The sequence below is a fragment of the Lacerta agilis genome, chromosome 13 (assembly GCF_009819535.1).
Source record: "Lacerta agilis isolate rLacAgi1 chromosome 13, rLacAgi1.pri, whole genome shotgun sequence".
In the NCBI taxonomy this organism is placed as follows: Eukaryota; Metazoa; Chordata; class Lepidosauria; order Squamata; family Lacertidae; genus Lacerta; species Lacerta agilis.
In genome coordinates, this window is record NC_046324.1 from 38,552,168 (window position 1) to 38,662,812 (window position 110,645).

The 110,645-nt window shown below is 41.4% G+C and overlaps 1 protein-coding gene across 1 annotated transcript; it reads right to left on the bottom strand.

Moving 5' to 3' along the window:
• Positions 1 to 382: 382 nt before the first annotated feature.
• SMG1 (SMG1 nonsense mediated mRNA decay associated PI3K related kinase) lies at positions 383 to 77,926 on the bottom strand. Its single transcript, XM_033166444.1, has 62 exons — positions 77,724 to 77,926; positions 61,231 to 61,391; positions 58,567 to 58,722; positions 58,016 to 58,152; positions 56,047 to 56,105; positions 54,521 to 54,734; positions 53,416 to 53,541; positions 53,254 to 53,326; positions 50,823 to 50,920; positions 50,166 to 50,339; positions 49,354 to 49,578; positions 48,334 to 48,435; positions 46,695 to 46,964; positions 45,760 to 45,890; positions 44,968 to 45,129; positions 44,010 to 44,128; positions 43,029 to 43,116; positions 42,843 to 42,944; positions 42,341 to 42,481; positions 41,363 to 41,562; positions 38,086 to 38,282; positions 36,551 to 36,715; positions 35,630 to 35,784; positions 34,075 to 34,220; positions 33,729 to 33,930; positions 33,088 to 33,197; positions 32,750 to 32,897; positions 31,771 to 31,930; positions 31,033 to 31,153; positions 30,227 to 30,475; positions 29,332 to 29,616; positions 27,280 to 27,424; positions 26,417 to 26,552; positions 25,807 to 26,037; positions 25,507 to 25,684; positions 24,862 to 25,023; positions 24,155 to 24,372; positions 23,810 to 23,964; positions 23,048 to 23,270; positions 21,911 to 22,157; positions 21,560 to 21,789; positions 19,967 to 20,215; positions 19,004 to 19,252; positions 18,539 to 18,757; positions 17,296 to 17,486; positions 17,002 to 17,174; positions 16,216 to 16,495; positions 15,638 to 15,910; positions 14,904 to 15,138; positions 14,345 to 14,568; positions 13,877 to 14,027; positions 13,335 to 13,524; positions 12,097 to 12,566; positions 11,084 to 11,221; positions 10,075 to 10,227; positions 9,144 to 9,323; positions 7,870 to 8,097; positions 7,501 to 7,712; positions 6,322 to 6,428; positions 3,956 to 4,135; positions 3,748 to 3,854; positions 383 to 2,808 (listed from the first exon to the last, which is right to left on the bottom strand). The coding sequence occupies exons 1-62, from the start codon at positions 77,819 to 77,821 to the stop codon at positions 2,731 to 2,733; spliced, it is 10,986 nt and encodes a 3,661-aa protein (XP_033022335.1). The 5' UTR covers positions 77,822 to 77,926; the 3' UTR covers positions 383 to 2,730.
• Positions 77,927 to 110,645: the final 32,719 nt, after the last annotated feature.

The window sequence follows — 110,645 nt, forward strand, 5'->3', positions numbered from 1 at the left end:
CCTGCTTCAGTCAAAGCAAACCATTGGGACTCCCTGCTTTGGTATGCAGCTTCATTTTTTCCACTTTGTGCTGTCAATGATTTGCTGCAGATAACATGGTGCCCTCCAGCTGTTGTTGCGCAATGGTTGATTAAATGTGCAACAATAACTGTTGCTTCAGACACATTTGTGTGGATTATATGCATGACAGACAACTAGCTGCAGCTTTTAAATCTATTCCTTGTGCTGATTCCCCTCTGTGAAAGAGGTGGTAACCTTTCCCACAAATGCAGAAGTTACACATGCTTGGTACTGTGATCACTGCACACTGCAAGTTAGAGATCTAGCACTTTGAACGTTACTGCAGTAAAGAAAAGAATGCCACACAGGGAATGAAGAATACAAATAGATTTTTGAGCTTTATTACATTATGCAGTAAAGACCCCCGTCTCCATACACATTTCATTTCTGGATAGTGTGGTATAATAATACATGAATCACAAGCGCAACAGCCTGCCCTGACCCCTGGTTCCCAAGGGAAAGAAAAACATGTTACCATCTTATCCCAGTCGTATTTGGATACAGACTGCTCATTAAGGATGTTTCATACAAGGAAAATAAAGGTACACTCACCAAATGCGTGGATTTTGCCTTAACTGAATTTTACTGAAAAGCAAGCCTTTCACTCTTGCAATGCTATGGGCGAAGGCTTCCAGAATACTGAGTTGGAATGCATTTACTCACAAGCATTAGTAAATATGTAGGCAGTGCACATGACATGTCTAGGGCAGGTAATTAAAAGGTGAGATAGCTAGCGCCTATGTGGAAGACTGATAGCAGTATCAAGTCACTTCTGTATCAGATAGTCTGAGGAAGTTAAAACAATTTTTCCACATTATAGAAACACTGGAATAATTAGCTTCTTCTTGTGCTGGACCTTAATATATATTTGATAGCAACTCTTCAAAACAAAGGCCAAAGCTCACACTCCTATAAATAGGCTGCATCAATTAAAAAAATTAACTGTTGGAAAGGTTTTTAAAATTCTTAAGAGACTAAAGAGGATATGATGGGAACATTTGATTTGTCCTCATTTAATGGCTTTCAAAGCAAATTAAATAAGTTCACATAGCCCCACAAGTTCAATTTGGAAGTTTTGATTCAAGTGGTGCCTATCCAAACATGACACCGATTAGTGATATAACTGAGTTAAGAAGCAGCCTGTTCTTTCCTAAAGCAAAGTTAAAACAAGCTTCGAAGGTAATGATTTTAGTTAGCAGGCAAGTAAAACACGGAGGACATATGGAAACAGACTGATTTAAAGTGCCGTTTTAATAGCAACTTTTGTCACACTCATAGTTCAAAAGTGCAAGGTAGGTTTAGGAAAACTTGCTGAGAAATTCACAACTGAACACCACCTATTGGAAGTCATATGGTAATGTAACTTCACACAAATCTTTATACAATTTCGTTTAAACAAAAAAAGAGATAGTCCACTTTAGCTTTGTATTTATGTCTATCTTTAAATTCCCAGGTTGAACTGAAACACTATACATTTACAAGTGTAAATCAAAATTTGAAATGAATCAAACAGCATAAAACTACCTCCACTAGAACGTGACTTTATTGATTTTCTGTCATCAACAATGTAAAAGAGTCTACTTAGATATTCTAATTATTTTTAAGGTAAAGATTACATTGGAGTACCTACGTTTACAAAAGAAACTACAGCAAAATCACAGTAGAATGTGTTTTGGAGGAAAAGGTTTGAACTACAAAAAGGAGTGTACACTGCAAGCAGAGGGAGGTGCACATGAAAACCAAATGCCTGTTAGATTCATTACTTTGAAATGCACAGTGAATTTGGGGAAACTGTACATGATAGAATCACAAAAAATCACTTTAAAATAACCAAAACTCCAACCATTTGCGTTTGATCAGCCAACACAAAAGATTTGCTTAAATGTTCGGCGTTCCCTGTGCTTTTGGAAAATTTGGTTTGCAAAAAAAGAAAGAAGAAATGATTAATTTGACTGAACAGTGAAATTACAAGGATTGAAATAAAAACATATCAGAAATACATCTAAAGAACAAGAATAAACCAGAAGTGGGAAAGAACTTAAAAAAAAAAGACACAAAGGCTCTCTCTTCTCAAAGAGGTTCTTCCAACACAGCTGACATGCAGCTCTTTGCATTTCAGTCCATTTCTGAAGTTCATTCTCATGTAGCATTTATTTATTCGTTTTTTGCACAAACTGGTCAACTCAACCAGCACTGTTGCCAAGCAACAAGAGCGACTCAAGAAACTCAATCTCTCAAATCTTCCTTTGCTGCGATTTCTTCACGGCCCCCTTTTTCGGTTTCGGTTTCTCCTGGATTGTTCACAGGGTCAGGTGGAACTGGGTTCCAAATCACTCTGCGGTATGTAGCATTCCCAATTTCCTTTCTGCAGCTATGTTTCCCCCCGACACGATTGCAGTTCTTCTGTAGCAGAAAGACAGCCGTGTTGTTCAGGCGGTGAGCTTTCACCCTTGACCCTGGGGGTTCCAGGCCATTGTGTTTAGCGTATCCCTGAGTGCAGCTACTCTGCAGGACTCACTTCCCAGTGCACCGAGATTGCCTAGGTTTCCTCACATTAAGCCCCAGAAAGGCATCACCACCGACTGTGGTGCTGCTATGGATGCCTGAGGCCGAGTTGATTCTGCTGGATGTCTGACCTCGCTGAACCAGACTGACCTGCTATCTTCCTGTTCATACCCAGGCTGTCCAACCTTCATACAGCTGAGCCAAGTTATCTAGATTAGTTGCTTCCTTAATCACATAGTCAACCTATGAAATTGCAATGTAAAATAAGTTAGGGCTTTGGATTTTGTACATGCAGAGAACTTCAAGACCACCTTTATTAGCATGTTCAGCAGCAAGTTTGTCCACCATTACTTATCAACAGTTTACGTTAGAGTTTTAGGAAGACCAAGGTTTTTACTCCTTTAACATTTATAGTCCATGTACACAGCAGACACTACTAAAAACTGTAAGTGGCCAGGTTCAGACCTAGGACCAAACCATGTGTTGTTGCTACGTGAATGAGCTGGCAAGAGCCTCAGGACCTATGATAGCTCAGTGGGTAGAGCATATGACCCTTAATCTCAGGGCAGTGAGTTCAAGCCCCACATTGGGCAAAAGATTCCTGCATTGTAGGGGGAGTTGGACTAGATGACCCTCGGGGTCCCTTCCAACTGTATGATTCTATTATTGTGCACAGGCAAAGGAGTAAGATTTAAGGCTGCCATTATTGTGCCTGAACTCGGCAAGTAATAGTTTGTTTGAACAAAACACCCATACCTAGTTTGGATACAACCAGCTATGGTTAAAACATGTAACAACCAACCATTTTTACATGTCTAAAACAAGCCAGCAAGTCTCCCTAGATTATGAAAAATTCCCATTATTTTTGCAAGCCAAAAGACAACTTAGCAATGAAATGTTTAATGTATTGCCAGCCATGACACGACCTGATCTTGCATATGGTTGTCTTCAAATGCCATGGGCCAAGAAGAAAGGAAGAGGGCACACTAGCCTGTCAAGTAATTTAAGGTATGTAGGAGTGAAGTTTCAAGAAAAAATGATGCTTATAAGAATAAACTTTTCCTACTGAACATCTAGCAACATATCAGAGCACATATAAAAATATTCTCTCTCCCTCTCCACATAAACTTAAATGTTAAAATCATCTGAAGGGAAGGGAACAAGTTTTGATCCTCGAATTACCTGTTCAGCAACGGACATTCTCCTGTTGGGATCCAAGTCCCGGCCCTCTAACTTGGCTTTGACACGTTTCCACACACTTACTGCATATGAATTCCGCTCTTGCACAGCTTCAAAAACAAAACAAAAATACATCAAGTCCATGCAAATCTTAGATGTGTTGCTCATTACAAAGCCTATCTTTCTATATAAATTTTATCTTGCTACTTACCTTTTCCTGTTTTGGGGTCCCTGATGGCTTTTTTAGGACTAGAAACAACACTCTTTCCAGCACCTGTAATTACCCCCGGGGGAGTATCTGCTGATGGTGCAAGGGTTTTCTGAATTAACTTTCTTGTATTCTGCGACATGACCTCTGGCTGAGTTTTCTGCCCTGTATTGCTGCGGACCGCTATCAACAAATGAAAATAAAATATTGAAAACAAAAAGGAACCAAGTAAATTTTATTCATAATCAAAAAGAAAAATGTTTTGTTTTACAACAAAACCGAACATGCCTACAAAACATATAATGCACTGGCAAAGGACACTGATTGGGTGCACAGGCTAAGTTAAGCCAAAGCTTGGTTTAGCAAGATTTGCATGACCTATGTGTGGGTCCATGGAGCTCCTTTATGCAGTAAACCTGCAACTTATGCACATTTAACTTGTGCATATTCAGCCTTACATGCAGAGCAAAAAAATTAAAAGGTTCCGGGAAAAATGACTTTGGCAATATTGCCCACCACTAAGCCCAATGGGTTTTGACTATACGCGATTTTGGCTTTAGATGCAATCCCTGGAACATAGCTCCCACATGTGTTGCAAGCTTACTGTAGTAGTTTACCTGCTCCCTTTACATGAATGGCAGAACAAGTCAGAATTCAGCACCAAAGCTATGATTTATGGCTTCAAAATGAAGTCAATATATGATGTCATGGTTTGAAGTTTATTTCATTTCCAACAATTGTAGACCACTTTTCTCCATTGTGTGGTCACAATGGGGTTGCCAACACAAAAAATAAAACACAGTATGTAAAGCAATAAAGCACAATTGAAAATTATCTTAGATTCAACAACAACAGTATATAGTACAAAACAAAACTGCAATCCACAGCAGGGTTAACCAAGTCCACCATAAGCCTGGATTAACAAGTTGTTGTAAATAGGTGACAGAAGCTGAAAAACATGGTCATCTGTGCTTCTCGGACAGTGGAGGGGAACCACCGGCCTGCAGGCCGAATTAGGCCCACCAAGCCTCAGAGGCTGGCCCACCAGGCTGTTTTGGCCTAACCACACCCATCCTTCCTGAGCCTGATGTCACATGACCATGCAAAACTGTGGCCAGGCTAAGGGAAGGGACAAAGCTCAATGGCAGAATAGATACAAAAGATTAGAGGTTCCATCCCTAGTATCTCCAGTTAGGAATAGGAAAGACCCCATATCCAGGAGTCCTGGAGAGCTACGGCCAGCCACTGATTGGGCGCAAAATGGAACTGCACAGGGCGCTGAATCTCAACTACCTTGAGGCTGAGCAGAAGTCACCCAATGCTACTCTCTGGAAACTGCCTGCAGGTATGAGCAGAACCACTGTATCACCATGGCCCCAATGCACCAAACAATTCCAAGAGGATACAATAATTGATGGTATCAAAAGCCAGAGATTAAGAAGAACCAACAAGGTTGGACCTGCCCTGTCTCTCTTCCATCAACCACAGCAGTCTAATGCTGAAGCCTGGTTGAAATGGATCAAGATAATTCAAATAGGTTTTGTTTTTTTTTTAAAAAAAGCCTTTCAACAGGTCAAGAAAGCTGCATAAAGAATTCAGTTTTTACGTTTCCATTCCTTGCTAAAATGAAAGTATGTATGTCACTCATATGTACTGTGGTTCTTAACAACCTAAGCTGCAGTGGAACCTACATCGCCACATCGTTCTTGAGATTTGAACCCTAACAAGGTTGGGATACCAGGTTTTCCCCTAGATGCAAGATGTGTCATTTCAGAGATGCTCAGCAAACCAAATGTTTATGGAGAGCCATCTCCTTCTTGACAAGTATCCATATGGTACCTGAATATGGAAGGAAGTCCTGTAAACAGAGTTTTAGAATCTGCTTCAGCATCTTTGCATTGGGCTTGCCAGGGGTATCAATTTGTTTTTTATCTTTATTTTAATGCTAATTTCTCTACCTTACCAATAAAATTCACTTGTTGGTTAGATGCCTTAAACTCATAAAATTCTGCAAGAGCCTTATATGGAAAACATATTAATAGTGTAAATATTACTTCTGCTCATGGGTGGATAGTTCCTAATAGACATGGAAGGTCTTCAGGTAGCAAGAAAGAGGCAGTCATTAAGTCATTTCCCCAAGGAGTCCCTATCTCAGAATGATGAACATGCTAACGGAAATGAGTGGTACTCTTTGGTAAGCAGAGTTTAGTCAGGTTCTCTGGTAAGTCTGCATGAAGACAAGTGGTTTAACTCCTTAACATTTGTCTTTTTCAAGATAATGAAGAAATTAAGCAAGTAGACTGCTCTACTAAATCTAGAAGGAGAACAATGACAACATCTACATTCAAGCTCCATATTCCATATTTTACCTGCAGCAAATGTTGGTTGACACGTAGCAACAGATGTTGGACTTGAGCATTCATTTGGCGTATCCGTGATTAAGGGAGATGCAAAACTCACTAGATTATTGTAGACACTAGGAAAAATAAGGAAAATGATCGATATTAATCTTGACACAGGACCTATCTGGAAATCAAGAAACAGAAAGCCTGTGTAAGAATGTTAGACAATTCAAAAGTATTTTGGCACAGTTTGAGAAAGTTTAGATGTTTAGACTCTGTACACGATGCATTACAATATTAGGGGATCCTGTCGGCTTTTGTGCTGCTTAAAAAAAATAATTAGTAGGTGTCACGGGACAGTCAGAACAAGGTTGGGAGCAAAGGGAGGGGGGAGAGAGGAGCAACCAAGAGGCTGTGGAAAGCAGTAGGGAGGAAGGAGAAAGGGTCAAGCGGAAACAGTGGGGTGGAGGAGAGAGCCCCTAATGTTGCAGAGGGATGGAGAGATTGTCATAGTTCCATCAGCAGCGGAGAGACGGGAGAGGAAACGATGTAAGCAGTGTAGGCGGGTGGGTTTGCAGAAACTATTATGTTGGGGGGCAGTCCCGCAAGCGGGCAGTGCTGGCAACTGACAGTGAGGGATCGGATGCTTGAGAAATGAGCTCTGCTTTGCAAATATGTACTTAATAAATACTACTCTAAAGCAAGCCGGCTAGCAAGTGGATTTTCTCGTGAAAGGCTCCCACACGACCCTGACAGTAGGTTTTCGAGAACAAGAAAATACATAAGCTGAGGAAGTTATGTGTTGAATAAAGTATGCTGATACAATTGCATCACACTATTATACTTTCCTCAGCCAGCAAACAAACATACACAGAACCACATAACAAATAAACAAACTGACTAAAACATAACTAAATCCCTCCCTCTTAACAACAGACCCTTTGATTCAAAGTGTCATAAGCATATCATTTCTATGCTTCTAATAACTATAATCTATCCATTATATCAGGCATAGGCAAACTCGGCCCTCCAGATGTTTTGGGACTACAACTCCCATCATCCCTGACCACTGGTCCTGTTAGCTAGGGGTGATTGGAGTTGTAGTCCCAAAACATCTGGAGGGCCAAGTTTGTCTATGCCTGCATTATATTCTTTGTTTTTAGCCAAGTATGCAAATTTACAAGAATTCAGAGAATGTCTGCTTACCTTTGACTCTGGGTTCTCAGTTCTTTCAGGGTGGGAGTAATTTCTTGCAGCATTTCAGTATGTTCCTGACTGCGAACCTGACCCATGGCCTGAACTAATGTAAACAGAACTGTCTGAATATTGTCTTGCCATAACTTATATTCACCCAAGAACTGTCTAACACTATTCTCATAGGGAACATCTTCACCATCTGCCAGCGCTGCTTCTTCATCCTGTAATAAAGTAACATTTATTATGACTTCACTATTGGGAACAGAACCCTGGAAAAATTATAGTTTTTATCCACCTCCCCATAACTTCAGAAAGTATTCCATGAACATCAAAATGTTTTCTGTTCTATTCCCACATCAATGAATAATTGGGCATTACCTTTGCCATGGCTTTCAGCAAGTGCTTGACATCCCCAAGTTGCCTGTTGTGTCCAGTGAGCACAGTTTTAATACTATCAACCAGATTCTGAATGGTTTCGCACACAGTCTCTATTTGTTGCTCTCTCTCTATTTGCACGGTCCTCTGGGTAGACGTGTCCTGCGTCAGTTGCTTATGAGCCAAAAGAAGCCATTCTGTGCTACCAATAGGATGGTCGAGATTGGTGCCCTGTAACAAAACAAGTTTCCAAATACCAGTCAAGCTACTGAAACCCATCTCCAAGCAAGGCCAGATCAGTTCCCCATTGAGCTATGAAACTTAGAGGCTTTGAGCAAATTACTGTTTGCCAGTCTAAACTCTCAGTGTTCTGAAGCTAAGATAGTTTAGTGCATAGTACCATGAGCCTCTTTGCTTAATGAGGCAAATAAAATCAATACATGTATTAAAGTCAGATTGCAAGACACTTGCTGCCAACCCCGACCCAAATTATAATCTTAAACGAGCACAGGCATTTTGAGGTGTGTGTTGTTACTATAATTTGCAATGGCTCAGTTCAGACTTCAAAGCAAACTATGACTAAAATAATGCCATTACTTATTATGAAGGCTGAATTGATAAATTGGCTGGGAAGTCAGCACCAGAAACTGTTTACAAATCAAGGCGTGCAACAAGTTTAGCATGGTATCTGTACTGACAAGCTATAGTAACAGTATTTGCTTCACTCCCAGAGATCACTGTGCCTAGAGATGGGAGTGATGAGCAGACAGAAAGCAAACACCACTGAGGAGTAAACAAGCATTGTTTGCTTGTAAATTTGCAAGCTCAAGACAATGATCTGGGTTCTACACTATGGTTAGACAACACAACATGGTTTGGCATGTCTGAGTTGAGACAGATGACCCTGTGAACACACATTAGTCCACCCATTTTTTAAATACTCATGCACTCCCTCCTTGCTTTCCTTATTCATGCAATTTGATGGTTGTTGTTGTTGTTTTGCAACATTCCAATAGCAGGGAAACTATGTTTTGTGGGAAGTAACAGAATTTTCCAGTTCTCATTTGGAAGGAAGCTATGGCTTTCATAAACCGTAGTTTGCCTGAACTAGGAAATGAGAAGGAGAATCAGAAGCCTCAAGGAGAAGGGGGAGAGTGACCTCTCAGTGCACAGTTCTTGCAGCCTAACATGACTTGGTATTATATGTGAAAGAAGACAATGCACTTTTTTCCTGCCCACTGCACCCCACCCATTGCGTGTGTGCATCTTACACTCACCACTCTGTGAAGTAAACGAAGCTCCAGTTCAGAAACTGAGCTGTTAAACTGTGAAGCAAAAGAACACATTTGCTGGCAACGTTTGACAAGTTCAAACAAGGCAGTGTCTAGGTTTAAGGCTTCCGCTGTTCTGGTACGCAAGCTTTCAAAATGAATGATGTTGCTACAAAGGAAAGTAACCTGAAACACAATGCACAGAGAGAAAAGGTTCATAACATTCACACACAGCTTAAGCTTCTAGATTTTATTTTCAAAAAATGCACTGAAAGGCTGCCAGAGAAGAAACTGACTACTTTATTTAAAACATATATATTCTAGTGCTTTTCTGCAGTCACACCCAATTATATATATATATATACCTGGAGAATTACAATTTTTGTTGAATCGTTCAAAATTTAGCCCACCAGGACCAATAAAATATTTTGAGGTCTGAGACTTGATTTCATCTTTGAAGTAGCAATTTAAAATCTAGGTTTTAAGCTGTCTTGTATAATTTTTTATATTATTACAATGAGCCGATAAATTATGAGACCAAAGATTAAACAAGGTCTAAACTGAAAAGATCAAGAATCACTATGGAGTTATGATATATATTATACTATCAAGAGATGTAGTTACACCACAAAATAAGGTCAAAGCCAAATAACTAAGATAATGATGTCAAATGTCATTAAAATGCAACTCCATTCAATATCACAAAGAAAGAAATGTGACAATATATACTGCTAGATAGTTACGACACACACAAATAACTAAATCCCAAACAGCCCTTTGTATTTTGGGACCTCATTAGTATTCATTCCAAAATGATATGGCAAATGCTTTTCTCCTTAATCCTGATCCCATTTGATAAAAGTTTTTTGCTCTCTTATACACAGAGTTTGTTAGTGAAAATCAACTCAAACTCATCACATCATGCTATCTGTAGTACCTGACTGGCTCTCTGACTTTCCTTAAGGACAAGATTTCTTCTTTCAGATATTGTGGCATCAAAATCTTGAAGAACTGGTGCTAATGCTGGATTAGCACCTCCTGCCCACTTCAAACGCTGCTCAATACTTGCTTCAAGTGCTGCCAGCTTTTCCTGAGATTGTTGATAGAATGAAAATCAGAAGCATTAAATCTTACAATTTTTGCTTATACCTGGGGCTGAACAGATGCAATTACTTAACTACTATTATAACAAGGGCAAGGAATCCAACATATTTAGTTCTGGCAATGAGCAGGGCAAACTAGGACGGTATATATCCCAACCAACAAAATTATCTATTCAAAATGTGCCTCTATGCAGTATCAGTATCCATGTATCGAAGAGAGGGTTGTGACATATACACATTTCCACATACCCAGCCACTAGCTGACTGGATGACACTGCAACCTGGGACAACAAAAATATACAAAATTCTAGAGTCTCTCCAAAAGCAGTACATAAGATACTGATTTGATAAGAGTCAACCTAAGACACTCGTGCACTGCACCCCTGCCACAGGTCCCTAGATTCAGGTATCAAATCTAGGGTACACATTGCAGGATGATATTGGCTCAGATTCTTATGACCAGCTTCCAAACTGATCAAACTGCGGAAGGCTATCAAAAATTACATCACCAGTCACTACAGATTTTCAGCTTAATATAAGAGTCTAAAGAGTTCAATCTTGTAAAAACTGTTATTAAAGATTCGACTTTTAATTCAAAACCCTGAACATGCCCTACAGCAAAGTAGGATCGAACACTGTTATAACTGGGGAGATTTGTATGACTTGAAAACAAGGCACTTCAAACATCCATTACCACTCCTCCAGTTTCAGTATATGTATTTTAACAATGGAGCTAGCAGACCAATATTCCCAAATACTGATGAAAGACCAGTTATTTTGCTTCCATAATTTTTCCTCAACAGTCCTCCGCTGCTTCCCCCATGGAGCAGTGAAGAAACGTACCTGAACTGCTGCAATTGAAGCTTCAATCTGGCTAAGAGTATGAAGTTTCTTTTTCATACTGGCTAAGATTGCGGACCGAGGTGGAGGAGAGACCGTCATGGCTTGTGGGCGATTGATGAGGAGATCTTCATGCTGCCACTTTTGAAAGGCAAGAGAAAAATATGTTTCTATTAATGTTATGATAATGCTATATAAATGGTAAGACTGAGAAGTTCAGTGAGATACGGCCCCAAGAGCCTAATCAAGATGCATGTCAATAACCGTGAACATTTACAGAGCAATAAGCAACAAATATAACCAACATAAAGAAGTGTTTATGTTTACACTGTCTGTAAATGTGAAGTGACAGCTCTTTTGAAAGATTGCAGCCATCCTGCTTCTAAAATCCTTGAGTGCACCAAAGGTTCTGATTGTCATTCCCCTTTGCTTTGTTTGTGTTTTTTTTTAAAGTAAAGTTGTCAGAATACTGACTCTGCTTTGCAGAAAATCCAAATTGTACATTGATCTGCTGAGAGAAATATGATGTCATTTAAAAATTTTGCTCCACACCAGCATGACAATTCAGCTGTACCCAACAGCTACAACAGTAGCTATAAACTTCATGACAAAGTTAGAGGGTTTCTCCCTAGAAAAAAGGAAATTCAAAGTTCCCTCAGAACCAGAGCACAGGATCTGCTGGAAAGTATTGTCAAGAGGCCTGCAGGAAATCCACCCTGCAGGCTTTCAAGAAGAGAGAGGTTTCATGGGGCAAATGGACAAAGTTGGTGAAATAAGGACTCTCAAATCCTCATGCAGCCATGAAGTTCACCTCACATGGTGAAGAGGGCTGCTCCACAGATCAATAACGTGGAAAACAGCATTTAGCTACTTCTAAATGTACGATACTGTTTAAAATCTGAAGAGGTAACTTCTCTCCACAACTTAGGTATGGCGCCAAAGACTATTAGTCTATTATGCAACTTTCCACATCTGCAACAAATATTCTGAAATGAAAAACAAGTTTGAAGACTTACCTGGAACATAGCAATGTGTAGTTGCACTCTCTGAAGGCTAGTCTTACAAGAAGCAATACTGGTCTCAAGTCTCCGCACCAGATCGTGCTTCTTCCATGCAGTATCGTATGAACTGGCCAGCACTGTTGCTCTGTTCATAACCAACTGTGAATATTTGCCAATTTGGATATTGTGTTCTACAGCTTTCTTACACAAGTCGTCCACTGAGACTTTGCTTTCAGCCCCAAAATCCTTTGCTTCTACTTGAGCAATTATATCTACACCCAGAGCACTAATAAAACTGCACAATGTAAGTCCCAAGGCTTGATTGGGAAGGCCGATTAAAAGCTGCCGGACAAAGTCAGCTGTGAAGGCTTTGATTGGTTTGGCCATTTGGTCTTCACTAAAGCAAGAATTCCGATACAAGGTTTTCACGTTTACCATTGGCACTGGTCCATTCATAGAGCTTTGATCTTCAATTGAACTTACACCTTACAAAAAAACAAAACACACAGTCATTGAACAAATACCTACTGACCAGCATTCTAGATTAAATTTCTGCTCTAGAGAGCTGACAACATAAATTAACTGCAGCCAAGAATACAATGGCACTCTTATGAAATGCAAATGGGCAAGGTCCATGCTGACTGAGATAAATATAAACCCCATTTTAACAGGCTGGTACATGCTTTAAGGCACACTGATTTGGCTAACTCCCCAATAGCATTCATGAATTAATTAAAAACGTTCCGGGTTCTTTTCTAGGGGAAAATGAAAACTTGGAAGCAAACTTCTGTTTTGCTGCCTTTCAAATAACGCCAAAGTAATTCAACAGTAAATACATTCAATAATATGTACCGGTTCCATCATAAAGCAAGTATGGAAACATCACAGAGGAAACATGGAACACTCTGGGTTTGGTCTTCACAAAGAAAGCTTGAGCAAGCATGGAAATAAATTTCCTGTACTTACTGGCTTTTGTTTTGTTTTTTGGTAACAGCTTAATACTTATGGTACTGCTAGAAGTTGTTCATAGCATAGTATAGCCCATGTATTCTGAGAATGCTGCTGCTGTAGTCATTACATCACAGCTTTAAAACTTGCAGGTAATACAAGATGAGAATCTGCTGAGCCCAATGTTTTATTTTGTTTTAACACAGAGATACTGTTATTTGTAATTTCACTTAAAGATTCAAGGCAGATAACAGTGCTTAACTTTATTTAATGAGACGTAAACTAGGGATGTTGTATGCACTTACCCGAAAGAGTTTTAGAAAAAGTGCCACAGAGTCTAAAAAAATCCTTTATTGTCTGCAGTCGTTTTAAAAAGAAAATCTCTTCTAAAACCTGCCGATTGTTATCATCATCAAAAAAGTTAGTTTGGGTGCTGCGAGCTTCCCTGATGATATCAATCTTACGCCAGGCAACAGGTATTTCCATCTTGTTTAACTGAAGGAAAATAAGAAAAATGTTAGGTCATTTGAATGTATTTTTAATCTGGGTTGAGAGTGGCTGGGGAAACCCAGCCAGATGGGCAGGGTACAAGTATTATTATTATTATTATTTTCATCACCATTATTGTCATTATTATTATTTGCCAATTACAGACAAAGACCGAATGATGCGTGCATGCGCACATCACAGCAACCTGGAAGTGGCTGGAAAAGGGGGCGGGGTGGACTTATGTGCGCTCTGCATGGCACGCAATTACTCGGAACGCAACCCCCGTGTGGATCAGGAGTTGCCTGTGCCTTATTTCCAAAGTTAGCTTTAATAATAAACTTTTTAGTAGTAACCTTACCTTTTCAACTAATAAGCCAAATGCTGTTTCCACTTGGGCAAACATTCCATCAAATGCTACCAACAGCATCTGGCCTGCTGACATTTTGGGCGTTTCGTCAACTGAGCCATTCCTTGGCTGAATCAGTTCACCATACTGGGCATGAAGCATCCTAAAGAAAGAAGCAAAAAGGGTAGTTAGGACCTGAATATCCAAATAGTTTTAAGCACAAACATTATAGCAGGACTATCATTTGGTTAAAGAAATGTCAAATAACTGACTAATCCTTCAACACATTTCAGATCACACTAAGCTGTAGCTTTTTTTAAACCATGGCTAAATTGTGAATGTGGGTGTCTTGTGGGTGTCACACAGGGCACAAACAAGCCACCATATGGCATGTTGTCTTATGACCCATGATTGTGGGCTGTTTCAAGCTAATTCTTAAAGCAAGCATTTGCACCAGATACAACGAACCCAATGATTTACCTTGCAACATCAATACAATGAGTATGTGTTTCTTCTTCAAGTCCCATTGCTGCATTTCTTAGGTAAGCTTGAAGCGACTCAACAAGGGTTTGCAAAGGAACATCAGTAACTTGTTCAATCAGGTTGTCCAGTTCATTAAGCATGCTCTCCAAAGTATATTCTCCTTTCATTAAGCACCTAAGCGCTTCTGGGAAAATAATCTGACGGAAATTTGAATTCAGCTCCTGGCGGAAGAACAACAAATGCATGAAAACAAGAAGATAACAGCAAAGTATCTGACGGCTATGCTACCATTTTTAAGAGTTTTTGAAGTATAATGTGCTGCTGGTTAATAAAGAGAAAAAAGTAAGTGTTTAGAATATGCTCTCAATTTGAACAATGCATGTATACTCAGCAGTCAGTCCTCTATTCTCAGTGGGTAACACTGAGATAAACCTATTTAGGATTGTAGCTTTATTCCAATTTATTCCAACTTTACTCCAACTTATTACAGCTCACTACAAAGGGGTTTGTACATTAACATGAGCTGCTACAAACACATGTTGTAGATATATTTCACCTGAAGTGAGATGTAAACTCCATTAGCTAGGTGAATAGCTTCTGATGCTTCAACTGGATTAGGAATATCTAAATCCTGTGGGACCAGATGACACTGTTTCAGTAACTGCACAAGACACGTAACGTTCCCACTCATGCTACACAGCTCCTCCAAGAACCAGGCTCCATCTCTTGAAGTCAGGTCCACCAGCTGTTCTCCAGCACTGGATGCCGCACCTTCCATCATTAGATTACGTCTAAATGAAAAAGATAGTTTGTAAATAAATAGAAGTTTTTGCTCCAATTTATGCATCTTAATCTTTTAAAACTCATTAAAAAGAATACTATCGTATTTCTCCCTGTATAACACGACCCCTATTTTTGGGAGCCCAAAATTAAGAAATTTTAAGATTAAGAAAGTTGTTGAGCTGTTTTTTGACAATCCCCCACTCTGGCTGAAGGAACTGGTGCCGTAACTACCACTGGGGCTCCAGCCCTCGCTTACTTACCATATTAACCCATGTATAAGACAACCTCCTATTTATCACTAATTTTTTCCAGAAAAAAGGTTGTCTTATACATGGGAAAATGTGGTATATTCTATTTCTAGATAAAGCATTTTCATGAATTATGGTTAAGTAAATTTGATACATATGAAATTAATGGAATTTAAATCCTTGGGAAATGTATTTTTGAAGGAGTAAAAAACAAAACAAAAAAACCACCACGTCTTGTCAAATTTTGCAAGCATCTCACCTGGTAAGAGTGCAGAGAGCCGAGATGATAACACTTGCTAAGCTCAATGAACCCTCTTCTCCATTTTCATGAAGAAAGACCTTAATGCAACGCTCAATTTCTTTTAACTGTTCCTCACACACAGGAACAGTGACTGCTTCTTGCTTCAAACGTTCCACTTGTCGGATAAGCCTGCTGTTGATGTCGGCTGCATATCGCTGCAAAGTCATTTCTGTAGTAGTTATGAACTGGCATGCAGATGGGGGTGGCTGAGGAGCATACTGAATTTCATACCTGACAAACAATAAAATTACCAATATTTATTTAAATATATTCTTTCATGCATTTTGTAATGTGCTGCCTGGCAAATGCCTAGCATCATCTGTGCTCTACCCTTAAACACTAGCATTTTCTGTTGAGGCAGAGAAATGCTTACATTTTACATGTTGACACATACACAACACCTAACTGAGCTCAACTTTGCAGAAATTAGTATGGTTTATTCTGAGAATTTATTTTCCCGCAGAAATTGAACTACCAAAGACTTGAAATAATTTAACCCTCCCACTTTCTGTGGGTACAAACGACTGACAACTTACTTCCGGTAAAGATCCTGACAGCGTTCTATTGTCATGTTAACAATCAGTTCTTCCATCCAGGTCTTCCACTGCTCAATGCGGTGTTTCTGAAACACTGTTTTGGGGTACTGAAGAGCCACAGTAGCATAGTTGTGTAGCTGTTCAAGACATCCACGCAGAACAGATCGCCTCTGCTGAAGGAAAGCACCAACCTCACCCTCTAGCTGCTCACACTGGCTGATCAAGTGTGCTTGTCCAGCATTCTGAAGGAAGGTAGTTGCAGGGACATAACTTGGAGGACCTTCAAAATGAACCATTAAAAAAAGAAGGACGTTAAAACCTAACTACAGGGGAGGGAAATGTTCAGGGCCAAAACATGTTCAGCAATAGCCTTGCACATATTTTAGACCATAACTTCCATCAGTCCCAGTCAGCAAGGCCACAGATCAGAGGAGATAGGAGCGGTAGTCAACAACATCTGGTAGTCTACAATATCTGGAGGGCACCATGTTGACTACCCTTGTTGAAGCTAAAGGAATATGCACACAGTATGGTTGGCCTAGAATAACCTGATATCCATTTCATCCCAATGCAATGCACTCCAAAGGCAGCAGACATTCAGCAGCTGACTGACCAGTACAGTATTGTAACAAAGAAGTATCCTGGATATATAAAAATGATAACCCCTTGTAGTAAAAACAAGAACACCCCCAACACCATTTTACTTGCCCTTAATCTGCCACCTTGCTCTGCCTCAAAATATGGACAATTGGGGGGGGGGAAGGACCACCTAATTTGTTTCATTACCAAGATCCATCTGGGTACTGATTTCCTGAAGAAGACTTGCGAGCTGAGTTGCTTCCAGATTATTGAAAGCAGCTTGGTAATGAGATATCCACTGCTCAAATTCATTCAATTTCACCTGGATTGCTTCTTGTACTGCTCTCTGCTGAGATTGCAGCTGAGTGTGTTCAGAATATCTGTGTTAAAAAGGAAGAAGCCACATTAAGTGATTTTTTCCCCAACTCCAAATTCTAGAGAAACATATGCAGTTTAGAACTTCCATAAAGCATAACTAAACTAAAGTGAGATTTCTCGTACCTGTTCTGCAGTGTGTGACATGGGTGATCCGCTGCTTCTGCTCCTTCCAGGTAGGCACTCTCTTCTAGTAATTTGCCTTGCAATTTTTCAACATCAGTCAACTGCTCTTGCAAATTTAAATATTCCCCTAAACTGCCATCCAGCTTAGGAAGCACAGCCAGCATCTCATCCCTGTTCTTAAACCAGTTGACCTGTAGACAAGTATTATTTATGTTACTTACTTATGAATAACACTGGCTACCACTTTTCACTACCAGTATCACAAGTGCAGTGAAGCTGATATTGTTATCACTAAATTAGACTTGAGTATTAAACAAACAAAAAGGTGCACAAGTCACACATTTTAAAACTTCAGAGCAAAATTAATGTTTGAATGACAGGATGGCAAAAACTGGGTCTCCAACATGGTGCTCATGGTCAAACAACCACCTAACCACCCATCAAGGCCCCCTGCCTCCATTTTATTTTAAAACTGAGGTTTTATTGGGAAGGGTGCCTACTTTGTTGAGATGGGGGGGTGTTGCCTAATGTTTTACCTGTTTTTGTTTGTTTTTGGGGTTCTGACTATAATCAGTCTTTCCTTCGGTGAAATGTGTACAGTGGACGCTCAGGTTGCAGACGTAATCTGTGACGGAGGCACGTCCGCAACCTGAAGCGTTCGTATCACGCAGCGGCGTGTCTGCACACGTGTGTGACGTAATTTGGCGCTTCTGCGCATGCGCGAAGCACGATTTAGTGCTTCTGCACCAAAACCCGGAAGTAACCCGTTCCAGTACTTCTGGGTTTGGCATGGAGCGCAACCTGAAAAGACGTAACCCACAGCGATCGTAACATGAGGTATGACTGTATTTTGTATTACCAATCAGTTTCTCAGATTAACCAAAGTTCCCCTGGACTAGTACTGCCACATGTCCGGATTTTCCCAGACATTACCGGCATTTCAAAGGCAAAATTGACTCCCGGGGGGGAATTTCCAGAAGGCGGCGCTTTGTCCTGGATCTTAGGCAAGTCAATCGAAAACTCGCATTTTTGTAAGAAAAAGAAGAAGAAACTCATGTTGTGAGTGTATGTATTCCTAAAGTTACAGCATAAACGGTTTCACTAAGATGGAAGCTTGCTTGAAATACTGTAATATAAAACCTGTTTTGAGTTAATTCCTGCAAGCAACTTTGCACACTGTTCATGGAATCTAAAGTAACAAGCAGATACATATAAAACAAATTTTTGAAAGGACTGAATATACCTTTATTTCAGCTACTCTGGAAGAGAAGAGGCTACGTGTGATGTCTCTTTCCATCTCTCTCTTGCTTTGCTTGTTTTCAGCTTGCTGCCCACCTCCACCATACACTGCTCCAGCAAACCCTGCTTCTCCCCCTGCGGTCCAGTCCACAAGTGGGTCATAAACAAAAGCTTCCAATAATGTCAGAAGGGTTTCTCGTCCTCGCCGCATGATGTGCAGAACCTGTTTTTAAAGCGTATTACATGTATCATTTAAAATGTGCACTTGCAATTAGCTACCAAGCCCAAATCCAGTGTTAGGGAGTTTTAACCCAACTTCTGAAAGCATTCAGTGGCAAGCCTCGGCAGGCCTTCCTGGGGAGGGTATTCCACACTTAAGACCACTACTGAAAGCCCCCCCCCCCATAAAGCAAAAGCTTCATTCACAGATATTCAAGACTTCCTTAAAGCCCAATATCCCATGGCCTACCTGTTCACAAGAAAGCCTGAAAACGCCTTCCACTCCTGTTACTCCAAATGCTGTTTCAATATTTTGTGTCATCCGGAATGGAACTTTCTCAGGCACTCGAAGGCTTTTCCCTTTCTCAAAGCAAACATTATAATCTATGTGAACAACTTCTCCAGTAGTCATGTCTATAAGAACGTTGTCCAGATGTCTGTCTCCGAGGCCGATAATGTAGCCAACCATGGACATAACCGCAGTGGATCTTGCATAAGACTGGGAAGGGAGGGGGAGGAAGTTTCATCGTTATAAGTCTCTTTTCCCCACCATTTAAAAAAGCGTACTCTAAATAAAAAACTACTAAAAGTTATTTGGGGGGGGGCATTACATAGCTTAACTATAAGCCACATGCTCCTTTATCCACACAAAGGCTAATTCTGCTCCAGGAGAAGCACCAGGCCAGGGAGAAGAATGAGCACGGACACATTCCTATTTCTACTGTCCGACTAACAGATGTGGTATAAGAAGCAAATGAGGGATAGGTACCTATTGCTCTCCAGGTGCTGCTGGACTACAACTCCCATAATTCCCTGTCCATTGGCCATGCTGGCTGGGGCTGATGTTAACTATGCAAACAGCATGTGAAGGATCACAGGTGCCTTTCCTGAGGCAATGTATGTATGTATGTGATCCTCAACAAGCTGTGCCTCTCCCTGACCCCAAAACATATTGCTACCTAGTGGAAAAGCACATCTGCCAATTTTACTTTCGAAATTAAGTGGCATCCAGGGCAATAATGCAAGATGGTCTGTTCTTCCATTGAAATTATTCTGAAATAAGGGGAAACTCTTCAGAAAAGCCACTCAGGATTTTCACAAGAATCCACCAAATTTAGATGGAAAGCATGGTTGTGTGTGTACATAAGGCAAGGAGATATTAGACTAAATCTACTCAAACATCGAAATTCTATTAGGAAAGGTCTCTACATACCTGTGTGACTCTCCACCACTCATCAGGTGTAGTGCATGATGACCAAAGTTCTTTAGCAAGAAGATTGGGAGGTGTTACTTCCATTAACTCTTCCAAAACAGACTTCATTACATTTAGAGGCCAGTCTCGACGGGATACATCCAAGCTAAGCCCAACTGCCTTCAAAGCTGGTCCAATCTTACTGTAGTACAGTTCACTAGGTCTCGGTACTATTCCAGGATTCTGAGGAGTCTGGTATGAATCTTGGGCCTAAAAAAGTCAATTGCACAGTTCAACTACTATTCCATTATATCTTGGGTCAGAATCAACATGTCATACATTTAAACCCTGGCTGGTTTGCAACAGATGAATAAATCTTTGTGTTCACATTTAATATATAAGGTGCTCCTTGCTACTGACCCTTTTGCAGTTCCAAGCTAAATCAATTTAAGCAGAATTAGCCGGGGCGGGGGGGGGGGAATGTCTCATGTTGCTTCCCAATTTCCCACTCTACTTTCCGAGATCTCCTGTTGCATTAAGTGCTGCTGCTCCAACTATTATTTCCCATGGCTGCTCTATCTGTGCTGCACATGGACAGCAAGACAGAATACAGGATTCTTATGGCATCTAGGCTCTGGTATGCACCATCCCTTTCCTGCTCCAAGAATATGCACTCTTCTACAGCCAGTATTGCTTAACTTAATGAAAAGCAGTACTGCTCATGTTTTCCATATAGGCAGTAGAGTCGTACCTCAGGTTACGTACTTAATTGGTTCTGGGTTGCTGTGCGTAACCCGAAACGTACGTAACCCGAAAAATGCATTTTGCGCATGCGCGAAGCACGCAGAACGCTTCTGCACATGCGCAGACCACGCAGAATGCTTCTGCGCATGTGCGGACCACGCGCGCAGCAGGTTACACTTCCGGATTACAGGAGTTTGTAACCCGAAAAGTACACAACCCAAAGCGTACGTAACCCGAGGTACGACTGTACTGGAATCAGGAGCAATTCGTCCCAAGAACCAAAGTTCATGTAGAATTTCTGCCTCTTTCAGATTTCTGCATCTGGGGTGGCAGGAGGACGGGGAGGTGCCTCTAACTTCAGACTCGGTGAATGCTTTCTTCAAAAGAGCACCTCAGTGTCTGCATAAGCTACATAAGATAAGAGACACTGCACAGAGCAGGTCTGAACTTGTGCATACAACAACACACGCACGTTTAAAAGACATGAGTTTCTATGATCTGCTATCACACTAGAGCAGAGTTCATAGATGTCCTCAGTTCAAAACCCAGCCTTCCAAGTTACAGCTCTGCAGGCTGAGAAAGGATACATACACACTGTTCAACACACATACAGCATTTAACACACACACACACACACACACACACACACACACACACGTGTTTCATTACTACGATCAGGTGTTCTAATTAATCTCTGCACCTCTAATTAATTTTAAAATAACCCTTATATGACACATTTCAGCATATACTTAGAATTTTAATCAGAATTTTGATTCTTTCTCAGTAACCATTACTATTTTCATGAATTATAATGTAAAATTACAGAGTTTACTTCAAAACTGATGCCAGCATGTATAATGTAGTCATTACCTTTTGTGCTTGTAAAGCTGCTTCTCGCTGCTGCCACCTTTTATAAAGTCCAAATAAAGGAGTGGCTCCATCCACCCATTGAATTAGGCCTGATCGTGTTCCTAGTGGCGTAACAGAGTAATGCCTGGCATGGAAACGGGGTGTCTCTTGGCGGTTTATGGTAGCAAACATTGTATTGACAATGGATAAGAACTGCATGATCCGTTCATCAAGGTGCAGGTCTTCCAGTCCTGCAGTGAAAAACAGGCGCAAACGAGACAGTATGTAATGTAACTGGAAAAGGAAATGCAATGTATCCTCCATTAAAGAGTTTTCTGCTTAGTACAAGGAGAAGTTACAGAAAGTTCTTACCTTTGAAAAGGTATGGATAGTTTTTCCCATCTGAGCCCAGAAATAAGAGCTTCTTAGGCTTGGTTTTAGTAGGCAGAATTGTTATGGTGCTTCCTACACTATGAATTGTGACCGTGTCTCTGGCAGACACTTCTCCAGGGAGAGCTATTTCAGTGTTAGTCATGGCAGCCAGCCAGGGGCTTATTTCCTCGAGGCGCAGAATGTAACTGGCCCGCTTCTGGGCTCTCTGTTGAAGACTGAGCATTACCTATTTTTTAAAAGACACAAGGTTGAAGAAGGTGAGGTCCAGACCCTTGCATGGTTCCAGTCTATCAAAATACTGGGTTGTAGTCAGTGCTAATCCTACTCAGAGTAGACCTGCTGAGAATAATGGACATGACTACATTAGAGCCATTAATTTCAATGAGCCTCCTCCCAACACAGCTTAACTGGCTACAACCCACTAATTCCAAAGGAATTCACAAAACTGAAGACATCTTAGAAGGTGCCTGTTTGGTTTTTATTAGCTACTGCAGAAAGGTGTTGGGGGCTACACCCCAAAAGTAGCCACAATTACCCAGAAACACAGCATTCCCTGCCCACCCCTTCCTTGCTGCTCAGCTGATCCATGAAAAACAGCTGAGATGTGTAGGGGATGAGTTATTTTAACTCTCAACATGGGAAGTGGGATAGGCAGGGCCTCCCACCCAGGCCTGCAAGGGATGAAAATTGTTCCCTCCCCACTTTTCATATGGCCAATCTGAGCAACATGAATGAGAAACCTAAACCTCTCCATATAGCCGTGTACCACATTGGCAGAGGAAACTTGGTCTGACTGGCCCAATTTTTTCCAGTGGCACAGTCAGGAGGGTGGGGGAGAGAAGAAAACATAGATTCATGTGTCAATGGCAGTTTGCAAATGTGCCCATGGGCCAAAAAAAGAAAGCAATCTTTAGCGTAGCATATTTAAGAACTAATGATATTTCTAGTCCATTTTTCTATTGCTTTTTTTTAATTCTCTGCAACCTAAGCCTTGGCACTACCCACAAAACCATAAATATTCTAAATGAGAACAGCAGCACCCTTTCTTTTAATTCTTCCATAGCAGAGAAAAATATTCCAAGTTATTGTATTCTTGGCAAGAGAGACATACTATACCTCTTTAAAAGGAATCCAGCTGCTTCCAGGCTTTGCAGGATTAGATGGGTTCTTTAGTTTTTCTAGGGCATTTTCAATTGCATCTCCATAGTTGTCCTGAAACCACTTCTCATGTGGCGTTTCAGCAGGAGCCGCAGTGATGCTCCTCACGTGTTCCAAAGCAAATACAATGGGCTTCATTAGGGCGGTGTGCTTTTCACGCATGATGGCTATTTTTTCCTCTCTTAGAAAAAAAAGAACATAAAAGGGGTTGACAAAAGTGTCACTTGCATTTCAAGTATGCTGAAATTTCTAGATATTGCTACCAAAAACAATGAAAGGAAGAATTATAGATCCTTTTCCAAAGCAGCTAATAACTTTGTTATTTTAAAGCCAACCATGAAAAAGAATGTAAATAAATGCATTAAACACACACACACCAGATTATCTAGAATCAGAATTTACACTACAAGAAATTTTGTCTCCAGAGTTCTCCAAAACCTTGAACAGTGAGAAACAAAAGGAACTGAGTATAATTTGCTGAACATCCAAAAAACCCTTTCCGCATCAGTAGGGACACTTTCTACTCCCTTTGTGGCACTTTAGTATCTTAAGTAGAGGTGAATTAATATTATAGGGCTGTTTTCATGATGTGATTGTTCTTTGGGCTACAAAAATCACGACATGCCATTAAAAAAATAGCACCATTAATTATCAGGAGGAAAGGCTGCCCATTTGCAGCACATGTCCACTTTGCCCATATACACTTTTGTGGAAACATACTTGCGCAGAGTGTTGTTGTTCTGGACTCTCTTTACTTCGTCTTCCAGCTGCTGAATCCGTCTAAGGACATACATGTGCTGTTGCAAAAGCACTCCCAGCCAAAGTTCATCCCAAAGAACAGTAACTCTGCGCAATTCTGCTACGAGCATCTGAACCTGGATTGACAAAAAAATAAAGTATTTGTGCATTTTAAACTGTGCAGTTGCACTTCTAAAAGTCTCAAGATGTAATTCCCAGAGTAAATATAATGGATTTCTTCCTGTGTAAGTATACGACACATAAAGCACTTGATTCTTTGACTCCAAACACAAACATCCCCAAATTCTGGCTGAACTGCAATTATACCTGCAACACCATTGTTGGATTTGCAGCTGACAGCTTCTCTACAATCTTGCTGTAGCAGTCTTGCATCATCGCCTGGTCTTCATTTAGGCCCATTTTTGGCTCATCCTTTATGCTCTCTTGAGAAGCAGGGGGACTTCCCTCATCACACTCACTACCCAACAACTCTTCACCCTGGATGTTACCCAAAAAGGTAGGTATTGCTGAGGGGAATTTGCTCCCTAGGTTTTAAAGAGAAAATATTAGGGCAACAGGGTAGGTCAAAATGCAAAGGCCAGCTAGATGCTGCAAAACTGTATCTTTGACCAGCATTATAACAATTTGCCTTTGACTATAACATCTGTAAACTCTTGTGTGCTCATGCAAGAGGAAACTCTCAAAATACTGTGAGCGTGTCTAAGTAACACCAGTCACACTCAGCTGCATGACAAGACAGGTAAACTATGCTGAATTGATGTCTGGCAACTCTAGATTTTGTAAAAACCAGTTCATCTATTGAAGTTACATCCAGGTACTGGCAACAGTGGAACTGCACATCTGTGAGGTAGCTCAGCTACAGCTACCAGAAATTCTTAACTGTAAAGATGTTAAAAGATAAAAGTGTTAAAGAAAGGTAAATTAAATGAGGGTTGGGGGATCTTCTGAAACGGTATGTGAAATGAAGGATGGAATTGGGATGGGCAAATATAAATATGACTACCAAAACATACCTGAAGCTTGAGATTCGCTGCTAAGTGAAATAGTACCCACAATTGCAGGGTATAATATAAGGTGAGGAGAATCTTGTGCTACCCGACAAAGAAGATTACAAATGCTCTGACGAACATATACTTCAGGATGATTTAGACGTGAGAAGAGTTGAGGAATAATACCTTTATGAAGAGAAAAGCACAGAAATAAGCTTACCACAGAACACATTTGCCTTTTTTTTCATTTTTAAAGGGCAACATAATTTTACTCCATTTTCAAGCACAGTGGTATCTCAGGTTACAAACACTTTGGGTTACGTGTTTTCAGGTTGTGGACTGCGGGAAACCCGGAAATACCAGAAAGGGTTACTTCCTGGTTTTGCCACTCACGCATGCACAGAAGCGCTAAATCACACTTTGTGCATGCGCAGAAGCGCCAAATTGCGTCACGCGTGTACATAGACATGGCACTGCAGGTTACGAATGCTGCGGGTTGCGGACATGCCTCCATCACGGATTACGTCCGAAACCCGAAGTTCCACTGTAACTGGAACAAATGTTATTCTGCTACCAAACAGTGGAGACGTAGGCTCGGGAAGGGGCACTCTTTGTGGCAGCCCCTAACTTGTGGGATTCCTTCTCAAAAGAGCCTGAGAACTTCCATACCTCGCCATGGAGCTGTTGGGGTGGTTTCCAGCCCATGTTCCAGATACTGCCGGAGTTCTCCAGCATGTTTTACAAGCAGCCTCAGCAGCCTTAAGGTTGCCATTACAATCACATCATCAGTACTCTGTTCTGAAATGTTTCTGAGATGCAGTCTGGGATCATCTTCATCCAGAGGAACCTACATATGAAAACAAACAACCTCACTCAACATACAGCTCTCCCACAAGCCCCAAAGACTTTAAAAATAAAACGTAACAAAACAACCTTGCTTTACATCACTAGTCAAAACGTACAGCATACCTGACCAGCATTGAGTTTAAGGAAAGTAAAATAGGCACTGCATGAGAGTTTATAAAGACTGAAGATTCTGTCTACAACTTTTCTCCACACTTTGATTAGGCCCTCAGTTGAATTTTCATCAAGGTCTGAAAGCCAAGGACAGCTCATCAACAACTGCCGCCAGATGACATCAACCATATCGTCTTCTTCATTATCTTCATTCTCTGAAATCTGAAGAGTTATGTCTTCATCCTAAATTAAAGTTAAGCAAAAACAAACAATTTTACCCATCACGTACACACTTACAAATAATGGCACTATTCACTCCTCTTCATGTAAACATAAATCATTTGTCAAATTTTTGCCTTTGAACTGGTGTCTCACATTTTAAATAACCAACCTGTTATAAAAGGTGGCTTGTTTTTTCCAAAGCTCAAAAATCTAATATGCTATCTAGCCTATTTATGCTGGTCTTATTAGTGGCATTTGCCAATTATATTAAAGATAATCAGCTCTAATCACTGAAAATACTGGCTGGAGCTGATGCAATTTGTAGTCCACAGTATCTGGAAAGCACCATGTTAGCTACCCCTGACAAATGAAACGCTTCTGAAAGTTAATTTATACTAACCTGAATCCCAGCTGGCCGGCACACTGCCTGTCCAAGGATGCCATAGATTTTCTCTCTGTCTTCTTCTGTAATGTTTTCTGGAAGTAGGCTGTGAACTTCAGATTTCTCTCTTGGCAGTAGACGAACACCTCCCTGACTGTATAACACCATATATTTTATCAACTTCGAAAACAAGGAATAAGCATGCTGCTAACATATCTTTGCTACACTGTGCATTGACTTCTAATACTCTAGCGTTTAAATTACTTGCTGCTTTAGGTTAAAACATAATCTCTGCACAAAGGCTTGCAACAGTAAATTGCAATTCAGTGCTGCAGAGTCATCAGCAACAACAGTAGTTACTTCCAAGCTATGACTGCATTCAGACACAATACCAAGTCATAAAGTATGGTCTGTTTAACTGTGCTCAAGCTCTTCTTAGTTCCATAGAAGAAAAGGCTGCTGGACTGGCTGCATTGGAGTTTCCCAATAAAGCAAGCTTTGACTGTGAGCTAATTGCTGTACAGGGCTTGCAAAGAACTTTGCACAGCAGTTCCCACCAAACAGCCAGCTTTAAAGAGTCCTCAGTTTATTATTCCTTATAAATCCAACGAATTCAAATTCTAGCATCTAATGGCTCATCAGAAGAACAAAATGACCCACTGTGCTCTCGGTCACTGCCATACTGTAAGCCACATATCTATACCGCCTGGGTTTTCAGTAATGGGAATCATCTTACTCAGCCAGCAAGGTACATACATTAGCAAGCCATCTTATTTGACAGGAGAGCACAATGTTAACCAGGAAAGTTTCATAGTGGTAGGCAAATCACTTAATGTGAAACACGTTCAGAGTCCATTTTGGTTTTAAAAAGTGAGATTTACCTGGCATTATCAACTACCTTTCGTCCCCATCTATAAGCCCAGCTAGCAAGCGCTGCCCATGATTTGGCTACTTCAGGTGCTTGTGCCGAAGACAAGCGATAGAGCTGTCCCAAGATGAAGTCAGGTTCTCCAACACCAATGTTTACTGCAATGAAAGAACAAAGCATGCTTCAAAAAGGTACAATGGTATCATGATCCTCTGGGCACATGATTAAACTTCAGGCTTTCAAGATTTGCTTTGCTTTTTACTAGAATACTGAGGTCGTCCAAGCAGAAACAATGAAACGTAGTGGCTGGGTCACATATAGCCTAATGCAAAGCCTAATGCATAGCTAACTACCAAGAGAACTCAAAGAGCCAATCACCTGCATATTTCTGTTCAAAACTACATCAAAGTTATGAAAAATATAGCTCTAACAGCCCAATGGGGAGGGGGGTGTTGTTGCTTGCCAGAAACCATTGCCAATCTGCTGCAAACCATCTAACAATCTACCAGCTGATCCTATATTTTGCTTGCTCCATTTCCAGAGAAATTTCCAGTTTTTGAGAGTCTATACTTGGGAGATGTAGCGGGACGTGGGTGGCACTGTGGGTTAAACCACTGAGCCTAGGGCTTGCTGATTGGAAGGTCAGCAGTTTGAATCCCCACGACGGGGTGAGCTCCCGTTGTTTGGTCCCAGCTCCTGCCAACCTAGCAGTCCGAAAGCACGCAGTGCAAGTAGATAAATAGGTAACGCTCCGGTGGGATGGTAAACGGCATTTCCGTGCGCTGCTCTGGTTTGCCAGAAGTGGCTTAGTCATGCTGGCCACATGACCCAGAAGCTGTCTGCGGACAAACGCGGACTCCCTCGGCCTACAGAGCGAGATGAGCACTGCAACCCCAGAGTCATCTGCAACTGGACCTAACAGTCAGGGGTCCCTTTACCTTTACCTTGGGAGGTGTACATTAGCTTTAGCTGGACCAAATAGCCCAACACTTCAAATACTTAATTTGAATTAGCATGGCGAATAAAGAATGCCTAGATCTCAGCCCTGTAAAGCATTTGTGCAATGATCTTTGACACATAGATCTTGATGGCTTCATCCATAGGGTTTTTTTTTTTTTTTGCAAAGAAAAACGTTTATTGAATAGCCTCATATATTACAGTAATAAACATCATTATAATATATTACTTTCGTGCCTCTTATTGTACATCACACTTGTTCACTAATACAAAATACATTATACCTTGGAAATAATAATTTAAAAAAACCAAACACCTCCATAACATAAAATAATAAAAAGGAGGGGGGGGGAATCTAACCTAAACAAAATGGAAAAAAATAAAAAATAAAAATTAAAAAATTTACAAAAAACTAAACTAAATACTTAGACTTCCTGTCAATCCCAAAAGCATAGTCCACTAGTACAAATGAATGTGTTCCTTATTGTTGTACATTTCTTTTCATATTTTCTAATACATTCTTTTAGCTACATATACCCTTACTGCTCTTACCTAACTTGTATGGTTTCTAAGGTCACTCAAATGCTGGCATAGTTATCATACCCTTACTATAATTCTGAACAAATACTTTTTATTTGTCCCACTTTTCTTCAAATTTTTGTTTGGAATTGCCCCTCAGGCTGTTAGTGAGCTGAGCCATTTCCGCAAACTCCTGTAACTTGTATTGCCACTCTGTTGGGGCGTCTAGATCTTTCCACCATAAGTAATCCTAGGTATTTAAACCTATGTACTTGCTCGAGGGTATGACCATCTAATGGGCTAATCTGTCAGGGGCTGCATGGTTGCGGCAGAAGCCACAACTTGACAGGATCACCCCCTTCTCTCCCTCCCCCCACCACACCAGTTTGGGCATCTAACTCTTGCCAGAGGACTTTCAAAATTAGGCAAAGGGCTGCAAAAAACTAGGCAGAGGCCACATTTCTGCCAAGGGCCACAGGTTGTTCACCTCTGTCCTATAGTTAATGTTGCCTCTTACTGGACGGCATGGAACCACCATATCAAACATGTATGCAGACAAAGCAGAAAACCAACAGAGGAACTTTTATACCTGTGGATTCACTTTCAATCCTGGGATAGTCCTCTTCAATGGTGTTAGCAGATGGCAGGTCAATCAAACTATAGATGTTTTTAGATAATGTGGAGAGGCCAGCAAGATTTTGTTGCTGCCGTGCTCTGTAGACTTGCTTCAGCTGCCCTGAAATCTCTTTCCATTCGGCTTGGATCCATTTGGCTAGTGTAAGAATAGACTTGGCTACAGCGTATTCAGCTTTGGCAGATTTGCAGAAGCAGATGGCACATGAGCTCAGCATTTCCATTGCATGGGTTGACTGGCCTGAGGAAAAAAAAAGCAAAATTAATATCATTTTAGTTGCATAATCAGTTTTTATTCTGCATGCTTCAGAGGACATCACTGATTTTTTACTGCCAACTAAGTTATATGTGGAGAATTAATTAATGACAAGAGCCAAGAACCCACACATTACTAGACCCATCACCCCAAAGGGGTCTGGATTTGCATTTCTCAAAAAAGAAAAGAAGTTGGTCTTCCCCACCCTGGCCACGCTCCCATGGCAAGTCACTTTCAAAAACTGAAGAGTTTGGAAAATAATTTGAAGTATGGCATGTGGGCTTACAATGTCAAAAAATCTACTTGTTACACAGGGTTGGAGCCTTCTTTTACTTACGAGTAGATTCACTGAAATAAATAGACCTAAATTAGCTATGTCTATTAATTTCAATCTCAGTAGGACTAACACTAGATGCACAGACCCTTTGATAAACCTACATTACTTTTTATTCTGATCTAATACCCCCATAGTAAACATTAGCATGTACCCAGACATTTAAAAGGGCAGATTTAGTTCTTTTTATCTAAACGTTTAAATTAAAGTTTGACTGAATTTCGCAGTGATTTGCAATACAAACATATAAATGAGACTTACCTGCTGTGTATAACAATTTGGTTTTTTCAATTTCAAGTTCAGGACCCCATTTTTCATCCATCTGAATTGGTGTTGAGAGTTTTTTAAAATGCTGGACTAAATCTTGGGCCATTGTGGTTTTTCCAAGCTGAACTTCGCTGCACTGAGCAAGCAACCGTGTTGCCAAAGCAACATTCCCACGTTTTCTAGCAAATCTTGCAGCAGTCAGTCCCAGTTCCATTAAATGGCTTCTGACTGGAATACTTTGCTCTGAAAGTACATATAAAGCCAGAAATATCCTCTGAATCAAATAAACTGTTTAAACTTATATACTGATTACTGTATTGGCTTTGTATGTAATGGATATTTAATGTGAATGAAATGTCGTCAATCTTATATGTATATTTAGTATGAGTTTTGAAGCTGCTTTCGTAAATTCTGCTACACAGCTGTACATTAAGATGGTCCACTGGTGTGGAATGATAATGATAATGATAATGATAATGATAATCCAAGTGTCCAGAAAAGTCTTTTTTAAAGTTCATTATCTTTAAACAGTATTGCCATAGACTATTTTTTTTACATTTTACTTAAATGTGAAAAGATCTGAAATCTTTTGCTAGTATAATCCCAAAGGTATCTAGTTCTGATGAAACCTGTTATTCTGAATAAATTGATACTTCACTGTAGTCAGAGGAGAAATGCATGCACATACTGAAACAGGCAGGAAAGTCAAAACAGGTAATATCATAGGCAATGAGCAATAACACAAATTGGAGGCAAATTAACCCTATAGAACACAGATGCTTCTACTTTAATGTCTATACCTTTAAGTTTCTCCAGCAACTGATTCTGGTACATGGTATATCTTAAGGCATGCATCCATGGCCTAACATCATGTTGCTTGCATGAACGCAATGCTTCGCTGAAGAGAGGAATGAGACAATCCTGTAAAAAGCATAAAAGTTGAGTGCTTGATAGGGCTTTAAGTTGCCTAAAAAGCTCTGGTTTTCCTTTAATCTTCTAATAAAAACGTTGCTACACAGGTTCTTTCAACTAAATTTATGTGCTGTGTTGCATCAAATGTTAGTCTGACTCAAGAGTAGATCCACTGAAATTAATATACATGAATAACTTAGGCTCATTAATTTCAGTGGGTCTCCTCTTGAATATAATTTAGTTGGATACAACCTTTTATGATTAATCCAGATGCCACAGTTCATGTGCCTTATCGGTTAATGTGGAATGTACACAAGATAAGCACAGTGATCATTCACAACAGCACTAATAGGCAGTAACACAAATGACAATGCTAACTTGGCTTTGTGTAATTTACACCAGCATAGGGGCAGAAAGTTGCTATTCCCTCAGAAAGTATTACTGCTGACAGTTTCGGCCCTGTTCTACATCAGCTGATGTGCAGCCACTAGCTGATGGAGTTCCACCCCCCCCCTCAATGTGCCAATTAATACAGTATAGCAGGGCAATCCACACACGAATGTGTGTGTTGATGCACATAAACCTGTGAATTTACCAAACGCTTGGGTTATGCAAAAGAAAAATACCTCTGAAGAAAGCTTATTTGACACTGTATTTTCCAAAGCAGATGAACAGTACAGCTGCAGGGTACTCAGTACTGGCAAAGACTGAGACACTGTCAGAGTAGCAAGTCTTAAAGGCCCAATGGCAATTCGTGAAGTCTGTTTCAAGTATTTCACAAGGTTCCTGAAATAAAGATTACATGAGATAAGAATTATTAAAGCAGCTATACTTCACAAAATAAATGTATGTACAAATCATTATACAATGCCCTGTATTTTAACTTATGAAAGTGAGAATAAGGTGTGAAGTTCTATCTTGAGCATTAACGTTCCAGTCAGATATAAATAAGCCCCATTTTCTTAACACAGTAGGCAGTGCTAATTATGCTCTCCCCTCAGGAGGTACATCCTGCACTGATATCGTACAGCTTCCATCAGCACTTCGTTGTGCAAGCTTTTGGAGGGGGTGGGGTGAGATGTTTTACTTAATTCTAAGGTGCAGCTCCAAGGGCCTTCTGGTGCTTCCCTCACTGCAAGAAGTGAAATTACAGGGAACCAGGCAGAAGGCCTTTTCGGCAGTCGCAGTCGCCCTTGGAATGCCCTCCCAGCAGATGTCAAACAATATAATTTTTCACAGACGTCTGAAGGAAGCCCTGTTTTGGGAAGATTTTAAAGTATGATGTTTCTCCCCCCCCCCCTTTCTATTTGCATTTTTGTTGGAAACTGCCTGGAGTGACTGGGGCAACCCAATCAAATGGGTGGGAGATGAGAAATTTTATTATTATTATTATTATTACTACTACTACTCCGACCACCCCATTTTGATATATTGCTGCTGCACCTTTTGTAATGCCGCTCTTGATTTTAGATCCTGCCATTTTATATATCTTTTAATATAACTCACCCTGGGACTGCAGTTGCCTGTGGAGGAGAGCCTATAGAAAACTCCTGTACTCTATTCTAATTTTTGGAAGTGCTGCATTAGCATTTTTAAAGAACTCACTCAGTAACGGGTTGCCATTTTTGTTCCTGTTCAATATGGTTAATAGCTGTTGCCAAACATATCGAGCTTCTCAATAACTGAACCTCAATTGCTTTCTGAAGTTCTCTTGGATCTGGAGATAGCATGTTGGGAAGAAGCTTCTTCATATCTGCAAAGGTTGACAATACATAGATTTATCAGTAGTTGCCGGCAGTCATTCTCTTTCTTTCTGTTTCTCCCCTCCCACCAACAAAACATAGAAGCAACATCACCCATGTACAAGCAAGGAAATTAAAATAGAGTTCCAAGGCTTAATGAATTTGAGAATCTTCATGAATCTATTAGTGTTCAACTTATACCTATTTTTTCTTTGGCTCCTCCAATAAGCAGGTTGATGTCTTCCCCTGGAAGCAATTCTAGCTGTTCTGTACATTTTTCAAGCTCCCCAGATCCAAAACTGCTCAGAGACCTGCAATGAAGTTTTAAAACATTTTCATATTTTATCTTATGGCCATTCTAAATCAGAACAGGGAAAGCCAGATAAATTTAATATCCTATTTGTCAAGACAGCTTTAACCAAAGCAACAAAATATAAACACTTAATTTGAAGAGCGAAGAATTTCAGTCACTTTACATAAATATTTTGATCTGAATTCTGCTTCTAAACTGGCAGAGCCATGGAAAATGAAGTCTACCTTCAGTTTGAACATCAGATCAAAGAACAGAGCCATAAACAGGATCTTCCTACCGTCTTCCTCCCAGGACTGGGCAAGCTGCATGTGAGTCAGTCTGTGTTTTTCTCCTGGGCTGCCTGCACTGGCCCTTGCTTTGAAACTGTCCAAATATCTGGTCTTCTAATTAAATAAAGCTGTGATCTGTTTTTACCTGAACTGCGAAAATCTTGCACTTCTTGCTTCCCATTTTTCCTGTTCAACACCATTTACCAGGCTGGCATGTATTGTTGTGACAATTTGCTATTGTAGAAGTCAATGGTACTTACTTGATATAGTTGAAGTCTGCTTTTAAACTGACTGAGGCACTGCTTGTGTTTTTTTTCAGGTCATGGACCGCATTCTGCCATTCTTGCACAGCAGACCAATCAGCAATGGAGATGTAGCATTCACAAGCTTTATTACCCAGGTAATTTATGACTTCAGGTGAAGAGTCACTTGGTTTAGACAGTACTGTCTTCCTCGAATCCCCTATGAAAGTAAAGATTTAGGATTGTTTCACACCTTACTCAGTCAGCAGTGGGGTACATTTGGGGGCGGAGGAAGGACAGACTCAGGCCAACAGGTGACTATCTCATATTCAAATCAATACAATCTACCTTCAGTAATACTTACCATTTACAGAGTGTTTGGGGCTGGCATTATTGCCACTATTGGAATTGGCCAACTTCAGAACAGATTTATCAAATCCTGTGACACAGCATTCCACTCCTGTCATGGCACAAATATGTTCCTGGTACTCAACAGCAGCTTTTTCATACCTTAAAAAGATTTAGTGTCAGCTGTTAGGTATCATTTCTGTTTGTACAGATACTGCATCCCTCACTAAAATGCTTTTGCTGTTGTTTCAATGAAAAAGCATACAGGTGGATGGCAGCACTAAGTATTCCCTCCCTGTTTTCATTTTCCCTTTACTTCTTGGTGTCTTCTTCAGAGCAAAGGGCCAGAGATTTATGAAACAAGGATAATGCTCACAGATAATTCTGTCTCTCCCTCAGTGCCACTGAAATTGGGACAGAAGATTCCTATGCTCCCCTCCTGACAATGCGAACAAGCAAGGAAGTGGTTGCAACGGCAGCAGCACCTTCCTACTTTCCAAGCTGGGATTCTCTGGCAGAAAAGGCAAAGAGACAGAAGGGTATCTGAGAGGCGTGTAAGGATGATCTCATCTTTGTATGACCAGCCTCTCCCTCTCCTCTTGCTCTGATCTGTTGCCAGGCTTGAAAAAGCAGAAGCAATGCAAGAAGATATCTTGTTTATATCTCTTAAGCCTCTTGACTTTTCCTGCAGGTGAACCCCAGAGGAGGTTCTTGGCAGATAATCTTATTACACAGGCAAGTTGATGTGGTAGAATATGTTCCTTCATGTACCCAAGTCCCCAGCCATGCAGGCTTTTCAGAAGTAAAGCACCAGCACTCTGAATTGTGTTCATAAACATACTGGAGTTACTGAAGCACCAGCTTCTTAATTAATATACACAGTGCTTTTTTTCCTTAAAAAAATGTTTAGGGGTATTCTCATTTTGACTCAAGAAAATCAGCATTTTATAGTTCAAATCGGGAAAAATAAATACAGTGGTACCTCCGGTTACGAACTTAATTCGTTCCAGAGGTCCATTCGTAACCAGAAACCGTTCTTAACATGAGGCGCGCTTTCACTAATGGCGCCTCCCACTGCTGCCGCGCCACCGGAGCGCGACTTCCACTCGCATCCTGGGGCAAAGTTCGCAACTGGGAGCATATTAGCAGGTTAGCAGAGCTCATAACCCGAAGCATTCATAAGGAGGACGGTACGTAACATGAGGTTCCACTGTACAGTAAATGGACAAAAGTAACAAAAGCACAAAGATTCACAAAATGTTTAGGAGTATGCGTACCCCTTCGTTTCCCCAGAAAAAAGCACTGAATATACAGTAAGACATAATGTGGTCCCCACCCACCTATCCAAGCCATGTACAGAGAGAGCAAATATGTACAGAGAGAGGGAGTGAGGGATGGGGAAATGATCTTACTGACCAGAGCTTTCTAGCAGGTTCTGTAAATGTTCTGTACAAGCACAGAACCCAACTGCAGGACTGCAAGGGGGGGGGGGTTAATTCCATTTCACTTAAATATAAAATACAGACATACACTTCAGCTCTCAGATAGGTTGTATGCATGGACTAACATACCGTCCTTCTGCTTGCTGGGCTACAGAATTAATCCAAGCAAGACTCCTCCCAACTACAGCAGATGACCAGACAGCTATTCCTTGGATTGCTTCAGGGCAATGAAGCTCACAGAGTGCTTCCACTACCATCATGATCGTTACTTCCAATTCATTCCCCTAATAGTGAGATGGAGAAAACAACAGACTTCAATTTATAGGCTAGAGTGAAACAAGATTATACCAACCCACAAAGTCGTTTTAAACTCAAGTACATGTCTGTGTATACTCTTACAATAATCTCTGAAGGGCAATCATAACACTTCCCATTGCAGTAACCCATTACAAGCATTGCTTAAAACAGAGTCAATCAGCTGTAATTCAGGAATGACAGATTATTTTTCTCTGGAGCGAAGACACGTACAGCAACTTGGATTTATTAGAATGCGTGGGTTTCTTTCGGTGAAAAATCCTTTATCATCACAAGAAATCTATTTGCTATGAATTAAAGCCACCATTGTTTAAAGGTAAAAGTAAAGGTACCCCTGACTGTTGGGTCCAGTCACGGACGACTCTGGGGTTGCAGTGCTCATCTCACTCTATAGGCCGAGGGAGCCGGCGTTTGTCCACAGACAGTTTCCGGGTCATGTGGCCAGCATGACTAAGTCGCTTCTGGCGAACCAGAGCAGCGCACAGAAATTCTGTTTACCTTCCCGCCGGAGCGGTACCTATTTATCTACTTGCACTTTGACGTTCTTTTGAACTGCTAGGTGGGCAGATGGGACCGAGCAACGGGAGCTCACCCCATCACAGAGATTTGAACCGCCAACCTTCTGATCAGCAAGCCCTAGGCTTTGTGGTTTGGACCACAGCGCCACCCGCGTCCCCACCCTTGTTTACTCAGACACAATAATATTGTGGGGAAAATTATATGTAAATGCAATACCTGAGAGATATTATTGGCCTTCATTTCTGTCAGTAAATCAAAGCCATGCCTTACAGTCACGGCTGGCTGTCCAGCCAACAATCCAACCCTCATGATGGAAAGTCTAATTCGAGTTAACCAATCTTGGCAAGTCTGGCGATTGGTATAGAAGAATGTCCTGATAACCTTCATAAGCAGAAAGAGAAAGAGAAAAAAACCAACTTTTTTTTTACAGTATTTCTTCCATACATTGAAAAATTATTTGCATCAAGTCTTATCAATTTTTCAAGTTACACAGTGAAATTAGCAGACCTTAATAATCATTCAATTTATTTCAATGGGTCTATTCTGAGCAGAAATTAGTTTAATACCACCCAGAATTATTAGAAAAATTAAATGTTTATAATCCATTTGATACAGCTGCAACAGCCATCATCCTAGTAATTCAAGGATTTAAAGACAGTTGCAAAAGGTAGAGTAAGAAGCAACTGACAAGCTAGGTATTAAATGCAAGAGGATGTGTTTTGTTCCTGGGAAAAGCAGGGAAGAAACCGGGGAAGAACCAGTGAAAGGCACACCTAGCATACAAAGATCAAGTCACAGAATCCTTGTCTGTACACTGGACAGTAATAGAAGATAACCAAGCCTGGATTGGATGCCTCCTTCCCACCAAAGTACAGTTTCAAGTAAACACATCAACTCAAATTTGTTTAAGAACTGTACAGCTGCTATGAGGTACTGCTGCTACATATGATGTTCTTTAACTAGAAATGTTAGAACTGGGCTTGGGGTGCTCGGCTCTGAGTCCAGAAAGGGGAACTATCAGTAAGACAGGTATCTGCCACCTATGCCCTCATCTGCTCAGATGAAGCGATGAGCAGTTCTGGTCAAAGTGACATATTCTGCTTTGTATATGAACAATGTATGTACATTTGCATGGCTGCGTACAAGTCATCTCCTTGTTGCAGCATCCGTTACGCGTCTTGTAGGAGACCTTGTAGGCTGCCAGTGTGGTGTAGTGGTTAAGAGTGGTAGACTCATAATCTGGGGAACCGGGTTCGCGTCTCCGCTCCTCCACATGCAGCTGCTGGGTGACCTTGGGCTAGTCACACTTCTTTGAAGTCTCTCAGCCCCACTCACCTCACAGAGTGTTTGTTGTGGGGGAGGAAGGGAAAGGAGAATGTTAGCCGCTTTGAGACTCCTTTGGGTAGTGAAAAGCGGGATATCAAATCCAAACTCTTCTTCTTCTTCTTCTTGCTTAATAAAGCATTAGAACTGCTCACTCTGTTTTTGACATCCTTCTTTGGTATCCCTGCACCCAACCACTCCCATGAGCCTTCTTTTGGGCCTGTGGTTCAGAACACCGTACTTGTGCATTACAGGTTACAATTAAAACAGAAACCCAGAGAGAACATGCAAGTCCCAAAGAAGGTTGGCTCATTCACATAGTGCTAAACCACAGTTTACTGTTACATCCAAATGACGTCTATGGATATGTTCTACAACCATCTGAAGACTCAGTGCAAGGTACTGCAATTATGTTACTGAACACAAACCTTGGGTGGAGAAGTGAGAGCATTAGCACATCCTTCATAGGCATTGTACATCAGTTTCTCCAAATTCTCCAAGTACTGCAGAAGCAGAACCAGTCTCAGCTGATTACTACTATGACCTTCATCATTGTCTGCTGTAGTCCACTGGCTGACATCTTGTTCAGGGTTTAAGGTGTGGGCTGCAAGACTTCTAATGATGCCTGGAAACATCCATTCAGAACATTTCAAGGTACAGGATATGAGAACGACACCTTCAAACCAAAACTATGATTTCCAAAAAGGAACTCTGATCACTTACCATGAATGGACCTTCTAGGTTGGCATATGGATACATTCATGAGATGGGTTGTGCCCTATAATTCACTTAAGGCAAGGACATGTGATTGATTGAACTGTTGGAGGTCTCCCTCTGGGTCCTCCTCCAGTTCTGTCTGTGGCCAAGCTAAAAGGAGAAAGTTCAGACTACAGAGAACAAGAAAACAACAATCCCTCTCCCTACAAGGGGATGGAAATCAGGTTGGGGACCCAGAAGGGCATGTATCTGAACAAGGAGATGAAATAGACTAGAGTGAAGAGGAGGAAAATGAGTCAATACGAAACAGCCACTGGAAACACCCCCAACCTCCCAAAGTGCAGCTGTGGATGTATCACTATGCCAACCAAGAAGACCCATTCGCAGTAAGCAACCAATGTTCCTTTCTCAGGTTGGCATGAGATACATTTACACAATGGGACAATCTACCAAAATGATCATAACCAAGAGTGGGGAATAGATTTTATAAAAGGTGGTCATTGCAGCTAGGCAGGATGTTCTGTAGGGCACATCTGGACAAAATGAGGGCAAGACTAAATCTTGAGCCCTAATAATAATATTATATTAATTTTATTATTTACACCCCACCCATCTGGCTGGGTTTACCAGTCACTCTGGGAGGTTTACAGCATATCTAAAAACTTAATCAAAACATCAAGAGTTAAAAATCTCTCAAAACAGGGCTGCCTCCAGATGTCTTCTAAAAGTTGTGTAATTCTTTGTCTCCTTGACATTTGAAGAGGAGGGCGACACTATTGAGAAAGCCCTTGCCTGGTGAGGCAACTGCCAGAAGACCTTCGAAGGAGGACCTCAGAGATGAGGGTGGAGACACTCGTTCGGGTATACTGGGCGAAGGCTGCTGAGGGCTTTAAAGGTCAGCACCAACACTTTGAATTATTCACTTTAAGTACAAATGAAGGGTCAATCCAATGCTGTCCTTCTGGAAAATGTGTATTTGAGGACAAGAATGCACTGAGATAGGATGGATAGGGCACAGCCTGCAGAACTATGTGGAGATGCCATGCTAGAAAGTGATACACAACTCAGAGGTCTCATTAGTGACCCCCTCCCCACCCTAGAAGTGCTGCACATGAGGGTTTGCCATTAAATCATTGTTAAGAGATAGGAGAGGGTACTAGTTTGGCATCTGAGGGCATCTGGTAAGAGGCCTTGGTCGAGACCAATATGAAGGAAGAATACAAGTTCTTTAACACCAGGGCAACAATGCTTTTTTCTCCTTACTCATCTGCAAAAGGCTCTTCAAACAACCTCATAGATTCAGAGCAGGGGTAGGCAACCTAAGGCCCAGGGGCCGGATGCGGCCCAACTGCCTTCTAAATCCGGCATGCGGACAGTCCGGGAATCAGCATGTTTTTACATGAGTATAATGTGTCCTTTTATTTAAAATGCACCTCTGGGTTATTTGTGGGGCCTGCCTGGTGTTTTTACATGAGTAGAATGTGTCCTTTTATTTAAAATGCACCTCTGGGTTATTTGTGGGGCATAGGAATTCATTCATTTCCCCCCCCAAAATATAGTCCAGCCCACCACATGGTCTGAGGGATGGTGGACCAGCCTACAGCTGAAAAAGGTTGCTGACCCCTAATTCAGAGGATAGATAGCCTATGAAATGCAAGGATAGCGCCAATTATGCCTACAGCTGATGAGGTGGCTCCACTAAATGTCCACATGGCTAGGTGGACCCAGGCAGTATTGGTCCCCAGGTGGTAAGATTCAGTCTGAGCAGAAGGAACCACAAGTCTAGGTGGAGGAGGTCCAGAAACCAAAGTGATAGGGCTGGGGAAGTGCAGTAAGGAGGACTTTGGCCACCCAGGAACTCTAGAGGGATTGAAATAAAAATTGAACAGACCACCCTGATGCCAAGGAGCTGTAAGGGAATCTATAGCCTCTGCTCTGCAAATCTGAAACTGGGGACAGAGGGAGACAGAAGCTCCACATTGACCAGCTTGTTGAAGAGGTCTAGGAGGGTAAGTCCATGGTCAACTGAAATAGCTTAAAAGTGAAGCTTCTGAGGACCCACTTTCACAGCTGGAACCAAGCTCTGCTCTGGAAGCCTGCTGTGCAGTTGAGCCCATCCTTAATTTGTTGGAATGTCATCAAGAGAAAATACTTCTCAGCTCAGAAAATGAGTGCTCAAGTTCTCTGTTAGAAGGACCTGGTTCTGTCCATTCCAATGAACTTTCATCATGGCATTGTCTGTGAAGACTAGGAAATGTTTCAGGTGGATCAGTGAGGATCATCAGGCACTGGTGGCCTTCTGAGTTTTTTTTAGGTTTGAAAGACTTATTTTCAGTTGGAGTAAGGCCCAGCAGTGAAGGAATAAGCAAGGGAGAGCACAGGTAAGCATTAGGGAAAATATATACTCTTTTTCTAAGAAAACAGGAGGCACAACCAAGATAAACAGAATCTTAATGGAACAAAGAGGTTTGAAAAAATATAGAAAGGAACAGAAAGGAACAGAGAAAGTTGAGAAAGGAAGACCTTGTCTGCTTTAGACAAAAGCAGAACCAGAGGGAGAGGCAGTCCTCCCAACAGCTCAATCACATGTTCTTGCTTTTTTCCATTCAACAACATTTATGAACTGTACTGCTTACTTGACTGAAAGCCTGTAAGCCATTTCCAAAGAACACTTGGGAGAATCATAGGACACAACTCATCCCATGCCAACCTGAGAATAACTCTTCAAGAAACCATCAGAAATAACTACATCAAACATTTTAATTAACAGCATAATAGATGCAAATATGTTGCGACATTCAATCTCAATTCAATGAACATTCAAATTATTGAAAGTCACCTACAGAACCAAAATGACAATATGCAGCTAAACACAAATCAACAATTTTCTCCAAATACATTTTAACCTTTTAATGGAAGAAATGTTATATCATTATTTTAAAACTAAAAAAAAAACTTCTAAAAATATACAAGCTCTTTTACGATTACCTTCAATTGTCTGGAATGTATCTTGAGCTCTGCCTAGTGGTGTCCTTAACTTTGAAAGGACAGTAAATTGTGCTGCTTCCCAGATAGCCCACTGCCAAAGAACAGCTTCAGTTTTCAATAAATTGCGGGGAATATTTGATTGGTCACGTTTATCCAACCTCTGGCAACTGTAAAATAACCTTTCAAGCCAGCTTTCTTTCCTGAAACAAAATCAGGTATTAAGGCAAATGTGTAACTATTTGCATTTATGTATATCCACTTGGACCCAAAGGAGGAGGAGTATGCAAGACACATGATAGAGCAGTGATAGTCACACAAACATTAATCTATTGTCTCTTATGATGAAGCTGCTTTTCCTGAATGATTAGTGTCATATGAAAAAAAATGGGTGACATCCAAGGAGCAGATGCCCACTCATGCAACTGGACTTTTCCTTCCTCTCTTCTTCCTCCTTCTCCTTCTCCTCCAAATCTGCTCTCTAGGGGGCCCTCTAACTGCTTTGGGAGGAAGTGCTGGGGTGGAGAGGGAAGCTGCACAAGGGGAAGCCCCATTGCATGAGCAGACAGACACTATTAGATGTCTCCTGCTATCAAGATTTTGCTTAAAAGGTGAATGCATACATCCAACATTAAAAGCTGTCTTCTTCACCATACCAAAGGACCAGTCATTTAGGTGTCTTCAACATGGATTTAGTTTTAAAGAAAATTAAAATCAGCTAAGTAAACGAATTGTGAATGCCAATCTATTGAAGCAACAGATATTGTGCAATAAACTGGTTGGTGAATTACTTAACATAGAGATAAATCTCTTGGCAGTTGGGTTGCTGGAAGCAAAACATAGATCCTTTTTTCAACAGAAAAAAAATACAAATCTCTTAAAAAAATACTTATCCTTTAAAATACAAAACAAAATAAAAAATTAAAAAATTCCTTCCAGTAGCACCTTAGAGACCAACTAAGTTTACAAACATGGACTTACCCTGTTCTGTGAGAACTCCCATACAAGATGAAACTAATGATATCAGAGAAGTCTTGTGGGTGAAATGTATTGCTTGGAGCTTTACTCATATGACTTCTTATAGCCAGAGAGATTTCTTGTATTTCGGTGTGTTGGTTATTACTGCAAAGATAGAAACTCATTACTTTTTGTTTTTTTCAAAATAATAATAATTGCAAAACAGTTTACATAAAACAGCAGACCAAAAAAAGGACACTATGCAATATATGTGCAATAGATATAACAGGAAGTGTGTATAGGCAAAGAATATGTAGAAAGCACAATAAGGTGAATCGGAAGTCAAAGTGTATGTGAAGTTAGAAGAAACTTGTTTCTTTTTGTGACGCTTTCACCCTTGGTGCACTTGTACCTACTTCCTCCATCCACAAGTGGCTACAAGTAAAGACTACAATATAGATCTAACTAAAACTAGATTAACACACTCAGCACCCTCATTCCAAAAATTCAATGCATATACACTTACCTTAGTACAACATCTAAAGGAATAGACTTCAACAGTTTTCCAAAAGCTTGCCTTATACGAGCCCCACTGTGGACTAGCTGAACACGGCATACATCAACACATCTGCATCAGATAAATAAACACAATAAGAACTGCATACAAATTTGAACATTATTATTTGTCCTGGAAACAAAATTAACAATGTACCTCTGCAACAGATCATCTGGTAGAGAAGGTGACAAAGCATGGAGGCTGCTGCATGCCTGAAGACAAATATTAACATCTTCCAGAAGAGCTATGTATTGGGTAAAAAGGAGATAGTATTAATTTTTAATCATGTAACTTAGGCTATCACTATATTTAATTCACACAATCTCTAACATCAATTTTATTTGTTTTTGTTTTTTAATCAAGATCAAATATTATACATCACTCCCTGTCCTTAATTTCACACACCAATGCTAACAGAATTTCCAGTACAGGCCCCATTACACCGGAGCTATAAAAGCCACTGAAAATAAAAGTAATGATGTGCATCGTTAACATAATTTCGTTCCAGAGTGCGAGTCATATAGTGTCACCCATGCTGACATTTTCTTCTTTGAATTTATGTCCATGCCATGTCACAAACAGCTTCTGCAACAAAGTGAAGTTTGTTGTGCAGTTCGGAGGAGAGTGTACAGTAAAAAAAAAAGCCTTATGACACCTTAGGCTCATGACATGAGTTCTGTAGTTCATTCGATTTTTTATTCCCCTTTTCTTCATGCAGAAATTTAATTGCTCTACATTCAGCACAATAATCCAATGTACTGTAGGATTACATATCCTTTTATAGGCATGTGAAGCATCAAGTTCTCACTACCATGCACAGTCAATTCTACAACTTGGGTCACTTCATGCAAGGGCATTTAACTAACCAAGACTCCTGTGTGGTACCCTAAGAACTTAACAAAAGCAATGAAGCATAATAAAATGTATTAGTCTTTAAGGTGGCACACTGATGTCTTTACTGGTTTTGCCGAAACAGACTAAGATGGCTACACCTCCGGAATCTGACATTTAGCAAATGAATTTTAGGCTGGACTGGAAAAATGGTTGACTATGTGTTTAGCCAAAGCGTGAACAACAGAATTGGAAGGACTTGACTTTACCCATTTCTTATGCTAAGCGGAATAACAAACCACTTACTGTTTGCCAGAAGTCCCTTGCAGAACTTATGAAAAGATGGGAGGGAGAACAATGGTGCATATGTCTCTGATTTTTTCATTAGGACAGCCACTTCCAAAGCCCATGTCATTAGTAGTTTTCTAGAAATACATTATACAACAGTTACTCTAGATAATTACAAATTAATATTTCTAATCCTATTGGGCTTGATCTAGGCTTGTTATGAAAGGAGTTCTGCTCCCACTGGAGGGGGAGGAGATTTTCACATTTTCTTTCTTCCTCCCCCCCCGGTACCCCCCTATGTTCAATTGCAATACCTTCCCCCTAACAGCATGTGAGGTGGCAGAGCTACAAAGGGAAAGAGGAACCTCTCCCTACCCACTTCCGCTGGATCTCAGTCCATTCCATAAATTGAAGGGGTCTGTATGTTTATGGAAGGACAAGTCTGGATCCAACTCTAAGATGACACACAGAACACAAGGTTTGAGTGACCTGGCACATAAATATCAGACATATCCACTTCACTAGTAATGCAAGAAACTTTTATCTAACTTTATCACTGGAGAACTGAGTAGAATGCATGTTACTTACAAAGTAAGGCTGCAGTTTTTAACACATTTGTATACTGCCAAATCATATAAACCTCTAAAAGTGGTTTACATAAAATATGAACACATACTAGGGAGTAAGTTCCATTGAACACATCTGGACTTGCTTCTGAGGCATAGGGTAAAACTGCCCTTGTGGAATGTACTAGACAAAATTGTCTGTTTTAGAGTTGCTTTGGAGAAGTTAGGCTTTTTTTTTAAGAAACTGCTTTCTGGCAAGGCATAACTGATTCCACAAACATAATTTATGAGAAACATAAATGCATCACATTCCCCCATTTTTATGTATAAATACACTGCTGATGTTTAATTAGTACCAATCATTCTGTCAGAGACACATCTTCTTTGGACAGAGAGAAAGCACTAGTTACCTGGTATCATGTGTAAGGTTATCCTTCTTAAGTAAAAGTCCCAGGAGATTTAGTATTATGGAGAAATGTTTCTTCGTAGCTGTAGTTACAGTGCTAATAACAGCCCCATCAAACAAGGAAGGAGATGAAGAGCTGAGGCTGCTAGATATGAAATGGTCATGCCTGGAGATCAACACAAAGTTAAATGTTTACTATCTGGTGACCACACACAGGGTTAACGTCACCTGTTGCTGCAGCTTCATAATGTTAAAAAAAACAACAACACCCACCCTGCTTCACTGCCTCCTAGAATCGCTTCTCATTCAGGCTTCCCATCTTGCCAATCTAGGGTTCTCTTGCAACTCGGAAAAGTTTTTAGTCCCAGTAACCCAATCCTCTCACTGCTCTCTCTCTCTCTCTCTCTTAAAGAGACTCACCAGGAACACTCCATACTGCCCATTTTACTCTGTAGCTTTCTGATTTTTTTTTTTTTTTTTTTTTTTTTGCATTTTAAGAAATTACCTCATCCAAGAGCAGAGGTTTCACTATCACTCATGCAAAAAAGAAAAAAAAGCACAATACAACAGATATCTTCCAACGCAGCCACCATTCTCTGACTGTGGTTTGTGAGGGGACACCCATTAAAAAGAATGGAGATTGTACAATAGCACCTATTGTGTTGCACACAGTACACTGATAAGGTATTAACAATACCTTCCGTTGTTCCAACTAAAACAACCAAGTGCATTTGGTCCCTTAACTGATATTATCACTATTTTATCATTTACATTATGGGATGAAATGCCTTCACACCTGGTGCAATGTGAATAGAGTGTGTAGAGCACGGCATACTGGACTGCAGGAAAGTGAACTGCTATGTCACCATGCGCAACCATCAAATTCTTGCTCAGCAATGCAAACACCGTTGGAGATAGAGCCCACATCTGCCAAAACAAGCAATAGTAAAGAACAAAGTATTTATGAAAATTACATTGCTGTCAGTCCTATATTCATTTAGGTGTTTTGTGTGTTTTTGTGTGTGTGTGTTTTTAAAAAAGCATGATTATGTCTTCTCACAACTGCTACCTAATCACAAAACTAGAAGTAAAGTAACATTTGAGCAATAACGAGAAGTTTTCTTGTAAAGTGTGATGCAAGGACAAAAGGGGATGGGAACAGGAGATTGTGGACATTTTCCACAACTGAAATCACCATAAAGTGATATTAAATGGTTTTATTCAGAAAAGAGCAAAGTGACTTCAGCTAGTGTTTGAACTCTCTCTCTTCATATGTGGCAGCATTGAGAGGAAAAACAGACAACTGTGTGTTCCCCGCAGTGTACTTACATACGACCCTGTGTTGCAGCTAATAAAGCAAAGATAATGTCTACTTTAATTAGTTACAGTGACTATGGGGAACCTCTGGCCCTCCTGATGATGCTGAAATACAACTCCCATAATCCCTGACCACTGGCCATGATTGCTGGGGCTCATGGAAGTTGTAGTTGAGCAGCATCTGGATGGGCTAAGATTTCCTACAGCAGAGTTAAGTTGATTGTTAAACCATTCTAACCCAGGAAGGATTTCCCCACCCAAGTAAAAATGTGTGGTTGTCCTTCAATGTAGCACAGTGAATGATATGACAATATATGTGATGCTATACCAGATTTTAAATTTAAAACAGTCACTAAGATGTAAGCACTTAGGAATATAATTGCCATACACATTTACACCGTAGAACATACTCACTCCAATCAATGAGTTTTTTGCATTTCCTATCGTAGTCAGAGCACTAAGATCGAATATAACAACAAATTTTGCATTCGCTACATCGAAAACATGGTTCTTGAAAGCATCGTGTTGGATTTCAGAACAAGCCTCTGGAAGCTGCAGACTGCAAAGAAGACTGTTCAAGGCACATGCCATTTCCCCAAGAATCAACCTGTAGGCTGTTTCCAAAACCGGAATGTTCTTTAAGCTTAGTACTGCTTGATACACTGCATGTGCTGCTGCAACCACCTTGAGAAACAAGAGAAATTCAGCATATCACAAAGGTTTGAAGCTGCATATACACATTTTCTATAGCTTGTCCACTCTTCACAATCATTAACACAGTTGGTATTGGTATAAAATAAATCTGGCATTTTAGTCTGTTCTTAAACTTTAACTTTTGTATGTTTTATAAAAAATAAAAATAGTAATAAACAAAATATGTTTCCTTAGAACAACCACAATTACTATAATCACAGCTGAAAGAGTCTTTGTTATTGGAAGTAAATGCCCACACTGCAGTTACAATATGCACTGCTGAAAGGCATAAAGATTTAGAACAACATCCAATTAGAGCAGTCCACCTGAAGCAAGTGGACTTAAGTTCATTGATTTCAGTGTGTCTACTCTGTGTATGGCTAAAGTTGGATATCATCCTTACATAAAACCCTTGATAAGCGATCATGGATGGAAATATTTATTTATTCAACTCATAAAATTTATACACAGCTTGATTGTAAATAAATAAATAAATCCTCAAAGTGGTTTACAAAAAAATAAAAGTGAAATCAAGAAAAAAAATCACAACTATACTTTCAAACATACAAAAGTTAAAGTACTAAAACATTATTTATTTACTTCATAAAATTTGTTCATGGTTTATACGGGACTGATTCCTAGCCTCATTAATGAGAAGGCTCACCAACTGCCTATGGACCACGACAAAAGTGTCAATTATGGGTTGTATCCAATTTTACGCAAAAAGGCAGCCAGTCTTTTCAATAACCTCTTCTACACTGCAACCCATCACCACCCTCACCCCAAAAAGTCAGGAGAGATCTATCAAATGATGCAAGCTGTGTGATATAGAGATGCAGAGGGAGGGGATGAGTAGTGTCGTTAATATCTAGCATAGAAACAACCAAATAAAATCAAGACCAAACAAAAATGTTTTCCATCCCCCTAAAAATAAAAAAGTTGTTTCACCCAAAGCGTGCTCCAAGCATAGTGTAGCCTTTGTACAAAACTCCTGTAAGAGCCTTGTCAAGTACAACAGCTCAATATGCCAAGCATGCTCTAGAGCTGCTTGTCTGCCTTCATTTCCCATTCTCTTAGCACTTGGTTTCTTAAATCCACACCTGTTTCTAGGAACAACAGCCTCCAGAGATGGAGCAATGGCCACAGTTATGCCTGTCAATTCAAGCAGCACTGCAAACCAATTGGGCATGATGCATGAAGTGAGCTACAACCATGCAGAACAGCTTACTCACACTGAGTCAGCTATAAAATTAAAGGGCGTGTACATGTCTTTCTTTTAATTTAGAAATTAACATCAAAATGCAAAATCTAAAAGTGCATCTAAACAATTGTGGCATGAAGGTAACCATTTATTGCTTACCTCTTTTTCCTTATGGTAGCGGAGTACAAGCAATTTTGATTCCGGTATAAACAATTTCTCTATAAATGATGATGGAAGTTTTGTATTTATTTGTTCAACAATCTAGACAGAGAAGAAGACTTGTCATTATACTTTTACTTGTCAAATCTTCACTTTAAGTCAAATATATATTTTGAAAAACATTGATAGCTTGCTGAGATATTTAGCCAATGGCAATTTAAGATTTCTTCTTTCCACTGGCAACTGAGAAAGGTACACAGGGTATTTATTGTGAAGGTGGTTTCTCTCTTGGGGTGAAAAAGGCATCCAAAAGCAAATGGCTTAAATCCTCCCTCCACCAAGGAGAAGCAAGGAATCATACTAAGCTTTAGTATCTGTTCTGCCCAGGGTGCCACAACTATGACAGACAAAAGAAATCTGAGGCATACCAGAAGTGCAGCTTATGAGACCAGAAAAATTCAGACACGAATTCAGACACAACAGAATTAAAGAGCCCCATAGGCACCTACCCATCCCCTAAAGAGCCATGGGTAGCTACAAAAGCTTAGTCACATGATTCCTTGCCTATCGGGAGGACTTAAGCCACTCGTTAATGAATGCGGCCTGGGTAGGTAAAGGATATGGAATGATATAATCCCATAATGGCTGCTAGCACCAGAACCAATATTTAGAACAAGCATCAACATTTTGACAGGCGGAAATTGTAAGCTTTTAAAAATACAGACATAAAAATTGTTCCCATAACTTACAAAGTACTTAAATCCTTAAAATGCTATTAAACCCTTCCTATCCCTCCAAACAACTCTATCAAGTAAATCACCTTTCTCCTCATTTAAAGATGAAGAGGTGGGACTAGAAAAGCAGTGATTTGCTCAAGGCCATAAAATTATTATAGAAACCAAAATCAAGCTAGAGAATGGTCTCCCTGTCCACTCTGTTCAATCACTCATAATCTTAAATTGTCAAATGAATGAACAAAAACCCATGATTAAAGTGAGATATTATGAGAACTGTATGTACCAGCATCAGTAAGTTCAACACCGAGATGATATAATCAGTACCACACGTCTGACAATTTTCCAGCTGATCTAATCCGTAAGTGATGACCATGTCACAGTGTATAGTCATACTGGGATCCAGACTACCAAGCAGGACACCGACACACTCATTGGCAGCTGTCAATACAGCCTCAGAAAAGAAGACTTGGTTTGCTGCTGTCACACACCTCATTACTCTGTACAAAACCTGAAACATGAGGGAAAAGAGACACAATTAACTGAAAGATGAGTGCTGTCATGTTCCTCTGAGGCTAAAACTGCACAACCATCTGGAGTCATTCCAGTCACACGCTTTCACCAGAAAATACTAATAACCACTACTACACATCAAAATGGAAAATGATTTTAAAGTCTGGTGGCATAAGTACAGACAGCACACAGGGCAAAATGCAAAAGTTAAGCACAACTGCATCTTCCAGAGGTTTAAACAGAAAAGATATAAGCACATCCTCATCCCAATGAAATAAACAGATGGTTAATTTTGGCTGGAATGTGTCCAACGGAGGTATTCTGCTTAGGTCCTTTTCTGCTGATTGAAACTAAGTATGGAACAGTGACTTTTAATCCAGTGGCATCTGATGCTCTGGAATTACATATAAGTGGTGCAGGCATGTTCCCAACAGAAAGGTTGGAGAGGGAGCACCCAGTATGTCAGCTGATGATTGACAACTATTAAGGAGAAGATGCAACAAGCTTATCAGATTCCTATTCAATTTGGGGCTCACTGCCACAAAGGGTTTTTAGGTATGCAACATGAAAGACAGGAAGCCTTACATCAGTTACGTATGCTTCAGTAATTGGTGGCCCTCTAATGGGACTGAATCGTTCTCCAATACTCCTCACCACGGTACTGAAAACTCGAAGTAGTGCTGCCAGTTTGGGCAGTGAAACACTAGGAGGAGGAATATCTTCATCTACCGATTCTCCAGAAGCCACATGGCCAAGGTCCTACATGAAGAAATGTAGTTAGCATAGACCCAATGCAAATTCACAACTGCAAGCTTTGTGTATTCTAACCCCACAGTGCAAGATACTGTATCTCTATGCTAACATAAGCATATTCCAGAAGGTACAGTTAGTGCAGAATTTGGCAGCTATGATGCTTAGCTGTTAAATCTTAAGACCTTCAAAAATGGCCTTGCTTCTACTATCTTTGATCAGCTGTGTGATGATTTTTTGGAAGTAGGCCTTCACTATTGTAGCACCAACCCTCTAGAACACCATCTCTTGCAATATAGGAGACTGAAAATGAGCTGTGAGTGAAAACTGAAGATTCATATGTTCAAACTGGTTTCCCCTGACCCTTACAATGCTTTTAAAGTGTGCTGATCTATTTCACCTATTGTTTATATGCAAGGGAAGACACAATATCCAACAATACCCAATATCCTGCTCCTTTTTAAACACTTATCAAGACCAACGTTTTATTACCTCAGCATACGCTTCCATATCCTCTAGAAACTGACCAAGAAGCGTGGTAGAAAATGCAAGGTCAGCTACCCAAAATGGTTCGAGGCTCTGTAACCACCCTGTAACAAAGTGCCAAACCAATAAAACAAAGTTATGATCAAAAGTACGCTTGGTTTACTCAGAAACACAGTCACCTAAAAGTGAAGCGTACACACAACAAACAACCAGCTCTAATAAATCCTACACAGTGGTAATTTTATAACATCAGTTACATTTATCAGGAAAATCAAAATAGAGCAAGATGACTCATTTAGAAGAATGCATGAGCCAGGCATAGTCAACAGAGAACATTTGTAGCCAGATTCTACCTAATGAAAGCCACACCCACACCATAAACTTATAAAGCATATTGCTTTCCCCAAAAGAATCCTGTGAACTATACAGTGGTGCCCCGCTAGATGAAAATAATTCGTTCTGCGAAAATTTCCGTCTAGCGGGTTTTTCGTCTTGCGGAGCAGCAATGACAGCCGCGCTCCGCAAAACGAAAAAAAAAAGACGAAAATTTTTCGTCTTGCGAGGCAGCCCCATAGACTTTTTCGTCTAGCGGGGCAGCCTTCCGCTAGATGAATGCCTTCGTCTAGCGAGTTTTTCGTCTAGTGAGGCATTCGTCTAGCGGGGCACCACTGTAGTTTGTTGAAAATGCTAGTAACTGTAGCTCTGTGATGGATAAACTTAAGGTTCCCGAGATTCCTTGAGCGAAGCCACATGCTTTAAAGCCATGGTGTGGATGTGACTCAATACTGGGAAATTAAATAAAATATCTTTCATTTTGCAGCAGGGTGTCAGGGACAGGCAGGAGTCTGAGGGGTGGGCAGAGGAGGCGGGGTGGGGTGGGGGCAGGAAAATGATCCAGGGGAAGGGAGCCAGCAATCTGTGGGGGGGGGGGGAGGAGGAGCCAGTCAGAGACAAGAGGAGAGGAGGAGGGAAAAGAGTTGCAGGAAGGTGCACAGGTGGAAGTGACAGTCCCAGAGAGAGCTGTTCTGTTAGAATCTCCTCTGTCCCCTCCACCACTGTCTCCAAAGACAAGGAGGGGCTTACAGAGACAGAAGTAGCTGAAGCTGCTGCACCTTAGAAGCTGCTGTAATCAAGTGCTTTGCCAATAAAAAAACTAAACTTTCAAACACTTGTCTTCATTGGGGTTGGGTATGCTCGGGACACGGGGCATCTGCAATATGTGACACAACATACAATACTGAAGAAATACAGGGCTATCGGATTAATGAAGGAAGGCTTTATCAGAATCCAGCATTCCATTAAAAGAACAAAGAGCCTACTGAGGGAGCGACACAATTAATGGCACATAGCAACTTTATGGTCTTATGGGGTGGGGTGTATATTACTAAGAAAAATAGGAAAAGATTGGCCACTACTTCAGAGAGGTCTCCACAAAACTACATTCCCAATTAAATGAACAACAACAAAAAAGCAAAATAGCTGCAACATGAATATGTCCTATATATGAAATGTGGGTGGGAGAGAGGGGAGGAAGCTTTCTCATATGCAAATGGGGGAGGGGGCAACACTTGCAATATGAAATGCTCCTGTTCAAGGTTCCAGCCACCTATGCCATATTCCAGGATACTGCATTCCATTACTTCTGCAAACTTTGAATTCCTCTGAGCCTACCAGTATCTCCCTCTTGTATGTGAATGCCAACATTTGGCAACGATCCAAGCTTGTTCATTGTTAACATATTTGCAAGAAATGGGAATGTGCAAAAGAACACCTTATTAACTCTGCCCTTGCCCCAAGTTCAGTTATTGGTCCTTGCATAGGTATAAATTAAACCAAATTACAATTTTGATAGAAAGCCAGCTTTAGACCTCTGGGAAAACCAGATCATCTTCCCATGGTATGATGCCAATATTTTATTTTATTTTATTTTTCAAAAAGTTGATTCTGATAAAAATGTTCAACTTTAGGAAAACCAGACATTCCTTTTAACACTGGGGCTGCCGTTGTGGTGCCCCTGAGCTCTCCTAGCGCACACAAAACCATGCTCACCACACACACGTTGAAACCTTCATCAAGAAGTGGGGAGAGTAGTTACCTTTCCTGCTTTGAAAATCATACCCATACCTCTTGTAAAAGGTGTGTGTGTGTGTGTGTGTGTGTGTGTGTGTGTGCTGGGGTGAGGAAGAAAGGAAGGAGAATGACCAGGGCGTTGCAGGGGGGGGGGGTCGGAGAGAAGCAATCAAAGACAGTGATACCAACAGCACTTTCTCAAAATTCCCACAAGCCCAGAGATTCATGTTTTAACTGAATCCCTGTGACTATTTCCTCATCCCAATATAAGCAAAGTATACACTTATTAATAACACTTCACCTTCTAGAAGGAAGCCAAGAACATCTATTAAGGTCATCACATGAAATTTTATTTTTTAAGACTTACCAGACACTTGCTGTGTCAGAGAAGGTTTCTGAGTGTGATCAATATGCCACCCAACTAATATGTCAACAGTGTCCTTGGAAAGCAATACAGAAAAATTAATCCACCTGTAGCACATGTGTCAATACCGATCTAAAACCAAGAAAGAGAAGCAAAGGTGCTCACCCTAAAGTTAGTGCTGAAAATGTGAGGGTAACATCGGGACACAAGGAGGATGCACTTGACACATTTACACAGCAATTCTGGTGTATCCACGTTCTCAAGGATAGACTGCAGGCTAGTCATGACGAGCTTTAAGGGGAAAAAAGTGCACACCCAAAAAGCCCAAATTGAACAAAAACTATTCAGGCTATAAAACAACAACAACAACGATTTAAATAAATAATCTATCTTGTCAACAACATGTAGAAATGCCTGCTGATGAAGTGGTAGAACTGCTTCCCAGCACCACTGCCTTGGTTCTCAATCTATGTTGGACACATGCTTTACAGGGGTGGTGAGAGAGGTCTGGATGGACTGGCAAGAGGGATATTGGTTCTAATGAACCTCAGGCCCACTGAGAGAAAACCAAGGATTGTGCCTACTATTAGATTTTCCCACTCATTTTATATAACCCACTTGCCCCTTCATCTTACCCCAGTTCTAAACTTCAGTCTCCACCACTGAATAATTCCTGCCCATCATGTCAGTTTTTCTACCACCATTTCCAGACACTAATCAACTCTCGTAATTTTAATTCATTGTTAAACAGAAATATGAACATCACACGCCTTTAAGGAGATGCTCTGAGATCAGAAAGTAGTCTCAATAGGTTTGGAGCATTCCACAATTGGTTTAAAATTCTGTTGGCAGGCAGGTTCTAGCAGTGAAAAGTTATGACACCGAGCTAGGAGACCGATCAGTTATAGCAGACTACTACAGCACATTTATTTATTTATTTATTTATTTATTTATTTATTTAACAAGATTCATAAGCTGCTTAATCATCAAAGCCTGTAAGCAATTAACATTAAATATATATTAAAAATGAAATCAACAGTTTAAAAAATATATTTTATAAAATGCACATTAAAATATGCATCAAATTTACATCTCAACACTTATGGATTTCAGGTACACAAAAGTTCTGAAATTGTTTATTATGCCCAATATCTAAAATGAAGCTTTAATGTACTAATATGCTAGCCTGCTTAAATTTCAGCTTCTTCATTTCAGAAAATGATTCAGTATCTGAAAAGCCAAAATGCTCCAATTTAACTTTTATCCTTACTTGCATTACAGATGAAAATGCTTTCTTCTCTCCCACAGTCTCCAATGCTTTGTAAGTTGCACACAAATAAAGAAGTTTAACTTCATCTTTAGTGGATGAGCTAAATTTACTAAAAATCCATTTAAAGATCTTCTCTGCTTCATAGCTCAGAGAAGCACAAAGAAGTCCAAGACAGCAAGCTCCCTCCTGTCTGAGTTCTTGAAGCAATTTGCTACTGCATTTATGAAAAAAGAAAAAGTAGTGGTAAGGATTTTCAGTCATGAAAAGTAGACATTTAGCAAATGATGACAATGAAGACTTGAATAAATGGCTATGATCTGGTTAGCACTTTCCATTAATGTGGAAACACATGGTTTGCTGTAAATTCCTTCCATTTCCCTTCTCTTTCCATCCAACTCACAGGTGATAACCTGAAGAGTAAGCATGTTGAAGGCATTTGCAAAAGGGGTGAACTGTCTCCTCTTCCCTTCTGTCCTGTGCTTTCCCTTCCATCTACAAGCACAAAGACTCTCTCACACGGAAATCAAAACGTCATTCATAAAGATGAACATTCACATACACCCAAGTATTTCTTGTTCACACAAATCTACTTATTCATGGATACCTGCCAGCATATTGGTAGCATATTGCCCAGGGTTGTGGGGTACCAACATACAAGCAGGAATCAGATAAGGAGCAGGAGCATGGAAAGCTGTTTTCTATGGACTCTATACACTGAAGTGCTGTGTGTGGTTCAATGTGAGATACAAGGAGGAAGGAAGGAAGGAATCTTCCATTTACCTTCTGTCTCTCCCCTATCTCAGCAGCTCAGAATTTCTTGCCACAGTTGCCATTCTAAATCAGCCCAGGAACTACTATGTCTAGCAGGAGCAGTTACTGAGATTCTGCATGCTCCATAGGATTTCAATGGTCTCCATCAGACTCAGCTCTGTCCCTGTTTTGTTTTACAAATATAAAACCAAGCCTGGACCTATCAGCAAATAGATATGCAAATATATATCTGTGACTCACACTTCTTAGCTCACTCTGAACCCAACCCACAATAACTGGGGGTCAAGAATGGATAGCATACTCCGCAAAGCAGTCACTGAGGTTTGACCCTAGAGGAAACATGCAATGAAGTACACTTCCTAGAATTCAAGCCAATATCCAAAGCAAATCAGAGGTGCCATAAGTCTGCCTCGATACTGGGGCAATACCAAATCCAAATCAATTCCTCTTAATTGCTTCAGGAGTGCTTAGCTTGCATCAATTCTTAACAAATTGATGACGTCTGTCCTGGCCTAGCAACAGGTTCACAATGTAGTGTGCTCCCACTGATGTCAAACTAAGAATTCGGTTATTGATTTCCAAAAGTAATCATTAGACATTTGGGCTAGGCTGGTCAGAAGCAAGCAGTGTGCTGCCTGTTTCCCTTTTATATGAACAGTGCTTTGTCCCTCCTACAGCAGCTTCCAGGATGAAGGTGTTACCTGGCCTGCTGGCTACAAATACACTAACTTCAAGAATGCATCAGCACAACTTACCTTTCATTAAGTACATCATGTATGGCAGTCAAGATATTATCCAGTTGTTTAACAAGCACCTGCAATAGCCAACATATACACCTTTTAAAATAATTGCTATTGTAATTTAAATTCAGATTATTCTGTCATTTGAAAGATAAACACCACTGCTTGCCATCCTATTTTTTTGTCCCGTCCCCTCCCCCCAAAAAAGTGCTACTGTATATCATTCCTGGTTGTTCATAGCACTGATGTGCCTGCTATACCGGAAGCTGAGTGCAATAGTGCTTAATCTATGAAGCATACATTAGATACACTAAAAACATCCTTCATGATATCCATGAAGACTTTGATGAAAAATGTGCAATGCAAGCAGTCATTGTTTCACTTATAGGTCTCTTTTAACACCTTCTGTCAATATTAGCAACTGGATGCAGCCATGCCCAATTTTTCTTAAGTTTCTTAATAATAATAATAATTTATTTATTATTTATACCCCGCCCATCTGGCTGGGTTTCCCCAGCCACTCTGGGCAGCTTCCAACAAAATATTAAAATACAGTAGTCCATCAAACATTAAAAGCTTCCCTAAACAGCTTTAGATATACAAATATAAAACCAAGCTATTGGAAAATAGTCCAAGCAAATTGCATTAACCACAAGATTTGTGGTACATAGGTAAAATATGTTTTGATCAAATATAGCTGCCAAATACAATTATATTAGCAATTGTGATGAAACTTTGTTAATCAAATCAACAACAGTCAACTGATGGCCCACAATCTAAGTTATTGTGCCAGTGCCACCACATCCCTTCTGAAATAGATGCTACACAGGAAGGAAGCCCAATTTTTTCTTGCCTTGTCCATGCCACTTTTAGGCTCTCCTCCCTACCCAAGTCACAGAGGATTCTCATTCCACATAGGGTACCTAATAGATCTGAAGAAGCAGCTCATACAACACTGCCTGCACCAGATGTGTGGGGTGGTATTTAACTGTCAAGGTTTGCACATTGTCACTAAGAAATAAGTTAATTTCTTTTTATATTGGTATGTAATTTATTTATTATTTCTTGAGACCATCTTGGCATAAGGCAATGAATAAAGAGATTATCACCATAGCCATTCTGCCTCTGACCCAACAAGCTAGTCCTTGGGCATCTTGGTTTCAGCAGAAGCCCGCCCTCCAGGCTAAAGTATTAACACATCATTGAAATACATCAATAACTTCAAGCCAAACAATTTTGAGATCTTTTAAACTAATATTTGGTAGATTTGTAGAGTAGCCTGAGGAGGCTCAGATTAGAACTAATTATTCATAGAGTGACTATGTGAAAACAGGGAAACAAATTTCCCTCTGGAAAAACTGACTGACTGAAAAACTGGAGAGTATTTGAAAACTGCTCTGCCCCCCCCACCCTCCCCATTCCAAGGAAAGACAGCCCCCACATCCCACTGCCTGCCAGCTAATGTATCTTATTCTCAGTGTAACTTCTTACTACAAGGAAAAGGGGCCCTCAAGACCAGTCCCTCTCCTTCATTTATCTGTAGCACAGTTGATCTTTACTTCCTTCCCTCCAACTGCCACGGAAAGCCACACCAGGATGAAGGAAGTCACCTGGCCAGAAATTCTTTCTTCCCTCTGGCAAGCAAGCAAGCTGCTACTCCTTCCTATCTGTGGGACATGGATGAACAGGGAAGGTTCTCGTTATCAAAGGAGGGAAGGAAGGTGAAAGGCCAGTTAAGTACTTCAACTGCTCTCCAAAAATCAAAGTTGTGGGGACAGTCATCTGGCTCACTCCTTCAGATTTGATATAGTCAATGAGGCAAGCTTATATGCAGGGTTGTGAGTATTCGGAGCCAAAGTTATCCTGCAACCAATTACAGTGCTGACAACCCTTCATTCTTTGCCCCTACAACCCAGAAACCTGCCCCAAGAGAGATCATATGAGAAACAAAGTATTAATATGTTGCTAACAGAAGATACTTAACCAGTTTGTTCTCTGGTTGCTGAATGAATTCTTTCATTTGCTTTACAGTAGCCAGTCTTCGGTCTCTGTCATCTTCCCGAGTAATCCTCCGAAGAAGATTTGACAGTCGAGACTCATCAGAGTAAGACAATGATCGCTCTAAAATTGAGATATTACACATGGGCATGCTTCTATCCAAGTATAAAGTATAAAATAAACAATTACCAAGGAGCAACATATACGCAATAGGCTTACTTCATCTTTACCTCACAACTTGCAGTAACTTTAGTACAAGATTTCTATCCCTGAAGCAAATCCAAACCTGCAACAATTGACCAAGGATCATTCTTACCTTTGAAAAAACCTGTTCTTGCACTACTTTCAAAGACAAAGTATACCCAATTTATACAAACTAAAGTGTAATCATGACAAAATGCTAGAGATTTGGAGTTTGCAAAAATTTAATAGAGCTCTACTTTACTTTGGGCAGTGACCCTAGTACTACTGTAGCAACAGGATTTTTTGCCATAAAAACAGAATTCCCCTTTTTCTCCAGGACAACACAACACTTACCCTGTGTTTTCCTCATGTCTTTTGTGACTAAAGCACGATTCCCATGCTGAACACTGGTAAAATCAGAATTGGTCACATTGTTAACTCTCAGCTCTTGCCCCAACGACTTCCGACCATAAGTATTTTCCCCAGATCCTCCATTGACACTGTAGCCACCTAGAAAAAAAGGTGCCAGAGCCATGTTAGTTTCTCTTGACAGCCATGCACTGTGGGTTTCTGAAAAACTTCCAAGGTTAAGAGCTACCTGTCCTTCTCAGCTGAATGACACATTTAGCAGGGATGGTTATTTATTTAAGTTTATGAATCACTGTTACCTATTCATTTTAAGTTATGAGCTATCATAGTGCGACGCAATAAGGGCTTGTCAACCTTTTGGGCCCATGGGCACATTTGGAACCTCAGAAACTCATGGAAGACCACACCCCATTAATACACATGCTCTCCCATTGTAAAACTACCATACCTTGTGTGACTGTGTGATGCAGTGGCAACACAGGGGGACACCAAACTTTTGGGGGTATATGGCTTTGAGAGTCAGTGTGGTATAGTGGTTAGAGTATTGCACTAGGACCTGGGAGGCCAGGGTTCAAATCCCCACTCAGTCATGAAGCTCACTGGGTGACCTTAGGCTGGTCACTGTCTCTCAGACTAAGCTACCTCACAGGGTTGCTGTGGGGATTAAATGAGGATGGGAATAACTATGTGTGCCACCTTGATGTCATTGGAGAAAAAGGTGGGATAGAAATGCACTGAATTAATAAATAATTCTGACAACCTTAGAAACTGTCATGGTGGACAATGCACCCCATAGCCATGCATGCACCCACCCCAATGTTTTCCCCATATGGCAACGTAATATGCGCCCTACCCCATGGTGAACACCACATATATGCTGCCTTACACTGAAACCTCCTTCACAAATATCCCATCCCACACTCAACTGTCTCCACAGGAGGTCTGACAACGGTGAGTTTCTTTTAGTGTTTCATCTCACAACCACCATTTAACTAGGTCATGTAGAGAGACAGCAACTGTGGCATGCCATCTGTTTAACCAGACAAATAACTCCATAAATGAAAACGCTCACGCAATCCCTGCCCCATCCTGAGACCTCCACACCCACCCTGCACTGAAACTCTAAACACTGAAACCGTACCCTTAAAAGCCCCCCACACACTGCTCCACACAACACCCACACACCCCTTACCCCCTCACAATCACCCTAGACTGTAACACATATACACTGCCTGACATTGAAACTCTTCCCACACAGTGAACACCCTCACAATGTTCACTAGGAAGACAGATTAAATATTGGAAAGAATCATACTAAAAGCAACCCAGTGATGTAGGTCACGTGGAGAGATTCTGTATTTTTCTGTCTATAAGATGCCCCCTGTTTTGGGGGACTCAGATTTAAGAAAATTGGGGGAGATGGCCCAGTGTATAAGATGCCCCCTAATATTTGAATTTGGGGGGGGGATCTAGTCTTATACACGGAAAAATACGGTAGTAATTGTGGCAATGTTAATTGCATGTCAAACCATTAGACTCACATGTCAAACCATTAGACCACACTGCCAGCATCACAGTGCTCCTGTCCAAAGTGGAGAGGCAGTGTGGTGCAATGGTTTGTTTATCTTAAGATCTAGGAGTTAAGAGACATTAGAGATCTGGGAATGCTTTTTTGTGGATATTCACACCAAAGCGTACATTTTTAGTTTGGTGATTATTTCTTAATTAGCTGTAAAGTGGCCCAGTCCACTTATCAGATAATTTAAGCATGCACAGTGCAACTCTCGTGTTGTATCAGGGTAAGAGCAAAGAGAGAACTGAAGCAAGAATGAGGCAACTTTTTGGCCTAAGGGTAAGATGTAAGCAAGCATAGTTTGTAACATTGCATAACATCATCGCTGTTAAGCCATTAGAGGCCTTACTTTCCAGTTTCTCAGCTTTTGTGGTGCTTGAGCCATTGGGTGTTTTTTAAACCATCATTTCAGAGAATAAGTCTAGCATAAACATGGGGTTGCATATCATGATGAGAGAGAGGAGGTCAGGGGGAGGCAGCCATGCTCTCCACATGGGACACTTGGAGAGGAGTACCCATATATCTGTTCAATAGGGAAACAAGTTATCATGATAATATACAGGACTCCCTTGAGTCTGTGAAGCTGATCTCAAAAAACCAGTCCCATAGCTGCTACTCACACCACCACCACCAGGGTTTGGGGACCACTTATATAGCTGGTGGCAACAAAGGAGAAGGTAGTATTAGTATCCACCCTATTTCTGTAATTTTAAGTTGTTTTAAACCATTTTTAACATTGTGCTTTAATGCAAATATTGTGTTTAAATTGTTGTAACCTGCCCCATGTGCCTGCCTGAGTATCTGTGTGTGAGAGTCTGCTGCATTTCTGTAAGTCAACCCCACTCCCCAGCTGTGTGAATATGTGTGCTTGATGTATGTGTAACCTGTGTATGGTGAATGTGTGCACATGCAAGATTGCACTCGGCATGCTCACTGCTAGCAAGCAGCTCCAGAGGAGCAACCGACCCTCAATGAAACCATCGGGCTAAAAAGGCAGCCACCCCTCATCTAGACCACAAACTAGTTTATTTCCACTGTCAGTATTCCTTTTTTATCTATGAAGACAAATTATGTACCTTTTTCTTCATTCTGTATGTCAGTGGGGACTCTGATATCATCATGTCTATGTCGAGACACCACCGCTGAATTCGAGGATTGTAATCCATAAGAAGAACTACTCCGGTCTCTGGAAGAAGAGTATTTTAAATTCTCTTGGTCAGCTGATACACTGTCAGATCTGCAAAAAGAGAAATGTTTTAAGTGAGTGCTCTACTCCGATTTGGCCCTTACTATTCCCATATTTCCAGAATTTCTGTGGAACATATGAATTCTCCCTGTGGCTTAACCATCTGATAAGTGGAGTCCCAGCCGATAAAACATCTCTGGCCTAGTGAAAAATTCATCAAGGTAGCAAGCAAGTTAAGCAACTGTATGAGGAGAAGGTCAGTACCACCTATTTCTGTATTTAATTTATTGTGGCATCAGCTAAAAGTGCATCAAGGACACAGCAAAAGCACTAGGTGTTAAGAACTAAATTTCACTTCCGGTTTGCCGCGGAACGCTCCCGGTCGCTTGCTACGGAGCTCCGATAGCAAGCACTCTCTGGCAGGGTTAGCAAAGGGGGCAGCTAGGCTTCGCAACCCCCCTAGGGGTCCAGGGGGGCTCCCTGGATCTAATAAGGACCAGCTGAGGCGTTGGAGGGGTTCCCGAAGTGAAGGGGATCATAGACGCCGAGTCAGCGTTCCTACCCCGCGGAGAGGAAGCCTGTTTCCGGGAGAACTCAGGCGGTCAAGCCCCCAAGGAAAAACTCGCTGGAAAAGGTTAGTTTTGGAGGAGCCCGGTGACGTTGGAATCTCCCCCCCCCCCCAAATAAGAACAAGCTAAAAGCTTTGGCTGAGCTGACGGGAGAGGAGCAACAAGGCGACCAAAGCCGATTTTTGTGGACTCCAAAATAGCGGAAAAAAGACTATCTATCCGGCGTTAACACTATGATTTGTGAGCGGGGGAAAATCTCTGGGCTTTTTTTCGTGTAATGCTCCAGAAAATAGTGGGGAAATTGTCGTTTCATGGTTGAAGTGGACAAAATGCTTGCATGGTACGTGCTTACAAGTATACATCTTGGGAAGAGTGGCGATACGACCAATGAATAAATAAACGGTAAATTTTGGGGATACCCAGTCAAATAGACTTAATTTTCGTCAGTAAGGAGTGCAATGGAACTTATTAATGGATGAGCTTGAAATGCCTTAGTCTGTCCTAATTCCCGGCAGCACTTTTTGATGACCCCAACTCTGGGAAAGTAATATTTTATATCCCCTAAAAAGATATTGGAGGAAGAGTCATACCTTGGCAAAGGAAAGCCCCAGAGGACAATACATTTAATACTACTTCTGGATCATCGGGGCCGGTATAAGGGGCAGCATTTGGGAAGAGAAGGGGGAGTAAGAAGAGTTGGATGTGGGGAAGATAAAGCGTTCCCTCCAGAATAATAATAACAATATTAAAAAAAAAAGGAACAGACGGAATATCTGGATGAAGGCGACGACAATAGTGACTTTGCGATTTCTTTTTGAATGGTGATGCCATTGACTCATAAAGACACCAGAAGGGCCTAGTAAGAAGTAAATGCTGCCTCCACAGGAAAGAAAGTGAACAGCAGCGGGGGTGAAAAGGTCTCTTTGGAAAGAGGTGGAAGATAGAGAGGGGCCAGCCGGCAAGGAATACTTATATGCTGTGTTTGACTCTTATGGGCTGACCTGGGTATTTCTGGCTGAAAGTGGACGTTTATATAAGACTGTACTAGGACCTCCATCTTTGTTATCCTCCGCCATCCTCGGGGATTACAGGGTTTTCGTTATTGATTCTTGTACTATATTGTCTCTTATTTTTAAGTGCCGAGGTCAAACCTTTTTCCTAATATATTGATGATATGTCGAATTTGAATAAGAAATCTACAAATCCAGCACAAGCGACGGGAATTTCGATCCCTAACAGAAGAAATTCGACGCAAGAACAGGAAATGAATTTAGAAATGAAAGAACTCCTTCTGAGTCTGAAAAAAGACTTAGCGGATATAAAAAAAGAGATGAATGAGAATACAAGGTCAACAGATCAAAAGCTGGATAAAATGGGTCAAAAGATAGATGATAATGCAAGAATGGTTACAGAAATGACGGGGAAAATTAACGAATTGGTTGTAAAAAACTTAGAAATAACTAAGTCAGTACAAGACCTAAAAGGGAAAACAGGGGCCTTGGAAGAGGGAGTAAAGAAAATCCAGAAGGAAAATCGAGAGAAAAAGGGGGAAACAGAGAAAATTAAAAAAGAGATCGCAGATATGAAAGAGACTCATGAGGCGGTGCTGGATGCAATTTCGATGATCGAAATGCATCGTAGAGAAAAAACACTGAGGTTCAGATCTATTCCAGAAGAACCCGACGAAGCATTACAACAGAAAGTGATTACAGAATTAGCTAAGTGGATGGGAATGGAGGAGAGGGAGATGGAGGGTAAAATTGAGAGGGCATTTAGAATTAAATCAAGAATCGCAAAGGAAAACAACTGGCCGGGGGATTGTCTGGTAACATTTGTCAGCATGGAGATTAGAGACAGAATCTTACAGACATGTAGTAAGAAAAAATTTAGAATTCAAGAGTCTGAAGTGATTATACATAAGATAGTCCCATCTAGACTTTTGAGGAAGAGGGACAAATATAAACCCTTAGTCGAAGCTCTTAGGAAAAAATCAATAGTACATAGATGGGAATTCCCTGAGGGAATCTCGTTTTTCTTCAAGGGCAAGAGGAGGAGATTCGTTACTTGGGCCGACGCCGAGAGATTCTGGAGGACTTATAGAGAGGAGTTGGGTGGTAAACGACAATTGGGAGGAGGGACAGATGAGGCTAAAAAGTCATCAGAGGAAGAAGAGCCTTAAATCTCGTCCAGAAGAGATATAGTGTTTGGTTGAGCAGAGATCAACCTAGTGGTTGCTTTTTCTTGATTCTTTCCTTTCTCTTTTTCTACTATTTTCTCTTTCTTTTGTTTACTCATTTTTTTAATACCTTACTTGCCTTTAACGCTCCTTACTCTCATTATTCTGATTTTACCTCTTAAAAAAAAAAAAAAGTTGTTTACTCAATAAAGGAACTAATGGAGTTAAAGATTGTTACGTGGAATGTAAATGGCTTGAACGAAAAAAAGAAAAGGAACAAGGTAGAGCACATTCTCAGTAAACAGAAATATGATTTGATTTGCTTGCAAGAGACGCATATTAAAAAACAACATATCAGAGTTTTATCCAGCAAAAAACTTGGAATTGATTTTGTGGCCTCAGGTATGTCTAAAAAAAATGGCGTGGTAATCTATGCAAAACCATATCTGGAACCTAAACTAATACATACAGATGTGCAAGGGAGAGTTGTGATTGTAGAGATAACAGTCCAGGGGGAGAGAATTAAAGTAATTGGGTTCTATGCACCAAATGAAAAGAAAAGTCAATTTTTTCATAAACTTAGTAAGGAGCTGGAAGGATGCATTGGAGAAAAAATTATTTTTTTGGGAGACCAAAATGGAGTGGTGTATCCAGAATTGGACAGATCCATAAAGACACCAAAAAAAAAGCAAATCAAATTACCAACATCTTTTTTTCAATTAATTGATTTGCTAAGCTTAGAAGATGCATGGAGAATTAAAAACCCATTTAATAAAGATTTTACATACTTCTCATACCCCAACAAATCAGCAGGAAGGATCGACGCTATTTGGTTAACTAAAGATCTGACAATCAAAATTCGCAAAACGGAAATACAGCCCAGGACATTATCGGATCACAGTGCAGTACAGGCAGTTCTTAGTTGGGAGAAAAGAAAAGTAACTAGATGGAGGTTAAACGAGTCATTAATCAAGGATGAAAAAATAATCGAAAATGCAAAAAAGACATTAAAAGAATTTTTTGAATTTAATTTGAATCAAGGCACAGAGTTAAAAATTGTATGGGATACCAGCAAGGCGGTACTGAGAGGTTTTTTCATTCAGCAAAGTATAATCCAAAAGAAATTAAAGGAAAAAAAGAAGCAAGAGTTAGTGGATAATATAAAAAAGAAGGAGAGGGAACTGTATGAGAAACCAGATAGTGCAGAGATCCAAAGAGATATAAAAGTTATGCAATCACAATACTCAATGTTAATCAATGAAGAACTAGATTGGAAATTAAGATACTTAAAGCAAAAATATTTTGAACACGCTAACAAACCAGGAAAGTTATTAGCCTGGCAACTTAAAAAGAGAGAGGCAGAGAGAATCATAAACAGAATTAAAGTGGAGGGGGAAATAGTTACAAATCCCAAAGGAATTGAGGATGGATTTGTTAAATTCTACAGAGAATTATATAGTGAAGGGAAGGAGACACCCCTGGAGATTAAAAATTACTTAAAGCAGAACTGTTTACAAAAACTTACTAAAGAACAAAGAGAACTATTAAATGCCCCAATAACACCATATGAGTTGCAGGTGGCAATAAAAGAAGCAAAATCAGGAAAGTCACCGGGACCTGATGGCCTATCAGCTATATATTATAAAAAACTAGAGGATATTCTATCTGAGCCGTTAAAAAACGTTATGAACAATATTTTAATAGAGGGATCTATGCCGGAATCCTGGAGCCATAGTTATATAGCTCTAATCCCTAAACAGGGAGGTGATCCCGAATTGATGAGCAATTATAGACCAATTGCCCTTCTGAATAACGATTATAAACTCTTCGCAAGTATAATGGCAGAAAGAACAAAGAAAATTTTACTGACATCAATCCACGAAGATCAGGCCGGATTCCTACCAGGGAGGCACATATATACCAATACTAGAAATATAATAAACCTACTGGAGTATTTAGACTTAAATATCAATAAACAAGCAGCCTTCATGGCCGTAGACGCGGAAAAAGCGTTTGACAGGGTATCGTGGAGATTTATGCTAGAAATATTGAAGCACATGGAATTTGGAGAAGGCTATGTGAAGGGAATAGAGGCAATCTATTCTAAACAGAAGGCCAAGATTATAATAAACGGCAATCTTACACAAGATTGTGAAATAAAAAAAGGGGTTAGACAAGGATGCCCCTTGTCTCCATTGATTTTTATATTAACATTGGAAATCTTATGTAAACGAATAAGGGAGGAAAAAGATGTAAAAGGAATAACACTGGGGCAGAGAAGCTATAAACTTAGGGCTTTTGCAGACGACTTAATAATCACCACGGAGTATCCAATCCGAAGCTTGGCGAAGGTCCTAGAATTAATACAAGAATATGGCAGGGTGTCTGGCTTTAGATTGAACATAAACAAGACCAAACTACTAGTTAAAAACCTATCGAAGGCTCAAAAGGAAGAATTGGAAAGGGTAACACAGATCAAAATCTATCCCAAAATAAAATACTTAGGAATATTGATAACGGCAAAGAACATAAACTTATATAACGACAACTATATTAAATGCTGGACTGAAATTCAAAAACAGATGGAGATATGGAACAGGTTGAATCTATCTTTTTTGGGCCGTATTGCAGCAATTAAAATGAACGCGTTGCCAAAATTAATGTTTTTGTTTCAGACAATCCCAATTATAGGTAAAACTAATAATATCGAGAAGTGGCAAAAGGAAATCTCAAAATTCTTGTGGAAGGGCAAAAGACCGCGAATAAAACATAAGATATTGATTAATACGATTGATAAAGGCGGTTTTGGCTTGCCAGACCTCAAGATTTATTACGAAGCGGCATGTTTGGTATGGTTAAAGGACTGGTGCTTGTTAAGAAATTGGGAAATCCTGGACCTAGAGGGACACGACCTACGTTTTGGGTGGCACGCGTATTTGAATTATGGTAAAGTAAAGGTACATAGAGGCTTCTGCAGTCATATTATAAGGAACGCACTCTTCAGAGTTTGGGATAAATACCAAAGATATTTAGAAAGGGCAACACCAAAATGGATCTCCCCGCTCGAGGCCACAGCATTAAAAAGAATAAATAATCAAAAGGAAGAGTGGATCACATACAATAATCTGTTAACAGAAAGGCAAGGGAAATTAGCACTTAAAAACTATGAGGAGATTAAAGACCAACTCTCAACCTGGCTGGATTACTTTCAAATTAACGAAACTTTTAAAAAAGACAAGATTTGCGGGTTTGGGAAAGAACCTTCTATATTTGAAAAGGAAGTGTTAAATAGGAAAAATAAGCTAATTTCCCGCATATATAAGATCTTGCTAGACTACGAAGTAATGGACGAGATGGTAACGGCTGCCATGACTAAATGGGCCCAAGACTTTGGGTATCCAATTTTGTTCGAGCAGTGGGAAAAGCTGTGGCAGGTCAATTTAAGATTCACCGCAAACTATAATATAAGAGAAAATATGATGAAGATGGCACATAGGTGGTATCTTACACCAGCCAGACTTGCCAAAATGAATAGAAGTCTTGCAAATGTCTGCTGGAGATGCGGATCTGAATATGGAGACCTAATGCATATGTGGTGGCGATGTGTAAAAATCAAAGTTTTTTGGGGGGAGGTATACAGTGAAATAAAAAAGATGATGGCAATTTCTTTTGTGAAAAGACCAGAGATTTTTTTATTAAGTATGGTTGACAAGGTGATCCCAAACAAGTTGAAAGAAGTCTTTTTGTATGCAGTTGCAGCGGCAAGAACAGTTATAGCAAAAAGATGGAAAGAGCAAGAAGTGCCAACGGTTACTGAGTGGCAAATCAAACTACAAGAATATGCAGAGATGGCCCTGTTGACAAACAATCTGAGAGGAAATACAAAGCAGAACTTTACTGGCAAATGGGAGGTGTATAAAAAATACGTGTTAAAATACAATAAAAGTACTGGTATCATGCCTGCATTTGAGGAGTGAAGGGAATGAAAATAGCCTGAAGGAAAAGAGATGGGAGCAATGTAATGCCTAAGAATGCAAGGTAGAAGGGAGTCAAGGAAGTGTGCAGGGTTGTAAGCATTCACATTTATAGCGGTTTAAGCAAAGGGATTTCTCAGGAAGACGGGGAATTTCCCATTATTTTTTTTTCTTTTCCTTTTTTCTTGCTTTTTTTTTCATTATTTTTTTTTTTTACTTTTTCCTTCTTTCTTTTTTTTTTTTCTTTTTTTTCTTTTTTTTCTTTTTTTTTTCTTCTTCTTTTTTCACGGTGTGTATTTAACTTCTTATTTGTTTGCTAGATGGCTGTATAGTATTGTATATGTATAACAAGTACATTATATTGTGTTCAAAATCGGAAAATAAGACGTATACAAGCAAAATGATTGCTGTATGTAACTTTATTTAAGACTGTACTTATGGTGGAGTTTTCCTTTTTTGGTTGTATCTGTAAAATCTATAATAAAAAATATTTAAAAAAAAAAAAATAGGTGTTAAGAACTAAATTTCAGTGGAGTAAAACCAGTAAAAACGTAAGAGCTCATACGAATGATAAACCTGCAGAAACTTAAGTTTATACACTTCCCTAACAGGAAAGCCCACAGCTAACAGCTTCTCAATGCTGTTCCAAGTCAAATTATTAACAGTCCTCAAGTTTTCACCATGTAAAAAGAGAAAGAGAAAATTATGAATTATTATTAGAGGAGGGAGACTCAAATATTATGCAGCTATGTGAGATGCATTCCCATATGGGAAACGCCTTTTAAAAACCAAATATTGACCTAGCATGATGAACATATATCTATTCCACCACAAGTTAGGCCAGTGAAATACATGCATCTGTGATGTAACATGGAAGTTTACACAGTTCCACCCTACATGGAAGGACTTTCAACATCAGACGTGGCTCCCCAGTGTTTGACATCACAGGTTCTTCAGCTCCCCATACCCCCTCTACCCACTAACAAAAAGTATTTTGATTAAGTGCCACCATGGTTTAGTAGTCTTAAGCTCTCATCTAGTAGAGCAGCTCTCTCAAAATCCTATCTCCATGATCAACCTTAAAAACAAAATATATACAAATGATTATCAAATCTGACACTTTAGTAAACCTTCACCTGTTAAAGTGTTAATACCCAACACTGGGTTGTGCATCAGATTCAGATGAATTACAAGACCAAAGCGGGCCACTTCAGACAGATTCAAGGCTTATCTGAGCCCAAAACTGGATCTTTCAAAGTACCCTGAACTGAGGACGACCAAAGTGATTCTGAGTACTTCAGAGATTTAGAGGTGTTGGGGGGGGGGGGGGAGAGAGAAAGCTGCAAACAGCATATATGAAGAAACAGAAACATTTTCCCCGCAGCCTGCCTGATAAGAAAACAGAAAGTGAGGAGAAAGTGAAGAGACGTCTCTTTTAAGACTTATATGTCTAGCTTCTACTCTGAGAGAATGGTTTTTACCAGGGCTCTCCACTCACTGCACTTTGGCAAAGGGATATCTTCTTGATTGTTCTGTGCTCTGTTAGTTCTGCTCATAGTGCTTGCTTGGAAAATGCTGGGCAGTCAAGTCATTCTATGTCTGTTACATGCTCACACATCCACTTCTATCTAATCCGTTTGCACTTGGTTTCTGCGTCCTTTAGTACCAACTGAGCAGAACACATGCCTGAAGCTGTTTTTCTAGTTCTTAATCCCTAGCCCATGCAACCATCCTCCTGAAATTTGGCAGTTTGCCTTCATAGTGACACCTCTAAGATCTATGTGCCATATCCAGAATAAAACTGTTGCCCATAAACCACAGGGAGGGAGAGGATATTTTACTTCTCCCCCACCCCCTTAAAAAAACAACCTTAAAACCACTGCATCTCATTGTCTGCAATTTGGCAGGTTTCTTATCTAAGAAGAACCTCTTTGATGTATGTTATTTCCATAGAAACTGCCCTAAAATAGGAGAAATTAGGTGAATCCCTTTTTAATCACCCTAAAATTGTAAGGTTGCCCTTGAAATTTGACAGGATTCATCCTCTCAGAAGGGGCTACCATGCCTGCAAATTTCATCCAACTCTGATTCAACTTCAGACTGCAAGCCAAATTGGACAGTCTCCAAACTGCTTCGAACAAAATCAGGCTGTTTCCCAAATGCCAAATGAGGATGCAAACCAAATTCTGTGGTTGCTAGAGACCACTAGAACTGACGCTTCTGAATTTTACAAGTATCTGTTAGCATTCTTTTGTGAGAGTAAAAATCCCAAAGCAGCACAGCTCACCTCTCCTCACAAATGCATTTCACAATAATAAGGAACTCATGCCATAATAAATTTGTTAGTCTTTAAATGCCACAAGACTCTTCCTTGTTTGTAATAAAACTGCTCACCTTAACTCATTTGATCTCTTGCAAATATAAAGCAACACATAACAGGATACAAAACAAACCAAGTCAATTTCATATTAGTAATGCACCACAGTGCCCTTAGTTAGAGGTGGACAAAACACACATCTACTATATACCAACCACACTCTCTGAAAAGTCCCAGAATAAGGCTTCCAGTAGGAGTGAAGAATTGCCAAAACAGGAGTGGGGGGAGGATTGCCTTGTACAAGGTGAAGTCCTATCTGCTCACACAAGGCACCTTAGCTACAACCCAATGCATGTAAGACTTTCGCTTGTGCATCTTAACACCAAACACATTCAATCTCCAAGAAACAACAAAAATGGATGGTGTGATAGCGCTCAATTCCCTGGATTTGTTTCTTACAACATGCAGCAAAATGAACAAATGATACAAGTCATCTTATTCAAATTCTCCCTGACCAACCTCATAGGCTGCCATGTACAGGAGAATGGAAAAGGGAAGGCATCAAGGCACACATTGGGGGACGTTCAATTCTGCCCATTCATGAGCAGAAGTGACTTCCTCTAGAGCAATGGAACTTCCCCTTCCTCTTCATACCCCCCCCCAAATCCCTCCAAATCTGCTCTAGAGTGCTAGAGGACCGTCCAGAGCAGATTTGGAGGGGCTGCAGAGGAAAGAACTCCCATTTCTTCCTCTTGCATAACATCTGATATCATCCATTCTTTTTCCCCCACACAAAGTGAGTTGAAAAGAGCAGTTGACAATGTATTTTCAATAACTGCCATGCATTTTCAGTAATGTCTTATTTCTAACTGTAGTTAATAATTCACATTTTGCCATCTAATGAACTGAACCACTATAATGTAATTTCCCCCTCTAGCTACACATAAGATTTGCTGTCAAGGAGATAAAGAACTACACAACTTTTAGAATAAATCTCGAGGCAGTTCTGTATCAGGAAGCTTTCAATGTTTGATATTTTACTATGTTTTATATATGCTGTAAGCCACCCAGAATGGCTGGGGAAACCCAGCCAGATTGGCGGGGTATAAATAATAAAATTATTATTAGTAGTAGTATTATTATTATTATTATTATTATTATTTCTCTCATTAAACTGTCAGTATAGCACACTAAGAACTGACACTTCCATTCTTTCTTCATTTTACACATGATATTGAGCTATTATAGACCAGGGATATCCTACTTCCCTTCACGTGTTGTGAAGTGCAATTTCAATCATCCATGCTCACTAGCCATGCTGGGGCTGATGGAAGTTGCAGTCCACAACACCTAGAGCTCACCACATCAGCTACAACATCATAACCATACTGCACCCTTGACTCTGCAAACATAATAAGAACAAGAAGCCAATACTACCCACTTTAATAGTAGTTTTGTGGAAAACTGAAAGTAACAGTTGACACAACCTCAACATTACTAGAAGAGTGATTATTTCTCATTGATGCACAAACTCATCCAGGTTTTTAACCCATCCATAAGACAGACCCAGGAGACCCTCCTTATTTTAAAAAGAAAAGAGAGAGAACATCTCAAGATGAGCATAATCTCAAACTGGTGCTAGATGGAGAATTTGTTCAGAAGTGTAAAATTTGTGGAACAAATGTATTTTTCAGTGACAGTCATTACATGTTCTCTTGAAAACAGAAGCTTTGAGACTGCATTTTCTGAAGAACATGCAACCATTGTGCTTGAAATGGTGTGTTTGTTAAAAAAAAATGGCAGGTTTAACACGACTTTTTGCCTTCAAAAATGATAAAACTCCATTCTAAGTGCTGCTATGCTGCAGAGCAAGTTGTGACAGTTCCTAAATGAAGTATATGTTTACCCTAACCCCTGCTACTCCTCACACCATCATATGACCCACAAAGATACTAAAAAGGGAAAGTCACAGCTTGAATTGAGGTTGGCTTTGTCTCTCAGTTGACTATAAACATATCCAAGGAAATAGGATTTTTAAAGTAGAAATTTAATTTTATTATTCTACAAAAATACAGTACACACACAGAAAAATAAAGCTATAAAAATGTTTATCCAGCACAGCTACTGTACGGACAGGAATTATCTATGGAAGAAGGAAAAGTGCTTCCATAGCAAATATTATACGGACAACCATGACTGCAAAAGAAGATGGAAACCATATGCAGAGCCAAGAGGCATGCAGCTGAATTTTCTAGATGGAAAAGGCTTTCCTGAAGCTGCTAAAAAGAGGAAGGCAGGAACAGAGGGCATCAAAAGATATGTAATAAGGCGTAAGAGTGAAGACGTAATAGTGAGTTATGTATGAGGATCAATTACAAGGATTACCATTTTCTTTTCTTTTTTAACTGGTACTGCTCCTGTGCCTTTGACAGCAGCTTGAAAATTAGGAAACTAGCAGATGAAGCTTTTCCCATTGCTTTTCTCCACTCTAAGAAAAACTTCACCTGTGTAACCTGTGCCAGGCTGCAATTAAAAAAACAGGGCCAACAAAAAGGTAGCAAACTTAAATGTTCCTGGAAATGCCTGGAATTTAAGCTAGAGCCTTTAGTGGAAATGCAATTTCAATGGTTAATGGTTATGGTGAGTTATCAATAGTTTATTGAAAAGTTCACCACACAAATGGCCCTCTTCACAACATTACCCTTCTATCAATGTAGTAACATGGAGATTAACCATATCAAGTGAAGCATTCTCTAGTATTTCTCGCTTGAGCAGAACTTAGGACGTTGCCTAAGACAATGTTTTACCCACTCAAAGTGTGTGGTATGAAGAGATTAGAGACTGATAATTTCTTTGAAGATTGTAGATGTCTACAACAGTCAAATGAAATCCAATACATATTTCTGCACCTAAAAGGTGCTGCCCTTTTCAAGAAACGCCCGAAAAAAACAGAGAAAAATACAGCAAAACTTCTAAGACGCTATATCCTCTTAGGAATCAAAGAAACACACCATTTTTATTTTTCACATACTTCTACCATAAAAAACAAGCTGAAGAAGGCATCCATGCCGAAACGGGGCCCTGTCCTGGTCTCCCTGGTTTACACCTGACACGCATTGGAGAAGCCCTGACAGCCATCTCTAAAAGACTTTAAAGAAAACTTTCATATGAAACTATTGTTGTTTAAGACTGTAATTCTTTACAGAATTGATAATACGTTTGGAATTACTTATGAGTAAACGCATGTTTTTTTGTTAAAACTTTGGCCAGAGTTCTTATTTGGATTCATTACAATTTATTTGGCAATAAGAACTCCAACTTCTTTCACTTTTCAAGAAAGGAACATAAAGAGCCTACATTGTTCATGAATTGCTGCTTGCCTTCTTTGGTGACCTATTTTGGAGATATTAGGAAGCTGTCCTTCTGACTTGGTCCCTCCCTTGTGGTCAACTTTTCATCTCTACCATCAAAGGATTCTTGGGAAGACACCTTGCTGCAAAACTAAGGTATTTATCCTTTTAGGACTACAATCCTATGTTTGCTTACTAGGCATAAGCTCCAGTAAGAAGAGTGGGTCATATATAGATAGATAGGTTGTTCACATGTAATACAACATAATTTAAAATACAATAAATTAATTAATATTACAATAATTTTATACCTTTTGTTTTGTTAAAACAGGAAACTACCTTTGATAAGAAAGTACAGCACATATTTTCAATGTTTCCCAAAATTTCAATTTTTTTTCCTTGGGAAAGTTTCCTCCCCACAGCCTCAAAATTTATAAATTTTTATATCTTTATTTCATGTAGTCACTGGTTTTCAACATCATGATATATCGTCAGCTAAACATTACGATATACCAATATATTACGATGTCTGAAACAAGGAGCTATGTAGAGGTATTGGCTGGCTTCCTGGTTTTTCCCACATCGTGATTTTTGCCAGAGCTTGCTCCTGTGATTTGCTGCCCCCTGCAGGAGGTTGGGGAGAGCTGAGCCGACAGAATTAACAAGGGCTGCAGGAATTGAGAGAAACATTGGCTTGCTCCACGGTTTTCCCCACATTGTTTTTCCCACGGTTTTTCCCATAGCACACACACACATACACGTATATTGCCAGGTCAAAAATTATGAAACCAATATCATGATATGGACTTCAAACCAGTTTTGGATGATTTATTGATGTATCACCCAGCCCTAGTAGTCACTAACATCTACTATCAAACACCTTTCCATTGTTTCAGACAGCAGCAACTCCTGGAGCCCTACCTAGGGATGTCTGGAATTGAATCTACATCCAAAGAATAAGCCTCCACAAAAAAGCTATGACAATTCACCTTAAGTCCTTATTCTGAATGACAGAGGCATGAAAGTTTGTACTGCATCTGTTGCCAGGAATGAACTGCATTTACAATACATTCAAACTGGAGCGCTGCATATCTTAGCAGTATCATTTATGTATCTGAAAGGATGAAGTTGGTTCTCGGACCGATTACATCAAGCTTGTTGCCAGCATTCATTTTAAGTGATTTTTCTCAAATGCGATTATGACATTGATGCAATTTTATTTAAATAGTGCCTTCAGTTTAGCCTCTCATCATTAATTTATAACTTTTCTCTTTCCATTATTCAAAAAGATTAGCAACATTCTGTTTAACACTGTTGTTGCCTTACAAACAAAACCCTATATGTCGCGGTTTAGCAGTGTTGCCTTTAGGAGCAATCTCATATCCTGCACTCTATTGTTGACTCTCTGGTCCTAGTCCAACACTCTAACCACTACACCAGGGGTGGCCAACTCCCAAGAGACTGCGATCTACTCACAGAGTTTAAAAACTGGCAGCGATCTACCCCCTTTTGGGGGGGTTCAGGTCAAAGTTGTTGAGCTTCTTTAGGGAGGAGGAAAGCAACATTGAGCTTTTTTTTAGGAAGGAAAGCTGTTTTTGGTGGTTCAGGCCATTTTAGAGGTGCAGGGCAAAGATGTTGAGCTTTTTTTAGGGGAGCCAAAGTTTTTTAGCTTCTTTGGGGGGAGCCACTGATCTGCCGGTGATCTACCACAGACGTCCAGTGATCTACCAGTAGATCACGATCTACCTGTTGGACATGCCTGCACTACACCACTAAATAAATGCTACTGGGAAAACTGGAGACCAAGAGATAAGTATCCAGTTTAAAAAAAAAAAGTTAAACTACTTACATGTGTCGAACAGTAACCCTACATGTCACATAGCAAATCATTTTTGAAACTGAGGGGACTTTCATGAGAAGGCTGTGGTATGACATGGGGACGTGCTCTTCTTAGTAGTCAAAAAAACCACACTGGCCATGCCCAAGTAGTTCCTTGGATACCAATTTGCAGTACAGTATTTAAAACTCATTTGCCCTTTATGGAGATATCTCAATATTATTGACAAGCAAAACTGAACTATTATTTTTACACACCTGAAAATGTGGAACAGAACCAATGTTTATTTTTTGTAAACTGCTTAGACGTCTTAAAACAATCAAGCAGGATATAAATGTTGTGGAATAAATAAAATAAATAAATCTTATCATCATTTAGGTACATGACATTATCACCTCACATCCATTTCTTTAACATTGATACAAATAGCATAAACATCTATTCAGAAGTCCTAGAGTTTAATAGAACTCAAATAAGTGTGTATAGCACTACAGCCTACATGCACTTTGATGTAACCAATGTGCTGCAAGTGAAAAGATACATCCTGAGTACCTAAGTATAGTGAACATATTAGACCAAATTATGGCAAATTTAAATATAGAAAATCTGAACCATTAAGGATTTAATTTTATCACCCATTTGAAATACTAGATTCAATGTAAAATCTAACAGCATCATAAGCAATCTAAAAAACCCAAATTTAAGAGTTAATCGTTTCAAACCTTTTCAAGTACTGTACTGTAAATGCATTTTTAACTAGACACTAAATTGGTCGGATCCTTGACACAAGCCACCAGGCCTTCCTTATGTCTAGACAGTATCAACAAGTTACCATCTAGACAACAAAGTTGCAACTCCAAAGTCCTGTGAAATTAACCCAGTGGATGAAGGCATCCAACGAACAATTAATTCAAATTCCATCAATCATAGGAAGGAGAACTGCAAAAGCAGAGGATGGGAACGTGCATGGAAACGGTACCTGGCACAAGGGGTGGGAAAGTGTGGCCCTCCAGATGTTGCTGGAGCCTAACTCCCATCAGCTCCAGCCAGCATGGCCAATGGCCAGAGATGATTTTAGTTGGGAGTCCAGCAACATCTGGAAGGCCACAGGTTACCTATCCCAGCCCAAAGTCCTCTACTGCGGGTATAAATGCTGTATTTCATGCTTTTGCTCCACTGCAGCATTTGTTATGGCATCAGCTTTTGCAGAACCCATTAATATTTATTATTCCCCAACTGGCAAGGAGGGGTGTGTGCCTCTCTATAAATTATCCCACCCACTCGTAGAATCACATCTCGATGGGAAGGTACATAAAAGCCATCGAGTTCAACCTCCTAGGCAAGACCTCTTCGTATAAAAACTCCCCTCCCCCTATATACAAGTTTCCCACCCAACCCATGCCAAATCCTCTTTCCTCCTCCCCACCCCACCACAGAAAAAAAGGTCTATGAATTAGGAAAACCCCACCACGCACGGGGCCTATTAGCTCCAACCAGCGCACTGTGTTTGTCACACACATGCAGAGAGAGAGAGAGTGAAAGCAAACTTCCCCGCACAAACACGTACCCGGAACCAGTATCTCCACGGAGGCCCTGCCAACAAGGGGTGGAGGTGGAGAGACACAGACATAAGAAAGGAATAGAGGAAGAAATGGGGTGGGATTCCACACACACACATCTGCCCACCCGCTTTAAACCTCCCTAGGCCTCAAAACCAACCCAAAGAAGAGGCGGCAGTAGAAGCACCACGACCTCCCTCCCTCCCTCCCTCGTAGGCCGCGAGGGAGAGGCATTGCAAGGGCTTCCCCCGTCTCCTGCCACCTCCTCCTTCCCGCTCCGACGATCCCCAACACGGGCCGAAGCGGCCAGCCTCTCACTCTCCGCGCTAGGCCGCGCCAGGCGAGCCCTGCCGTGGCGTCGGGTGGGCGCATGAGAGGGCAACTTTCCTTCAACCCCCACCCCACCCCCACCACCAAGGGCGGCCGGCTCCCTTCCTGCCTCAGGGCCTCCTCCCCGCTTCCCCTCCCTCGCCCGACCCCTGCCAAGGCTGAGGGGAGGGAGGGAGGCACCCGCACGCTGCCCTCAGACCCTAGGCCGCGCCGCCGCCGCCGCCGCCGCCCCGCCGTAGAAGACACCCGCCTTGCTTGCCCGCTCGCCCACCTGGGTTGCCAGTCATTCCAGCTCCGCGGGTGATAGTGCTGCCTGGTGCCGGAGGAAGAAGCGCCGCTCAGCCGAGACCCCGGGGCTCTGCGGCTCATTACCTTGCCCGAGACGGCATGGCCGGCCGGGGAAGCGGCGGCGGCAGGGGAAGGAGGAGGAGGAGGAGGCAATAACAACAATAATAATAGCAGCAGCAGCAGCAGTAAGGAGAGCGGCGGTAATGGAGGCGAGCGGCTACTCCTCCTGAGGCGGCGGGCGCTCCTCCTGCTGTCTCACACGGGAGGCGGGGAGGAGGAGGAGGCGACGACAGCGACGGCGGCCCCGCCTGCTAGTAGCGCTGCTGCTGCTGCTGCTGCTGCTACTGCTGCCGCCTGATTCTAGCAGGCTGAGGCGAGGGCCCGCGCGCGGCATGCCGGGAACGCAGGCCGAGACGAGCCGAGGTGACCGCCTGCCGCGGAGCATCATGGGACGGCCGCTGCTCTTTGGCCGAGTCGTGAGGGGAGAAGGGGTGGGTTGAGTTCCTGCCTCTGCTCGGCATGGCAGTCACATCTCTCTCTAGCTGTCAGATTATTATTATTATTATTATTATTATTATTATTATTAATAATAGACATATTTAACAAATGAGAGAGAGGAATATACAGACAATAAAACGAAAAATAGTAATTAAGCAGTGCCAAGAGCAAAAATAATTAGGATACAGTCACCGTCAGTGCAAACATGTTAAACATATGTCAGTGCTGCAACCCCTCCAAAATGTCCATACTGTATGGGCATCCGCAAGCAGAACTGGCCTCATCAGGGACGTCCCCTTTTAAAATGTGGGTTGGGAGGGTTATGGGGGGGTGTTTTTATTTTGATTATATATTTTGTGGTTGTATATTTTGATTTTGTTCTATGAACCATCCTGAGATCTACAGGTATAGGGTGGTGTATAAATTCAATAAATTGAAGAAGAAGAAGGAGAAGATGAAGAAGGTGGTGGTGCTGGGTCAGGCCCACAGCCATATGAAATAGCCATACGTTCAAATTCAGCACAAGGCAGGGCTGTGAGGTCCTCGCCCATTGGGCAATTCCATGGGAACGTTTGCTGCCCTGGGTTCCTTTGGGAGGAAAGGCAGGATATGAATCTAATAAACAACAATAAGCAAAAGGGGGGTGTAAACTGGCCGTGGCTTGCCTTATTAGCACTGTTAAGTATAAATTTAAAAGTGAATATGTGAAAGTGGGTTCTATGTTGCAGGTTAGGAGTCAGAGGTGGAACAGTTGAAGACCACCGCTCTAATATTCAACTTCATTACATATCCATGGATTCTAGTGTTATCAGACAGGGAGAAAAAACTTCTCTTTCCACTTTCTCTGTGCTTTTCATAATTTTATACATTTCTTATAATATGACGTGCTACTCACCTTTTCTCTAAACTAAAAAAGGCCAAATTGCTGCAACCTTTCTTCATAGGGAAGTTGCTCCCCCCCCTTGATCGTTTTGGTTGCCACTTTCTGAACCTTTGTTGATTTCATATGACTAGAACTATCAACTTGGAGTGGGAGGGAAGTAAAAGCTAGATACATGAATGTAGCTCCAAATGAATCTTCAGGATTCTTACATGAGATTTCCCCAAACTCAGCATCTAGACACACCTCTTGCCCCTGGACTGCATGGTAAATATCACAGTGACATCTCAATAATCTCAGTAGCTTCCCAGAGGTCAGCCAGTCTTATTTTCTATGTTGTTAGGCTAAGAGTACAGTGTTTTGCATAAAATCGTGGATAAGACTGCTCCTTTTCTCACCTGTAAGTCCTATTGAATTCAGTGGGTCTTACATTTTAGACACATATAAGATTGATCTACACTTGGGTTTATATGCCTAAGGTGAGATCTGAACTGAGAACTCTCCAAATGACTATAAAGCATTGGGATTCTAAGTCGAACATTGTTAGGGCTCCTTGTGGACCATTCCTTTGCTAGGCAAATTCTTGGTTAATAAGTCAGGATGGTCTATTTTGTCAATGGAAGCTCAGATATGGTTGCCAGATAGCATGGTATCTTTCTGTGCTTTTGAATGAGATAGCTATAAGGGCCTAATGAATAGTCATATTTTTATAACTAAAATTTCAAATAATAGTTCTTATTTAAAACACATCTACAACCTGCAGATAGTAATCCCCACCTTACAAGAGACAGTTCTTCCTGTGTGAGAATCTTCTAAAATGATGCCTGCTGTAACACACAAAATTAAAAAAAAAAAGCAAAAAAGGAAGCAGGCTTTTTCTTTAGAATTTTTGGGTGCTTTCCCATTTGCAAAATTATGCAGCTTGAATCTGTCAGTTAGACTCGTGAGCTAGGATTTATTTAACTGGGTGACAACCTTGCTAGCTTTGCACTCAGTGCTCCTGAGAGCAGCACCTCTTCCCCGGAGCTCCCCTTCTTGCAATCAAAAGTCCCTGCACCAGGAGTGTGAAAGGCATAATCCTGCACCAGATGAGGTGTCATATGAACTGCATTTGGTGCATGTAGGCTTTACAGTATATCCTGCCAAGGTCGTGTGGCAGTGGCAACTAGCCTCTGCCATATTCCAGAATGCCCCTGTGTCAGCATGGGAATGGGCATAGCCAGGGAAGGGGGCAGCCCATAATTCTTGAATCAGGCCCACCTGTTGTTTCCTATTGAACAAGCCCTCCTTCCACCAACCCTTTCACTGGTATAGGATCCAATTGGTTGTAAGGGTGTGGCTGTCATCTGCAGGGGGGTGGATGTGCTGCCAGGCACACCCCCATTGGCATGCCCCTTCTCTGCCTCCATCAAACCACATTTTGGGGGTGACCTTCCCAGCAGACATAATCTCCCATCAATTGGACTGTCCACGGGGAGAGGAGGGGGTTCCAAGAGCAGCAGGGAATTTCCACCCACATGGACTCTCTCTATCACCGGGGTGGGAATTCCACCATAGTGAAACTCCCTCTGACCTGGAGAGAGTCCAGGGTTTTGATTGCACAGTAAATGCTAAAAATAAGAAAATATGCATTCTGGTGGTGATATGTCTCCTTGACAACCGTTTTCATAATTTGGAACCAAGATGTCCGCACTGAAAATATGAAACAATATCCTTGACCACTTCCCGAGAGAGAAAGCAATAGAGTCGTTTGAGTATAGTAATGAAAACAATAACACTTCCTTTACAAGGAAAAGGTTTATAAACTAAACTATGATAGCACAGGTCTATATTAGTACCGGTACATTTGCCATTGCTCTATTTTTGGAGACATGTAGAAAAGGTCACAACCATGGGCTTTCCTCCCTTTATTTCATGAGAAATCTTGTTAAGGTCATACTTTATTATGTTTATTATTTCAAATATTTCTAAGCCACCTTTCAAGACAATAGCCTTCCAAACCACAGAAGAAACATATTCCTGATTCTGCACAAAACGGGTCCCAATTCAACGGAGCAACAGAGTAACAGCCAGTGCTGTGCAAGCAGAGTCAGAGCAAGGCTGAAACTGCACGTGCATTTTCAACAGAGCCGGCCCAAGACATTTTGGCACCCAACCGCAGACTGATGCTTCCCTCTCTGCCAGGGAAAAAGGAGAGAGGGAATATCTACATCAGGAACAAGCCGGGGGTGGGGGGAGAGATCAACATTGGGATCTGCTGCCCCAGTGGATCCTGCCATCTGAGGTGGTTGCCTCACCTCAGTTTGCTTTGGGTGCTGAGAGTTGTCAGAATACCCCTATTCCCCTCAAAGAGATGCAATTTATAGAGTTCCCTGTGGAGAGGAGTTGATCGTTAAACCATTCTGAGCACTGTATCTATGCGGGAACAAAGAATCTCCTAACAACTCTCAGCACCCGTAACAACCTAAAGCTCCCAGAATTCTTTGGGGGAAGCAATGAATGTTTAAAATGGTATCATAGTGCTTTAAACATATTGTATGGGTGTAGCCACTTTAATAATCACAAAGGATATTTTCTTTCTTTCTTTCTTTCTTTCTTTCTTTCTTTCTTTCTTTCTGTTATGTATTGAAGTTCTTGTGGGAATGTTGAGGGATGTGGGAGAGGATATATTGTTTTAGATATCCTATCCCAACTTGCGTTTACAAGCTCGATAATATCAGCAGAGCTAACATTCCCTTTTTACTTCATATGCGCAGCAGATAGTTTGCATAGACTCGCTAGAGTCATTAAAAATATTGTCCTGGTGTCTTCCCCTTTTTATCCCTCTTTCAATAAGACACTTCACAGTGTTTGGTAAAGTGTATAACGTTTAGTTACAAGTAATCATCTAGTCACACAAGGATCCTAGAGGCAGGCTTAAAAGTTACTAAATAATATACATATGGTGACTTTCTCCTTTTGAGAGAAAGTCCCTCTTTATACTTTTGGCCTAGTGCCAACGGTGCATTTTAATAATGCTACTTTTAAACTGTCTTAGAGATTAACACAACTGACCAGCGACATGGAGACTCGGCATACACACTACAGTTGGAAGCCCCCAACTGTAGAGTTCACCCCCAACTGTAGAGTTCCATATAAGGAAGTTGGGTTTGACTGCCCCTGTCCTTTTACATCCCACATACCCCTTCTCAGGCAAATTCAACTTTATTCAATCACCCAGAGTCCCAGCTTGACTCGTAGATTCTGGAAACTCTCTCTAGGCAAGGGTTTTGTCAGGATGTCTGCAGCCATCTCATTGGTGCAGCAGTACGACAGTTCCACAAGTCCATCCTGAACTGCCTGACGTATATAATGGTACCTCACACCTATATGTTTTGTCCTGGCAAGAAACTTTTCACTTTGTGTCAGTTTTATGCAACTCTGATTGTCCTCCAGCAAACTGACAGCTTGCTTTCTCACCAAACCAAAGTCCTTGATGAGTTCATCGAGCCAGGCAATCTCTCGGCACGCTTCCGATGCAGAAATATATTCAGCTTCTGTGGAAGATAATGCTACACAGTTCTGTTTATAACTGCCCCATACAACAGGTCCATCCCCAAACATAAAAACATAACCACTTGTTGATTTATAGTCAGCATTATCCCCAGCCCAATCAGCATCAGTGTACCCAATTAACTTAGGATTTCTGACAGCTGGTAGCCTTAATTTACAATTCAATGTACCCTTCAAATATCTGACCACCCTCTTAACACCAGCCCAATCATGCTCAGTGGGAGAACTCACTTTCCTGCTAAGAATCCCCACAGCACTTGCTAAGTCAGGTCTGCATGTGGTAACCAAATACAAAAGTTTACCAATCGCTGACCTGTATTCACTGTTGTCTGGCAATGGCTTCGAATCTTGCTGATTCTTTAGAAAGTCGGTGGCCATGGGTGTTGCAACTGGGTTTGCGTCTTGCATCTGCATATACTCTATCAGTTCACTGACCTTTTGCCGCTGACTGAGAAGAAATGAGCCGTCTTCTTCTCTTTCCACTTGAATTCCAAGGTAGTACTGGACATCTCCTAGTTCTTTGACTTCCACCTCTTTGCTCAGGTGTTGTACTATTTGTGCATAGTCTCTGTCATTTTCTGTGGCAATAATCAAATCATCAACAAATGCCAAAATATATGAGAATTGTCCATTACCTGACTTACTGTACAAGCATTTGTCAGCGTTTCCTTGCTTGTAGCCAAGTTGCATTAACATTTTGTGCAATTTCTGGTTCCAGGCTCTAGCAGCCTGTCTCAAACCATACAGTCCCTTCTGCAACTTGCACACTAAATGTTCCTCATGTGGTTTCACAAAACCTTTGGGTTGTCTCATATAAATTTCCTCGGAAATCTGTCCATGCAAAAACGCAGTGGCAATATCGATGTGCTTTACATTCAGCTGCTTGGATGCTGCAATGCTTAAAAGCATTCTCACGCTACTGTATCTTACAGTTGGTGCAAACGTTTCATCATAATCTTCACCATATTTCTGTGAAAATCCTTGTGCCACAAGTCTAGCTTTGTAGCGTTGAACTTCCCCTTCTGACCCCTTCTTAATCTTGAAAACCCATTTACAGCCAATGGCTTTCTTACCCGGAGGTAGTTCCGTGAGGGTCCAAGTCTTGTTTTGATGCAATGCATCCATTTCGTCCTGCGTGGCTTTCCTCCAGAGATTAGCTTCCTTAGGTGGCATTTTCTGTATCTCTTCCCATGTGGAAGGTTCCTGTGGAGATGCCGATCCTGCAAAATAGGACAGCCGTGGTGCTGGAACACCCCTGTTGGTTCTGGATGAGCGTCTGATCTCTGGTTCTGGAACCGCATCAACATCCTCATCCTCCTCCAATGGTGGCATGTCTAAGTCGTCCTCTTCATCTCTGAAGCCAGTAGGAATTTGATCCTCTACGTGTTCTGATACATTCCCTGTAGGGGGTGCTATGACATTAGAACGCAGATTAGCACTTCTTGGGGTTTCAGAAGGAAAGTCAATAAGTTCTTGAGTCCATTCTGACTCCTTGGAATAGTCAATAACTGTATTCTTTGTGTTAACCATCGCATGCTCATCAAAATAAATTGCATGATGCGCACTGGTTTTACCACTTTGTAAGTCCATTACTCTGTAGCCTTTCCCTCCAGATGCATATCCAACAAAGACACCTGCTTGTGCTCTGGAGTCTAGCTTCTGTCTGTGTTCTTTGGGCACGTGATAGTAGCACAGACTTCCAAACACACGTATGTGTGACAAATTAGGCACTTTGCCATGCCAAAGTTCAAATGGTGTGCGCTCTGCTCCTTTTGTTGGCAATCTATTCTGCAAATAAACTGCTGTGTCAGCTGCATTTCCCCACAGCTTCTGTGGCAAGGATGCTTCCTTTAGCATGCACCTTGTCATTTCCATAATGGATCTAAATTTTCTCTCTGCAATGGAGTTCTGCTGTGGCGTGAAAGCGATTGTAGTTACGTGTACAATTCCTTCCTTGGCCATGAGAGTCTGCATTTCACGTGAGCAGTACTCACCTCCATTGTCAGTCATCAACACAGCTGGAGCGCGTTGGAACTTGTTTCTGACCATGGCAATGTATTCTTTGAACATTTCCACTGTTTCACTTTTCTCTCTGATGAAATATGCAACACAATATCTTGAAAAATCATCAATAAAAATTAGAATATACTTGTTGTTGCCAAGTGATGGAACATTAATTGGACCACATAGATCCGAATATATGATATCAAGCACTTTAGTGCTTCTTTGTTCTGCACAACGTGGAAAAGAAGGTTTCACAGCCTTCTCAGTAATGCAGCTTATGCATTTTGTCAGAGCCTCTTTGCTTTCTTTTACCTGTAAACCTCTTACAAGATCACCTTTTTGTAGGTTCATAATGGTGGTGGTGTCTCTGTGTCCTAGTCTCCTATGCCATAGTTGCATATCAGCTTCATCTTTCTGGCTAGAATGCGCTACGTTTGCAGACTGGGTCTCTGAAATATCAATCTCATAAACACCATTAATTAATTTTGCTTGAATATACAGTTCACCATCTTTAGTCACATTACACTCTCCATTTCCAAATGTGATTTGGAAACCTTTCTTGTCCAAACTGGACACACTGAGTAAATTGCAACTTAGTTCTGGAACGTACAAAACTTTAAGCACTTTGGTCTTAACAGGTTCATTGTTTATATTGAATTTCAAGTCCATGGAACCTGCACCTTTTGCTTTAATAACTCTGCCATCTGCTATCTCTATTTCAGATTCTTCATCTTCATTTATCTCATTAAAATTTTCTCTTTTAAATGAATAATGTGAACTGGCTCCTGAATCTAAAATCCACATATTACGTTTATTTTCACGGTTATGAACAGCTAAATTCCTTTCTTGAAGTAGCATGGTGCGTTCAAATTTCCCCTTCTTTTGCCATTTTGGCTGAGAGGTTTGGGAATTCTTTGCTTTAGGAGGAGCTTTACAGTTCCTAGAAATATGGCCTTCCTTGTTGCAATTGTAGCAAATTATTTTCTTGGGCATTTCTCTGGACTTTGTAAATTGCCTGGACGCATAATTACTGTCCTTGCTTGTGGCATTTCTTACTGGAGACTCTGCTCTCTCTCTACACTCTTCTCTTAAATGACTGGTCAGGTCTTTGAAAGTTAGACCTTCTCTATGGTCCATTAGACTGACAAATGGATCAAAACACGGTCCTAGGGATGCTAGCAAAAATGATACCTTTGTTTCTTCATCAAAAGGCTTAGGAGTGAGGTCAATCTTTTGAATAATCTCAGTAAATTTGCTGATGTGCGCTGTGAATTCTCCTTTATAATTCATTCTCAATCTGGTTAATTTATACATCAAGCTTCTGTAGGAGTTCCTGGAAGATTCTCCATACATGCGTTCAATGTCTTTTAGGATCTGAGATGCATCATCTTTACTATTTATTAATGATAGATGCTCATTGCGAAGTGCACATAGAATTATATGCCTAGCTTCACTGTTCTTGCGCTTCCAAACTGCTATCTTGGCTAAATCCTCTCTACTTGTGCCAGTAGGCATGGGATCTTCAACAGCCTCCAAAACATGCTTTGCATCTAGATATGCTATTAAGCGCTGCTTCCAGTGCATAAAATTATTCTCACTCAGCACAATCATCCCTAGTTTTGTATCACTATCAAAATTTGCACTAGCCATCTTAAAATCCAAAATTTTTGAAAAATGTTCAAAAATCTCAAAATGCAAAAATCTCTAAACAAATCTTCACTGCCTTGGATTACTGTGAACACTGAGGGAGGGGAGGGGTAGTTAATTCCCCTTTTCAGCACAATGGATGCTTTAGGCCTTGTGCTCACCAGGAAAATCCACTCAACTCAAAATTGCAATCCGATGCAATCCTTTAAAAATACACAAAAATATGCAATTCTGGGCCCGCTAACCCTTTGTGGGAATGTTGAGGGATGTGGGAGAGGATATATTGTTTTAGATATCCTATCCCAACTTGCGTTTACAAGCTCGATAATATCAGCAGAGCTAACATTCCCTTTTTACTTCATATGCGCAGCAGATAGTTTGCATAGACTCGCTAGAGTCATTAAAAATATTGTCCTGGTGTCTTCCCCTTTTTATCCCTCTTTCAATAAGACACTTCACAGTGTTTGGTAAAGTGTATAACGTTTAGTTACAAGTAATCATCTAGTCACACAAGGATCCTAGAGGCAGGCTTAAAAGTTACTAAATAATATACATATGGTGACTTTCTCCTTTTGAGAGAAAGTCCCTCTTTATACTTTTGGCCTAGTGCCAACGGTGCATTTTAATAATGCTACTTTTAAACTGTCTTAGAGATTAACACAACTGACCAGCGACATGGAGACTCGGCATACACACTACAGTTGGAAGCCCCCAACTGTAGAGTTCACCCCCAACTGTAGAGTTCCATATAAGGAAGTTGGGTTTGACTGCCCCTGTCCTTTTACATCCCACAGTTCTCACCCTAGGCCACTAGGGGTGTGTGATTCCAATATTGCTTCATTTTCATTGGTTCCTAATTTGTTTCTAAGCCCTGATCAATGTGCATCTTATCTATCACCCACAGCAGGGGGGGGGACCTTTTTCTGCCTGAGAGCCACACTCCATTCCGGACAACCTTCCTGGGACCACATGCCAGTGGTTGGTGGGGCAAAGCAGCAAATGTAGATATTACATGTGTGCAATAAGCTAGTTTCCACACACACTCACACACCCCTCTCTATCCACCCACCAGACAAGCAAGAGACCTTATCAGAGTTCAAGAACACATTCCTCTCCAGCAAAAACATTTTGGATACATAGCAGGGCCAAGGAGGAGTCAATGTATGGCCTGAGGACTGGAGAATGCTGATGACTAGATAGAGATTGGAAATCCTGGAAGCCAAGACCCGAGCTTGGGGCAAGTACTCTGATGAGAGAACCCCAGCCGGGATTTAACGTGGCATCAATCAACAATTTATTAGGCTACAAAGAGGACAGATACTGATTAAGGGCAGATTCAGGAATGCCAGGAGTGAACAGGAAGAAATAAATTTAAGTGTGAGAAGCCATAAATAAAATAATAATAATAATAATAATAATAATAATAATAATAATAATAATAATAATAATAATAAAATATCCTCAGCCACTCTGGGCAGCTTCCAACAAAATATTAAAATACAGTAGTCCATCAAACATTAAAAGCTTCCCTAAACAGGGCTGCCTTCAGATGTCTTCTAAAAGTCTGGTAGTTGTTGTGTAGCCTTATTGCAGGCCTTTCCGTTAACCTTGGGTTCTTTGTTGCACCCGGGGGGGGTGAGGGAGGAAGGAGTCAAAAAAAAGACACTGAGGATTTGAAATAGAGAAAGAGTTTTTATTCCTGTCATTTAGAATGGCAGGAAGGCACCCGCGTGATAATTCACAGCGAACTGCCCCGAGCATCAGTTGCATACAGTTTATATAATCTTCAAACCCCTCTTTCCCCCTCCCCAGGAATCTGCTTCTTGCACGTCACACCATTAGTACCATCCTTGAAAATTCCTGTTCTTACAATCTTATCTTTAGGCCAAAAGGTCACTTAGGTTGAGTTCGTTCCTGGTGCCTGCCTGTCTCCTTGAGTGGGCCCCTCTTGATCTATTCCTTTCCTGGCTTAATATGCCAGTAAGGAATGCACTACTAATCAAGGTTCATATCTATCAGAAAAGGTTTCATCTAAACAGGTTACAGAAAAGCTTTTACTTAAAGGGTTTCAGCCTTGAGTTCATTATTGGGTGAAAATTCCTGTCTCACACTCTTATCTCAAAGTGGGGGTTAAGCAGCCCCTGGCTGCCCCTGGTACCTCCCGCCTTTCCCTAAGAATTATCCTGTCTCTGGCTATCTGGCAACTCTCACATCCCTCGGCCAGGAATTCCTGTGCCATCCAGGGAAGGGGCGCTCCAGGGAAGGGGCGCTTTTCATTGATTAATGATATGCCAGAGAGGTATGCACTAAGAGCAAGTAGCACAAAGACAGAGCTTACAGTAAAAGCTAAATATTATGCCAATAACATAGAAATATTAAAAAGGCCATGCAAATAGTATCAAATAAAAGCCAGGCAAATAGTATCAAATAAAAGGGGCTACAGACAAAAGCCAAAGTTTTACAAACTCAGGTAAAGTCTAAATACTATTTATAGAGAGGCTAGGAATGCTACACATCAGTAGAAGCTACATGTCAAATAAAAGAACTTAAAAAGCATTAGAGAGAGAGACAAAGAATATCAGTTTAAAAGACTTAAAAGGGAGAAAAAGGAAGATCAGTTAAAAGGACTTAATTGCATAGAGAAGAAGGTAAAAGCATAGAGAAGAAGGTTAGTTGCATAGAGAAGAAGGTAAAACTTACATAGAAGAAAGAAGATCAAACTATCCAGGGGAGGCTTCCAGAACTCCAGTTATTCAGAGAAGGCTTTCCGTCTAAATATCAGTTAAAAGACTGACTTTCAGCTCAGAAAACTGAGAACTCCAGAGTAAGTTGAAAAACTCCTATTCAGAAAAAAGCTTGTGTCTGTATACTGACTTTCACAGAATAACTGAAAGCTCCAGTTATTCAGGGGGGCCTCCTCGTTCTACTCAGAGCCAGGTAAGAAATAGATAAGGGAGAGGAGAGAGAGGAGGAGAAAGGGGGAGGAAGCCCCCTCCCTTAGCTGCCCGCTTCTGGATTAACAGTATGTCAGTAAAGAATGCATTAGCAGACAAGCTCTTAGCTAAAAACTTTTTTTTTTCAAGTTATACAGAGAGAGAGAGAAAGCTAACCAAGAAAGCTTGGTTACAAACAGACTTATAAACTTATAAACTAGAAAATTAAAACTCTCCCTCTTCATTCCCTCCTCTTCTTTTGGACAGCCTTACGGCTCGTCCTTGGGAAATGACCGATATTCTCTAGCAAGGGCAATAGGCTGTAGAATCTGTGACACAACTTTGTGAATCATTATATGCACGCATTGCATTAAGCAGGGAATACAGAAGCGTAAAAGCAATAAAACAGCAAGGGGACTTTCTAATATAATGAAAATACCCCTGAATCATCCTAGATTGGTTAACCTATCTGTAACTGGTCAACACAAATTAAGGCAATACAATCGTCCGGTCCTCCCATTCAGTGTTCTTTTCTTCCCTTTCTTCTATAGGCGTGCGCAGGGCCAATGGCTCCCGGTGCATTGGCAGCAGGCCTTTGTTGCCTCTGGAGACCGTGCTCTGACCCACTCCCGGTGGGGTCAGAGACAGGGTTTCTCTGGATCTTCAGCTTCTAGGGATATTCCGGCACACTGCGGCAGATTCACTTTCTGCATGAGCAGGGAGACACCTCATCCACTTAGATTTCAGAGCCGCTGCATAGGGATAAACTGGCTTATCAAAACTACACGGCGTGCATTAGAGGGTTTTCCTGTTAAAAGAATAGAAGACACGTGACAGAGATAATATCTGCACTTGGAGGGTACGATCGATAATGGCCACACCTCAGTCCTTCTACCTGTTTGAGGTAAGCTAGAATACCCTAAACAAATAAGGATGGCCTCCCATACACTCACAAGGTAAAGCTGACCATGTCAGATCACTATCTCCTCGAAATACAATGTTCTTCCGCAATGATTATCCCATAGCTCCACCCCTTGATCTTACATGGTCTACTCTTTGGCCCAGGGAAATAATTTGGTTCATTTTCCCAATCCATGCAAACACTCTAAACTTAGAATACACACAAATATAAACAAATACACAATACCACATATTTTTAGCCATTTCCCATCTATATTGATATTCAAGATAATATGTCTTCTATCTGTTAATACCTTCAGCACTTCCACTTGAATATCACATTCCAATCTTCATAGATGTGCAGTAGGGTAGATCTTGCCCTTAATGTCTATTGCTCCTGACTAATCATATTGATTAGATAATATTTTATTATAACCTTTATATCTTGAATCAACACACCAGCTTCCTGCAAAATTTATCATTTCAAGATGACCACCTAAAAATGCCAGTTAATCCAGAACTTTTAAACCCATAGCATTAATAACTCCCACTCCTGCAAATGAGATTGATATATAAACATATAAGTTATATATTCTTATCCATACGTTAACCCTTCAGTCATCCCACAGGGGATTGATTCCATTCCATAATACCATATTTTATAATAGTTGATACCTTCTTTAGACAAATATCCATACACTGAAAGGTAACATTCTATTATTATTATTATTATTATTATTATTATTATTATTATTATTATTCAGCCCAGTTTAGCATAAAACTCTGCTGATATCAAGGAACAGAAAGATACAATCTCTCCCAGATAAGATCCATTTCCCATCCCAATTATATTATGGTTCCAACAGCAATATCAGAGATTAACTTTCCCTCCTCTTCTGTTTGCCTGCATCCAAACAGACTGGAGAGTCCGTGTCAGCTAAGACACAATGCCTCCATCACCTGTGGATGACAGGTTTATACAATTACTCAGAAATCTGCTTTACACCTGAATCATGCCCAGCTGGATTTTGGTACAATCCGCCTGTATGAGCAATGAGAATCTGCAAATCCCGCCCAGGGACATTATTACCCACTCTTCAATAAAAAACAAAACATGGGAGAGAGACTGCACTTTGTGACGTATGCATGTCTCCTGAAACCACCAGCCCATTGTTGACCCTCAGGAGAACTTAGGGTAGGATCTGCAAACAGGGCAGTAGGGAACAAGTCTGACAGACTTGGGTTGCCAGACAGAACTTGGCCTATTTATTTCGCTTCAGAGCCATCAATAGGTCACTCTCATCATCTCACGCTGCGTGGCAGCCAGCTTAGGAAGGTTGCCAACTCCGCACACACACACAAAAGTTTCATTTGGACAATGGAGTTAAAACCTCGATGTGCTCATTCAAAGGGTGACAATTTTCAGGGTTCTTTTAGGTAACAACGAATTATGGACAGGGCAATAGGGAGAGCCCCTATCTATTTAAAACAGTCTTTGAAGGGTTTGCTATATCTTACCACCTCTGAAATATCAGAGCCATCTCCAGGCTCCTCTCATCGTCCCATGCTTCCGCAGCGGCAGCTTGGCGGGCCGCCAACTCCTTGCCGGGCCACCAGCTCCTCTCCATGGTGCCTTGTTTGGGCGATGGAGTCACCCCTGAGATGTGCTCTGCAACCTGGGCACGGCGGGTGGTGAAGCACACTTCAAATCTGTAGGAGATAAATATTGCCTTCAATGTGCACACACATTCTCTTTGCCATCATCATTTTTTTTCCAATCATTTCAAATTTCTGTCCCCTTTTCTCCTGAGGTTCAAAATTTTCCAAATCCTCACAGTGTCAGGGCTCCTGTTGCAATTACTGCTTGCCACAAGCCCTTCCTATTCTGCTTTTAACATTCCTTTTTTTCTTTATTCCACATACTATATCTTCAAAAAAAATTTCCTAGAAAAACTTAAGACCTGGGATATAAAATAAAACTTTTCCTCTAATCAACCTTTAGTGAAGATCATCAGCCTGCTTAGAAGACATATCACCTCCCCTCAAGCCGGTGGGAGAGCCAATTCCCTTCCATGGTTTGCTGCTGTGAAGAGAAAAAAATTGCTCTTTAAAAACGAGGCTCTTTGCTTTTTTAAAAACGAGGCTTTTCTGTTTCCCCCGCTCCCCCTCCTTTCCATTCCTGCTAGCAAGCTTTTGTTAGAGATTGTGGCGATCTCCCTGCCACATTCCTTCAGTGAGCACGTTACTCCTTTATTACTTAACAAATGTCAATTAAGAAACAAACAAGGACTGTATTAGCTTCAAAAACAAACAAACAAACAAACAAGCAGCCCTCCTTTTAATGCAAAACACACTCACATTCACCTAAACCTTGCAGAGAAATAGACTTTTACAGCCCGTTCTATTGAATATACAAGCCTTGGCATACAAACAGTTTATAAAACACACTCACCCAACCCTAGGTTCAAACAGATTCCTCGAAAAGGAAGCTGGAGGACATAAAAACAAAACATATACAAAGGGACTGTCACTGTGCAGACACACGTTGTGCAGCCACATATACAAAAAAGCCAAGGGACAAGACAAAGGTCAACTTACAAGGATAAAAAAGAGATTGGGGAAAGCCAACCCCCCTTCATACACAGAGATAGAGCTTTGCAAGAGGGTTGACTTTAATGAAAATAAATCTTCTCTCCTCTATCCCAGCCCTTCACTGGGACCCAAAGTTCTGTCTTCGACACAAAACACAGTTGTGTTGAGGCAAAGAGAGAAAGGAAAAACAAACAAACAAACCCACACACAAACACACAGAGCCTGCAGCAACTTAGCCCCCTTTTGGCTAATTCCTGCTGGCACAAACACAGTATGAGTGATCACTAATTATTGGAGGGGTTGTGAGGCCCCCCTTCTTCTTCTTCCCTCTTGCTTAGATTGTTATGTAAGAGGGGCTTCATGACAAAATAAAAACTAGAAATGAGAAACACAACACAATAGGTAAACAGGTGCAACTTGCTTCCAAAGTCAAAGAAACACACAACCAGAAGGTGTAAGTTGTCGTGGAGGTTTCAAAGACCATGCTCCCACAACAACGTGCACACAGATAGCCTGGCAGCCCGTAGCTCTTCCCCCTTCCAAGGCAGGGTCTGGGAATTTGATGGGGATGCGGGAACAAGCAGGTATACTGCTTGCTTTGGGGACACACAGTTCTATTCACACACTCTCTAAGGAGGTGGCAGCCCTCCCTTTTCACTTACTTAATGCCACACGCTTGGGGCTGCCCTCTGCACCCCCTGTTCTGAATGAAATGCAAGCCTCAAACAGAAAAGAAACCTTCATAATTTTTGCAAAAAGCAATAAGGAGACATAATCATTCACAGAGATCTGGAAGAAATAGGAGGAAAGGCGGGTGCCACCTGCACCCCCACTCACTCACACACACATTGAGAGGGAAGGAGGAGGAGAGGTCAGGCAGTCCCTGTCTGCTAGACAACTGGAGTAAAAAATTTCCCTTCTCTCCAAGGATAACACTTGGAAAGAAAGCATGGAAATAATCTCTCCCGTCCCAGTTTTTCACTGGAACCTTCAAACAGAGGCAACAGAAATTCACCCAGATAGGCTATTCTCCTAGAAACCCGCACAGACCCACACATAAAAAAATTCATTTCACAAGGCATACTGGATTAGCAGTCAAAACAGCCTCTTGTGGCATCACTGCAGACACAGACAGACTCATACAAAATCACACAGCATGGCATCTTTGAGACACAGACAGGCACATACACACACAAGAGGAAATTCACAATATCATAACATTATTACAAATCATAAATTTTTACACAGCAACAAAAATTTCAATTGACCTGGGACACTCCCCCCACCTAACCAAATTTCTCTCACGCCAACATTCACATTAAAGACAAACATTTTGCCTTGCCAGTGACTCTGAGTCCTAGCGTCTCATTCACTCAAACCATTCATTGGAGTGTCCCCATACACCCATTCACTTGAACAAAGTAAACCTCCCCTCTATTCCCTTCTTCCCAAAAACCAGCGGCATTTGCTGCTCACTGCTGGCCCTGGCGGCACGCCATGTGCTCACTGCCAGGTTAAAGGCGGCACTCATTGCTCACTGCCTTTGCGGGGTTGATCAAGCCCTGTACCTCCCAACCTCTGGAGCTTACCTTTTCCCTCCAGATTTCCCCCCGTGCGGCCGCTCTCTTTCTCTCATCTCTTGCAGCGTCTCCACTCAAGAACGGAGTGGCTGGCTCCTCCTACAAACTGGTAGGTGCGCGCAGGAGCGCCAAGCCGAACTGAGCTGTTCGCCTTGCAGAGATGCCTCAGACCTAGTCCCTCAACCCCGGGGAACGCCAAATCCCGGAAAAGAGCCCCCAGGAAAATGTAGCCTTATTGCAGGCCTTTCCGTTAACCTTGGGTTCTTTGTTGCACCCGGGGGGGTGAGGGAGGAAGGAGTCAAAAAAAAGACACTGAGGATTTGAAATAGAGAAAGAGTTTTTATTCCTGTCATTTAGAATGGCAGGAAGGCACCCGCGTGATAATTCACAGCGAACTGCCCCGAGCATCAGTTGCATACAGTTTATATAATCTTCAAACCCCTCTTTCCCCCTCCCCAGGAATCTGCTTCTTGCACGTCACACCATTAGTACCATCCTTGAAAATTCCTGTTCTTACAATCTTATCTTTAGGCCAAAAGGTCACTTAGGTTGAGTTCGTTCCTGGTGCCTGCCTGTCTCCTTGAGTGGGCCCCTCTTGATCTATTCCTTTCCTGGCTTAATATGCCAGTAAGGAATGCACTACTAATCAAGGTTCATATCTATCAGAAAAGGTTTCATCTAAACAGGTTACAGAAAAGCTTTTACTTAAAGGGTTTCAGCCTTGAGTTCATTATTGGGTGAAAATTCCTGTCTCACACTCTTATCTCAAAGTGGGGGTTAAGCAGCCCCTGGCTGCCCCTGGTACCTCCCGCCTTTCCCTAAGAATTATCCTGTCTCTGGCTATCTGGCAACTCTCACATCCCTCGGCCAGGAATTCCTGTGCCATCCAGGGAAGGGGCGCTCCAGGGAAGGGGCGCTTTTCATTGATTAATGATATGCCAGAGAGGTATGCACTAAGAGCAAGTAGCACAAAGACAGAGCTTACAGTAAAAGCTAAATATTATGCCAATAACATAGAAATATTAAAAAGGCCATGCAAATAGTATCAAATAAAAGCCAGGCAAATAGTATCAAATAAAAGGGGCTACAGACAAAAGCCAAAGTTTTACAAACTCAGGTAAAGTCTAAATACTATTTATAGAGAGGCTAGGAATGCTACACATCAGTAGAAGCTACATGTCAAATAAAAGAACTTAAAAAGCATTAGAGAGAGAGACAAAGAATATCAGTTTAAAAGACTTAAAAGGGAGAAAAAGGAAGATCAGTTAAAAGGACTTAATTGCATAGAGAAGAAGGTAAAAGCATAGAGAAGAAGGTTAGTTGCATAGAGAAGAAGGTAAAACTTACATAGAAGAAAGAAGATCAAACTATCCAGGGGAGGCTTCCAGAACTCCAGTTATTCAGAGAAGGCTTTCCGTCTAAATATCAGTTAAAAGACTGACTTTCAGCTCAGAAAACTGAGAACTCCAGAGTAAGTTGAAAAACTCCTATTCAGAAAAAAGCTTGTGTCTGTATACTGACTTTCACAGAATAACTGAAAGCTCCAGTTATTCAGGGGGGCCTCCTCGTTCTACTCAGAGCCAGGTAAGAAATAGATAAGGGAGAGGAGAGAGAGGAGGAGAAAGGGGGAGGAAGCCCCCTCCCTTAGCTGCCCGCTTCTGGATTAACAGTATGTCAGTAAAGAATGCATTAGCAGACAAGCTCTTAGCTAAAAACTTTTTTTTTTCAAGTTATACAGAGAGAGAGAGAAAGCTAACCAAGAAAGCTTGGTTACAAACAGACTTATAAACTTATAAACTAGAAAATTAAAACTCTCCCTCTTCAGTTGTTCTCTTTGACATATGGTGGGAAGGCGTTCTACAGGGCCACTACCGAGAAGGCCCTCTGCCTAGTTCCCTGTAACTTGACTTCTCGCAGTGAGGGAACCACCAGAAGGCCCTCGGCACTGGACCTCAGTGTCCGGGTAGAACGATGGGGGTGGAGACGCTCCTTCAGGTGTGCAGAAATCATTTGAAAAGACTACCAGTTAAAGGGTGAGTTGCAGGGAGAAGACACAGTAGTGCTTTGCACTTGAGAAGCTCAAACTCAGATCGCATTTTTAAGTTAAAAACTGACAAAATGCTACAAAGAGGCCTAAAAAAAAAACCCGAGAGAACAACATGCAAAACAGTGGACTGTTGCAGGTTTGCAACAGCTTTTTATGGAATCTTGTAAAATGTGAGGGTTATACCGACATGATGTAGATTTGTATCTGGACAGGATATCTTGCACTGTTTATTTAATTCGAAAGCATCTTCAGGAAGTTCAGCTTCTCACCCCTGAAAGAGCAAAGATCATGGGAGGGAAAGAAAACTTGCCCAATTAACTGATCTTATTTTTTTTTTAAAAAAATCACTCTACTGCTGCTTTTAATTACTTTAAAAAAAAAACCACACACCTCCAGGAGATTCTTTCACAGATCCACTATGTCATGTCTAGTTTGGCCTTTTCAAAAAGCTCTGAAGAAAACAACTAGAATGCATTGAGACGAGTTCAGATTTCCTGGTTTGAAGATAGCATTTGGAGTTCATAATAACAAGCGTGGGAAAAGGCAGTACACTTTGGGCAGGGGTTTTGATTTAACAAAACCAGCCACCTGTGCAACTTTCAGCAAACCTTTTTTACCTTTGACATTAAATAAATGCAATTAATGAGGCTTACTGCAACCACGCTTCAGCATGAAGCGGTCAGATATAGACCGCAGCTCCTTTTCTTTTCCCAATTAATTCTGTTTAAGGGGGGGGGGTGTTAGAATTCTGTCAGAAGGCCAAACACTTCTTAAGACCTAGTTCTCACTGAGCTGGTGAAACTGTGTGTGGGGTATATTACTTCAGACACAAATAGGAGGCTCACAAGATAGAATTCCCTCCATGCCAAATCAGTTCATCCAAACAGAAAACAACCAAGTCCCACTTCTATCTATTTATTACTTATCAAACCTTTATTAGGCATTTACATGTAAAATCGCGAGAGAAAGAATTACATACAGGAACTTTAAAATATATATACACAAAGAAACAACAATTAAACTCATAGGCTGATTGTATGTGAGTATTAGTAAAATCTAACATTTCCTCCTGTTAAAGTACTCCTTGAAGGACTGCTGCCAAAAACTCGGCTACCCCCGCAGTCACCCCTTGGTCAATGTCAGAGAGACAGAATCCAACACTTCCACCATGCTGCGGTTTCAAACCGTCCAAAAGGACAACACGTGGTCACGCAGCGTACTATGTAGTGGACAATAAAAGAGAATATGCTCTACAGTGTCCGGGACATTCAGGGAACATCTGCAGTATCTCTTGTTTCTGGGAATATTCTGATATCTACCCCTGACAAATGCCGAGGGACAGATATTCAGTCGGGACAACATAAATGCCCTACGTTGGGCTGGTATTATTAGTTTAGTAACATAGTTGACCTGGCTATCTAGGATATTTAAATCATAGAATATGGGAGAGCAAATTTTATTTACTGCTGCCACAATATTTTGTCTCTCAACATCCTTTAGTCTAATTAGGACATTGTGTAAGATATGTTGCTCGCTTGAATTCTACAAGGGCTCCAGCTCGATGCCTATCGATCTGATTTTATTTTCTAGGAGTTGGTACCATCTAGATTTATAGGAGTCCTTAAGCAGGTCAGAGAGCAAGCTTGATGGTGGACAGCGGAAATGGCAGCGCAGCCAGTATTTTATAGTGGTGGTCCAGGCCCGGTATTCCATTACCATTGGTAGAGTACCATGGCAAGAGGGATTTATTGTTAAAGCAGCCCAGGAATTGTAGCTCTGGGAGGGTAATGGGGGGCTGGGGTGTCTCCTAACAGCTCCCAGCATCCTTAAGAAACTATAGTTCCCAATAAAGGTAAAAAGGTAAAGGACCCCTGGATGGTTAAGTCCAATCAAAGGCAACTACAGTATGGGGTTGTGATGCCCATCTCGCTTTCAGGCCAAGAGAGCTGGCGTTTGTCCACAGACAGCTTTCCGGGTCATGCGGCCAGCATGACTAAACTGCCTCTGGCACAACAGAACACCATGATGGAAACGCTGTTTACCTTCCAGTTGCAGCGGTACCTATTTATCTACTTGCACTGGCATGCTTTCAAATTGCTAGGTTGGTGGGAGCTGGGATAGAGCAACAGGAGCTCACCCCATCATGGGGATTTGAACCGCTGACCTTCCAATCAGCAAGCCCAAGAGGCGCAGTGGTTTAGACCACAGTGCCACCTGTGTCCCTCTAGCTCCCAATATTCCTTGGGGAAAGTCATGACTGTTTGAGGTGGAATCATAGTACTTTAAATGTTTGTTGCACAAGTGGCCTTATAGTAATGAACCTGCGAAGCCAACTCAGGCCTATCCTGCACTAATTTTCACTGAATTGTTGGCATCCTTCTGTCTCGGGTCAGGGGACGATGGAGGACTGCGCCTTTGGGGGTGAAGTCAAACCACTGGAGATATTACCTGTTTCCTTGGTTTTTCTAAGAAATGTTCAATGAAGTGCTTAATCAATTGCATAATGAATCTAGTTGTTATTATTACAAAAGAGATGCTGCAACTCTCTGTATTCAGCAACATTTACTCTTTGTTTTAGGCCAGGGGTCAGCAAACCTTTTCAGCAGGGGGCCGGTCCACAGTCCCTCAGACCTTGTGAGGGGCCAGACTATATTTTGAAAAATAAATATGAACGAATTCCTATGCCCCACAAATAACCTAGAGATGCATTTTAAATAAAAGGACACATTCTACTCATGTAAAAACACCAGGCAGGCCCCACAAATATCCCAGAGATGCATTTTAAATAAAAGGACACATTCTACTCATGTAAAAACATGCTGATTCCCGGACCGTCTACGGTCCGGATTTAGAAGGCGATTGGGCCGCATCCGGCCTCCAGGCCTTAGTTTGGGGATCTGTTTTAGGCAGCTATGAGAGGAAGAGCTTTTTCAAAAACATTTTTTTCCTCATGGCTTGGCTTTACTTCTGCAAGTCATCTGTCAGAGGACTCTTTGGCATGCTTTCATTTTGCATGTCCTTCTCATTCTTCTTCCCTGTGGGAAATAGCTAGTGTGGGAATTAAAATTTGTTTTTCTTTTTTAAAAACATACCCTGCCTTTCTACCAATAGTCTCCAAGGAAGCTTAATGAACAATTAAAACAATGCAAGAAGGAAAGAAAATAAAAAATAAAAAGTGATGGGAGTTGTGTTGGCCCATGGGGGGGGGGAATGAGTAGTTGTAAGTTTTATTTGGAGCAACTAAAAGGTTGAAAAGTAGAAATCAAGCGTTTTTGAACACCAGGACCCCTGCTTTTCTACATCATGTGAAAGATCACATATAAAACACTGAAATTATCAGGTAAGGAAACAGCCGTAATATGGAACAAAGTGCTGTCTGAATTTACCTTAACTCAGTTTCATTAATCTCTACTCTGAGTAGGACTTAGAATCATAGAGCTGTAGACTTGGAAGGGACCCCAAGGTTCATGTAGTCCAACCTCCTTAAATGCAGGAATCACAGCTAAAGAATCCCTGACAGATGGTCATCCAAACTCTGCTTCAAAACCTCCATTGAAGGAGAGTCCACTACGTCCAACTGTTGAACAGCTCTCACCACCAGAAAGTTCTCCCTAATATTTAGTCAAAATCTCCTGTATTGTATTTTGAATCAATTTGTTTGGGTCCTACCCAGAAAACAAGCTTGCTCCATCTTCCATATGACAGGCCTTCAGGTATTTGAAAATGGTTATCTTATCACCTCAGTTGGACACAACCTCTGGGAAAGATGATAGATAGATATAGATAGATAGATAGATGATAGATAGATAGATAGATAGATAGATGATAGATAGATAGATAGATAGATAGATAGATAGATAGATAGATAGATAGAAAAAGATATTCCTGTGTGTGATGAAAAAGCACTCATCCTTTTGCAGCTCCTCTTATCAAGAATAAACGTAACAAAAATAGTTTTTATGTAGTTCCTGCACTCACCAGCAGATGGCTAGCTTTCCCTACAGATAGATAAAATGTAAACTTTTGACACTACTTAGTCTCATACAACGTACACCAGGGGTCCCCAAACTAAGGCCCGGGGGCCAGATGCGGCCCAATCACCTTCTAAATCCAGCCCGCGGACGGTCCGGGAATCAGCATGTTTTTACATGAATAGAACGTGTCCTTTTATTTAAAATGCATCTCTGGGTTATTTGTGGGGCATAGGAATTCGTTCATTTCCCCCCCCAAAAAAAAATATAGTCTGGCCCCTCACAAGGTCTGGGAGGGACTGTGGACCGGCCCCCTGCTGAAAAAGTTTGCTGACCCCCCCCCCCGACCTACACCAAGCAGTTCTCACATTTGCCAGGTGAAGATAACCTCTTTGGGCAGGGAATTCCATGTACAAGGTGCATGTGTGTGGGGGGGTGTCCTTTTGCATGTTGCCATCAGCTGTGCCTCAAAAGGCAAGGGGGCAGAGCAAGAGAAGCCAGGAAGGGCAGAGCAGTCCATCTTCAAGGACGAATAAATTCACATAAGACAGGAGTGGGGCACTGTTTTCAGTCTAGGGGCAACATTCCCCCATGAATAGCCTTCTGGGGGGGGCACCTCTCAGTGGTGGGCATGGCCAGAGGTAAAAGAGACCTGTTATGTACTGAGTTGAATAGGATCCAAAATGCAGCAGTCTGATTGGTCCTAGAACAATAGGATTGAGATTGCAGCAGTCTGATTGGTCTGCAGGAGCCACCCAATCCAGCTCCAGGTGGAAGTGAATCCGCACTCCGATTGGCATACAGGAGTATCCCGGAATTAGCCAATCACGTGGGGCCCATTTTGTAAATAGTGTATATAAAGCAAACGTTTTGGGGGAACTGCATTTCCTCACTACTATGAGCTGAATAAAGAGCATGAAATTCACACTTGACTCCGAGTATATTTCAAGACCAAAGCAAAATATGTGATTCTTATTTTTATACATGTTGTCAGTTTGTGGGGGGTTTTTTATGGACAGCATCTGATTAGGACTTCTAGAACCTGCGCACTCATTGTCATTTAAGTTTCTGTATCTCCAAGGCAGCTTAAAGTAAGAGCAGACACCCGGTGAAATGAATCATAGCTCGTTCATTGTATGAAACGTAGTTGATTAATGAATTAATTAACAGGACCACCCTCTGCCTACTGAATAGCACACCCCACCGGGTTCAGATTAAACGGTTTAAATGAAACAGATATTGAACATTTGAAAAGCCCAATGACGATTGCTGCGCCCGGAAGAGTCATTACAGAACGGCAACTGCAGCAGCACACAGCTTCACCGTAGAATATTATAAAACCTTCATGGATAGATAGATAGATATTTATTATTACGGCCATTGGCCCATCACAAACCTTCATGGATGTATTAGAACATCCCCTTTCGGATGCATTAAACGAGGTTGTGCAGCAGACCCATTAGGGTATGTATGTATGTATGTATGTATGTATGTATGAAATATATGCATATGAAATTAGAAATAAGTATACCTTTTACATAATCCAAAATTATACTAAGTCCTACAAATATACAATTCTGTGAGTCTGTATGTGTAAACTGATTTTTACAATTAAATTTTCTCAGTTAAAGAACCTTTCAACAAAATAGTTATTTCTCTGACGTAAAAAAAAAATAACCTTTAACATTTGATTTTATATCTTCCTCAACAACATACAAGGATTCAAAGCATCTTGGATATTTTTTTTTTCATTCCAGTAACATAGAAACTCTGTTTTCAAACAAACAGTTCTCTCTTTCCCTATCTTCTCTTACTCTAATAATATCAGCAAATTTTATAATCTACTTACACACCATTATAGCCCACGCTTTAGGTAGTGAGGTTCCATCTTGGGGTGAGGAGCTGGCATCCTGCAGCCAGGACAAGGAGGGGACATTTTGCAATGCGGTTTTCTCCAAGTAATACACACAGAAATGCATATATTGGTGGAAAGTTTGCGTAAAATGCATAGTAAAAATGACATATAAACATGCATTTTAAATCAGGGGAAATTGCTTTCAAAAGTATGTATATTAGGAGAAATGCACACAAAACCTCTGATAAATGTTCATATTGACATTTAAATAAAAAGAATTTGAAAACTGATACTGAAATGCTGAGAACTGAACTCAGCATTGAGGTGGGAGGATGGAAACAAGGAGAAACTTGAAATGGACAGATCTGCCCATCCCTAACGGTGCCCAATCTTTAAAAATAAAAACCCTAAACTGTTATTCATCAGGCAATTCAGGTAATCTCTGAGCACTTTGCTCCCAGACTAATCACACAAGTCAAGAGGTGGCTGCTAAGCAACTGAACCCGGGAGAAGAATCAATTTGGAGATATTGCTAAAAAATAGATGGATGGCAAGCAGCTTTGGATGAGTCATCTGAACAGTGGGGAAGGGGAAATCTGCCTCCCCCCCTCCTTTTCGTACAAAGGAAGCAATCTTGTGGTGTCTTCTTTATTTATACTAGTGCATTTAGGAAGGTTTAAATACATTGAACAGCATTCAACTCACCTGTTCCATCAGTACAAGGACTTTTAGCTGTGCAGTGGAACTTCCCCCCCCCTCCTCTCCCCATGCACCCCCTAAATCTGCCCAGGGGGGTTCCCTCAACCCTCTGGAGCAGATTTGGGGAGGATGCAGGGTACATCCCCGGGAGAAGGGAGGAAGCTTCATGTTATGTACTGAGCTGAATCCTAGAACAATAGGATCCAGAATGCAGCAGTCTGATTGGTCTGCTGGAGCCATCTAATCCAGCTCCAGGTGGAAGTGAATCAGCAACCTGATTGGCCTGCAAGAGCAGCCAATCAGGCTCCTGGAGGAAGTGAATCCACAACCTGATTGGCCTACAGGAGTAGCCCGGAATTAGCCAATCACGTGGGGACCATTGTGTAAATAATGTATATATAGCAGACGTTTTGGGGACGATCCATTCATTGCTACTATGAGATGAATAAAGAGCATGAAATTCACACTTGAGTCCGAGTATATTTCACTTCATTTCTGGGATGAGTTTCAATCCCTCCTGCAAAATACTGACAGCCAGGGCCGGATTTAGGTTTGATGAGGCCCTAAGCTATTGAAGATAATGGGGCCCTTTATATGTCCAGCTGTCCTTTGTCAACAACAAACTGTTGCTGTTTTTTTGTGTTGAGTATATGCTATATGGTAATTTATGGACCTAATAGGTATCTAAACCCATTTGCGTGTGTTGCCGTGCAACCAGTCCATGCAGAATGTAGGCACCCTATATATAGAAATGAGCAAACCAGTGATATTTTAGGGAGCAGGCCCGTTACTTACATCACAGGAGCTTACACAACACAAAACACTGTTGCTGTATGTAGGCTTTATTTTATTTGTTTTTTTATCTTATATTTTGGAAATGTACATCCAGGTTTTCCTTTAATTTTTCTCGGGGGGCCCCCAAGAGAGTGGGGCCCTAAGCTATAGCTTGTTTAGCTTATACGCAAATCCAGCACTTGATTATTAATGGTTTGATATAACCTCCAAGCTACCCAAAGGGATTTAGCTCTAAAAAAATCCCTTTTATCTTCCTTTCACATAATCCCAGCATTTAAATAAATAAATAAAAACTTGTGAAATCAATTTTTATATGTTTCAAAATAAAATAAACAAGTACACATGTACGTAAGCAAGTTCTTGTGAAAATATGTGTGTCTTCTTAGGCAGGACCTCTCGCTCCATGAAAGCACACAGAGATGGAGCGAATGAAATCTAGTTTGTAAAGCAAACACAAGAGATAGATAATATTGTTTATGACTCAAGAGGAGATTGGCAGCTGTGTGCAGTAATCTGCCCACTACCTACAGTCTGAAAATAGCACATCCATTACTCAAGATCTATACAGTCTAAGGCTTGGCCCGCAATGCAAAGTCTCCTGTCTGAAGCAAAAGAATAAGAGCATTCCCAAGAGCCTTGTCATTTTAAGATAACCTTATCTGAGGCACATTGAGATGGAGACATCTCTCTCCTTCCCCAACCCCTTAGGGACTGCACTGAATAGAAATCCAGAGCACCACAACTGAGGTGGAAATTGCACAATCAGATGCTGCTGAACCTAATGGCAAACAGGCCTCCAGCTTCCATTGGCAACTCGTCTCCAGTTGGTCTTGCCCCTATGAAGCAGCTGCTGGAGTTCTCCCCACCTCTCATCTCCAGGGGTTTTTCTCAAGCAGCTGGAGACTATGTCAGCATGTTGCCAATCTCTCCTCCGTTCTTTTCATGCCTCTTCTGGTTCTGGGAGACAACGGGGAGGGGAGCTTATCGTAGCAGGAGGGGGAGACACCTGTGACTCTTCACTAGCTCGATTCATCTCTGCCTCTTAGCCTCTCTCCTCCCACCTTTCAGCTCTATTCTGGACTTATCTCTGCCACCGAGTCTCCCAGCTCACTACGCCCTGTTACTTCTACATCTTCCAAACCCCCTCTTCCCAGTCTTCTCCCTCTGACCAATCATCATTGTCCCAGCACCATTCTCCAGGCGCTGGGCCTTCTTCCCTTCGGGGTTCCCCAGTTTGTTCCTCCAACCATTCCTCTGCATCCAACCAGTCCATGATAGTGGGCTGGCTGAGGACAGGTTGAGGTTGGTTTGGCCATGCCCCATCTGCTCTAGTGGGCCAGCCTCCACTATCCATTGGAACACAGGGCTACTTCGGACCTTCACGTTTATCAAACTGAAGTACACACCCACTTATTATCTTTCCACCCAAGGTACATGCTGCATACCACAAACCCATATTTACGGCAAGCGCAAACAGACATCTAATCACATCACCTAAGCAAATAGCCTATGATAGCTACCATAAGTCACCCAAGCAGTGCAATTTGTGCAAATGGAACAATTAACACAACAGAGCATATAAATGGCACAAATAGAATAAACAGCACAAAATTAGGAGTTATATAAATGGTACAGATGGAATATGCAGAGCTGAAGGGCACAAAGAGCGCATTTGGCAGAAATGACACAGGATGAATCAGGGATAGGAAACCTGTGGCCCACCGGTTGCTGTTGGACTACAACACCCATCAGCCCCAGCCAGCAAGGATGATGGGAGTTGTAGTTCAGCAACATCTGAAAGACCACAGATCCCCTCCATGGCTGGCCTAAATAATTCTTTCTTTACATTCTGAGGAAGGTACCCAGAAGTTGCTCCCATTTTTAAAAGGCAGTAGAAGTGAAAAATGACATATTGGGGAAATTTTTTCACAAGAGCCAAAGACCTCTTGTTTCTGTCTAACAGGACCCCAGGAAGGGTGGAATTTTATACCAGTGCCAAAATATTAGCAACACAATTAAATCATTAGACAAGCGAGGGACAGCGTTTTCACCAAATGCTTGGATAAATAGCCATGTTTTTACCTGGTGTTGAAATGGCACTGCTCAGTTATTTATTAGATGCCTTATCTGCCCTTTGCCACAAAGTCATCAGAACATAACTTTTGTAGGAATCTGAGACAAGTAAAGGCCAGCTGTGGAGTGTGGATACAGATTGCTATTTGACTCAAACACAACAAAATTTGCTCCATCTCTCATGTCAGTGATATCTGTGGTTCATCAGAAATTTACCGGTACTTAGAGTTAGTTCCACCTTCTTGAAGACTCTGGACAGTTGGCAGCTATCTATTCAGGGTTCACTGCAAGGGTGCAACATCCCAGTTGCTCTAGATGCCACTGTGGAGCAACATCAGACAACAGGGGTTCATCGCAGTGCAATTTTGGGGAGCATGGCAACCATATCCTTTGACTGCAAGAAAACTGTGAAACTTGTTCCAGTGCAGAAATCAGGTTGTTATTAGGACAACAAAATCATTAGCTTTTCTAATATGCCCCCTTCCTCCCCCCCTTTTTTTTTACATCTTGGATGCTTGGAAACCAGAAATCTGCTTTGGTGGCCTCTTGGGTCTCTTCACAGCATTTCCTTCATACCAGATGGGACTTCTATCATGATGAAACTTTGATGGAAGACATTCCACTGTGCCGGGCTTCAAAAGGAATAAATGAACCCAAAGGAAAGTAATTTAGAGCTCACTAGATTCAGAATTACCTCCAGCTGTTCTCCTCCCTTGTGAAATAAGGAATCTCCAGCCAGCTCTGAATTGCTTGATGATGCTTCTCCTCCAACTCCTTGTTTACCACGAGACCCTCCAGAATGACTTCAGTTCACTGGGGGTGGGGCAGCAGGTGGAAGCAATTCATAAATCATTTTATCTGAGATCATGCCGTCATTATCTGGCAGGTCAACTTGTCTCGGTTACGATCTGGTTATCTCAAAGGGAAATCAGATCCACAGTTCTATGGCAGGATGTGTGCTTTGCATGTACGTAGAAGGTGCCAGGTTCAATGTCTGGTGTTTTATTATGTTTTTATATGTGTTGGAAGCCGCCCAGAGTGGCTGGGGAAACCCAGCCAGACGGCCGGGGTATAATTAATAATAATAATAATAATAATTCATTGACTTCTTAAATTAAGGCTGGTGAGGGCTCTTCTCTGAATCCCTGCAGGGCCACTGCCAGTAAGGATAGGCCAGAGTTTCCCAAATCTGGGTCTCCAGCTATATTTGGACCACCATTCCCATCATCCCTGAGCACTGGTCCTGCTAGCTAGGGATGATGGGAGTTCTAGTCCAAAAACAGCTGGAGACCTAAGTCTGGGAAACCCTGGTCTTCTAGACACTACTGAGCTTGATAGACCAATTTCCCAACTCTGTTGGACAACTTCCAATAGCACATACCGTAAGAACATAAGCAGAACCTGCTGGATCAGGCCAGTCTCCAGCACCCTGCTCCCACAGTGGCCAACCAGATCCTCACAGGAAGCCTGGAAGCAGAACCTGAGGGCAACAGCATCCCTCCCCCCCCCACACACACACCTGAGATTCCCAGCAACAGGTATTCAGAGGGATGCTGACAGTGGGTGGAGAATACAGCCATCATGATGGCAAGCAGCCTCTGATAGCTTTGCCCTCCATGCATTTGTCTACTCTGCTGTTAAAGCCATCAGAGTTGCTGGCCACCACTACATTTCTGCAGAAAGTAACTGCATTTTCAAGTACAGCTAGTTAACGTGAAAACCGTGTAGTGCCGGATCTGTGCTTTTCAGGTGCAGGGTGTCATGCTTTTCTCTTGAATTCTGCAACGTAGGGACGTAAATAAGAGACTGCTGGATGAGGCCAGTAGCCTATCCCATCCAGCATTCTGTTCTCACCACTGGCCATCAGGATGCCCCCCTGAGACACCCCTGGAGGAGGATTTGAGCACAAGAACACTCTCCCTCCCTGTGGTCTCCAGCAACTGATTTTCAGGAGCATTACCACCTCCAGTTGCAGAGACAGAGCATAGCCATCGTGCCTAGTATCCCGTAACAGACTTATCTTCTATGAATTTATCAAAGCTAACAAATTCCAGAGGGGCAGCTTTGTCAATCTGTTACAACAAAACAAAACAAAAACACCAAAAAGAGTTTTGGGGGCACCTTAAAGACTAACAGGTTTATTGTGTCCTTTGTTTTTGTGGCCTAGAGGCCGCTCCATTAGAGACATCAGGGGTGGGGAACCACCAGGCCTTGGGCCAATCTTGGCCCACTGGGGAGTCCAATTTGACCTGCCCAAACCACGCCCGCCTATCAATCAGCTGGTGCCATTCTTGAGTTGGAGGGCAGGGTTAAATTCTGCACACGCAGTAGGGAAAAGATAAGCTCAACCAATGCTGCAGGATTTAACCCTCTGTTCATTTCATGAAGGAGGGGTTATATCTTGCTCAGTTTGGCTGCACATGCCTGTTCCACCACCACCACCACCCTTTTTTTGCATGCACGAGCTGCAAGAGGCACTCTTGCAGCAGCTGCATATTCCAGCATTGCAGGGGTTGGACTAGATGATCCTCGGGTTTCCTTCCAGCTCTATGAGTCTAATATGAAGATTCTATCTCCTCTCCCCGTCAGGAGGGGAGAAATAAGGCTCTGGCAGCCCTGTGCTGAGCCATGAAAAGCAACCCAAATAACAGTTGCCGGGAATCACAGGTGGGAAGCCGCTTGGCCACCCGGGGCGGCAAATGGAGGCACTCCGTCCGGGCTGGCACTGCTGCTCCCGCAGCAACCTTACGAGCCACTGCCACACAGACAGAGTGCCGGGCGGTGGAGCTCGGCTTGGGGAGGGACGGGAGGAGCCGAGTGTCACCCCCCCCTCCCCTGGAACGTGGGGCGCCCCGCCCCCAATGCTCCCACCTCCCTACACCACTGGGTGGGAGAGCACTGTTGCACTGCTTGTGGGCTTCCCTGAGGCACCTGGTTGGCCACTGTGAGAACAGGATGCCAAGCTAGATGGACCCCTGGCCTGATCCAGCGGCACTGTGCTTAGCATGCCAGGTTTTGCAAAGGCTTTATTGATCATGGCAAGGTTCTTGTTTTAATAGGGAGCTAAGTAGTAGGCTTCCACTCGAGTGGTTAGTCAAGCTAATATTTGCTAATGAGGCCCAGTGCACCTAAAGCATCCCACAGTATAGATCCGGCAATTAAGTTTTGTTATGAGTGCTTGGTTTTAACAGCACGCCTCCTTTGAAATCAAGTGGTTTGAACTTTAATACAGCAAACTCTCCAGTTCTCTCTCCCCAGCCCCACAACTAGTACGGTAGCCATGAAGCAAATGAGAAGCACATGGCCTTTTACCACGCCACTCAGTCGTAACCAAGAAAGTCCCCGAAAACAGAGCCGCGTAAAGATGCTTTTGCTTTTCCTTACTCGGCAAACTGAGGCAGGCACCCACCATCTATTCTGTGTTGCGTTGATTTCCAGACGAAGGAGAGCCGAGACATGACGGGGCATCGTGCACCAACTGCTCTCTACCTAAGATGCTACAAACTGCATGCTTGGATAGCACCGTTGGTTAGAGCGTGGCGTTGATAACACCGATGTTGCAGGTTTGACCCCCCCATAAGGGACAGCTGCATGTTCCTGCACATTGCAGGCGGCTGGACTAGATGATCCATAGGATCCCTTCCAACTCTATGATTTTATGTAAATATGTCATCCAAGACAGCACCAGTGGGACACCACTAGGAGAACTGCCTGTTGCCCAGGCAACAAGATCCCCACTCCTGTTCTGCATCCCTGTTGCTGGGAACCAAAAGTGGGGAGAGGGCTGTTGTGTTCACAGGTCCTTCTTGCAAACATCCCATAGGCATCCTGTAGGCTACTGTGAGAAGAGGATGCTGAACTTTATTGCCCTTTGGCCTGATCCAGCAGCCACTCTCCAAGAGATAAACCTCATCACCTACATGTATAGAGCACAGATCCAACCCTAGGCAATGGAAGCTGGAGGCCTGTTTGCCATATTAACTAGCAGTCCTTGAAAACACCATTATTTTCTGGTTCACACTGCTGAGTGAGTCACAGAATGAAAAGTCATTGACCGGAGGAGTCACTGAGTGGCAAATCTGTGCCAACCTAATGTATATAATTTTCATACAGCGGAGTTTTAAAATAAGTGGCCCACATTCTTCTGAAGCTATAGGTTGCAAAAGGGTCACAGAAACGTCTTCTGGAGGGAAGGTGTCTCGTGGCATCCTAAAGTCCAGCAGGGTACCTTATGGACCACAGCAGGGGTGGGGGTGCTCTTCCAGGTAGCTTTCCAGGGGCCACATGGCATAGCTGTCAACTTTTGGATTTGAAAATAAGGGATCAGCAGCCTCACCTATGACCGTCACATGGCAGTGGTGGGCGGAGCCAGAAGCAAAAGTGGGCGGAGCAGCTAGAACGCAGCGTCCGTGCTCTTCCCTAAATCAAGCTGCTTTGGGCCTCAGCCGCGCCGCCGCCTCCGGGTCGCTATACAGCCCAGCTGGCCGGCCCGCCTCGCCTCTCCCACAGCAGCCCCAACAGTCGCCTCTGTCAGGTTCGCTATCGCTCTCTCTCCCCCATACAAGCTTGGCGGCGTCTGGCGACTGGGCTCACCCATTGGTTGATGCGTCCGCACGGAGCCTGGCGTCTCCGGGCTCTCATTGGTCTCCGTGGCTGTGTGTACACAATCGGCGGCACCACTCAGAAGCGGGCGGGGAAGAGGGAAGGGGCGGGGCTCAAGTTCTGGAAAGGGCCTTAAGGCAACTTGTGAAGCGGGGGGGGGGGGGAGAGAAGGGGGTGTTGTTGGAAGCCGATGGCGGCAGCCGCGGCTCCTCGCCTCCCACAAGCCCCGCTTAAACCGATATGGGGGGGGGCTTCGCAACCAGTCTCTCCTCCTCCT

What these genes read in the sequence shown, in the direction of transcription:
- SMG1 (XM_033166444.1), bottom strand. Translation starts at nt 77,821, where the DNA reads ATGAGCCGCAGAGCCCCGGGGTCTCGGCTGAGCGGCGCTTCTTCCTCC. An exon ending in TTAAACTCAATGCTGGTCAG is followed by an intron (nt 25,685 to 25,806) that starts GTATGCTGTACG and finishes TTTCATATGTAG; the next exon opens with GTTCCTCTGGATGAAGATGA. An exon ending in CAGTACCCAGATGGATCTTG is followed by an intron (nt 16,496 to 17,001) that starts GTAATGAAACAA and finishes TTCATTTTGAAG; the next exon opens with GTCCTCCAAGTTATGTCCCT.